At 39.3% G+C, this 114,673-nt stretch overlaps 5 protein-coding genes across 7 annotated transcripts; 2 read left to right on the top strand and 3 right to left on the bottom strand.

Moving 5' to 3' along the window:
- Nucleotides 1–7,511: 7,511 nt before the first annotated feature.
- LOC118809916 (spermatogenesis-associated protein 48) lies at nucleotides 7,512–16,379 on the bottom strand. Its single transcript, XM_036573427.1, has 9 exons — nucleotides 15,800–16,379; nucleotides 15,247–15,317; nucleotides 14,829–14,905; nucleotides 14,455–14,593; nucleotides 14,275–14,342; nucleotides 13,091–13,132; nucleotides 11,106–11,213; nucleotides 10,846–10,947; nucleotides 7,512–8,135 (listed from the first exon to the last, which is right to left on the bottom strand). The coding sequence occupies exons 1-9, from the start codon at nucleotides 16,272–16,274 to the stop codon at nucleotides 8,021–8,023; spliced, it is 1,197 nt and encodes a 398-aa protein (XP_036429320.1). The 5' UTR covers nucleotides 16,275–16,379; the 3' UTR covers nucleotides 7,512–8,020.
- Nucleotides 16,380–30,739: 14,360 nt separating this feature from the next.
- vwc2 (von Willebrand factor C domain containing 2) lies at nucleotides 30,740–49,561 on the bottom strand. The gene is made up of 4 exons (XM_036573426.1): nucleotides 49,435–49,561; nucleotides 47,349–48,080; nucleotides 43,695–43,824; nucleotides 30,740–31,727 (listed from the first exon to the last, which is right to left on the bottom strand). Exons 2-4 carry the CDS (start codon nucleotides 47,994–47,996, stop codon nucleotides 31,576–31,578), a joined length of 930 nt encoding a protein of 309 aa, XP_036429319.1. The 5' UTR covers nucleotides 47,997–48,080; nucleotides 49,435–49,561; the 3' UTR covers nucleotides 30,740–31,575.
- Nucleotides 49,562–58,617: 9,056 nt separating this feature from the next.
- On the bottom strand, nucleotides 58,618–72,787 carry zgc:110045 (uncharacterized protein LOC664755 homolog). Of its 2 annotated transcripts, XM_036574038.1 has the most exons (15): nucleotides 71,605–72,787; nucleotides 71,017–71,407; nucleotides 69,764–69,838; nucleotides 68,808–68,936; nucleotides 67,508–67,531; nucleotides 67,331–67,363; nucleotides 66,947–67,063; nucleotides 66,432–66,563; nucleotides 65,465–65,593; nucleotides 65,007–65,096; nucleotides 62,843–62,884; nucleotides 62,246–62,321; nucleotides 61,234–61,286; nucleotides 60,612–60,781; nucleotides 58,618–60,253 (listed from the first exon to the last, which is right to left on the bottom strand). In XM_036574038.1, exons 4-15 carry the CDS (start codon nucleotides 68,889–68,891, stop codon nucleotides 59,902–59,904), a joined length of 1,302 nt encoding a protein of 433 aa, XP_036429931.1. In that variant the 5' UTR covers nucleotides 68,892–68,936; nucleotides 69,764–69,838; nucleotides 71,017–71,407; nucleotides 71,605–72,787; the 3' UTR covers nucleotides 58,618–59,901. The 2 variants fall into 2 exon arrangements, with proteins under 2 accessions (XP_036429931.1, XP_036429932.1); XM_036574039.1 differs by lacking the exon at nucleotides 71,017–71,407.
- A 1,020-nt stretch (nucleotides 72,788–73,807) lies between these two features.
- Nucleotides 73,808–83,707, top strand: mocos (molybdenum cofactor sulfurase). Of its 2 annotated transcripts, none has more exons than XM_036574036.1 (15): nucleotides 73,808–74,191; nucleotides 74,559–74,648; nucleotides 74,775–74,841; nucleotides 76,729–77,379; nucleotides 77,487–77,563; nucleotides 77,681–77,880; nucleotides 78,042–78,158; nucleotides 78,281–78,676; nucleotides 79,039–79,201; nucleotides 79,833–79,917; nucleotides 80,621–80,745; nucleotides 81,459–81,555; nucleotides 81,692–81,833; nucleotides 81,972–82,076; nucleotides 83,475–83,707. In XM_036574036.1, the coding sequence occupies exons 1-15, from the start codon at nucleotides 74,065–74,067 to the stop codon at nucleotides 83,535–83,537; spliced, it is 2,505 nt and encodes an 834-aa protein (XP_036429929.1). In that variant the 5' UTR covers nucleotides 73,808–74,064; the 3' UTR covers nucleotides 83,538–83,707. The 2 variants fall into 2 exon arrangements, with proteins under 2 accessions (XP_036429929.1, XP_036429928.1); XM_036574035.1 differs by having other exon boundaries at nucleotides 73,811–74,191; nucleotides 82,433–83,707.
- Nucleotides 83,708–91,699: 7,992 nt separating this feature from the next.
- anxa11a (annexin A11a) lies at nucleotides 91,700–110,376 on the top strand. Its single transcript, XM_036574037.1, has 15 exons — nucleotides 91,700–91,823; nucleotides 97,091–97,363; nucleotides 98,962–99,056; nucleotides 100,210–100,449; nucleotides 101,863–101,950; nucleotides 102,227–102,321; nucleotides 102,515–102,628; nucleotides 103,067–103,157; nucleotides 103,269–103,348; nucleotides 104,499–104,555; nucleotides 104,647–104,740; nucleotides 106,602–106,697; nucleotides 108,181–108,239; nucleotides 108,572–108,694; nucleotides 109,057–110,376. Exons 2-15 carry the CDS (start codon nucleotides 97,099–97,101, stop codon nucleotides 109,114–109,116), a joined length of 1,557 nt encoding a protein of 518 aa, XP_036429930.1. The 5' UTR covers nucleotides 91,700–91,823; nucleotides 97,091–97,098; the 3' UTR covers nucleotides 109,117–110,376.
- The last annotated feature ends 4,297 nt before the right edge of the window (nucleotides 110,377–114,673 follow it).

Here is a 114,673-nt window from a genome sequence, read left to right as displayed (position 1 = left end):
ACCCCTTCATTTCTTATTTATTTCTTTCTCTCAGTGGGACGGGGGTGGGGGCAGCGGGGGCTATTCTCTCGCTACCTGATCTTCCTCACACAAGGCTGTGGTGGGAGATAAGAACAGATTTCTAGCAATTAAATGTGCCTTCAGTGAGGCGTTCTGTGGCGGAGATGTCCTTCTCCTCCTCTTCTTCTTCATTATTATTATTATTATTATTATTATTGTTATTGTTATTGTTATTATTATTATTACAAAACTACTATTGTTATTCTCAAAATAGTATCACTGTATGAACACATATTTCCATTCCAATAGAGTGCACATCTAAAAATAAAGGTGCCGGGAACTATTCTTTGGCTCAATACTATAGAAGAACCACTTTTGGTTCCCTAAAGAACCTTTCAAGGTATGGTTCTTTAAGTAAGCACTTTTGTTAAGGAGATATTGAGAATGGAGAGGCTTTTTAAGGTTCAAAGAACATCCATTTAATGTAAAGGTTCTATGCCAATTAAAGCTTTTTCCTAGAACTGTACTTACAAGCCAGGGATCATTTAGGAACCTTTATTTTTTAAAAGTATGAAGTCAACATGTTGTTGCTGTCCAAAATATCTTTATCATTTATTATTATTTATTATTATCATTATTATTTTTCTATTTTTCATTCTGTGAAAATGTCATGTTATGATGAACGGACCAATAGAAATGCTCCAAATCAGCTTGGATTAAAACGTCTCTACATTAACTTACAACAAAAGTTGAGAACATTTTTCTTTCTCCTGTAAAGTTACTATTTTGAAGATAAATGTTTTTGTTTTGTTACTTTAACATAAAATGCATTTTATTTAATATCAGCCTATTGTAGCCAAACAAATATTGTTTTTTTTAGCATTTTATTATTATTATTATAAATATTATTGCTGTTGTTGTATTGTTATTGTTGGTGGTGGTATATTATAGCATTTCTTTCTAAGATAAAGCCTATAACCTTCACTAGATCTCAATCTACAGTCTACAGCTGTATTAGTGGAACCCTGCGTGTTGATTTGAAAGTGTTAAGAAGCTGTTTTCGCTTCACTCTGTCGGCCTGTACGTCACCCCTTTTCAAATCGAGCTCATTGAGAATACGTTCTGTGTGGTAGTGTCGTTGTGTCTCAGCTCATGAGAGGTGTGTCATCTTCGGGGGCTTCACTGCTGAGAGCCTGCACATGTTCTTCTTCTGCTGCACTTGTTCTAACTCTCTCCATTTTTCTACTTTCCCACAACTTTTGTTCTCCATTAGTCAATTCAGCTCCTATTGCTTGACCTATGACTCTTGGTAGCTCGTAGCATCTGTCTGATATACACCCTTTGTGTAGTGTGAAAAGTTTCTGTTTGATAATGCTCACCCTATAGACCACTGACAATGATGTCATTAGGCAATGTATTAAAACCACTAGTAGGCTGCATCTAATTATTGCACCAGCTGTGTTCATTCATGCCTACACACTTCAGATATCACATTTCTGTTTATTTAATCATTATGATCTCATTTCAAACCATTTGTGTGCTTCTTCCTACAACTTTAAAACCAAAAAAAAAACATTGTACATTGCTTGAGGCTATCCTGATGTCTACCTTTGAACCACCCTGGAAAGTTCCATATACAGGGATGCCTATATTTAGGTGTGTAATGGTGCAATGACAGACGGAAAGGCATAAGAACCCTTCATTTATTTGATTAATATTGATTAGCTCTGGCTAGGTGTTTTAATTTAATGAACTGCAACAATGCAACATTGTTTTTGTTCAAAACATGTACCAGATCTGAACTCATGATTTCATGACTGCAAATATAATGCGCTTTCTAAACTTCTAAAATTATTGAAATATTCATATTTTGTTATAATTTTTAGACTACATCTAAAGAACCAGCAGGCACAAAGTGTTTCCATGCTTGCATGGCTGTAGTAAAATGCTGTAAAACTATCAAGAACCCTTTATGAACTGTTGAGAGTTGATTCTACTTCTTTTGCATGGCGGCATGTGAACAAGTTACAGGTACTCAGCCTTAAAAAGCAGATCTAGCTTATGATTTTGATCTGACCTGCTCAACATTTCTTCTATTACTATTAAAAAACCAATCATTTGACTCAGGAAGGATGCACAGATGATATTGCCATTATTCATCCAAAGAGATATAATTTTTGCATTAATATTTATAGAAATTGTCAATAAATAATGAGATAGACAGCAAATTTGGTTAAAATAAATAGACTCATTTCATTCCCGTATTTTGTCATTATATTCTAAACGATGTTTCCGGTACACTGCTTCATGGCTGCGTTGGTGAGGTAATAAGAAAATGAGAGAACTTTGCCTTTTCTCCTCTCCAGCGATCCTAGCGTTTGACCAGGTTGCCATATCTCAGGAGCGGCTGGTGCAGGCTCTGAGCTGCTGAGTCATGTTTGAAGTAGGAGTTAGCTCTTATCTCCAGTCAGCCAGGAGGACTTTTTCAGGCAGTTGGTCTTAGTGTGAGAGTGGGAACATGGATAATGTTCGCCTGTTGGACTACCTGTCTCTAGTGTCCAGCTTCTGTAGTTTTTCACCGGAGGTACAGCATAGCTAACAAGCATTGTGCAAACTGTGTGCTTACCACACACAGGCCTCAAACCATGTCAAATTGTTAAGGAATCTCAAATGAACTTGGTTATGGCACACTCTTAAAAGATTCTTCAAGGGTACTTCAGTAAAGACAAAGGATATATACACACACACACATATATATATATATATGTATATATATATATATATATATATATATATATATATATATATACATATATATATATATATACACACACACACACACACACACATATATATATACACATATATATAAATATATACACACGCGCACACACACACACACACACACACACACACATATACATATATATAGACCTGTTTACATGCTTAAATGGTTCTTTGCATGGTTCTTCAGGTTGATGGAGAATGTGTTGTATATGGTTCTATATAGAACCTTTTTTGATGGTCCTGCATAGCACTAGAGCACAGGGTTCTTCTATTGTTATGATGTCAAGCTTGAACCCTTTTTGGTGCTATATAGAATCATTTTCAAAATTGGTCTATATAGAACGATATACAACACATTCTCCATCAAGACGAATAACCTTTTCACCATGAAAAGAACCATTTAAGCATAAAATCTCATGGTTCTAAACAGAACCAATCCCCTTACTAAAGAAAACTTGAACCTCCTTTTTTGAGAGCACACTGTTATCTATAAAAATGGACAAAAGTATGGAAAAATTCAGGGCTTAAAATGGCTGCTACTTCTGTTTTTAAATATGTGATTTACTGTTTTTTCCTTTCTATAGATACCAGTAAGTCATACATTGTCAGGAGCAAAAGTCTAATTGGGTATAAGCTTATGTTATATTAGACACATTAGCCTTGTAGCTCTAGTACAAAACTAAGCAAGAAGACATCAGACACCAGGCATACTTGGCTGACCAACCACAGTCAGGGTAAAGGGTAAAACTGCAGATTTCATTTTTCACCAAACTATCACTTTATGAATGTGATATTTAGGTGTGATCATGTCTGTAACTTGCAGTATGGAGCGCTCCAGAGGCCAGGCAGAGGGAAAACTAATGTGGAGCATGACTCAGCAAATTAAGTCAGACTCCAATCAAGACTAGCAGAGCTGTGCAGGGGCTTCCAAAGCAAAGAGATACCAGAAAATCCCAGTGACGCGGCATAAATTGCCGTGCCTCAGAGGCCAGGAGCACGGGAGTATATCAGGACATGTGATCCCTCACTTAGACCATACAGCATGTATTCTGCTCAGGTACTTGACACACTGACACAAGCGCAGTAGGTGCTTTTTTATGTTTAAGAGGCATTGTTTCTCCAGCACAGTGACTGTTAATTTATTTTGTAATGTAAAAGACTGAAGCAGCAGTCAAAACTCCAGAGAAAACCCATCTGAGTCAAGATGGGAAAATTATGCCAAGTATTTACATGAACTGAATAGGTCAGTGATCAAATCACACAATTTCTGGGTTAACCCCTTACCAAGCCATGGGCCTGCCAACGTGCCCAAACTTTCATTACACACTTCTATAACCTAAGAAAAGCTCTGTTAGTTTGCATTAAAGTTTCTTGTAGTTAATGAATAATAAGCCTTAGTATGTAATAAGCCTAGAATGTTAAGGGGTTAATAAGCTACAGCAATTACTGTTTTCTTTGTCAATAGCAGTGCATTAAATCTCATCTGCTTTCTTTCATTGTTGCTATTCATATAACCTAGTAAGTCCAGACACTGTAAGAAATTCATCAAAACTTATATAAACTTTACAGTGAAAAATTAAATTAGTTTAGGAAGAAAAGCACTGTCAAATTTTGAATAAACTTCAGAAAGATAAAACAGTCTCTACATCCAGCATCCAAATGATGAATGGTTTGTCCTTTAATTCTGTTATTTATCTCAAGTACTATTCTTAATATTTATATTCTTCATTTTCTTGTTGTTGTTATACTGTTGCAACAACAGCCCTCACATTCTCACTATACAGTACTGTGCAAAACTCCACCCTTCATTCATTTTATTTCCAGTCAAAACAGCCTTTAAGTATGTTTTAGGAGATATTTCTGAGGAGAATAGTTATAAGCTATTAGGGAAGAGGAAAGTCAAAGGAAAATAAATGAAAAGCAGGAGTCCACTGTCCAAAAAAAAAAGCAGCTGTCCTTTACATTGCGTCTAAATTTCATGATGATTGGATCAACAGAAATGCTCCAAAATTGCTTTGACTAAAATATCTCTACATTAACTTTCATTGAAAGTAAAGAAAGGTTTTGCCTTCTTCTGTAAAGTTACCAGTTTGGAGTTACTTGTTTTTCTTTGGACAGTGACGATAATTAAAAGAAATAGAATAAAATGAGACCCCTGACAACAATGCAAGACCTGGTACACCACCAAAACTGTCACCATCAGATAAACAGTACCTAAAGCTATCATCCTTGAGAGAGAGAAGAAAAAAATCAAGCTCCACTCTTCCTTCAGATCTGAAAAAAAATCACAGATGTTTTTGTTTAACTTTCCACTGTGAGAAGACAACTCAGCACTATGAGTCTGAAAGGATGTGTAGATGTTAAGAAGCAGAGAAAAGGATCTAAACAAAAAATCAGCTAATAGAAGCTGCTGATGTTCTCAGAACAATGTCCACCCAGAGACCAGACCTCAATATCGCCAAATGTGTTTTGGATTACTTGAATGGTGAGAAGTAGAAAAAGCAATCAACTTCTAAGACTGAACTTTGGAGGTGTGAAAAAATATCCCTGCAGATTTCTCTGAAAAACTCAAAAAAGTCTCCTAAAAGAATGGAAGCTGTAATAAAGCCAAAGAGTGGACACATTAAGTACTGAAAATATGACATTATCTTTATCTATTAAGTTTTTGTTAAATACATATATTCCGTAAAATATATTTTTCTATTTTTCCCTGACTTGTCCTCAATGCCTATTTTGATTGGGACTCAAAAAATTGAAGGGTGGTCTCTGACTTTTTCACTATACAGTATGTAATAAAATCTTTATCTGCATAAATTCCATCTGCTTGTAAAGGACGAATAAAAAAATACAATTTTCAGTTAATATCCAGAGATAATATGCAAAAACAGTGGGACAAGAGAAGCAATAGCACTGTGTGCAAGTTTGGTTTATATGTTGTTTAATCTGACATGAAGAATTTGACTCACAAAAATTAAAGCACCGCCTTATCAGATTCACCACAGCGTGATGTTGTAATTAAAACCCATTAGCCGAATTAAATTAGTATCAACTAGAATAAACTGATAGACAAGAGCAGCCCTTTTGTTATTTCATGGATCTTTAAACATCCTCCATTTTAGGAGCTGAAATAACATGGAATCCGTAATTGATTTAAATCCGTAAATAAGTTTGACTTGTTCAAGATTGATAATCACGTTAATAGTCAAATTTATTTAAATTCTCAATCCTGGGTTGAGAAATCTCACTTTCTTTGGGAATGCATTATGCAGCAAGATGTCAGGCTAAATTAAATTCCCCTGTGCACACTAAAGTGTCAATTTCCTTATGGTAATCATCTGCTGGAATGGATGTGTCACTAGAAGGAGTCAGGCATGCTTGACATTTACCCTCTTTATGGAGAAATGACGAGAGAAAAAAATCAAGAGGAGGGAGAGAAATTAATCTTTCGCCCCAGCGACTATGGAAAAGAGCCTAAAGGACTGCTGGTGAATCAGCCATTATGTTTGTGACCCCAACATGAAAATTGAGCCAATAATAGGACATGAACCAAGGAGACAAGAGAGGGAACAGGTTTAGGATTATGGAGGGAGGAAGAAACACTCATACATTTTGGGGAAGTTTTACTATGAATATATATGATGCTACGCGATTGCATCATGGTACTGTAAAAACCCAACAAATGCCCTAATTAAAGAAGTGAAGCCTGGAAGCACGACAATAAAGTTAGGGCAGTGATGGCGCTGACATGGGCTAAGTACAATCTCATTCAGTAATGGCCGAACCATGTTTGGTGGTATTATTTAATGCCAGCTTATTGGGCCATAAACATGAAGTAACATGGACTTTAGCAGTCATTTAATGCTTTTAACCATTTTTTGCTTGTTTTCCTTTTGAAATTCACCCCAAGCTGATGCTAAATATGCAAAATTTGCTCTTCTTTATGCATTGCCACACTTAGCAGCACATCTGTCGTGCCTTATCTTTTCAGTTTGATCTTTTTAGAGCTTTTAAATGCTTGAGGAAAAAGTGCCGAGAGAGAGCACCTTGTCTTTTGTGATAGGAGAGGCAGGCCTGGGGCCCCTCCGAAAGTCAGGGCAGTGAAAGCGTCCATGGCCCCGTGGTCCATCGGTGGACGTTACGTTATCTGCTAACCACATCTTCATCTCTGGAAATGTTGCGGACTGGGCCATTCCCACCACGGCTGTACTGTCCAACTAACAGACAGGAGCAGCAAGCCAAGCATGCTGCTAGACTGTGCTGACCTCTTTAATAGCACCTGACACATGAAATGAAATGAACAGAACTGTCATTCCCAGAGTTTTTTTTTTTTAAGAAATCATACTCTTATAAATTTTTAGAACAGTGTCTTATAATATCACACATGGCTCCAATCTTTTGTAGCTCAGTATAAATTCAAATGAGCACTAATGGCAGGGGTGCATTAATTCAGTTCATTTACGATAAATAATTTGATTACCAAGGCACAAAATGTAAGTGAAACGAACTGTGCTGAAAGTGAATCACCCTTTACACTAGAGTGAGCTTCAGCATGCTAGCTGAGCTAAATCCTGGGGGTGCTTTTTTAGCACAGCAACAAAGGTTACGGGGGGGAACAGGAAACCAGCACGTTCCTATTTCCTGTCAACAGGTGAAGCTACATTGCCATTCTCTCTTTTATTCTCCAAACCACAGTTCTTTGGGTGTAGAAGTAGAGCATTTGAGAAACGTAAGCATTTCGAGAAACGGCAGGCTTTACTTTTTAGGTTTCCTACTGCTGTGTAAATTCCTGAGGTGAAATTTCACCCCATGTGCTTAACGTAAGAATATAAGACACAGTCACAAGCTTTAAGACCACAGCTGTAATGTTTTCTTATTGCAAGTGACTTGTGGAGATCTACTCCGGCGGTCAAAATAAAAAAATAATGTGAAGACATTACACTTTGATGCACACACACAATTCACTGCATACATATGCAAAATGTAACACAATGATATTTCTTCCATATTCACAGAACGTCTCATCTGAATCAAGGGAAATTATGCTAATAAAGCATCTCATTATCCTGAACTCACAGAGAATCAGTCATTGACATCACATCATTACAGATCTATTCACAAATACAGATTGGATTTCTTGAAAAGGGATTATCTTTTTCCACACTTTTTCACCACTTTATTCCCCTGGTTAACATTTATAGTGTTTTTCTTATGCAGTGGCTTTAGATGGGGGACGTTAGCGGGGAATCGTAGGAGCTTTAGGCTGAAGGTAAGGATTGCATGGTGGGACTGTGGTGACCATTCTGGACAGCGGGGCTCTGCGACCGCAGACTGATGGGGGCAAACTGCTCCTGCAAAAGTGGTACAAATCAGCCAGTTAGGCGTGTGCAAAAATACTGGAAACACTGCAAACTCCGCCACTTAGAAACTGAACAGGTAACATGAAGCAATTCAAGTTCTCCAAACATTAAAACTGTATTTTGAGCAAGTCAGTTAGAGAATTAGTCTCAGCAAGTTATTAAAAAAAGCTGCAACAGGAACAATAACTGAAATTTTTGTCATGAACAGAGAGGGGGTGCACAGAGTTAGAGGAAGTTCTTAAGGTGCGGGCTGGTCCTCTTTTCTGCTATAAGGAAAAGCTAGGAGGCCTGCTTTATCAGCAGAGGAAACAGATTTCAGAGGGCCAGTGGCTCCAGGAAAATGGATCTGGGTCGAGCGAAAAACCACGATTACCACCAGCAGCTCGAGCAGCTCAGCTCTGGATAGGACCATCTGGAGAAGGCTGCTCCAAAAGCCGGTAAACCAGCTCTTCTGAGACCCGGCTAGGAAACACGTTTTCAAAAAAAACCACCCAGTCCCTGGGTGAGGAGTTTGGTTTTCCTCCAGTGCCTCTCTCAGACACCTCCTCCCCCTTCCTCTCTGCTCTAGCTGCAGATGCCCCATTCCTACTCATTCTGAAAGCTGAGGACGTTTTACCGTTGCCTGTGAGAGTGAGGGGAGGAGATCTCATCAAGTCTAAGGCACTTTTAGCCTTCCCTCTTAGAGAAAGACTATTTTACACCCACAGTATTCTACAATACTTCATACCAAAGCACACAAAAAGTAAACTTTTTTTAGATTGTAATAATTTAAAAGCTCTGCATCCCTTTTTATCCCACAGTTATCAGCATGCTTTTGGGATTAACGGCCTTGCTAACCCTCATGCTTAAATCATCTTTGGGTGCTTTAAATCTATTGAGTGACAACTCAGACACTTATTAGGGAGAAGCTAGCCACAGGCTGCAGAGCGTTGAAGAGTTGTAAATCTAGGCCAGGCGCAGAGTTGTTTCTAACAGAACAAGGAACATGAGGGAGTTATGCACACAAAATAACTTGTGGACGCTGACAGTTGTCACTGTTTATCATCCTACATATATTTCCCTATCAAGGGAAACATGAACGCGCTTCTTGATGTAGGTTAGATAAACAGCATAGAGAGTCAGCAAGAGTTTGTGTGTTTGCACATATGTGTGTGTGTGTGTGTGTGTGTGTGTAGAGAGAGAGGCAGAGGAAGAGAGAACATGGAGAGGCAGTGACGATTTCACACTTGCTGTTTAGTATTCATTTGATTAAAACAGATAGATAAAAAGGCTTGTTCTCATTTTCCCTCGCTTTCTTTTATACCACGGCTAAACTGCTTTATCCTTTTCCCTTTTTTTCTTCCTTGCTTATCTGAGGGAGAACTCACATAAATTGAGCTCAAACATGAATTCAGGAAAGGTTCTTAAAGAGAAAATCTCTGTTATCTTTCAGGTTGGGGGAGCTTCTGACTGCACTACATTGCTGCCACCTGCTGAGCTAAATGAGTCTGCACAAACATGAAAGTGGCATAAAGAGAATGAATGCACGCTTCTGAATACAGTGCCAAAATCTCAGGTCAAATCAGGCTTCTCCTCAACTGACCAATTCCTATAGCTCTTACTTTATAGCAAGAAAATATTTCAATGTTACTGTTTAGGAAGTAGATACAAAACATGCAAGAGATACAAAACCTTTAAGATATTACAATATTGTATATTACAGGCTAAATTACACTTTCAACAAAACAATTACATAAAATAAAAAAAATATTGCTGCTGTTTTCCATTTTTGTTTTTTTTCAGTTGTTGACATAATTTGAAAATGCCTGTTGTCCTTTACATTGTCTGTACATTTTATGATAAACGGAACAAAAGAAATGACCCAAACTGACTTGGAAAAAGTCTGGTTCCATGACTTACATTGCTTACATTACTGACTTACATTGAAAGTAAAAAAGTATGTTTTTCCTTCTCCTGTAAAACTATCATTTTGGAGACTGTTTAGGTCTAAAATGGTGTTTAACCAATGTAATTAGCTTGTTTTTGAATTCAGAGCTCGGCAAATCTTTTAGATAGGACATGTTTTAAAAAGCATCTGGAGTGTCTAAAAACTAAATGATTGTGACTTTAAAACCTGTTTTTTTTTTTTGCTATTCAAAAAAACACAGTCCAGATGCTGTATATTCTGGAGTAATTTCAAAGAGGGCCACTCGGTGGCATTACCATCTTGTTAAAACTGAATTCACCTTCTGTGAAAAAAAAAAAATTATATTTTAATAATTTGTTTCTTCATTTATCTTATTTTTACCACTAGGCTTTAATGGTTTTCACGTCTGCTTCTTACACCAGAAAATAATTCCCAAAAAATAATTAGTTGGCATTGAAAAAAAGTTGTTCTGTGCCTTATAGTGGCTCGCCTGGACTTCAACAATGAGACGATTAGCGTCAGTGTTTCCCAAAAAAATCTACATTCAGTTTTTTTTCACTGGTCAGTGCCAACAGCTGAGAAAGTTGAAAGTTGTTCTCTTGACTGCAGCGGTAAACAATGTTTAGTTACAGCCTCATGTAAATTTACACAATTACATAGATTTTTTGATTAGAGAAGAAAAAACTGCATGAGACATGGTACTCGTTAAAGGTCAATACTCTGACGATATTAGTATGAGAGAAAAAGTGGGATCAGTGCATCCCTGGTAAGTGTACCGTTGTCTGTCTGCCTTACCCTGGAGACGGATGAGCCAGTATTGCAGATGGCTGGCTGATGGCTGAAGTGTGAGGCCTATCATGCAGAGCTTTACCAGTATAACCAGGAATAGTGAGGCGGCTTTAATAAAAGATACATCACAACATCAGATATGATGTATACACAAAATGAACCAGTTGCAAACATGAATACACATCACTTTAACGTTAATATCATACATTCCATCATATTACAACATGTCTATTTACAGCACTACCAAATTCGAACTGGTCACCTACTGGGCTGTGGGTGTGTAGGGAGGCAAGATGGTACGCAGCACTGTCAGAGGTTTGAAGTCTTGCTCTGGGCTGTCTACATTGTCCATGTTCTGAGAGCCCACCACACCACTATGTAGGACGGGAAGACACACACAAGCATAAATCTGACCCATAGATTGCATTTACTAACACTGTTTATTCAGCTAAAGAGGGAGAACCACAGCATTAACAATAAGGTATATATATGCTATCTCTCAACATGTAGAAAGCTACCTACTTTACTTTGGCCACATTTTAAAACAGCCTAATATGTATTCTTAAACTATAAAGCAAACCCATGATGCAGTGTGATGATAGGTTTTTTGAAAGAACATGAAGGTGGCATAGGAGCTTCATAATTGGACTGTTGAGGGGTGGAAAAGTCATGCCTTGTTGGAAGAATCTGGGCTCCTTTCACATTATGCTGATTAGAGATGCACCAATATTACTTTTTTCCTTCCGATACTGATACCTGACCCTTTAGTATCAGACGATGTCGAGTACTGATACCCATACTAACTCTATCTAATCTAACTCACCTATAAGTCCTGATATTTATACAATTACATTTTTTTAAAATGTTTTATTTTGGTAAAATTTATGTTCAATGTCACGAATAAAACACACTCAGTTTGGCTAGATGGCATTTAGTTGTTGAATTATATTTATTAGATGCTTTTTATTAGAAAACTTATTTTTGTTTATTTACTGTATATATTTAGTATTTACTATTTTATATTATACAATTGGTAATACGAACTATGTTTAACAACTTAAGTAAATGTAAAATATCGTAATTGTGCAAAACAGTTAAAAACAGAACTGAACAGTATACAGATAAACCTGTGTGATTACACATCAGCACACAGCAGCTTCTCTGACTCAAAAATGGAGCTGAATGTTTGTTTTTTGGGTCTGGTTCACTCGGGCTGCATCTCTGAGCGTCAGTTCAGTAAATATCACCAGCATTCACCCTGTCAATAGTGACTTTGTGTTTTTTCTGGCTTGGTTGAAGCAACAGGCCACGAGACCCCGCTGCTGAGTGATACAGCTGACCGACAGAGGCGCACCTCAGGTGTGGCTAGCGGACGCACAGAACCCGCTAGGGGGCTGCTGCGCTAACGGCTAGATCAAGGCTAAAAGCTATCACTACTCGGAGAGTCCAGCGGTTCCATCTGCTCTCTCACTAACATTAACTCAGACTATTAGTGACCACATAGCGGCAGACGAGTGATTACTGAAAGAAGCAGCTCAGCCGTTCAGGTAAGCAGCTCTGTTAGCATGTTTTTCACCACAAAAACTGTCGTTACAGATTCTGCCAAGAGCATTTTTACTGCTGCTTGTCAGCCCACGCTGCCAACGTGTTGTTAAGTTCTGACCAATACATATACTGCATCCCTATCGGTGCAATACTAATGCTGATGAAAGCAAGTAACATGAGTCCTTCCTATATGATGTCAACAGTACATGCCGGTGGTTGCAGTGTGATCGTGTGGCGAATGTTTTCCTGTAACCTATTAGGGCTCCTGCTAGCCACCGAAGACCTTGTGAACTCGTAAACTTCTAATGGGTCCAGGAACATGACAGCAAGTTTTCATTGCTTTGATGGTGCACAAAGTCCCTGGATTCTAGCCCTGTCATCATCTCTAGCTTAGTACAACATTCCTACATAACACATCCAGAATTGTGAAAAATCAATGCCCATGCTGTTCTGGAAGAAAAGACGATGTGGTTTGCTACTAGATATGTGTATATCTAATAACCTAGAAACTCAGTGTATTTGTTTATTAATAAGAGTGTCTCAGAAAGACATCTCATAAGATTCCATTCTGGTTAAATTACTGAGGCCGTTGTTTATGTCAGTAGTTTGCAGCAGGGCAGTTCGGCAAGTATTTAGACACACCCTTTGTTAGTGTATAGTTCTCAAATTGCTCAAATTCTAAGTGCACAATTTTGGAACTACTTACCAATATAAAGGAATATGGCCCGATTTTGGACATGGGCTGGTGCTGTTAAAAAAGATAATACGAAAAAACAAGATATAGTAAAAAAAAACTTACTTTGCCAGTATAATCACATTACAATCACATTATTCCTGCCTTACAGTGTGAAACCATTCCATTTACACCTTATTTCCCCTGTGTCATAATGGAGATAAATTTAATGGAAGCTAACTTTACAAATAAGAGTATACCAAGAAAAGGCTACCTCAGTGCTAAAAACAAGCAGTGGTACTTAAATCTTGTACTGGAGGACCACAGTCCAGCACAATCTGGAGAGTTCCATGTTCTGATTCATCTGATCAGTTAATTATCAGGTTTATTATGTGTGTTAGAGCAGGGAAATCATCAAAGTGGGCTGGAATGTGGCCATCCAGTTGGACAGGGTACTTCAGGACCCCAGCCAGTCCACATTTTTGTTATCGCAGATCCACACATTTACATATCACGTAAAGTTTTTCAGTCCTTAATCAACTGACTCATTTATGTTCTGAGGTGGAATACAACAGAAATGTGGATCAACTGAAGATTCTCAGAGACTTGGATTGAAAACCTCTGATGTACACACACACACACACACACATACATATTTTCTAAGCCGCTTATCCTTCTGGGTCGCGGGGACCTCTGATGTAAGTCACCCAAAACTCATCAGAACTGTGGCCATGGAAAATGGCAAGGTTAAATATCAGTGGTCAAACAATTTAAGGCAGAAACTAAATGCCAAAAAAAGATAATAGAATGCTGTATGAAAAGTTAATTAACTCCATTATAAGCAGATAAGACAACTGGCTGTACAGCATTTTAATTCAAAGGCTCTTTTAAAAACAATTACCCTCCACATTAAAACAGTGTTAGCCAAACCTTTAGCATATAAGACACAAATCCTTAAGTTCACCTGCTGACAGGAAGTGGCCAGAATTGAATCATCAGAGAGAAGCCAAAATTTCATTTGTCACAGAAGGCCATGTTGTCAGAAGAGTTAGGTTCACATTAGTGGAAGCTAGCATCCTTTTTTGTAAGCTGAAACCCTTTTAAAGTATGCCAGTGATTGAAGATAGAAGGTCAAATCTGTCTCTTAACATGCTTGTGATTCTACAACATGAGTCAAAAGCACAGCAATTATAATAGAATTTGTGCAAATCACTTACAAACTAACAGGTTTCTTCGCATTAAATGTCGCTCGAAGTTGATGCTTATTCCAATGAGGTCCAACAGCCTTGAAAGAAAATAATGAACCTCTAAGTATAAAACAGGCAGAACAGAGCCCAACAATTCTACATTTAGCTGAGTGCACCTGGGTCCACATATGTACTGTACAATAGACTAACCTGCCATAGTTCAGGCCTGCCATGGTACCTTTTCAGAGTGAAGTGCTGGTTAACAGGGTCAGGCATTTTCTCCAGAGTGGTCATGGGAGGTTTCAGACGAGGGGGTAGCTTAGAGTCCCAATCTACATCCTCATAACCTCTGTAAAGATCATCGCCTCAGTCAAAGCATGTATAATAATGATGAAAAAGTGCCTCAAAAGGATGATAGCTTAGTGCATTTTTATTGAAATATCTACAGTAAGTTTATGACCACTTAATTCTGACACTGGCCACAGCAGGGTACAGAGTGCATGTGCTAATTATAGACTAAAATGAGGCAGATGAAACAGACAGTGATTGCTGTGGTAGACAGCATTAGAGATATATGACCTGACCTTTGAGCTACTGAGGTGTAGATGTACCGCCGAGCTGCCTTGTCCACAAACTCAGAGAGAGCAGTGGAACGTGCATCCTGCATTGGTGAAACAGGATGAGAAAAGACAAAAGGTAAGGTCAAATATGTCAGTTCTGAAAAGACCACAGCAAATCTGATAAGTCACTGGACAAATATCAGATGAACAAAACCTACAAGAGTTAAAACACAATGAAAACATTGCAGCAGAGAGAAATGCCAGCACTGAGGTAACTGGAATATGAGAAACAAGACTGGCTTATGACTTGTTACCACATGGCGTATTTTTTAGGCTGAACTGACAAACCATTTTTTTCAGTGTGACATCGTGTTTATTTTATTACACAACAAAGGAACAGTTTCAGTATTCACAAAAATCGGCATCAGAAATGTTCACCTACCCTCTCGGGAGATTTGGTAGACCAGGCAGTTTTGGAGGGACTTGGTTCAGTTCCCGCCTCAGCTGTCTGGCCTTGTAACAGCACAACAACACAGAGAGAACACATGAGAAAAAGGCCTATGAGAAGCTTAATGTCACTGCAATGGCATAATCATTGGAATATAACTCTTTTAGCCAAAAGTTACAATAACATACAATTATTTTGTTGTAGTTTATTACGAATCCTTGGAGATTTCCATGCCCATTTTAACAGTGTACTGTATATTTTAGAGTAAATTCTTGCAAAATATAAACAACCCCAAATGTCTACAAAAGCAAACGAGGAAGAACATTTGAACACTGCTTTAAATCCCAATCCATGACCACAAAATATTTCATGGTATCATGAAAAGAAGGCAAGTTAAAGGCATTAGGCAAAATAGCACAGCACAAAAATTAGATAATTTACCATGATGTAGATTTTGTAAACTAAGATTAACTTACTGTATATTTGACAGTGACTTTTTTACAGTGCAGTGAAAGCAGCTGTGATACTAGGACCCCAGTGCAGCTACCTTGAAGGCTCGCTTGCGTTGCTGACTCTGACTTTGTCCTTGAATTCCAGCGCTTGTCCTCAGACAGGTCGTCTATAACGGCTGAAGGTCTGCCTGTAGGAGTCTGAGGCCTTTCTCTGACTCCAGCGGGAACCCACAGGTCAGAAGGAGCGTAGTCTCTGTCTATAAACCTAGTCTGTCCTGGGAGTCTCAGATCAGTCCGGGCTCCGGCGCTCAGGAGGCCTGAGGAGGGCTCCGTTAGCTGGGCGAGGTCTCGGAGAGGTGCCAGGTGAGCGCTGTCGGCAGGAGGGTGGGCCCGGGGGTTAAACTTGATGAAGCCAGGGTCATCTGTCTCAGTTAGGCTCTGAAAATCAGACCGACCTCTTTCATAAGGCAGGTTCATGTGTCTGCACAGCCATCTGCTCGTTCCCGCGCCAGTCTCACACGGACGAGTGAGGAGTCTCACTCTGGAAGGACTGGCGGGGTCCAGCTTCATCAGAACCGGTTCAAAATAACTCACAGATGGACTGAAAGCTACTGTAGATTGTGTTCTTTCTGTTTTTTTCTGCCGTGTTTCCAACAGACTCTGCACCGACTTCTATGATATAGTCTCCTTCTGCCCTGGTTTTAGCGTTACTCGTTGCCTAGCGACCGTTAGCCGTTGGCCCGCCACAGGAGTCGAATTACTCAGACTGTATTCTATTTTTCCACCTATATTCGGACAGGCCCTCGCCCCCGAATGCTGCGATTGGCTTATAACTCGACGGACTTCTTCCGACTACAAACCACATGACAGGAGGGGCGGGGATTGTCAGAATACGGGTGGAGAAAAATAACACTGACAGACATGTGGCACTGTAGGTTTCACACGGAGATAAGTGAAGGTGCTAGATGTTTAATTCCGACCGTCCTCAAAAGGACCTGATAACAGACAGCACGCTGAATCTGGGTGCAGAGATAAAACAAATAAATAAATAAATAAAAAAGACTCACACACTTGGCAGTCTGCAATTTCACACTATACTCCCTAGGCGGAGCTCGTGAGCTGAGAATAGGCCATAGGGACGGAACTGAACAGGCTGACTGACCATTTAGAAAGTTTATTTCAAATTACACAGCTGGTTAACGATGCTTTAAGTGCACAGTATAATATTAGAAAACTAGAATATTAGAAGTTGCTCCAAAAATGTAATTTTACTTTTGTTGCAAAAAAGAATCATCATCACTACAGTAATTAGATGATGTGATCATGTGCGTCACTGTACAATTTTCAATTCTACTGACGAGAAGCATGAAACAAAAGTAACACGCTGGGGTTTTACAGAACAGAGTAGATAATTAAGATATTAGATAGATATATATTTGCCTTGGATGAACCTTTTGAAAAGCTCTTCACTATTTTCTGAAGGCAAGCTGTGACCACTGCATGGGCCTAATATTCTTTGGTGAGTAATCTTGATTTTATGACTCTCCACTACTGACTGCAAAAGGTTGTTTCTTTGCACTCAGTGAGGCAGGGAGCATCTCATCCATTCTGCTTCAATGGCCAGTGATTGTGGTTTCCCGATCGTAAAACTCACTGGAAATGCTTAAACTCATTCAGCAAAAAGTAGCGTGCGCTGTTAAAGGGTGAATATTAGCCGCCTTGGTGAAATTGCTCCTTTGCTCCACATGTGGGCAAAGCAGAGTGACGGTGATGGTGATAAGTGTTGATGGCTGATGTTAGACCCAGGCTGTCTTTAACATAAACACTCAGCAACCATGCACAGAGTTGTCTGCACTCAGAATGCTGGTTTAAAAATAACCCAATTAGTGTTATTTGACAAGGGAGTGGGGCATGTACAGCAACCCCTCAAGTTAATTATGTTGAAAATCTGTACTTCCATTTCAGCAGTGGAGAAAACAAAAACAATAGCTCAGCTCCACTCTCTGTGGGTGCCTACATTCAGGCTTTTACTTGAATAATTTACACTCTTCTACAGGCCTCATTCTGCTTCTGCGCTGTGCTTAACACTGGATACAGAGACTCAGATTGACCTCTCTGTTTGTTTCTGCACAAAACAAACCCTAAGCCTTAGTTGAATCATGTTAAAGGAATATTTCAATGTTTTACCCCAAAAAAGTTTTTAAATAGTACTTTTGAACCTTTAACGTAAGACATGGCACAAAAATGACCTCTTACAGGGTTCCACCTGGGTTCAGAATGGCACGGCATAAAAACAGTCTAAAACCATCACAAATATCCTCAAATGTCATCTGTTTGATTTATTTTTCTATGTGTACCTCCTATTTCCCTCAACAAACCACTGCATGTGTGCCTGCAGAGATTCAGATAAACTGCAGTAGATGTAATTAAGAATTAATTCATAGCTCCAGGCTCACATACAGTAGGGTGCCAAACTATACATGTAGTTATGTATATTTTTAGATGGTTGTAGAGTAGAGTGGAGTACATCTTCCTGAACATACCATTCCATTTTTCTCAAACACATGCCCCCTACCCTGCCACTGCATTACCACCTGAATTTATTGCTCTCCTAAAATGTATTTTTTGGATTTCCATATGCAGTTTTGGGGGGTGGTGCTCAGAACACATTTCATGGCTTGAGAGGGGGATTACACCCCTGGAGCAACTCGTCACAGTAAGTGCTATGTTTGAGGATAGCAGCAGTGCTCTGAACCATCCGGCTATCAATCATTCAACCCTGGGCCTATATTCATAATATTCCACAGGGCTACCCTCCAGCCAATTTAAGCATTTAAACCTTGAAAAATCACTTTAGCTCCTGAATGGTCCTGTGCGGTCTGTAAAACCATGTTGATTTAATGGTAGAAATAATAGTTAGAGAACTCTGTCGTAGAGCAGTGCTTCAGTCTGTAGCCACAATGTTGTCAGAGGGTGCATATCATAAAAAAAACAAAATTTTCTTCCTTTTTTAGCACATAAACTCACACAGTGTCAGTGGACTCCAAAAACATACATACATACATACATCATCTTAACCACTTATCCTTCTGGGTTGCGGTGGGGTGCTGGAGCCTATCCCAGCTGTCATTGGGCGGAAGGCAGGATACACCCTGGACAGGTCGCAGGGCAGACAGACAGACATACACAGTCACACACACCTAGGGGCAATTTAACGTGTCCAATCAGCCTGACTGCATGTTTTTGGACTGTGGGAGGAAACCGGAGTACCCGGAGGAAACCCACGCAGACATGGGGAGAACAGGCAAACTCCACACAGAAATGACCCTGGTCGCCCGGCCGGGAATCGAACCCAGGCCATTCTTGTTGTGAGGCGACAGCGCTACCCACTGCGCCACCGTGCCGCCCTGCCAAAAACATCATATATCTATATATAGATATATAGATAGATAGATCTGTTAAAATTTCTTTATGTTTAGTATTGCTTCCACTCAGTAACATATGTTAGAAAAGGCTGAAATTATTTTGATGTTTTCCTCTTTGAAACACAGTTGATTCTGCTTGTGAGAGATTTTAGCTGATCTACCTGTAGGTTCCTATACAAAAAGTAATATATTGAAAAAGTATCACAATGCATTCTCTTTAGTTTGGATTATAATGACAACAGTATGGTTTGTTTTCATGGGGTGGGGGGTGGTTGGTGGTTGGGTTTAGACCGCCATGTAATATCAGGCAGAAACATGATTCTTCACTGATTCTTCTTTATGTAAGAACATTGCACTTAAAGGGCTAACCTGAAGAGCTGCATGGTTCTACCTGGAGCAGTGTTCTTATAAGAGTTAATCTCTGTTCATATAATACCCAGCATTCACATTCAAGCAAGTAGACCTGCAGACGACCGGTATATATCATAATTGACTGAATCACTCCTGACTGAAAATGTGTGTTGATGTTTCTGCAACACCATGGAAAAACACACTGCCTTGGCATCTGAGTGAAAGACGGCATGATCCATGCGAGGCTGCCCTTGGCAAAAGCGAGAATGCGACAGCAAGATGTACAGCATAGCTGTTTCCTCTGTTGTCTGAAATACGCATAGAATCTGCTCATGCATGCAGTCTGCATTGTGGTAATTTCTGGTATGCTATTTCTCATTCCAATTAATGCTCAATCCGGAATTCATTTGCTCTCCCCTTCCCTCCCACTCTCTCTCTTTGTGCTTCAGGTTCATTCAGTGAGGGAACTCTTAATGAATTAGAATATCTAATATTTTTGTCAAGAGTAAGGGTATTTATAGTGTACGAAATCATTTTCTCGAGAGAGAGTAGAGAGGAAGACAGAGAGAGTGTCATGTTGCTAAAAGCTCTCGTTATTATTAGTCATCTTGTCCCCTCCTCCTTTTCTCTGCAGCATCTGAAATTATTTAAATAGCACTAAATCCAATGCCCAGCCATACACCACAGTGGCACAGCAGCTAATTTGAGCAGGTCTCATTCATCTGGAAAAAGGAATGCAGCTGGATATTCGAGAGGGAGAGAGAGAAGAGAGAGAGAGGGGTGGAGAGAGAGAGGGTACGTTTGTAAGGACAAGTCATGGTTTTTTATTTCTGTGGTCAGGCGAGATTGGTGTTGATTTTCCTCTCGGCAAAGGATTATTTTGGTTCTGCCTTTAATTAGCCTGACACTTAAGATCACGGAAATGGTGGGAGCGAGGGGGTGTAGGGCTACTTCTAGCAGTGTTCGTTTTCATCTCAGCTTTCTCCTCCTCTCTTTTTGGCACTCTGATCAAATTTCTTGGGCATTTTTACCCACAAACTGAATTCAAGTGCCAGAGCTCCAGCATTTCGATTTGTGCAATGATAGAGAAATGATATTAAAATTCAAGACCACCCTCAGCAGTCTCATATAGTTCATACATGGTGCATCCTACAGTGGCTGTGTTCGAATGCATGTTCATCCTGCTAAAAGTTCATCTGAATTCATCCATGTGTTTACTTAATGAACGTGAATGTTTAATATTATTTATAACTCAGTGCCATGGGTCATAGCCCTGAGCTGTGGCCTTGCTGATGATTGTGCTTCATGCAGCCCATGCGTTAATGCATTGCTCTTTCCAGTGCTGCTGCTGTCTGCTGCCTTGCTGGCTTCAGCGCTCGCTCACTTTGAAGCAGAAGTCCTCCCGTGAAATTCCCATGGGCACCTGGGGCAGGCTTGTCCTGCCAGTCTGGCCCTGGGCACCGTTTTGGGTACAGCTCCCTTTGCCCTCCCTCCCTGCTTCCCGTTCTGCGCCTGTCACACTCAATTAGCCCAATGAAGTAATGAATCTGCCGCTCTATATTTTTCATTAGGGACTGGGGAAGGAGAGAGATATCTGTAAGCTGTCAGCTCCACAGAATATAGAGATGTTTGCAAGCGGAGGGGTCTAATGCTGCAAACCATACTCATGACTCTGCTCTCTCCTAGGGAAAGAATGCAATTCGTAGACTAGACAGCTCGAATGAAAAACAGTCATAGCCAGTGCAGCTTTCTGCAAGAGTCTGCCCAGGACTGCCAGGCAGCATCTGAAGTGCCGATTCACAAGGAGCTCCAGCTCAATGCTTTGAGCTGCTAGCACATAAAAAATACAAAACAAAAGCCTTCAGAAGACCTGAAGCAGCAACTAAAAACATACACATTTAAAACTCCATTACCACGCTGCACTGTGGGGTGTAGTTCTGAAGCCCCTCTTCTGGATGACCCTTGCATCTGATGGACTTGAACCTGAAGAGAGAGCAGACACAGCTGCAATGAACTATCAACCCTCTTAGACATAAAAAGAAACCAAGGCTATCATTTATGATCCACTTGCAGACAAGTACCGGCTTTATATAATGCATTTAATCAGATCTGAATTATTGTAATGGTGGCCCTGATTATACACTCTTTTCAGATTGATGTACAGTAGCTTCCAATATTTTTGCTTACTTGACAACCATTTGAGCTGCCACTGGCTTACACACTATACACTCTCATGTTATCTGAATTGTATTTATATTAAGCTGTAGGCAAATGAAGTTCACAGGTAGTAATGGTGTGCCTTCTGCTCATGTCTACCCTATTTGGGTTGCTTTTTTAATTCCCTGTCATACTTCATTTTTTACTGCAACCTCCAAAACACAAGTGGTAAAGATAAAATGCTCAAATTCACTTATGATGTTTGTGTGGTTTTATGTACCAAAAACAACCATAATTTATTTTTTACATGACCACTTTCCAACCTCTGTTCTGATTAGATGGCCTGTTTTGTGTCTCTTTAAGAAGCAGTTGGGGCTGAAACACTCTTTATAACTTTATTTTAAATATTCCAAGTTAATTTTCAAACAGGCCCAGACCATTATCCCACCTCCACCAAAGCACTATGCATTTCAGTATTGTAGTGTTCTCTTGGCATCCACCAAACCCGTATTTGTCCATCAGACTGCCAGATAGTGAAGTGTGGTTCATCACTCCAGAGAGTACATTTCCAATGCATGAGTCAAGTGGCAGCATGCTTTTAACCAGTCCAGCCAACGTGTGGCATTGTGCATTGTGATCTTAGTCTGTATGTTGCTGCTCTGTGATGGAAACCCATTTCATAAAGCTCCGAATGCACAATTTTTGTGCTGATATGCTTCCAGAGGCAGTTTGGAACTCTGTAGTGAATGGTGGTGAATATTACAACTGGTGTCAAGAAGTAAAAGTTACTTGTATGGGACATATTCAGACTATTTGGCCACTAGCAGCTAAGCTAAGCTGGCTTATGGGTCTGAGAAGAGAGATGGAGCACTCAGGAGCAACTATGCATCTTCATGACCGTCACTACCACCGTGGTAAAGTCAGACTGGCCATGAGTGCAACGAGAGAGCTGCGGTGTTGGAAGGAGTTTCATGACATCAGCAGAAAATCCAGGCGCAGACGTAAACAATGATGGCAGTGCACATGAACAGAATTTAGCAGGGTCTAAGACTCTAAAATACTCTGGTAAAGCAGACTGGGAGGCTTTCCATGCACAGTTTGAACTGGTATATAAATTGTTTGAGTGGTCTGATAAACTGAAAGCCCTGCAGCTGACATTTTGGTTGACTGACGATGCATTAGCTTGCCTGCTTCTGCTAGACCCTAGTGAGAGGTCTGTTTACAGCGCATCCACACAGAGCTGGCCCACCCATGTGACTTGCAAGAGGCCCTGGAGAAAGTGCTAGAGAGAGAAGTGGTGTTGCCAGCAGGTGCACGGTGCATGGATGTTACCAGACCTGCAGTCAGAGCTGTGGAGTAGTCAAGTGACTCACTAAAGCTGGCATGGGCAGAGGAGATGACAGAAATGACCTGAGGGTTAGCCATAACCACAGCTGTACATTGAGTGGCACAGAACCTTCAGTGCTGGATGTGCAGCCAGCCAGGACATCTGGCTAGGGCTTGCCCGTTGGCCACACTCACTGCCATACAGCCATTGGCACGGGACCAAGGCAGCTGAATGTGTGGCCGGCTGGGGCATCTGGCTAGGGTTTGTCCATTGGGGGTGAAGTCAATGGGTAGGAATGCTGCAGAAGGTACAGCACAGGCAGCAAACAAACAATCAACACTGAAGGAATTCCATGCACTGCTCTGGTGGACACAAGTTTGACAGTCACTGTGGCCCTGCCAGAAGTGGTACCTGCTGGGTTTGAGCTGGAAGGTATGGCAGTTCATCTCCCCACTTTGACTGGTGAACTAGCACCGATCATGTGGAGGAAATGGCTGGCGCTGATAGCTGGGGGCAAGAAGATGCACCACTTAGTCTGGATAGCTGAAGTCCAAGACATGCATTTTGGGTCTAGACTTTTTGAGAAGCTGTGCTTACCAATTGGACCTAGAGAATGCCACGCTGAGTTTCAGAGGTGGCCAGTTGCTGATGATGAAGCCACCAGATGCCCAGCGCATGGTGGAACACACAGCAGCAGAGCTTGTTGGAGGATCTGCGGGGTTCAGGTCAAGGGCATCATGGCTTTTCATGGGCAGTGGGCAGGAGCAGCATTCCCTGCAGCATTGACAATGCACACAATGTCGGAGAAAATGGAAGACAACCGAGTGGAGTGTTGCTGCTGCCATCATCACCCCCTGTGGCACCGGCCGCGCCCAGGAGAAGTACGTGGAGCTGTATACGCGTTGCTGTGAACAGTGCATGCCAACTGATGGAGAGAATGCCACAGAGTTGGGGTTCGGCGGCCTGCCAGGACCAGTCAGTACAGATGAGTCCCTAACCAGAGCATGCCCCAGTTCAGTTCAAAGACTCTGTGGTCCTTGGGGGTGAGTTTTTTTGTAAGTAGGGGTGTAGTGTAGTGTGTTTGAGAAATGTTTTAGACATGTTAGTTTGGGTTATTAGTTCTTCAGCATTTGTTAATGGGGTTATTCTGCTAAGGACTCTTATTGTGAAGGTGGGACTAGTTTTTGCCGTGGAGATATGTCTGTAGAGCAGGAGGAAGATCGTAGCTGTTAGACCAAAACTTTGACTCTAAAATGGTAACTTTACAGGAGAAGGAAAAAACATTCCTAACTTACAGTGGAAGTATAAATAAGTTTGGGTCATTTCTGTTGCTCTATTCATCATGAAATTTTAACACAATGGAAAAAGTAACTGGCATTTTCAAATAATGTTAAAAAAAAAAAAAAAATGAGAAAATGGAGATACAAGGTTTTTGCACAAAAGCGTATGTATATCTGTTTCCACAATATTTGTTTCCATGATATGGACTCCATGATCTGGGTTTGTGTTAAATCAAAATCATTTACACTTTTAAAAAAGATGCTTCTTCAAAGGTTCTTTAGTGAAGAAAACAGTTCCATATAGAACCATGAACACTCAGAGAGTGTGCTATAGATTGACAGAGAAAGTGCTATAGATTAAAAGGGTTCTATATAGCACCAAAAAGGGTTCTGCTGTTGTTACAAGCTTGACAAAAGACCCCCTTTCAAAAAAGTTCTATATAGAACCATTGTCTTTACTCTTTTTTCAGAGTGATATATAAAACACTGATAAGGCTGATATTAATGTACGAGCTCCTCTGTTAAATAACATATTTCACATTATTTAAGTCTTAGCCTCACATTACAAGCCTTTAGTTATTAATTATTCCAGGCTGGTGCTGTGAGTGAGTGGCTTTTGGTGTAGTGTGTCCTCACTGGAAAGATCATGCTCATTGCTGCTTGCGGATACATATTTTTAGAGCTGTCATTGCCAGAGGTGGCGAAGAAAAGCGAGCCTCTGAATTTGGCTGCCTGCATGCTCCCTCCCATGCTGCTTTCTACCGCCCATGTCTTTTGTTCCAGCGTCTTTCTATCCACGTTATAATACAGCCAACAGTTTCAATTAAAGAGTAAGAGGCAGCATTAGGTAGGCAACACAGAGGGTAATGGACTTTTTCTGTTGCTTGGAGAAATGGGCTCGTCCCCCGAGACCCTTACGTTTCCATTATTAAACTGCCACACAATTGCACAGCCAAGCTGTTTTCATTCCCCTGGACCGTGGGCCCGAAATTACCTGGGCCAGAGGAACTTAAATGCAACGGAAGGAGCCGCTCGAGCGAGTGCCATTCTCTTAGCCCCTTAATTGCTGTCAGCTATTGGGGCGTTTTAGCGGGGCCTCATTTAAAGTGTGTCAGACGTGGCTCTTCTTTCCTCATGACATACATACGCTCCTCTGGGCCCCTGGTGTGCACTCGAGTAAGAGGACCAACAGTTGTCCATTCTAGAGTGTCTTCCTCAACCATCTTGTCTGGGAGCAATAAGGTCATACAAAGTTCATAAGTTAGTGAGAACAGTAAGACCTTCTTCTATGAAATGAGGAACCACATGGGATGCCCGCTGGCAAGAAAGGAAGGGTGAGAAAATCTTCTGTTGTGAACAAAGCGAGGTAAATACCTGGATTGTGATGTTCCTCGGAGCAAAGAGAGAAGAGCAGGTTTCTTTATGTTAACATGACCTCGCGTTCAGACAGCTTGACATCTAGTTATGCAGACATCCGTATCAAAACAATGCTCTCTCTCCCAGGCTGAACCTCGCTGAAGCACATTCTGTATTCAGGTCACAGTGGAGCGGAGAGGAAAAGGAGGCTTCTCCCCGAGCACACATACACACACACACTAACTCTGGAGAAGAGGAGGATGTGCAGGATTAGCCTTCCTGCCCAATCACTCCCCGACAGAGCCACACACCAATCAATAACATGCACATGGGGAGCCGCAACAGGTCACCCCAACTTGCAAAAGCGGATCGTCAATAGCTACCCGCTCCCCTGCTTCTGCTTAAAGCGACTCCGTGCCATGTTTTCTCCCTTTTAATCACTCTATTCATTAGCTGTGAGGTGCAGAGGAAGGAAGTGCGAGGGGAAGGGGTGGGGAGAAGGGGCTGGTGAGGGAGCGAGACTGTCTCATCTCAGACGAGATCACACCTTCTAAATGCAGCGGTTCCATCTGCCGAGCATGCTGCTGGGGTGGTGTCAATAACAGCCGGCAAGCAGAGACGCGCAGCTGGCTTTACTGGACCAGGCAAGATGTGATATTGAGAAGAATAAGCCATGTCTGCTTCAGTGGAAAACATTATATCACACATCTTAATGCTGTACCACAAAGTAAAGCCACGACGGTTGTGCTATTCTGTTCATTTGAATGAAGATTACCAGCTGTTTTACACTGAAGGGAATAGACAGTATTGCATTTACATCAATAGATGTTTTAAGGGGAATTTCAAAATTCTTGGATAATTCATTCAGTGACACGTCAACAAAGTGATTCAGAGTGGTTTGATGTGAAACAGTTCATTACAAAAAGATTTAACCACTCTGTGGTGATATGAACCAGGGGTCATGATGTCTACAACACAAATATGGCCATTTTATTTATTATTAAAAACAACCAGTGAACAGACACATCTTTGCGGTTTTAATATGGAATGTTGAGCTTGGTACAATAATAGTAAATTTGAATCTGAAAAACATGCATCTTCTTTGCCTCACAATGCCCTGCATGTACCTCACTTACATGAATGAGCTTTAAAAATGGTGTAGGCCAAAACGTGATCTCAAAACAGTTTTAAAACAATGTCTCAGGCATCAAGCAGTGTATCTGTAATCATTTCATGTAATCATTTTTAGAGGCATTAAACTGTTCATATGTCTGGTTCCTATCAACTCCACTGTGAACAATTCTGACTTTAGAACAAAGCAGTTCACATCAAACCAATCAGAATGATTTTAGTTACATATTAACCACTTAATTACATGGAAATTTTGAAAAGTTGGTTTTACAAATTTACATAACTGTAATGATGCTGAAATACCAGGCAAGAACCTGGTTAGATGAGTTACTGTGAGGGCACTCAAGGGCTCCTTTATTTAGGCTCAGAATTCAATACCGCATTGTTAAAAGTAAGGACTACACAGTTATCTATTCATCTTAAGACATTATGCCATTAGACAAAATGAATTGTTCTGGAAATTATATCCATTCTACTATTATCTTTCTCTGCATTTCTTTCCATAATGAACAAAGTCATTGATAACTTGGGTTTGGGCTTTGTTTCAGGCTCTTGCTAATTTTGAGGCCCTGCTATCATTTAATTGTGTCATTTGCAGTTGCACGTAGGGAACAAGGCCGGGTCAGTAATGATTTTTTTTTTCCTTTCTTTGAGGGCATTATTTCTCCCTGGCAAGTTATAAGTGATGGACCGAGACCGGCACATAAGCAGCAAACCTCCGTCCATTTTTCACTCCATACTCTCAGCACCACCGAGATTATTCAGGAAATCATTCATGGAGCCATCCGAGGAAGTTATCTTTACTGTCAAAATCTATAAAAGTCTTCTTCGGATCGTTAAAACCAGCGGGATTGCAGACGGGTGTTTGAATAAAGCCTGGTTGTGAAGGAAAAATTTGCAGAGAAATTGACAGACAGATGCAAGAGGACATCAGTCTTGTAGGAACTAATGTGGCTACAAGCCAGAAATTAATGTCATTGCTTGTTAAAAACAAAGCATCTGATATCTTCTGAATGATTGGGGGTAGGGGCGGAGGGTCTACTTCTTCAAGCAGGACAGGGTAATCGTTTTGGTCTTCTGCAACAGATTTTCTTCATTAAGAGCTCCCTTTGAAGGAGGAAGAGGCTAGCTGGGTATTAAGACACTTTGGGGAATTCCATTTCAAAGAGGAAGACTAATTTAGGGTATCCTCCAGTATATGTAGTCATTAGAGTAAGTTTTCATAATTGGGCTCTCGCTGCATAGGAAACCAAGCATACACTAACACTAAAACTGTCAAATTAATGCTACAAAAATCTCAGAGCATGGATCTTTAAAAAAAAAAGTGATAATGCATATTTTATGGAGAGCAGATCAGAGAACAGAGCCATGAAGCAGCTAATCATAAGCTGTTTATTTGCAGAATTGTTTGTATTATTTCCACAGTCTAATTTTTTACTGTTTTTTTTTTTGCATTGTAGCTACACTCATTGACCATTTTATCAAGTATGTCTGCCATATAGGTGCGCTTTGTAGGCAGTGACGGATCATGGTGTTGCAAGGGCCCTGGGCACAAGCGTGTCTATATCATAGTTCATGCTTTTGTAAAAGATTGGAATGTCTAAATACAAATTTAAATTATGATTTGTTTTTCTTGTTTTCTAAGGCAAACTGAGTTGCAGTGCAAAAACAGAAGTAGTCATACACACATGGAAGGGTAAACACTAACACAATACTGATAATAATAGAAAACACAAGTTGATCATCATAGAAAACTTGAGGGGGCTGAAAACAGACAACATTACTTTCTTTATTTCATTTATTTAGTCATGTGTACATATTCAGTAGCTTATTCACCTCATATTTATATCCATTTATCCAGAATTTGTGCCCCCCCACCAACACCCCCAAGCTCCCCTGTGGCCCTCTGATGCCCCTACCAGACCGAGGCCCTGGTCACTAATCCTTCCCTGTTTGTAGGTTTACAGTTACTGACTGTAGCTCATCTGCTGCTGCACAGTTTATCAGCCACCCTATACAAATGGAGCAGGACCACCACAGACACACCTGCCTTATTGGTACACCTTGTACGTACACGGTTATATCTCTTTTTTCAATGCACAATTTATGTTAGCGATCCTCTAGCCCTTCATCAGTGGTCAGTTTATGACCACAGGGCCACTGTTGGCTGGATAACTCTATAAACTGCCCACTCAGTGTTCTGCTCTGCTCCCTTTGTATTGTGTATTGGACTTACAGTTAGTGACTTACAGCTTATCTTTTGCTGCACAGTTTTTCAGCTACCCTCTACTAATGAAGCACCACTGAGCAGGTATTATTTGGGCTGGGCCTGTGACAGCAGTATGGTAGTGGGTATGGCACTGGCACTGTCTAAACCTTCTGGCCACCTTACTAGACACATCTGCCAGTTTGGTGCACCTTGCGGGTGTACAGTTAGGCACTATATCTTGTTTTTTATATCTATGCACAATTTATGTTAGCCATCCTTTAGCCCTTCATCAATTGTCAGTTTATGACCAGAGGGCCACTGTGGGCGGGATAGCTCCTTTATCTGGCAACTCAGTGTACACGTTGCTTGCTTTGCTCCTTTATGGATTGTCCACTGAACTTTGTTTATTCTAGGGTGAGAAAAAGAGAGTGGGCTAGAGTGGTATAGAGAACATAAAGGAGAATGAAAACACATTAATGGCAATTACTTACACCCACTAGGGGGTCAGAGCATGCAAGCGGAGGCATCAGAGAATGCACATTGCTAATCCATGTTTACTCTTATGACTCTTGCTGCTAGAGATGGAGAAGGGAACAGAGAGAGAGAGAGAGAGAGAGAGAAAGAGAGAGAGAGAGAGGGAGACTAAGGGAGCCTGAAGTGCGAGACTGATGGATGACAGCTTTTTCTAGCGGGGTAGCACTTCAGACTGCCACGTATGTGCATGCATCTAACTTTATTTCCCGCAATCCCTAAGCCTGGCCCTAAGGCACATCTCTTAGATGGAGGGATGTGCTGGTTGTCTGGCAATCCTGGATCAAAGAGAGAACATTCTAGAGGCATGACAGACCACAGAACGTTCATTACACAAGAATAAATACATTTGGCTAATTAATTTAAAACCTATGCGTAATGATAACATTCAGCCATAATTAATTGTAAGCTTTTTTTATATATCAAAGCTGATTCAATTATAAATTGTGATTTGAATAATTCAAGTCGTTTGAGCTGTTTGGGTTTTTTACTGTCAGAAGGAGGTGACTTAACATCTGTGCTATGGAAAAGACCACTGAGAAAGAATATATGACCCATTTATAGATGCTTAGTACTTTTAAATAGAGTAGAAGAGCAGCAGCTACAGTGTACATTCTTATTTGTGCGTCTAAACCTCTATTATGCTCTTTGTAACTGTAAATTAGAGGCTTTTCATCGGCTAAGAGGTGACATTTGGGATGATGGAGTTGATTTAATTACTTTGATGCTGCGTGCGGCTCATAATCCTTTAATATCGCAACACCTGCTGTTAAGACATGCCATCGTACCACTCTCATTTTCAATGGAGGGAGCCCAACATTAAATACTTTTGAACTCTCCCATCCTGAGCTGTCAATATTATGACAGTAAGCTTCTGAGTTGCCATCCATCAGAGCACACTGTCTAATTTACAGTGTGTCATGAGGGGGCAGCGGCCAAGTTACTTTGCCTGTTGAGCAGAGTGCGGACACCGTCATCCAAAAGCTGATGCAATCACTGAAAACTTGATTGATAAGAGTTTCAGAGACTTGCAGGGTGGCAGTGATGTCCCGTAAGTAACAGCTGGGTCTCATTCTGCCCTTTGGATACGTGATGCTCCACATGAAATTCAACATTTTTTTTTTCCCTTCAACTTCCCGACTTGACATTTTGAGCACGTCTCTGTCTTTTTAAAAATGCCAACAGACGTGGATGGTATCCCCAGTTAACCTGACATCAGTGTCTAAAGGCATACATGGTTGTACACAGTGTAACTTGATTTATTTGCAACATGTAAACACAAATACAGAAACACATCTTGTTAAAATGCACTTCAGTTCAGAACACAACGGAAAAATAAACCTAAGATACAAACATCAGCAAGCTGCTATTTTTTTTATCCTTTGAATTGCCTAAACGGTTCAACACATCCATTGAGCTGCGGAACATACTGAGAAATGTGTTTGACATTGTGAGTGATTGCTGACTACAGCTTGTCTTCCTGACGTCTGACAATTTTTTTGCCTTCATCCACAGTGACAGCTGCTTTACGAGCCATACATTCTAATGAGTCGGACTAAAGTCCCGGTAACATACATGACGGCATATCAAAATACAGTGACTATAAAAAATAGCATTTTACCTGTAAACCAGATATTATCCCCTTGGCTCCGTAATTTTATCATAACATACAGAAATAAATATCCTTTATTACCGGTTATAAATCTCAATACAAAGTTTATGTAGTAATATAGCTGAATCTATCCCCATGTCCCTTTAAACTCAGGCCTGCTTATGTATCACTTATCATAAACTTGGCACTTTTTGTGACACTTTATGTCAGCTCTGAGGCTGTGCCGCAGCATGAGGGACGTAGCACTATGTGGCCTGGCCCCTGGCCTCTCTCCCAGGCTAGCTAACCCCCCACCCTGTGCTACATGCTATTTGACAGTCTGAGGTCATATAGTCACGAGCTGTCACAAACAGTCATGACAGATGTAATCCCCCCATAATGCTGGAGTCCTGGCAGCCCTTATGAGCTCAGAGCCACTGCGCTCGGCTGCTACGAAGCTGTCTAGGTGAAGGCTGGGGGGTCGGTGTGAGCGCCGGACGGCCTGTGGCCGCTCTAGCTGGGCTGACACTCGTTCCTGCTGCAGGTGGCCTGCCGCTCGATGCGCCAGGTGCCCTCCTCGTACGTGCAGTAGCAGATGGTGCACTCGTCGATCTTCACCTCACGGCCAGCTGGAATCACTGCAGTGTCCGCGTAACAGTTTGGCCCTAAACATGCAACAGAGAAGAGAAGGTCAGGATCAGAGCTTGTACAGTGCTGAAATACACGGTGTGTCAAAAGTTTGGGGACATCAAAATGCTTTTAATACATATTCTTCATGTTTTCTATGACTTCACAATAACTAGAGATGGCACAATATCGTTTTGCCATTTCTGATACTGGAACATAATACTTAAACCTTTAGTATTATCTAAATGATACTATTTTCTTTGAAGACTTCTATGCTTTAAAATGAGCCGTTTTTAACTGGAGCATTTCATTTAAGATGGCCATCTCAATGTATCCTGTTCAAACTGCCCAAACACTCTGCTACTCTGTAAACTTTACCTGTAGTACATTTTTTAATGAATCTGTGCAAAAAATGAAAAAAATGAACTGTTTTAAATTTATATGGGTGGATATGGAGTTCTCTTATTTATTTTGGGAGTCTTCATTGTAACACTGTTAAAACTATGCCATTTGGAGGCTGTACTTTAGCCAGGCTGGAGGCTGTACTTTAGCCAGGCTGGCTCTCACTGTGAGTTGTTTACATGTTTCAAATTGAGGGTTTTACTAAGAGATGATTAAAATACTCTATTTGTCAATTTGTTAACTTATACTCACAACTCAGTGATTTAATTTTATATCTGTTCGACTGGTGTGAAAAGGTTCACGGATAAGGTTGCTATGCGACAAGAAGATGACCAAATATCTGTTTAACTACATAAAAGGTCCATGTTGCATGTTTTTGTGTGCCCAGTTCTACCCAACAAATTTAGGAATAATATTGCCTTATTTTCAGATCTGCACGTATAAGCCCACAAACGTGTGTCCCCAAACTTTTGATGGGCAGTGTTCACTTTACTGAAAACAGCACCTGCTGCCAGGCAGAGTTGCTTACAATGTAATGTCCCTTTCTGTAAATGCAGCAGCTGTTAATGGACCTCACAGACTGTTTGGTCACCATTCTTCTAAGAACTATGGACTCAAATGGTCATCCATATTAAATTGGTTTATAGCCCATTCTTTCCCTTCATCTGCTGTACCTTATTAGCAGCGGTGCACATGTAAATGGCGCCTGAATAATCTCATTTGCCTCCAGTCTCTTTGTGCTCCACTTCAGTGTAACCCCAGACAGACAGAAATCAGCAAGAAGCCGCTCCTCTCGCGTGTCTCAAATAAGAACTATTACATGACAAAACCTTCTGCTCGCACACTGGAGACTTCAGCCTCAGGCTTTACATAAAACATGAGCACATTACAATGTCAGGGCAAAGATAATTGCTGGACAGGGGGATTATCTCCAAGGTGTAAAGAATTAATGAATGTGAAGTACAATGACCGCCATCCAGCTAGTAACAAAAAACACACAATCAAGCATACAGTATGATGTACAATACACTAATCAGGGTCTGTATCTGATAGAGCTGGTATCATATCATTAAGAACTTAGAGTTGAGTCTGCGAAGTCAGAAAAAAACATTATTACTTCTAAATTATTTCACTCCTCTTTTAACTTGCACACAGTAGGGGTATTAATCAACCCCCTCTAAATTTTAATGGTTCATTATATACAGAACTCTTCCACTGCATGCATTTTTAAATATACTATATGTAAGATCTATCCAATACTTTTAAATCATTGATAAGTTGATGTCACGGATAAATCAGAGACCGAAAAACAGCACTAAAGCCGCTGCCAATCACTCTCACTCCTATTTCATTAATTAAAATGCAGATTTATGTGCTAGCAATGAAACAGGTGCTGCTACTTATTACACTTCCAAAAATGATATCTTGGCAAGTAATATTACCTGACATCTAGTCAAATGATCTAATTATCTAATTATTTCTCACTATGAGATTGTTGTAAGAATATTCAAAGATTATTCAACCTATTTCTGGACATTTTTACTAGTTTTAATTTATTTTTGTTTTAAACATTATTTATTGACTTTTATATTCTTACAACAATCTCATAATGAGAAATAAAAGATACACTGACTAGATTTAGGCTGATTTTACTTATCGAGATATCATTAATTTATATATTTATTTTCCAATGTAGGACAATAAGACAAAGGATTGCAATAAACATGACCATTCCAAAATATCATCAAACTTAATAAAGACTGTCTATACAATAAACACTGTCTACATTCCACATAATATTTTGAAACACTATAATAATAAAGAAACTTACAGATCTTCTTTAAAGCACGTCATATAAATGGCCACTTTAAAGTACCATGACGCTTAAACACTCAGTGACACTATAGCAAGAAATACATTCCCAACGACATACTAATTGTGCTGTTTCCCCATCTTAGCTCTGTCTTTGCCTGTATTTCCTTCTTGTTGGTCTTCCCTGTCATGTCTCTAAGCTATATGCTTTTGTTTTTGTTTTGCTCCGCCCTTTTGTCCTGCCCCCCAGGTGTTTCTTGTTCTGTTTCTCTCTGTATTTATACTCCTGGTTGTTGTCTTGGTGTTTTTCTTTTCCTGGCCCTGTTTCGTGTTCCCCCGTTGGATATTGGTTTTCGTAGCTCTTTTGTTTCATTGCTCTTGTGCATTCCTTTTGTTTTCATCATGGATTGCAATAAAACCTCAGACTCGCGCTTGCATCCTGTGACCTCCTCTCCTTCATTGTCACACACCGCTTTATTTTTTAAATTTGGTTAATGCATTTTTTTACATTCACTTCTTTCTCTTACAGTGCACTTGTGAGACTTAAAATAATGGAATATAGTTCTAATACTTGTCAGGCTGTACTTTTAATAACAATAGGCCACATGTGGTGACTGTTGTTATGACATGACCTGCTTTACCTTGCTTTATGTCTGGGTGCACTGCATGCAGTTCTGTCACATCTTAGGCTAGATTTGTTATGCTACGTTAACATTACAAGCTTCATTGCTCAAATCCGATCTCTCTGACATGATGGTTCACACTTGTTTATGTAAGTGATTCAAATCTGTCATTAATGTGAACGAAACCAGCATCCTGAAATGACCCGCATGTGCACATCATACTCAGTAACGTCACGTGAATGAGTCGCGTGCGTCCCGTGCATCATCAGCAAACAAACTAACGATCAGAATGAGCCTTCGCTGCGAACATAATTAACTCTGATCAGCTCTCAGCTGTTCATTTTTAGTACGAGACAAAGGCAAAAAAGGTGAGATGTGTTGCTTTTCCACCGTTTACAGGCTTTAACTTCTGTTACGTATCCGATCTAGGACCACATATGGAAGTGACTCAGGTCGAATTCGAAAAGATCAGATTTGCGTGTCCACACAGCCATGAAATCATCAGATCTGAGTCACATTAGGGCAAAAAATTGGATTTGCGCCACTTCAGACTGGTAATGTGAACGTATTTTTCCCTCCTATATCCAGTCTAGATGTTCTGCTAGTATTTTAGCTTGATACCAATACTGAGTATAAGCTGCCATCTCTAACAGTGAGTTCAAAGGAGAATTCCACAGATTTTTCTACACTTCTGCATAATTCAGTCAATGAGATGTGAACAAAGTCATTCAGAGTGATTTGATGTGGAATGCCTAATTGTTGAGAAACTTGACAACTCAGATTTCTTTACAGTGGTGGAACCAGAGATTGTAATGTCTACAGCACAAATATTTGGATAGTGATTTTAATCACTATCAAAATGACCAGTGGAAAAAAAATTAAAATCTGAATCTCAAGTTTCTTTGGTGACTGTTTCACCTTACAGTGTTCTGCATGCATGTATCCACCATGAATGTGTTTTTAAAAATACATTCAGGCAAAAAACTCTCAAAACTATCATAAAACAATGTCTTAGATATCAGGCAGTGTATTCATAACTATTTCATGCAATAACTTTCTGTGAGGAAGCTTCTTAAGCTATTAAACCCTTTGGATATCTGGTTCACAGCAATGCTATAAAATTCTGACTCATTTTTCTAGAATGGAACATTTTACATCCAACCACTCTGAATGACTGTTTGCATATTAACCATTTAATTAAACAGACTTTTTGAATAAAAAAAAAGCAGAATTTCCCTTTAATCCCTTAAACTCTGGACACCAGTGGGTGGGTCCAGACTCTTTCCTCACTCTCATATCTACAGACCTTACTTATTCGTTTCATAATGGTTGCTGAATAATTCATAGTAATTACTGAATACAGAGCAATATTCAGGTTAACACTAAGATTAATAAGTGAACAGTAAGAGCTTGACGCTGGGAATAATGCTACTCCCAGCCCATTTTCTTTTTTTATTCATTTGAAACAAACACTGTCTGAAATGTCTATAATCTACATGCCACAAAAAATGACAATCATAAAGAAACATGCAAATATCTTTTTGCAATGTACGCCGTGTCCAAATACAGACATTGTAAGAGCACAGGCAGCTAGCAGAGAAACAAAAAAGGGCATTTTTGAAGGCAGGCAACCTTCCCTGCCCAGCTCTCAGTGTAAGATAGATTGGCTCTGATACCCCCTACGACTCTCTGCAGAGCTTGATCGAGAGGTTGGAATGAGTCTTTAAGGAAAAAAGCGCATGAGCCGCCACGTTCTGAAGCATGCTACTTCGACCTTTTCGGTTGGGGAAAAAAAAAACCCTCCAAATAGATGCTTTTTTTCTTACAGCAAATGATGACACATTATTCACAAAATGGCAAAAGCCATTTTAATTGCCTCTGACACTGGGCTTGGGCAACACAGATTCTTCATCTCTATTTTTTTTTGCAAGCAGGCTGCAACAAACGTTAAGAGTGTTTTTTTTTTTTTATTCAGCCTCTACAAAGGCATTATCATAGACAGAAGTGCTGAAGTGCTCCACTCAGGCAGGTAGAGGTGCATCAATCTGCATGAATATTTGGTTGATGCTGTCAAAACGTCAGCGCACTTGTATTTATAATGATTTCACAGTCTCCCTCCTGAATACCAAGGCTGTGTATGGAAATGCCACTGTCACGGCTGATTCATCAAGAACATTTAAATCCCAGATCACCCTCTGGCTCTGTATATTAGTTAATATGACTGCTATGTGTGTTTGACTGTTATGCAACGGAAGGATTTTTTGGTTTTTTTGCATATTAACACCAAACTTGGTGATGAATAGCTGGCGAGAGAAGAAGAAGAAGAGGAAAATAGCTTCCAAACATGAACCGAGCTGAGAAGCACTACTTGTGCCATCTTTTACAAGCAACTGAAAGCGAAGCGTAATCACCTTTTCAACATCCGGAGAGCAAACCTTTTCCTCGCCAAGTATCAAAGCAGTGCTGTAGAGGCTAACTCAAAGGAGAGCACCATTAAAGACTCTTTGGTCCATTCAGGGATGAGTTTCATTCCCTATGCTTCACCAGTAATTGAGATAAAGAGAAAAGAAGGAGCAAGGCTCGAATCCTGAAAACGGCATGATCTTTTATACCTCATTAGAGCTGATGCTCGTAAAGAGAGCCCAAAGCAGCGCAAATGGACACTGCACTGAGAATCAAAGAAAAGATCACTCTCTAATGCAGTTCTTCAGCACATATGTATTATAAATGCAGCTAAATGTCCTCACTCTGTATAAGTGCTGGAGGAAAAAAGGACTTTAATTTGTTTTTTTTGTTTTTTTTGTTTGGTGTGAGGAGATGGGACAAGAGCCAAAGCATGAATTATTAATTACCATTGTCATTATAAGTCACATACTGCTTTGGATCTTACTTGGAATCCATGGTTTAAACATCTTCTTTTCCCTCTTTCTGATAATATGCAATAATACTTAATTCAGCATATTGTTAGATACACTCTAAGGCTTGTAGGCACCTTCTCATTCGACATTTCTTCTGAAATCGAGGATGTTAATGGGGAGTTTGCTGCAGTAACAGCCTCTACTTCTCTAGCAAGGGTTTACACTAAATGTTTGAACATTGCTTAAGGTTTTGATTGCATTCAACCACAAGAGCAATAGTGAGGTTGGGTTCTGATGTTGGATGATTAGTTCTATATCACAAATGCCATTCTAACACATACCAAAGATACTGGACAGAGCTCCATCAGTCCAGAGCAAGCAGTTCTACTGCACTACAGCCCAAGGCTGGGGAGTTCATAGCACTCTAGCTGACACTTGGCATTGACCAGCAATGGGTTCACCTTAGAATAGCTAAATGAATTCATTAGATGGGGTGTCTGGATACTTTTAGACATATGAACAATAACATAACTATAATTTTATTATCACTAAACATTTCTTTGGCTCTTTAGAATCTATACAATATGCATGCATGGTTTAAATAAAACATCTTCTATTCCCTTTAACTCATAATATGCAATAATACTTAATTCAGCGTATTGTTCGATACATTATAGGTCCAAAGTTTTGTAGACACCTATTCATCCAATGTTTTCTGAAATCAAGGGGATGAATAGGGAGTTTGCTACAGTAACAACCTCTACTCTTCTAGTAGGGCTTTACACTAGATGTTCGAACATTGCTGTGAGGATTTGATTGCATTAATGTTGGATGATTAGCTGGGGATCACAAATGCCACTCCAACTTAGCCTAAAGGTACTGGATGGAGCTCCGTCACTCCAGAGAATGCACTTCCACTGCTTCACAGCCAAACACTGGGGGGCTTTATACCCCTAACCGACACTTAGGATGGGGCATGGTGACTTTAGGCTCATGTGTGGCTGCTCCAGAGAGTCCCATTCTCTTGACAATACTTTTCTATGGACATTATTTAAGCTGTGTGTGCGAATAGACCTGTGTCAACAATGAGTGTACCTTAAAGTGTCTGAATTCACCAACTAAAAGGAATGTATAGATATTATTGGACATACTGATGTATTAGTGTATTAGGGTTCAGTATGCTGTTAAGTGAGAAGTATTCAAAAGAAACTTAGCAGATCCTCTTTAACTGCTCTCGATATGGCTTTTCCAAGCAGAAAAGTGCTTCAAAAGTATCATCTACTGAATGACTGAGAGGTGCTGGAGGTGCTGCATATGCACCACTGATAACCATTATCTCCTCTTCAGAATCAGAGAGCACAATGCCCCATTACAAAAGGCTGAAACCATAAATGCAATGAGTCCTTATGGATATACTCCTCCTCTAGTGTTGTGGGGAACAGCATTTAAGACGCTTAAATTGAGCTCTTAAAGTAAACCATGAATAGTCCCCCTCAAGCTGCCATGAATATTTCCCCCGATCATTTTCCCCATTTGGAAACGCGTGGAGTACCCATTCCCCCCCAGCACTGCGCAGACTCCGGCCGCCATTCCACAGTTTGAAGTGCTTTCGGCTCTCGTTCAGACAGTTTACTGCAACCTCCTAAGATTAGTGGCGACCCCAGTGTCTAAGCCCTTCAAGAAGAGCGCCTGTTTTTTTCCATGTGTTGCCAAGGTGATGGCCTGCACGAGGCAGGGTCGCCAAGACAGAGAGCACAGCGGGGAAATAAGCAGCGAGTCTTTGCTCTTAAAAAGCTCCTGACGCTCCATGCTGCGAGCCCCAGTTATGCTACAGGATAAAGGCATGTTCTGCCTGTGTGGCCGCTGGGGCGAGAAGTGTGGTGGCAGCCGATTTGAAATAATCCTATTTGTGCCTGTGCAAACTTGCTGTATGTTTGACATGACAGTACACCTTGCTGCTGAAAATCCCAAATTTATTTTTTCAAACACTGCATGACATTTCTGGTGCTGTTGCGGCATAAATAAGCAAAACGGAGGGGGAGAAAAAAAATGTTGACATGTCTCTTATTTATTGACAGCCTCTGACTGACTGAAAGCATGGCCTGTACGTTAGAAACGAATGCGAGTGTGTTTTTCCCCTTCGTTTCGATTCCCAAAGACGCTGCCGCTCGCAGATGTTCTTTGATATTCATGAACAACTGCCTGTGGTGGATGTTAGCAATAGCACTCACTTTCATCTCCCCCCCATGGCACTTCCTCAAGTGTCTCCCGGCATACCGCTCCAACAACAGATCCCAGGCAGTGCACGGAGCAGGAACATAATGCTCCATTCAGCGGCCCTGAAAAGGGCCTAAACCTCGCCTCTTCATCTGCAACAAATGGAGACATCAATCCCCCAGACTGCTTTGAGAAATCTTTGTGCTTTTCGTGTCCCTAACACCCACTTAAAATTAATGGCATTTAGGCTAATAGGATGAAATGTGCACTGCCGTGATGAAGGGTTTCAGCAGAAATGAACTGTGTTTAAGAAAGCCTAACTCTATTTTTTCTAGATTAGTCTGCACTGGCCACGGGTGAATCCGCAGAAATAGATAAAATGGCCTAATGACTTTGGACAAATTATAGATACGTGGCTCCTTTGAGTCGCAGGCTTTCTGCGAGACCTGAGATAAGTCAGGCAGACTGCAGCTCCCACTGGGCACAGTGTGCTCAGCATCGACTGAGTGTATGATTATGATTATGAGAGAACCGCTAGCATCCTATTTATACATTGATTCTCCACAGTGCCTTCCCATTTTTGCGTCAAGTCTACAATCCAAAATGAAGATGACACCTCCAATTTCTTCTTTTCTTCAACGGCTATTATCATTTCATTGAGGAGACATCACATTTTTCTAAAAGCGCCGGGCCGAGGTCTCTCTTTCATGCACCCGAAAGAAAAAAAACGACCCAGTCAATCAACTGATAATGGACACTTAATGGTTCCAATTAAACAATCATTTGCTCTCTCTGCCTTGTCTGAGAACCGTATCATTCAAAAATTTCAACTAGCATTATTTAAACACATTAAAGTTAGGGTGGCAAACAGTTTGAGCCCAGGTGATCATTATCAGTAGCACAGACTATGTTAGAGCTGGCTTACCCGGCACCCATCCTGTGGTGTCACTGAGCAAAGGCTTTGAAGTCTTACTTCTGATGAGTGCAAATCTCAGGGGGTCCGAGCATCTGCCTGCCTCTCCCACCGCATCTGCGCCGGAGCCTTTGTACCTCAGACACCTGCAGCAAGAGCCGCAGAGGTGCCACCGCACTTACCTCGCTCACCCTCGCTATTCATAACCACCTCACAACACACTCTACGAACAAGGAAACAAAAACAAGACGCTAAAGTCGCACCATGAAAAAAAAAAATTGTGAAAATTACAGGAAGCTCAATGCAAACAGACAAACTGTAATTTACCAACACAATCAGACTCAAGCACCACCTGGCAAACACACGAACCACTTGGGCTCTGGAATCAAGCCGCATTGTGGAATATGGTAAAACACCAGCGATTGTAATCTCTTGAGCACAAATGGCTCCAATCCATCTTAAAAAGCAGAAAGCCTGACTGCTTGAGTGCACACATGCATTTGTTATGCATTCCCAGATCACACCCACATGCTTTAGTCTTAATGCCACCCTTGCTCTGTTGGCACCGTCTTCATCCTTTTCCGTGGGTTCTCTATAAGGTTTCACACATTAAGCTGTTCAGTCTGATCATCACAGACAGCCCTGCCAACAAAAAACGTCTCTATAATTCATTTAGAAATCTTTTTCTTTTTGGAAGTAATTGCCTCTCTTCTGTTATTGTCAACACAATGAGGAACTTTAGCTGCCAAGTCTGAGATCCATATCCCGAGTCATCGTTCCTTTTTGCTGAAGGAGGCAACGTAGCTGACGGTGCCATGTTAGATTAAGATCAGTGAAGAAGCACAAGGAGCCATAGTCTAGGACGTGCTGTCTGAAATGATCTCAGGCGGCTCTCTATAATCCACCCTGATCTAGCAAACTTTTCCCAAGACGCTATAATGTGTTCCAATCATGCAACCCATACACACAGACCCAAGGTCTAGGCTTTTTCTGCTTTACAGCACATTTCATTAGTGGTTTCAGCAGAAAAAAAAGGTGTGAAGAAGAATTTTTCATTTGCACTCATCACACACCATCCCTCTATTCAGAGCAGTTAGCTGATCGAGAGCTTTTCAGCAGCCCACTCTACTGTTTTTGCAGGCAAATGAAGTGAGAACATTGTTTTTTTGTGGAAATGTTTAATCATCAGTGCCCTTGGGCTTGGTGAAAGCCGGCACTGAAACACCTGCTTGTGTTAATCACCTCATCTCACCTCCACAAATCAGGCAGAGAAACTTTGCCGGTTCATTAGTGCAAGTGCTGGCTGAATAATGTCTCCATCCTGTCGACGTGGCTAATGGAAAACTGTATCAGGTGAATATGAAGCTTAATGCATCTGCAGATATCGGCCTTATTTGAGTTATTCATTGCCACGCGGCCAAACGACAGTTTACAACACATCCACCGCATTCTCCAGCACAGTGGCAGGTTACAGGTGATGGAAAAAAATTCCAAGTTCCAGTGGCAAGAGTGACTCACTCTGAATGAGGTGCTTTCAGCAGAGATATTAAGATTTTGTTACTGCACTCCTTGCTTTCAAACCTTGACCCAGACCTTAACGTGGATGGAAGATCAAATACAAAACAGGCAGAACTGAAGCTCAGAGGTCATACCAATTTAATTCAAAAATACAAGGCGATAGATGTTGAAAAAGAAACCCATGAGAAGTCACTAAGCAGAAAATAGACCGTTTGACATGATCTAGCCTTCTATCAACTATACATCTGGAAAACACTGCACATTGTGTATAACTAATCATGGGCTAGTAGCTTATGTATGCATGTTAAGCCATACAGATGTGAATACCTGTTTAACAGAACTGCTTCTCTTAAAAATGAGTAAAAACATAAACATATAAATTAATAAATCATTTTACCAAGATAATTTGAATTCAAACCTGGCTCCCCGCTGAAATCTGACCGTAGCTCTTAAAGAAGATGTGGTTTCACACTGACATGAAATTACCAGCCATGTATCTCACATCACAGGATGAAATGCCTGCAAACAGTGCTTCAGGCAATTTGTGCAGTAGTGTATGTACATCAGCTGATTTTACCATTTCTATTTCCATTTGAATTTGCATTTACAGTGAAAGTAATATCACTTAAGTGATAATCACTCCAGTCCCATTTTTCACATGCAGAACTCCATTATATAAATATATAAATGTATAAAAGAAGTATTCAACATTAAATGGCCTTAAATGCCGACAGCCAGCCTGCCTGCTTCGCTAATCCCCACTAGAAAATGACCTAGCGGACTAATTGAGTGTGGTCCTAGCAATTCCATGATGACATTATGATAGCTCACTAAAAATATTTTATTGATGGAAAATCATTACCTCTTATGGCAAACAAATTTAATCTGACATTTCAGGCTGTCAGCGGGCCAATAAGTTGGAAGCACATGCAAAGCCAACACGTGGCGCAGAGATACACTTCTATCATGCTGACTTTCTGGAGAACTGGAAGGGGATGGTAATTGAACATACTGCAGGCAAGTCACTGCAGTCATTTCTGAGAACTGATTTTCAGTTTACTTATAGGATGGAGGGGTGGCTCGGGGGGGTTTGAGGAAGAAAAAAAGGGAAATATAGACAGAAACAGAGATGGGGGGCTAAAGACACCAAGGAAAATGCACCATGTTTGGTTCTTTTCAATGGTTAGATCTGTAAAGAAACACTTTTGTAAATGTTTTTTAAAGGTAGCTGTAAAATGCAGTTTTTGCTTGTTTTGAAGTCCTTTAGTTTTTGCACTTTTCCATTTTTTTAATAATGTTGATGGAATATGTTTCGATGTAAACACGTATAATTTATGAAGAAAACTGGATTTTCATGTTTGTACGTGAGCAAGCAAGTCAACATTTATAAAGGTTAACCTGATAACAGTGTTACTGGGAAAATATTTTATTTGATTACACTAATTACAAATATCTCAGCCGATTTCCATTCCACCTGTGTAAGGGGGTAGAGACTGTAGGTTCTATATCAACCAAAGGTTCCTCTTAGAACCAAACAACCAAGACAAGAACCATTACAAACCATCTAAGAGTGTGTCCAAAGAAAGGAAAGCATGAGAGAGATAAAGAGAGAGAGAGGATGAGAGAGATACAGAAAGAGACAGAAGGAGAGATGTGACTCACCGCTCTTGCACACTGGGCAGCATTGGTCAGGCTCATACTCTGGATCCACACACTCTGTCTGTGGGCAAGCCGAGACAGAACACAAAACCTCCCCACTGGGCTCACACCGACACTTCTCACATGGAGACACCTAGATACACACACAGCAAAACCATTACACAGTGAGGTCAAACACAGTTGAGACAAACCAAACATAATACAAGAGTAGATATGAAGAAAGTGCAGAATCTTTTATACACTCTTAAAAATAAAAGTTATTAAAAGACCCATTATCTGCATTTTTCTTGCATTGTATATTTTTCCCTGAGCTCCATTAGTAACATTTAGGTGGGCTTATGTACCAAAACCAATTTCCAAACAAACAGTTTGTTTGTTACTGTGTCTTTAAGACTGATATATATAAATAAGCTTTGTTCTGATTGGCTACCTCATTCCCCATTAAAAAAGCAGTCTGAGCTGAAACACTCCTTATAACCTCAGCATGAATGGGCGGGGCTAACCTGCCAGGCTAACCTAGGCTGAGTAGGCAGATATATGTAAATGTGCTGTTTTTTGTGACATCACAAGTAACAGTGGATTCAAAGCAGGCTATTGCTGTAGCTTAGTTTTACATACAGTATATGTTTGATACAAGTTTTAACTATGTTGTAAGAATGTCTACATACTACATCAACTTTTCATTTAAAAAAATGAAGATTTGCTTTTCCATTTTATGGGCCCTTTAAATGGTTCTTGGTCTGGGTGTACGTTTCTAGAAAGAACCTTTAATTTGTATAGAATCTTTACATTATGTGGAGGTTCTTAAACAAAGGTTCCTCAGTCTTACATGTCAACTACATGATTGGTTCATTCAAAGGTTGTTTAGGGAGTTAGAAGTGGTTCTTCTACTGTATTGTTCAAGATAACCTTTTTTGGCACCTTTTTAAGAGTGTATATACACCTTTGCCAGTTGCCTTGCGAACGGTCGTCCATGACAAAGAACCTAATTCTGCCTGCATGGCAAATCCGGCTCCATGCAGAGGTTTGCTGATGCGTTCGTGTGGCACAGTGCCGCGACTTAATGCCCCAGAAAGCAGTGAGCACGCATACTGTAAGGTTACGCTCACTGCCTCCTCTTGGTCTCCGGGCGCAAAACACACGAGGCTCGTAAGCTCGCAGCATTCGTGAAAAAAATAACTGAATTCTTGCAGTATCCTGCCGTGAGAGCTCTCAAGAGACTATCTCTCAGAACAGAGCACAGAATGCCACTCCATTTCTGCCTAAACAAACAACATTTATTCATTGGAACATTTAGACAAGAACTGACAACGAGTCTGGGCTTTCATTTATTGATGGAAACTTCATAAATAGGTATAGAGGTGTGAACAGTTATCATCACAACCTCTCCAGCCATAAACCACTCACCCTGCCCAACCTGCTTTCTACAGAAGGCAGGCCTGCAGGGTCTAAACAGATATTATGCTGGACTTAGTAAACGCTGCCAAGACTGTAATTGTTAAGGTTGCCTTCTGCATATGCAATAGGTTCAGCTGAGCGGGAACACTAAATCCAGCCTCTAGTCATTACCACTCTTAGTAAATAGCGCTAATGCTGACTTTGGCGATAATAAATGTCTCCGCTTGCCGCAGAGCTGTGGTGGTGTGGAGGTCTCCAATGACAAACAGAAAGCGGAGACATGCATGCAAAACAGAAGCACAAAAATAAGCAGCGGAATTACAATAGGTAAAAACAACAAATAGCTCTCCAGCAGTGCCGTATGGTGAGAGCCACAGTTCAAAAAGAATTATTTGTAAACCTGCTGCTGCTTGTCGGCGGATGACAAGTTGAGCATCGGAAGGAGGCTTGCAACTAATCAAGGAGCGTCATCATGATCAACACCAAAAATGGGTGTCATTTGCATCTAAGCAGCAGCTCAGCATCACAGCACAAGCACCTTTAGATCACACAACGCCAAACAAAACAATGAGGATATATCATTGTGGGGCTACTCCCAGTGGAGGGGCAGAGGCTCAGAAACTATCACGGATCCTGTAATCGAGGTTGAGGCTGAGAAACAGGCTGTTTGCTCCTGCGCCTTTAAGACTGATATATGCAAAGAAGTGCTGTTCTGATTAGTTACCTCATTTGCACGCCTTTGAAAAAGCAGTCTGGGCTGAAACATTCCTTATAACTTCAGCATCAGTGGGAGGGGCTAACCTGCTGCAGGCTGAATGGGCAGATATATGTAAAGCTGTTGTTTTTTTGTGACATCACAAGAAACAGTGAATTCAAAACAGGCTGTTGTTGCAACTTAGTTTACATACATGGACTGTAGAATGATTGGTACATTTTAATATTTACATAAAACATCAAACTCTTTCATCTCTAAAAAGTAAGAAAAATTTGCTTTTCCTTTATATGGGCCCTTTAAATGGCTCTTGCTTTGGACAAACATTTCTAGGAATCAGCACCAAAAAAGGGTGTTATTTGCATGTAAGCAGCAGCTCAGGATCACAGAATGAGCACCTTTAGATCACACAACACCAAGCAAAACAATGAGGATGTCTCACTACGGTGCTACTCCCAGTGGAGGGGAACAGGCTCAGAAACTATCATGGATCCTGTGATTGAGACCGGGGCCAAGAAAGGCAAGAGCAAAAAAAAAGAAAAAAAATACGAATGTGAACTCATTTTTTTGCTCTACTGCAATCAATACAGAATCAAGATATGATGTGAACATATTAGATTATTTCGACTTGACAGAAGAGTCCACTAGAGCACAAAAATTCAATTCAACTATGTGATGAACAGAGGCTAAGGGAACAGAGGTCCACAGTGAATGGCAATTCCAACTGACATTTTTTTTTTCTGCCATAAAATAAAACCACAGGCTAATGGTAGAGATACATAACAATTGTATATGAATAATATGTCATGATATACAATATTGCTCTATAATATATAGTAGGGCTGGGCAACATGACAATAATTATGTTATTGTGATAAGTTATGCCAGAATATGCTTTTCTGAGCATATCATGGATATCATCAGTACTGAAAAACACCTCCCAACTGCATGTTTGATTACAGAGAGAAAATAATTAGGCTGGTTAATTGTATTTAGTTCAGCGCAGTATGTGAAATGTTCACTACAAATCATTATATTCATATTCTTTGATCATATTTTTTAAAATGTGGGATTACTTTGCTTATTTCACCTTATCAGATGTCAGAAAAAATAAAAAATCGTGACATATTGTGTACTGTGAAAAAATCCTGAAGTAAGGTGATTTTTGCCATATCGCCATCTCTAATATACATCACTAACAATAATGACAGATAGACTTTTTACTCTACACTCTCAAAAATTAAGGTTCTTAAATAGTTATAAGTTTCCTGGGGAAAATTATATATATTTTGGCATTATACTGAGGCCCTTTTGCACTTTTAAAAAGGTTCATATTTGCAGTAGTTCACATTTGAATAGTTCTTTACGACACTAAAAGTGACTCTTCCATGGCAGCAATCCAAAGAGCCCTTTTTGGCACCTTTATTTTTTCCTCATGGAATGCAAATATCGTCAGAAATAATGGGTGATGTTGTAAACAACAGGTCTAAATATCTATAAAATGTCTGAAAAATACATAATTATTATAGCAGTTATTATGGCCTGACCTTAAACTCCTCCAGCGAGGCGTACGTCTTTCCTCGGAATTCACAGTAGTTCTTCTTCTCCTTACACTGTGGACAGCACTGGCTGGTGTCCACGCGCAGGCAGCGTGGATGGACCTTCGGACACTCAGGCTGGTCACACAGGGGTCCCTCGTCTGTGCAGAGGCAGGGGCATGTGGAGGGTCCTGGGGTGAACTTTTCCCCAATCGCGAACACAAACCCTGTCTCGTCCATGCAGCCCTTACCCCTGTAATCAGGGTACGCGTACTCGTCGATAGCGTCCAGCGAGGCGTTGGCCTCTCCTGTGGGGCCTTCATCGGTCTGCTTCATTGAGTCCTGCTCACCCCAGACCTCCTGTGTCTTTCCCTGAGGTTTGGCTCCTCGCCGCAGGGGGCTCCAGCTGGGCCTCACTTTGCCGCCACTGGTCCTGTTGCCTCCTCTCATCCCGTCCAGTCCCAGATTATTGATCTCCTCGAGGCGCTGCTGGGCGCTGGGGTTCAGCATGCCCTCCTTGGCGTGGGTCAGGACCCGCTCCAGACGCTCCCTCTCGCCAGCCTCGGGCACCGGCACGATGGGACTGCCCCATGAACTCGTCAGCAGGAGCCAGGTTATAAAGATAAGTCCTGTTGTCATGGCAATGGAGCGCAGCATCTCTCCTCCCCACCACCTGCACGGGTGGGATGACACCTGGACTCACATAACACTCCTCACACGACAAGTAACGGCCGGGCCCATCTGCAGCAAGATAAAGACTTCAGCTAGTCTCCATTTTACAACAATCATTCAAAATGAAACATGAAGCGATCAAGCACGGTGGACAGTGCCTACGCTAATGGAATTCCAACAGGTCTGCTACGGCACTATTCAGCAAGACCAGCAAAAACATTTGGCCAAAATCAATAACACAGTAAATGCATAAAGACTGAAGCATTACCAAACTTCAAAGAGCACTCCCGGCGTAATATAGTGTCCACATTCAAAAACACCTCTCATTGATTTTACTGTCCACTTCGGGATGATTGTTCTTGTGCTACCTAGGGTTGTTTCTGCCCATTTCCTTTTCTGTAGGCACACACAAGTTGGGAGCAGCTCGAAATGTGTGAAACCCCACTGCATCGGGTGCAGTCACACATGACGAAAGCAATACAGACAGCAATCTTCCAGTCACACCTCTACACATCAGTGATGGACACAAAGGCAAATTGCTTCAAGGATTGAGGGTCGAATCATCAGTGCCTCAAACCCTCGCACCAATTATCTCCCCTCTTCCCTGGTCAGTCATGCACAGTCAATCCATTAAATTAAAATCGGTTAAATGATGAGCACAGAGGTTAATCGAGAAATGGATCTGGATGGATCAAGCCCAGCCAAAAGTGGCCCAAAAAGAAAAGAAAAAAAAAGAGAAAGAAATTGTGATTTCTTGAAGGTGGAATAGATGGCTCATCAACTGATGGAGAGGTGTTTAATATTCATACATTCATGCATTACATTCAGATCTTAATGAAAGTAACGTATATAGGATAAATGAAAGAATTAAAATACTTCTATAGAGCCTGTTGATGCAGCAGAGAGATACAGGTGCAGAGAGGCTTCAGAGCATCGCCTGAGCACTTCAGCACATCAGAGCAGCAGGAACAGCGTCTTCAGCACAAAGCGATACGCTCATATCATTATCACAGTATCACATTGACAGACTCTAGCACTGAAAAACGCATTTAAATCAACCTGCCAATACACTTTGGGGAGCTTGCCAGTAGACTTTACATGCACAGAGCAACAGAGCGCTAGTTACTGATGCTGGGCTCCTCTGCGAGCACACAGGGCTGTTTCATCCGCATCTTTATTCAGCCTTCAGTCAGTGGGCGAGCAAAAACACCAAGACTTTGTCGAAACTAAAGCGCTTAACCGCAGATATCAGCGACATCAATGCAATCCTCGCTTTTCACAGTCCCGGCGATTCCTACTCGATCTGCTTCTGTTACTTAAGCAGCCTCCAACATACGTCCAACTTTATTATGTCTTTAAGAAACGCGTTAAAATTCTCGAGCAGACCCCGCATCACCACGACATCTGGATCTCACAGCCGTACCTGCGCGTTTCTGCCGAGCTCTCAAAGTTCTTCTTTCCTCAAGACCGCCCAGCTGAAAGCAGAGAGGCGAGGCTCAGACGCACACTCCGGAGATCAGGTGCTTGCGAAGGCTCCCCATAACCTCCCAGCCGCGTAGGCTGCCCACCGCTGCCCTGCCGAGCCGAGCCGAGCTGAGCTGAGAGGAGTGGCCGGGTGGCCGAAAGCGCTCACTTTTGCTTCGGTGCCAGAAAAACCTCAGCACGGTGACGTCACATAGCGGGGAGTTGGAGGAAAGAAGCATCAGCGTGAGACGTTAACGACCACCAGGGGGCGTAGTGTCTTATCTCAACTGGAAGTGCGGAAACTTGGAGTAGTTCGCTCTTTGACACAACCTGTACATAAGGACTCTCAGTGAGGAACTGGAGAGCAGGTGAAACTGAAGAACTGTGAAGTCCACTGGAGGGTGAAACACCGATCATCTCCAGATGGAGTGCACATCCTCCTCCTGTTCAGTCCTTTGAAGTCATCCTGATAAATTACCTTTTTTTCCTCATGTACCTGGTCATATTAAAGGGGGACTCCACCGATTTTCCAAAATATCTCCCTGATTCTGTCAGGTTGACATGTACAGTCATTCAGAGTGGTTTGATGTGAAATGGCTCATTGTAGAGAAACTTACCAACCGTAATTTCTTTACAATGGTGGCGACAGGAACCAGGGGTGGTAGGAACCTCATGTGCCTGGTCATATTAAAGGGGGATTCCACCAATTTTCCAAAATTTCTGCATGATTCAGTCAGATCAGTCACGCTGGCATGTAAACAGTCATTCAGAGTGTTTTAATGTGAAATGGAGAGAGATGTAGAGAAACTTACCAACTCTTTTCTGGTAATAGGAAGGGGTCTCCATGTCTACGAGGCAAATGTTTTCTTTGGGTACTACTTTGTCTTGCAACATCCTGCATGTAGGCTACCTCTCCGATGTATTTTTAAAAATAATTATGACAAAACCTAATATTGCAAAACAATGTTTCTACCATCAGGCAGCATATTTATAACCATTTCAATGTAATAGCTTTCTGTAATTTAGCTTTTAGAGGCATTAAACATTTCAGATGCCTGGTTCTTATCACCACCACTGTGAACAATTCTGACTCTGTATGTTTCTCTAGAATGGAGAATTTCACATCAAACCACTCTGACTGGACTGTGCAGACATTTGGTAAATTGGTGGAATTCCCCTTTAAGCACAATTCATCATAGCATACCATTCCGTAGAAATTTTTCCATAATCTTTTTGATCACAGTGACTTTTGTTCCTAAAACATGTTCTGTTTATTGATGTCACCATGCACCAGCATGTGGGGAAAAATAATATTAACCAATTACATCACGTTTCACCATCCCCCTCCCACCCCCACCTATCACCCGAAATGCTCAGTGAGCTCAAAGGCCCTCCTTGACACTGTGTTTCACTTAGAAATTCATCAGAGCAGGGACAGAACTTACATTCTGATTTCTGATTCACCTTGACTTTAAAGAGGATTTACTCGATTTTCCACAGATTTTCTTTTTTGCATAATTGAATCTCTGAGATGTTAATCGAGTCATTCAGAGTGGTTTGATGTGAAGTGGTTTATTGTAGAGAAACCTACCCACTCTGTTTTCTTTAGAGTCTTCATAGGAACCAGGGGTCACAATGTCTACAACACAAATGTAGCCATTTTATTTACTATCTGAAACCACCAGCGAACCTATACTGTCAGAATAAAGGTACTATGCAGGTACATTTTTCATTCGTCAAGGTATAACCAAGGTAAATGTACCCTCAAAAAGGTACAGCAATGGTTTTAGTGTCCAGCTGTGTACCTTAAATATTTTTTTTACTAAAGGAGAGTTATGTATTTGTCCCTTTTTATGAGCTGCTATTTTGAAACAGAGCAATAAAATCAAAAACCTGGAGACAAGACAGGGTATGTCAGTACAGCTTCAAAAATATAATAGCAATGGATTATGGGACCATAATGTTCCTTAAATGAAGGTACTGGAGACTAAAGGTACTTAAGACATGAGGCGTATCACGCTTGTACAGTTTAGCACTTTTTTTCTGAGGAATATACTGGTCTTCTGAGTTTTTTATGAAATCCTGATAATGGTAAAGCAGTGCCATGTAAAAAAAAAACTTGCTTTGTGTGTTATTTTGCTTTACAATGCCCTTCACATACCTCTCTGCCCTGAATACATACATTTTATATTGATTGTAACCACCACTTGTGTACTACAATACATTTTAGGCCAGTATTATAGCAAAACTATTGTAAAACAATGTCTCAGACATCAGGCAACATATTGTCAACCAGTAGCTTTCTTTGGTAGCTTTCGTCAGATAGTTTTAAGTCTAGATAGCATAGATAGCATTAATCTCTTCAAACTTCTGGTTGCCCTCAAAACTGTTGTGAACAATTCTGAGTCTGTATGTTTCTCTAGAACAGAGCATTTCATAGCAAACCACTTTGAATGACTTATGTCTTAATACCTAAATTATGCAGACGTTGTTGCGAAATAGGTGGAATGTATCATTTAAAGCAATAGTGTGATGGAATATCAAATTTACTGATTTTGTTTTCTCATTCCTCCAATGTAGTTGATGCCTATGACATAGTACTAAATAGACATGATGCTAACTGGTGTACATAAGCTTCCTTTACTCGTTAGCTACATTAACCTTGTAGCTTCTTTGCAAAACTGAAGAAGAAAATTTTAGACACCAAACATGTCTTGGCTGATCACCTGCGTTTGGGGTAAGAGGAAAACTGAGTAAATCTGAATTTTCATTGACTTATTTCTTTCAGCAACAAAATTCCACTGATTGTTCAAAATCTCTGAATAGTTGAGTCATTCTGAGTGGTTTGTTATGAAATGGTGCATTCTAGAGAAACTTACAGATTTGGATTTCTTTACAGTGGTGGTGATAGGAACCAGGGATTGCAACACAAAAATAGCCATTTTATCCAAAACAATCACTGAACCTGCAGGTGTTTTCTGAATTTTTAGTAATGTAATGTTGATAATATTAAAATAGTGGTCAATCTGAAAAAATGCATTTTCTTTTGGGGGCTATTTTGCCCCACAGTGCCATGAATGCACCTCTGAATGTTTTTTAAAAATGTGTTTTAAACCAAACTTATTTCAAAATTATTGTAAACCAATGTCTCAGACATCTGGTAGTGTATTTGTAACCATTTTATGTAATAAAAAATTCTGTGAAGATGCGTTTGGAGGCATTAAACTCTTTTAAGAAGCTGCCATCTCCTTCCCTAAGTGTTGATGAACTGAAGGGCAATTTAAGGCACTGACTTACTTTGGCTGAAGCCCACGGGTCCCAAGTAATTCAGGGCTTCTGATTTTGTGAGTGTTGTCACTGTGACCAATCAAATAATTGCGCTCGCCACAAAGATCTGCCTTATTTTCTCAGTCTTCCAATCACTGCACAGCAGCCATTGCTGTCCACCATAGGCCCTTTTCACAAGAAACGGAAGTACACAAATGCCAGGTTACACAAATTACACTGTTGTCTTACAGACGATAATTAACTTCAGAAATATTGCCGTTCTTATCACTTCGGCTCACCATAGTTGCCAAGATTGACATTTAAGGATGTGTCCAGAATTGTTGAAGAACACCAAACACACAATAATGTGGGAGTCCAAGCTGAATAAAGGTTATACTTTCTTCATAGAGGAATTCATTCACAGCTATCAGAGTACGCTAACGTGAGCTAACATCTATAAAGTGGTAAAACAATGGATAGGTGAAAATGACTATAACCAAAAAGCTAAATTAGCCACGTTAGCCGGAGATGTTGGAAGAGCCTGCTAATAATAAACTAGTTGCCAAAAAGGTAAACACACACACATACCAGCAGGTATATAGTCAATAATGCCACTGTACATGTATGGCAAGTTTATTTCTTCATCCAGGCACAAACCCATTTATCTCTGCTCATTGTCAGTAGAGAAGCCATTGAAACTGAGGTATTTCAAGCTCAGGCAGATGGGTAAACTGTACATTCTCTTATTCTTGGACCCAGCCTTCGTTGTTATTGTTGTTCTTTTAGCGGAAGCAGTGTATGAGTGCAATGAGTACTTCTGGTAGAAAAAAATAAAAATGTAAAAGGGCCTATTTCCTCAAGTTCAGTTTGTTATCAGTGCGCCAGTGTTTGAATTTGAAGCTCCAGCTGCAGTTGAAAGATGTAACAGTATGTGTAAAAGTGAGATTCCGTCCCAAAGACTGTGTCAGTTTCCATCGTCGTTGTCAGTTTCCTGTCAATTTTGTGATTACAATGTTGTTTATTTCAAAGACAGAAATGGATTAATGTAAAAGCAAATGTATAACATGCATCAAAGGTAAGATATGAATTGACCATAAACATTTTTTACTGCATGCTTTACCTCTCAAAATGATGGCATGCTATCTCATAGTAATTACTTAATATCTCATAATTAGGACTTTATGATCATTTGAATAGAATCAAATAGAATAGAATGTTTGTTGTCATTATATTCAGGTACACTAAATGCATCAAAGGTAAGACATGACTGGACCATAAACATTTTTCATGCCGGCCGTGACTGCATGTTTTACCTGTAATGATTAGGTTTAAGTCTGCTGTGTTGTTTTTTCACATCATTACACATCTCATGGTCTGATTTTATCATGTCCCCTTCTTTGGGTCTGCGCATTTGAAAATTCTAATTAATTAAATTCTAACCCACTTTTTCGCAAGCCTACCCAATAATTTATTTCTGCATACGCCACTAGATGAAACTTTAGCTCGTTGTAGACCACAGTCATTTTGGTGATGTAGATGGTTTTGCCAAGTAAACTGTACCACACACTGCTGGAGGAGCATCATGCAACAGATTAAACGGAGCACATATGAGCTCAAGTTGAAGTTCATCTCAAACTCACTGCAAATGTCAAACCTTGACTGACTATGGCTTTTAGTGGTTTGGTTCTGGGTTTAAGTTTGGTGAGGCTGAAACTGACATCTTATTTGCTGGCTTCTTGTTCAACATTTTCTTTTCACCTTAAATAGTGCAGCATTCACACGTGCCGGAAGGCAACAGTGGCACCGTTTAAGGTGGAACGGAAAATCCAAGAAAGAACCTGTCAGATAAGAAGCTTCAGTTTTGTTTAAGTTTGTGCAGTAACGGAAAGATGGTGAATGGCAGTACTGGACGTCACTGACTGGTGGCGGTGTGTGCATCTTAATTAAAAATAAAGGTTTAGATTTTTGGACGCTGTGTGAAACTAGACCCATAGGGCCCTCGACCGCCTGTAGCCCCAGGGGCCACAAACAGGTTAAAGTGCCCCTGGATGAACTAAGAACACCTACTCATTTGATATGAACACTAACACCTCCTACCAAACAGGAAAGAAGTGGTATTTATGAGGAATTCTCTACCATCTGACTGCCATCTCCTAGAATTAAAGAGTTTACAGAAGTCATTCTTTACAATGCTGAAGGAATTTAGATAGAATAATGGCATGGACAGTATCTAAATGTTTTTTAAATGGCAGATAAAGTTTCGTTTTGAATTAAAGCCTGTTTCTAAAATTATACATGTATGGTGTTGTTTTAGTTCTAAATTTAAGAATCTGAGATAAACAAAATGCAAATGCAAGTGAAGATCTTCTTTCTAAAAGTGATGATGAACCTAGAACATGCAGTGATTTAATACAAACACCAACACCTCCCACCAGACAGGAGGGACGTGGTAGATCTATGAGGAATAGCTCTAGCTTCTCACTGCCACCTGCCAGAATTAAAGAATGTACAGAAGTCATTCTAGTATGGAAGCCTGTTTCTGCTGCTGAAAACAAATATAGCCATTTAGTAACCCACAGTACTGAGAAAATTTCCCATAATTATGATCTAGTATCTCATAATTATGATATAGCATCTCATAATTGTCATAATTATGACTTAGTATCTCAAAATGATGTGCTGTCTCATAATAATTACTTAATATCTCATAATTGTGATAATTCAAATAGAATTGAATAGAATCTCTATTGTCATTATACTCAGGTACAGTCAAACTTCCCATGGCATCACTCCTATAGAGATCACAAGAGCAGAAATAATAAAATAAACTTAATTACAAACAGCAGTAATAGCAGCATACACTTAAAGTGACACTGCAAAACTACGAAATCAATTTACATTCAAAGGTACATAGCTACAGTTACATATTTACTGAGGGTTGGATGTTATGAATAGGAATAAATAACAGTCTCTGAAAGCCTAAGTGGCTGTGTGCATATATACATATATATGTCATAATCCTTTGTGTGTATATGTGTACACCACAGTTCTTGATGTGTGTATATGTGTGTGTGTGTGTGTGTGTGTGTGTGTGTGTATGCTCACAGTCCTTATATTCAGCTCTTATAGTCAGCTTAGCATCTCATAATTAAGATTTTCTCACAAAGCATCACATAAGTATTACTCATAATAATGACTTAGCACCTTACTATTACTCTTAGCAAAAAGGGTCCTATATAGTACAAAAAAATGGTTCTTTGGCTTGTAACAATAATGGAACCCTTTTTAAAAAGGGTTCTATATAGAACCATCCACAACACATTTTTCATTAATCTGAGGAACACTTTCACGATACAAAGAACCCTTTAATCATGCAAAGGGTTCTTTGAGTGTCCTATATAGAACCATTTTACTAAAGAACCCTAGAAGCCTATTTTTTTAAAAAATGTGTATGAGAAAAGTTTCTAATTATTATAAGATAGTAAGCCATTATTATGAAAGCTTAAGTTATAATTTTGGGAAACTTTTTTTATGAGACATTAAATCATTGATTTGACATGATAAGTCATAATTATGCAATAGTAAGACATGATTGTGAGAAACTCTCTCGTTATTATGACATACCACATGGTCTTTTCCCCAAATGGCAGAAACATGCTTCCATACTCTAGAACACTGTCATTAGGCTCTAATAATGAAGGAGCTTGGATGGAGTTGAGGCATGAAAGTTACTCAGATATTCTTTGAATGAAAGATTTTAGTTTTGAATGAAAGTTTTATTTTGAGTGGGAACCTGTTGTGAACTTTTTTGTTGTCTCAGTATTTATTAAATTAAGAAGGCTGTATTTCACACCTGAATCTATGAAAGTGTTCTGAGATAAACAAAATGCAAGTGAAGATCTTCTTTCTGAAAGCGATGATGAACACAGGATCACACTGATTTGATATAAACACCAACACCTCCCACTAGGCAGTAAAAAAGTGGTAGATTTATGAGGAGTAGCTCTGCCATCTCGCTGCCACCTGCTAGAATGAAAGAGTTACAGCTGCTGTTCCTGCATTCTGCCATTAGGCTCTATATTATTGAAAAAAGAATAATGGCATGAAAGTTTTGTTTTGAATGAAAATCTGTTTTTGTTGTGAATTTGATTAAGACTTGCCTCTACAAAACTGTTCACAGACAAACAAAATGCAAATGTAAAAAAAATGTCAGGTATACACCGAAGAAGAGAATGGATGTTTTCCAGCACCAGTGGCATGAAAAGGCAGCACACTGAGCCAAAAACATGGGATCAGATGCACAAAATCAACTATGAATATATTTGCTGGGGAAAAAATGCCTTGACAATCCCCTGATTGTGGTGCTATAGATAGCATCTGTTGATTTTTAACACTAGAGAGAGGGTATGTGTCTGGAGTTGTGAATGCCTACGAACAGTGTGCTATGGTGAAGCTGGACGTCACCCGCTCTTTCACACAGTAAGGCTGCCAAGCCTGGGGCGAGGTGATTACATCCTTTAAAGAAACGCTCTTCATATCTAGCACAGGCCTGCATTAATATAATTGATTATTCAGAGTCGGACGCAGACATTTCCATCAGGGCCGCTTTGATGGGGTGAGAGGGGAAAATCATTAATTCAGCATTAACAAAAAAAAAGGTAGGCCGAGATGCCCACAACATTCCACTGGAGCTCCGGCTGTTGGCTCTGGCTGCACCCTCTCAAAGGGAATAGCCGCTCTTCTTCCAACACACGCCTATTAGAGCTATTGATCCAGTCCAACAATGTTCAGGCTTTGCATTTAGCATGCAGGCGTGATTCCGAAATAGCAGCACTCTGGGTTAGGGTTGTGTCCTGGCTACTTGGCTGCGAATGTGTGTGCGCGTATATAGCTCAAAGCCGAAGTTGTTTCATCAATGTTGAATGGGGTCGCTTCTCGTTGAGATGAGGACAAGGGGCCTAAAGTCAGTGAGTGACAGTGCGGTAATGTTCAGCCCAGAGCATATGCCCGAATGAGCAACCGTCGAAGAAATCTGTTCATGCAGGACCTGTGAAAAGGCTGCTGCTTCACGTCTTCAGGTAGGGGAGGAGGTGAAGTGAAGTTCATCCCTGACAGGGCAGAGGAAATTTGTCAAAAGGCCTTTAAAGAAAGGCCATCCATAAAACACACTGCACTGTATTTGAATGATGCAAGAACTCTACAGTCATTTCTAAACACTATAATTGGATTGGAAAATACTGAAAGTCTTAATCGCTTTGAATGCTGTTTAAACTGTGAACATTTCTTTCAGTGTCGGAGCGCTTATCATTATGCATTCTGTTTTGTGTTTTGTGCAGGGGTAAGTAGTCAGGATGCACGAAATAAATGAATACTGAGGACAAGTGGATGAATGCTATTTATCCCAGGGTTGAATTCCCTCATGAAACTGAATTAGACAAATTTTCTGCAGCATATCAAAAATTTGCTGCTGCTCACAGCTAATTACAAACTGTAAATCAACAGAGAGACATTTTTTTGTATAAATGCAATTGTTTTTGAATCATTGTTACTGTGCACTCATACAAATTCTCCCATAGGAGTGTGCTGGCCTACTCCTCAAGCTTTGATTCCTCAAAGCACAAGCTTCCTTCAACCAAAATAACTCATACTTTAGCACTCCATGTATTATTGAAAAGGGCTACCGTAATGCAGAAATGCAACTGCAGCATCAGCAGAAGCCATTACCCGTACTGTAGAACTCTCGGAATATATGAAACCTAAGATGTGCAATATTGCTAAGCTATACAATTACTGATTATATTCATAATGAATTGTTCATAAATCTTTTTCAGGAGTTAAAAATAGGTTTTCAATAACAAACCCAAAGGACACTGTGTTCTAATAAAAAGCTGCCACAATTTAATTCAAGAATATGTGGTATGTTCTACATTTAGGAGCCAAAGAACATTTATCATACAACAAAAAGACAACCGTGACTTCAAAAACAGTCTAAAAGAACAAACACAAGCACATTTCTTATACCAAATGGACATAAAATAATGAATTAAAAATCCATCAAACAGGTCAACACTGTAGTTACAACACTTCATTTAACAAATTTTGTTGTTAAAAAGTTTCGCGAAAGATTTAGTGAATTTGCATATCATTTGCGTAGCCTGGCTCTCCTGAACAACACTGAGTTCTTAAGAATCCCATATGGCTTTGGGGTAATCCAGTCAGAGTTTTAATGAGAGGCTGCATGGCTAAGGAGGCCCCAGGCCAGCTAGCGCTGCAGACAGCCTAGGAGAGAAGCACACCATCAGCTCCACAGGACAGTAACACGCTGCCACAGTTCAGAACAGTCATTCCACTCCTCCTCCGCCAGTGCAGTATAACGTGCCTGTTTTATTACACAGTTAAATGGTTCACACCAGTAAATGGAAAAAAACTAAAAAGACTCCCATATCCAGACCTCAAACACAATGTCATTTGCATACATGGTGCTATGACTCCCATACACTGTTTACTCATGTTAGTGTGACCCTTAATGCATTTTGTACCACAGCACTGCAGGATGACTAGTTAGTGTAACGTTTATGCCAAGATTTGTGTTTTTTGTTCCAAGCAAGAACTACAGCAAATTCCATTTCCCTGCTTTAATGCCATAAAGATGAAAGATGAAAACAAGCACGAGAGACATAATTAGCAAAATATGACTCAAAAGTGACTAATTCAGAGAAACTCCAGACAAAATGAAGATTAGAGCAGTGCATTCTCTAATACTGTAATTAACACATATATGCATGTACTTGACAGAGGTCGTAATAAGGAAATAAAGAACTTGAGTGAGATTTCAAATACAATACTACATAGTCTCATGGGCTGCGGTTTGAAAAGGGAAAAGAATGGAGTGTCATTTAAAATATATGGCTTGAGATTGCTATCTCAAACATTTCCGAATGAGATGCCAAAGAAAATGGAGGATGATTTGAGGAGCAATTCATCTTGTCACTCTGTCACTATCCGTTTGCATAATACTGCATGAAGATGCACCAAAAAAAAGAGGGCGAAAAGGGAAAAAAGAAAAAAGACTCAACCTTCAAAGTCTTCAGAGATGCAAAACACAAACAGCACACATAGCACAGATGAGAGTGAGAGATTAAAAGGCTGCCGAGTCTGGTCAGTAGGGGGCGAACTTCTGGCGCTCTGATTTTTTGATGGTGGCCGAGGTTGGGATCTTTGCAGTGTAGGGGGCGAGGCCCGAGGCAGCGGTGTGCACGGCCAGCAGGGGCACGGTTTTCATGCCAAGCAGACTGGAGACCGGGAGGGCGTAGTGGGCGTTGGGGATGGTGGGCACGGCCTGAGGGGAGTGGACGTTAATGGCAGAGGGAGGAGCAGCCAGCATGGCCACGGAGGAAGGGGTAGAGGCGGAGACGGGAGAGGCAGACTGGGGGAAACTCAGGCTGAGGTCGACGGGGTTGCCGGAAGAGGAGGAGGAGGCGGCCTGGATGCTGAGTTTAGCCATCTCTAAACTGCAAACACACTCACAAACACAGATACACACATACACCAACACCACAGGGAAGGGAAGTGAGGGGGGGTTTGGTTAATAGAGTAGTTAGAGGGAGCACAAGAAAAGGGTGAGAGAAATAAAACAAAAAACAGAAGAATCAATAAAAGGGAAATGTTACGTGTTACAAGGAACAAACCATTAAAAAGGGTTTCCCATGCCTTGATGAGTATTAATAAAGCTGAGGAGTGCCAACAATGGGTGGGATTAAACAAAAAGGACACAGCATGAAACTCTGTTATGCTAAGTCTGGCCCATTATACTAGTTACATGTGTAAAAGTCACAGGGTTGCATTTGGCCTGTCGAGGGGATCTCTTACCTGGCACTGATGAGGTACTGGGCCAGGCTGATGCTGGCCGGGGAGCCGCTGATGGTGACGTGGCGCACAGCCGAACCATCTGTGGCCCCAGCTATCTTGATCTGGGCTCCAGACATCTGGCGAATCTCATTGATCTTGGTGCCCTGTCTGCCAATAATGCAGCCTATGAGCTGAGAGGAGATGACAGGGTGAGCAGCAGACAGCATCTGTATGATTTAGTGGGCAAGCTGCAATTCTAACCAGATCTGCCTCAGATGTGATCTTAATTAAAGAGAAACAGAATATCCTTATAGGTTCTACAGAAACAGAGTTAGAAAATGTAAAAGTCGTGCCTTTGTTGAATACAATCACTCTCCCTATATTATGGCCTCGCCACTGTCACTGCTGTGCTACAGTGTCAATGACAGCATTTGCTAATTTCAAATGAGTGATGAAAGGTGCACTGACAGAGATGACAGCAGCAGTGAAAACAGACAAAGGCGGGAGCTGAAGCGCCGCCAGTTTCTAACATGTCACTGGGGTCATTAATGCAACGTGAACTGCCATGAATACCGACAGTCACGTTAAGTTTAAACATAAATGCATGCATTTTATGTATCGCATGTACTGCAAGAGGACTTACATCATTCGGTATGGTCAGCTCATGAGAACTTGTTGCAACAGACACATCCAGACCTATGCAGGAAGATAGAGGGGGAACAACTCAACATGACATTGATCAAGGCTATCAGCTGCCTGAATGCAGAGTACAAGAAATTTTCAAGATCACTACTCCACCAGTAAAACTATTTAAAATAAACTGAATCAATAAGCCCCAAATGATTCAATATACAAAGGGCTAGGCTAGATAAGTCGTGAATGAGTTCTGATTAAATTGTGATTGCACTGAATTAAAACGCCTTCACAAAAAAAAAAGCATACCATCTCAAACAACTACTCGGTGACAGCCTGTCACAGTGCAGTGCCTTTCTCCATAGCGATGATCGTGCTTGGCCTGCTGCAATGTGTGTGTGAGAATGTGTGCAGTGCAGTGACAGGGCTGTGGGCTGGAGGGCATGCTGGTGGAACTGAACAGGTTAGGGGTGGTGCGGAGGTGCGCATGGAGTAACACGGGAGGAGATTAAAAAAAAAACAAAAATAACGAATGAACGAACGAAAGGCTGGGTAAGGTGGAATATCAGTCTTTATGCTGAGTTAACATATGAGGTGGCACATATACATCACAAAGCCCCCACGATGCTGTCATTCACCTGATACGACACGGCCGTAACTCCTCGCGACAGATGACAATGAGCATAAAGTCACCTGAGCTGTCAGCCAGTGTCAGAGCGCAACGCACGCAGCATAAGGTAGGCTTTCTGACACATACAGTATTATGACTTCGGTTGCCTTACCATGACATTGATTTTCCTTCCCTTTCCTCAGAGTGCATAAGTAGAACTCAGTGATGGTGAACACATGAGGAGAGAGAGAGGACAGGAAAGAAAGGAAATTGGGAGAGAGAGATAGAGAGAGAGAGAGTGATGGACAGAGAGAGAGCAAGAGCGATAGAGACAGACACAAAGATGTAGACAAGACAGACAGAGCGATGGAGGGTAGAGACAGACTTCCCTGGGGAGTTTTTGGGTACGTACCAGGGAAGGTAGGGTTGCTCTGCCCAAGGGAGGTAAGGGGGATATGCTGCATAGCCAACTGGTGAAGCTTGGTCAACTGCGGGGCAGGAAGGGAGGTTAGAACTAGCCAATCAAATGGAATTATTTCAGAGGAAAACTGACATCTACAGACAATCTTTTAGGCTCACAATTAGATCAGTTATCGGGGATCGTTAGCACTCACCCCAGAAAAAGCTGACATAATGACAGTTCTCATATCTGATTCTATGAACACATTTGTTTGTGATACATTCAGGAAGGGGTATGAAGAAACAAAGGAGGAAAAGGTGTTAGTAAACACTAGGCATTAGTCATTCAAATGCAATGAATGGTCCTGGATGAGAAACCAACAACGGATGTATGTGTTCACAGTCAAAGCTGCTGTATTAGTATTGACTCCAGTGCTTGTGTTTTAAGGAGAAGGGCATTGAGATGTGTGATGGGATGCAATGGGGGAGGTGTGCTGGTGGTGGTGGTGGTGGTGGTGGAGAGGGCAGGAGGTGGCTGGAGGGAGTGAGGTAGTGACCGTATGAAAGAAATGACCAACAGCTCTGATAAGGCAGTAGCATTGGCACTCACGTCTTGAGGTGGAATGGCGAACTGTCCCGGAATAGCAAAGGCCTGCATAAAAGAAAAACACCTTCAGGCTGGTCGGAACTGAATGCATAATAAACTTAGGCTGAATTACGGTTCATGGTTTCCAATGCACATACCAGCATTAAGGCAATGATGGAGTAAGCTGACCAAACACCACTTCACTATGCAACCACAAGGGGTCACTGTATGAATATATCAGTGGACAAACACTAGATCCAGCCTACTGCCCATTCAAACTTTTTTTTTTAAGTTTATTTACAGGCTTCCTACAAAAGGACTTCATAACACATATAAGCATTGTATAGCATATTATTTAGCAATATTTAGTATTTAAGAACAGCTTATGCCAGCAATCACCATATAAGATGTTTTATGAAAAAATGACATTGACTTATAGAGGCTTTAAACTAAAGTGACAGGCAATTATTCTACTTATAACACTGTCATGAAGCACCATTAATGAAACATAAGAACATCCTAAGTACAATTTTTCCACCTTAAGTACAATTTCTATTAAGGAGACCAATGCAGCCTCAGTACTGAACAGCTAACTATGTTTTTTTGTGTCTGAAACATTTACTTTTACTCAAGTATAGGATTTTTGCGTATGTGTTCCACAGACATACAAATATGGTGCTATTAACCAGGTCTCTGCCTGATAAGTTCCATTACTTAGGAATGATGCTTCATTACAGTGTTACAAACTGAAGAAATGGTTATTTAGTTTAGAGTCCCTTTAAGGCTTTCTGTTAATACAATGTCATTTACTTTACATTAACCTTATTTACATAAAACATTTCATCACTTTGTGATTACCGACATAAACTGTTCATAAATATATTGCTTATAAATATGTTATTCAATGCTTATGCACACGTCATGAAGTCCCTATATAGGTAGCCTTCAAATAAAGTGTAATCAAAATATCTAGTGCCTCCCACATTGGAAAGCCTTAGAATGTGTGGTTTAAATGCATATCAGTGACTCAGATCGAAAATTATAAGAATCTACAGGGCACTTGCATGCTTGGCCAGCTCACCATCTCACAGCTGAGTCCATCTAAAGGTCATGATTGCTTTATCACACAGCTTCTCAAACAAATCACATCCAGTGAAGACGTTACAAACTAAAGGTCAAGGCATCATGAATAAACACATACATCTTTATGTCTCAGTCTATGAGATAGACTATACTAGAATAACGCAGAATTTTATGTGCACCTGCTCAGGGACTGCAGATGGATATTAACTAGTAGTAGGGCTGAACAACCTGGGGAAAAAAAATCAATTTTCTGGACTAATATTATAACTGAGATTTAAATTGAGTTTTTTCTGTAAATTAAATTCTGTTTTTTTTACCAAGAAGACCAGAATATCTACTATTTCTTGAACACTGAACATTGTGTGCTAGACTGCCAGATAGTTGTGGTTGTGCTGTCATGTACACATCTAGTTACCAGGGTTGGGATGTTATGGAATATGTATTGGGGGATACTCAGAATGCATAAATGAAGTATCTGCATTTAGTCAATGCAGATTCTGGCCAAAATTGTTACGTCTGATTGGTGTAGTTTACAAGCTCTGTGTTATTAAAAAATTTGCAAAAAATTCCCACTCAAAACATGTAGGCCATAAAAGTGGGAGATCTCATGTTTTTAAAATTGCACTCACAAATAATCTTTCAACCCTAGTAGCTAGTAGTTAACACTGGTGTACAGCACTTATTTTATGCTGATATTTGTACATGGTCCCAACAAAAAAAATACTAAAGTAAGCTAATAGAATAGAACACTATGCATTGGCTGAGAAGCTCTGCCGACACTCCTTGCTACTCTGATTAAACCAGACAGTGCTGGATCAGTAATTCAGTCAAGCCAGAGCAAGTCTTATATGCATGTGTGAGAGCACTGAAGCACTCTGCTGGCTGTTTGGTGACTATATTACTGATGAGATCTGAAAGCAAGATTTATTCAGCCACACTGATCTCAATGCAATCATTAGCCTAAATATCCACACTCATAGCTCCCCAGTGCGGCTATGCAATCATTAATGTTTAAGTGGAGTCACTGAATCCATAACCACACTGCTTTCATAACTTAACACGACTGCTGCTCTGAGGAAAGTTGGGTAATGGTTGAGCTACTCACTGGAGCTGTATGCGGTTGGGATAAGATTGTAGGATTGCCACCAGGGGAAGGTTTGGGCCGATAAGGAATCGTTGCTCCCTTGGGCGGCGACTACACCCAGAAGACAGAAAAAAAGAAGCCATGTGTTCGTTCAGTACGCACGAGAGAGAACATTTTTCTCAATTAACAGTATGTGCTCCCTCTCCCAAGTCAACATTTACAGTGCAAAGCATAGAAACTCAAGACTGAAAAGTGACTAAGCTGCTGGGAGGCCCCAGAGCTCTGCTAGATGAATTAGGCAGGACAGAAAGCTCTGAAACATGCTGAATCTAATAAAATGGAATTCAAATGAAGCATGTCGGTGAAAAATTACAATATATTACATACATCCCACACTGTGATAATGCTGAAGCACAGGGGAAATCATCCATATTCATCTTCAAAGCTGTAACAATTAAATTTCACACATGCACACACACCTCCAGCATGACAGCACAGATGAGTCTCACGCATTGCGTGATGGCGTGAGGAGTGCCGGAGATGGTCACTGCTCTCTCGGTAGAGTCCGGCAGTAAGTCTCCAGCCACCTGCACCTGCGCACCTGTGGTCTGACATACAAAACTGTTAATGCAAACGAGCCACAGAGGATCTTAAATGACTAGAAAATTGGCAGTTTGACCGAAACACAACGAACAATGGCATGTTCTGCACATTTTTATAAGTAATATTTTAGTATTATCGTAATATAGTCGTAGTACATCTATATCCCTTTTCATTTTTCAGAGCACTGCAAAATGACATTGAAAATAGCAGCTCAGAACAAGTTTTGAATTGACATTGTTATGAAGTGAGCAGTTATTTAGGCCAGCCTATTTGGATACTGTATATAAATATGAATCTATTTGGGCCTTGGAGGGTCATCCTGTCCTAGACATTCAAAGCAACCGGGAATTCAACCAACCAGTTCACCCGCCACAGCCCTGAATAGAGGGGACAGCTAAATTTACTCAGTGAAATCCACAAGCTGAGGCAGAATTCTCTCACAAAGTCCACTGTCCTCCTGTCAAATGCTAACAAAGTGAAGAGAATTACGCTGCCTCCTGAGTTCATACTATTTCTGTATTGCTTTTCTACTTAGTCAAATACATGCTAGACAGATAACTGTAGAAAGAAGAAGTGTTTGGTGCTCGGAATGGAAGCCAGAGGGGACGGTGTGCGGCTGTGCTGGAGACTAAATGGAGCTGCTCTTAGCTCATGAATACAAAAGTTCTGTGTTGATGAGAACAATTAATCACACTGAGCCAGAGCGTTTGCACTGGGCATGCAAACAAAGAACACCAAGTGTTAAACAAATCACCATGCTATGAATCATGTGGGACTCCCACAGACCTTCATAACTCTCATTCTCTTTAATCTGTTTGGTACCAGATTAAAGCTCATATCTACCTCTCTGATCTCTTTAATCTTGGAGCCTCCTTTGCCGATAAGCGAGCCGCACTGACTGGCAGGGAACACAAGGCGCAGCGTCACAGGGGGTCGACTCGTCACAGCGCTGTTCACCATGGACGTCAGGATATCCTGCAGTGGAGAAGCAACGGTGTCACATGGCCTTCATTACAAGTCATTTACTTCACTGTGCACAATGCGATGGTATCTACGGTGAAAGAAAGCATCTAATTAAAACAGATATTAATTCTAAAATGACTGGGAAACCACATGAGGTGCTGATGAAGAAAATGTAACTGCAGCTCAAACCCACTGAGGCCAGCACGCCAAGCGTTTCATAGTATATCAACAGTTTCCAAACACAGCACATAGGAGAATTCCTTTTTAATTTCAATAAGTCTTAGTAAGTTCCTCTTTCAAAAAGTTCTGAATCTTTGGTGTAACGATTACCAAAGCATTACGGCAGAATGAAGTTAATTACATATAATGATGTTTTTCAGCACAATATGACAAACCTCTTCAAACTTCTCTGCAATCATGGTGAAAGCTTTGAAGATGACCTCAGAGGGGCCAGTGATGGTGACGATGCGCTCGGGGCTGGAGCCGTCGGAAATATTAATACGAGCTCCACTCTAAAATCACACAGAGAGAAGAACGTTCATGAGTTATTTGCTTCATTCTAGCACTGATTATGCATGTTTTATTTAGTATAAGCCAGCCTCAAAAGCACTTGTGCTTAACAGGTATACTTCAGCCACACTGGGGCCTCGTTTATGCATTTTTTCTGTAATGCGCTCTGTATATTAAGAGAATAAAACCATTTTCAGCCATTCAACAAATTGTAGCATACGGCATAAACATATTAACTTATTATCATACAATTTAAAGGTGCTACTTACTTCTTCTCTCATTTTCTTGACCGTTTCCCCTTTCTGAGAACCAAACAGTTACAGTTATTAAAGAGAACACATGCTTAAAATACAAAGCAATGCAAAGTAATCCTGTTGTTATAATGAGGAGTCGCAGTTAGGGAACTCTACATGGTAAAAGCTAACTTTATTTTGCAGTATACATACCTTCCCAATGATGCTGCCCACTTCCTACAAAATAATGTAGCAAAGAAATAAAAATTTCAACAATATATAATATTTAATTCTCTTATGTGCTTCATAATGCTATAAACTGAATATAGGTTGATGATGTAGTGTAGATCAAATAATTATTAAGCAAAAATGAATGCAGCATCTTCAGAAGTAGATTACTAAACTATTTGGCAAAAGTGTGACGTCACTATTTCATATTATACTGTCATACTACAGGACTGTGCAAAAGTCAGAGACCACCCTTGATTTCTATAATTTCCAATCAAAATGGACATTAAGTACAATCTATTAATTTTTAACTTGTTAATTAATTAAATAATAGATAAACTACTTATGCAAAGAGAGGAAAATAAGCAAAAAAAAGGAGATTTTCCAAAAAGGAAGTGCAAACAATTATTAAAAGATGAAGAGAAAGTGGGAGTCCTAAGTTGCCAGACCACCAAACCAGTCAGATAAACAGTACTTAAAGCCTTCATCATTGAGAGAGAGAAGAAAATCAAGCTCCACTCTTGCTTCAGATCTGAAAATATCTACAGGTGTTTCTGTCCATCCTTCCACTGTGAGAAGACAACTCAACACCGTAAGTCTGAAAGTATGTTTAGCTGTCAAGATGTCGTTACTGAGAAAAGAAAATAGACAAAAAATCCCATGCAAAGTAAACAAAGACGCTGCTGGTGTTCTCAGAACAATGAACTGACCACCCCAGAGCCCCAGTGTCAACATCATTGAATGTGTTTAGGATTACTTGGATTGTGAGAAGCAGAAAATGCAACCAACTTCTAAGACTGAACTTTGGAGGTGTGGAAAAATCTCCCTGGGTATGTGCTTGTATCCCCTGATGCTGTAAAATGATTAAAGTGAACTCAATGGCAGTTTCGACTGAATATTAGTTGAATTAATTAAATAAAGGGTGGTCTCTTTGGCCCTTTACTGTATATATGCATTACACACTGTAACATTGACCCCTTTAAGTGCAAATGCAATGCAATTAGCAGAAGGCCATGTGTTCTGTCTCACTAAGTAGTGGTACTATTATACATCTTAGTCAAACACTGTATATGATGATGTGCTTATAGATATAAACTATGAAAACACTGTGTACTTTATTAATACAGTAAGTTACCATACTACAATGTAATAACTTATTTTCATACTAGGACATGTCAAAAATGAGTGTAAAATGATTTATGCTTCCAGCTAAGTATTTATTATGGAAGACCCAAAGTCGAAACAGCTCATAAACATTTATAATATAAGGGTTTACCAGCCTCACCTTTCCGTGCATTAGCAGGCGGATGGTGAGGGTGACATTTAGCCCTCCCTCAGACAAGCCGCCCTCCTTCTCATTCATATTCATACTTCTTGATGATCTGGACACTTCACGCTTTCAGACAGACTTGCTCTGCACGGACAAACAGATAGGGATGTTAGCAATTCAGTACAGGATACAGAGGACCAAATGCAATTCAATAAGCAGCGATGCACATCTCTGCAATACCAAACGCTACATATTTGATTACTTCAATAAACCTCAAATATAAAGACTGTATCTCCAAAAGTATTCATTTAATTCTCACAAAGATACACGTTTCCAATTTTCCGCTGTCCATTATTTCATTTTTGTTCCTGTTGGAAATGGGCGAGGATGTGAGAGTTCAGTGCTGCCGGCAATTGGAGCCACACATAGGTGCCTTCTATTGATTCCATTTTAATAAAACTGTTGTGACAGTGTTTGATAAGACTCAACAGGAGCCACTTGTTCTTTGCTGGCTCTGAGGATCAAGTGATGTCTGTGTGACCATGTCTAACAAGATCTTGTTAATTTCCCTGTAAGTACACAATGCTGGACTGTTCCCTACATTCCTCTTATGCTCTCTGTAAATTCAGGCGAGATTTAACATTTTCTATTTCTGAGACTCTGTGATAAGCGTGGTGAGGTCATGAGGTACATAGAGGGTGGAAATAAAAAAGGACTCATGTTAGCTCTCCAGACGCGTCTGATCCTTTGAAGGTCTTTTGTGAATATCTTATGCAGTTGTAGTTATTGTGCAGTTTTACTCTGATAATGGGTACTGTGCCTGATCTTTGCCTAATGAGGCCCTGCAGCTCACACAATGAGTTTCATTAGGAATTCTAGGTGGCACAGAATATCAATTCCGCCATATTTTGTCTTTGCACTCTTCTTTCAACAATAGCTCACCTCCATTTCACTGTTTTTCAGATACTTACATGAGGTTTGAAGAGCAGAAGCAGCTCTCTCAGTCGCCATTGTACTCCTAACGCAGCAGACAGGCAGCAGGCACCCTGATGATAATGCCAAAAAAAAAAGATGAGACAGAATGAAGATTCAATGTTTTCTGTATTCGCTTCAACAATTATGATCTGGACTCTATAACAAAGGGGGGGGTAAAATATTTCCATTTCTAAATGTCTCTGCTAACTAGTGCCATATGGTGAGTTTAGAAAATGCTACTGATCAATATTCACATTAACCAGATCAATATCGGTAATAAGGCTAACAATGGCCCTAACAATGTCCGTCTGTAGTGGAGTAAAACGTCTGGTCTTTTATTGGACTTTTATTCCCTGTTGTTTCATCAGGTAAATGCATCAAACAAACAGCAACTGCCTTTGCCTAATCCTATAGGCCAGGATTTATTTGGCTAATGCTAAAACCCTTTTGACCCATTTCTGTCTCCTCAAGCTTGTCAGCAGGCCCCCAGGTCCTTAGAACCACTCTGTCACAACACTAACAAGCCCAGATATAGTGATCATATATGGCCTGTTTTATTTACTCACAGATCAAACATTTCTCCAAAATGTGAAGAAAGAAAAACCTAGTAAGAAAATCATCAATATAATATTAGAGTACTCGTTTTTGCTCGAGATGTTCACAATAAAAGCTGAACTGTCATTTTCCTAAATTCTGAAGTTAACTTTGGGCAAATCTAGACAATTAACTCAAAACAAATGAGCATTTACAATGTAGTGGTTATTAAAATAAGCGATAATCAATGAATTTCAAAGCATCCTTACATAAGCATTAATACGTTCTAAATTTACATACTGTTTAAATATTAGCTCAAGTTTGTTGCATCATTTGGAAATATTAGTGGCATCGCTTGTTCGCATAGTTATTACTAGATATTTAAATTATTTATAAAGCTGATAGGACTGTGGAGATGGTAGGTGCACGTATTGCTGGATACACATAATCCCCGCATGTCCAAAAACAAATAACAAAGGACAGAGAGGGTGCGACATGTATAATATGTGTACACATTTACCTTACATAGATATAGTCTATGCATAAATTAACTTTAAAAATAGCCTGATAGAAAGATTTTTTTCCATCTTCAAAACACTTTAGTGTAGTATGTTCCCATTAAAGCACAGTCCAAACAGGTTAAATGCGTAAATAAGCCTATTTGTCCCAGCCTGAAAGCGTGACAAGCAGCTTTGATGCAAGTTAGCAAACTGACCTGCTGGGTTGATAGAGGTTGAGACAGTAGGTTGGTGTCGGTCAGTTGTTTTTTCCCTCTTGTCCTCCTTGTCTCTCCAACAATGTGAGGGAGTATGTGAGTCTCTAGTGGCTGTATGGTCCTGGTAATGAAGAATTGCCCTCCTTTGTTGTCAGTTGTATTCAGAGAATGGACAGATGGCCTTGTGCCCGTAGCTCTGCCCGACTGAGACTAGCTTTACTGTTTTTTTCCTCCCTCTGGCTTAGCCTCTGATAAGCCCATACAGCAGGGTAAGTGAGCTTGGAGTCCCTCACTTTGCCTAATACTCACACAGTTAGTGCCGTGACAGTGGAGGTTCTTCATCAGGACAGTAGTGTATAGAGGTAAACTAAATAAGAATATGTTGGCCTCTCTGAAGAATGAAGTTCAACAAGTATACTAGTTTAGATGCTACAGCAACGTCCATTGTTGTGCTTCTCAACACCAAATACAGCAGAGATAGGAACAGATGACCAGTCTCAAATAGGCCCATCATGCAGACATACTAAATCAGCGTTCTGGAAACAATGGCAAGATGTTTGACAGTTTAAGGTAAAAAGTAAAAAATACCAGCAAGTTTGGTTTTCCAATCGCCACAATCATCTCCAAACTGATTGTGTCACATCACTATGGATGGGAAGACACAGTGCTCCAGTCTGTCAACCCCTCCCCCAGAGCCCCAGCATCTACTTCTGCTAATGAGGCCAAAGCTCTGTGAAAACAATGTGGTCCTTTAACAGAAAGAGATGCATTCAGTTCGGCAGCCAAATTATGAAGTGAGCGAATCAGTGGAGCAGAAGTGGCATATTTAATTACAGCCTGCTGTTTGGGATGGCTATGAACGATGGTCACTCTCAATTTCTCTCCCTCTCACTTTAAACTCTTAAACCCATTGCATGAAATTGAGAATTTAATGAATTGCTAATCTGGATATGTTTTAAAAGGCTCCACTTTGTATTAGTATCAAGCATGGCTCAAAGCTACACCTTTCAAAAGCCCCATCTCATTCTCTGCAGAATAACTTTGCCCTTAAAAGTAATATAATGGTAATGAACCCACTACAAAAATAGTCTGTACCTACTATCTGTGATGTGGCCCTGACTAGCACTGGTGCTCAAGTAGTACAGACTATTTAAAGGGGAATTCTGGAGATTTTTCAAAAAGTTTGCACAATTCAATCTTTGGGATGCAAATAAAGTCATTCAGAATGTTTTGATGTGAAAATGTGCAGAAAAACTTAACTGACTTGGTGGTGGTGACAGGAACCAGTTGTAATGACGTCTACAACTCAAATACATATTTATTTTATTTATTATCCAGTGAACCTTCAAATGCCTTCTGAGTTTTTATATGGAACACTTACAGTGGTAAAATACCAATGAAAAAAAGTTTTAATTGGGTACTATTTTGCCTTACTATACATGTAACATAAATGTATTTAAAAATACACAGTACTGTGTAAACGTTTTAGGCACCTTAAAGTGTTTATGGATAAGATAAACAATAATATTAAAATGAATACAAATAACATGAATACAGTAAGTGGTGGTTTTATGTATGTCAGTGTGTTTGTTTAACCACTTCCAAACCTTTACTTGAAGAAGCCCAATATTAGTTGTAGTTATCATCCCATACTTAGTTTGGCCAATCAATACTACATCTTATTAAATCAAGTGTGCTGGTGATGGAATTTAACAAATCCATGCAGTGGCTGGGGGGCGTCCAGGAGAAATCTGGTGCCAAACTTTGTTGTTTAAACTAGCTCACAAGATATCAACTAGCTTTTTGACAAAAAAAGTTTATTTGAGTCTATTTTAGTGACATTTACAAGCAAAAACTCACTTATAGTTTTAAACAATGTGCCTAGGCCAAAATCTTATCTCAAATCTATCGTAAAACAATGTCTCAGGCATGTGGCAATGTATTCTGAACAATTTTCTGTATTAGCTTTCTGTGAGGTCACTTTTAGAGACTTTAAACCTTTTGGATATTTGGCTCCAGTCACCACTGTTAGAAACAACTCTGACCTGGCAAGTTTCTCTAGAATGGTTCTCTAGAATTTCAAATCAAACCACCCTGAATGACTTTGTTAGTATATTAGTGACTGAATTTTGCAGACATTTTGAAAAATCAATGGAATCCCCTTTAATAGTCCACATCACACACACACACACACACACACACACACATCATGATCATCTAAACCGCTTATCCTTCTGGGTCACGGTGGGGTGCTGGAGCCTATCCCAGCTGTCACTGGGTGGAAGGCAGGATACACCCTGGGCAGGCCGCCAGTCCATCAGAGGGCTAGTCCTCATCACGTCCCATGAATCTCATGGGTGTTAGGGTAGTAATAAAACTTATTTTCCTATCTGCTTTCCTTGATTTTTCCTGATATGGCCTCACTAAATTTTCATTTGTGATTTGCATGTAGATCCACATGGCTACCAGGTCAGGCAAAATCAAGGAAAGCAAATGGGTATGGATGATCAACTTCAGCCATGAAGTCCTCTGTATCACAAAACTGATCATCTATTGTACTATATGGCCTTATTTATATAGTTCAGGGTTTTTCTGACTATAAAACTGTTTTCATGGTAGACTATATTCAACCCAAAGAAACTACACTATATTTCAGGTTATTTTGCCCCCAAAAAAATTAATATTAAAGCATTATATAACTTGGCTTGGAGTGTCAGAACATTTGTCCATTTAATCACATAGGCTACAGCACTGTTCTTCTATTTCAGCAGTTTTTAAAAAGGCGTATTGTAGCGCAGATACGGCTGCGGGCCTCATGCCTGATTCACCTAATAAATCATTTCAGGGTAAAATCAGTCGGACATGCTACAAGAGAGGTACGGCAGCGAAACTAAAGTGAGTCATATCCTCTGCATTTTCTGGTTTTCTGACGACAGCGTCCACTCTCCCCCGGATGCATGGACTTAGGACTCGGACACTGCAGCCTGTCACAGAAGGAAATGAAAAGTTTAACAACGAAAATGTCAGCCAGTTTGACATTTGGAAATAATGGAGTCATATTCGAGTGAATTCGCTGGTCTGTGCACGTTTGAGAGTTTTAAGAGAATCTGGCCGCATTACGGTTTTGATACTGACCAACGAGAACTGATACAGCGCGAATTCACCAGGATTAAAGGTAAACGCTTGATCTGAGGGCAGACATGATGTCTCCGTCGTGCCTGCTCAACTATAACGCTTCAGAAGTTATTTTGCGTCGATTCCTCCTTGATATCCAAAGCGTATCTATAGCGAACTTTGGAGGTTACTCATCTTTTATCAGTCCAAAACGTCTAAATCATAAAAATATCCTGCTTGTACGGCTGTACTAACTAGCTTTTAGGCTAAGTTCGCCCATAAGTAATGTACTGTGTTCAGCTGCTGTGAGTCTGCTGTTGTTTTCAGTCATTTTGTGTGGTGTGAGGCGCCCTCTGTCGGTCGTTAGTGAGAAATGCTGTACTCTGATTTTATTTTAATCTAATAGTTTCTTGTCCTTTTTTCCACAGACATTACGTACCTTGATCATGCGGGGACAACGCTCTTTCCCGAATCCCAGATCAGGAAATTTTATGAGGATATATCCAGGAATGTGTATGGTTAGTCACTGTCATAACGGCACTGTCATTTATGGGCCCGTGGAACCTTCAAATACAGACTGTGATGTAACGTGTTTGTTCAGTACAATCAGGCTAGATGTGTTTCTAACCAAGTCTCTCTCTTAGGCAACCCTCACAGCCACAATCCCAGCAGCAGGCTGACCCACGACACAGTGGAAAGTGTCCGGTACAGGTAGGACTGATCAATTATGGCAAAAACTCAAAATCATGATTATTTTGATCAGCGTTAAGATCATGATTATTTAGCATGATTACTTATAGTCTTTGGAAAGATCATAGTGGTATTGAACTTAGAAAAAAAGTGGGTTTTCTTTGAACTGTAAATATAATTAAACACAAATAAAAAGGATAATTGATGCATAATATCTAAATATATTTTAAAATAAATAATATAAAATAATTATTAAAAATAAATAAAATCCAAATAAATATAATAAACTTTGCTGTTGTGCACTTCTACAACTTATTGAAAACTACTAAATACTAGTAATAGTAATAGTAATAATTACAATCATAATAATAATTATATAGTATAATAATAATTGTTATTATGTTAATAATAATATTTTCTTAAATAAGTTAGAAGAGTTTGAGTTTTTTTGGAAGGGGCAAAAGCACACTGCTGTAAAGGAAAGGGATGCACTGGGTTTGGGAGCTTCACTGTGAAACAGCACAGTAGTTGTTTTATCTCAGTTATCTTGTTTCCATAATTGTTAGAAGCCAAATTCATAATTGAAAATAAAATTTGATTAATCACCCAGACTTAGAAATAGGCACTCAGTTCTACACTTGCCTCTCTCCCATTATCCAGTTTGTGACACTACTGTAACTGTTCCTGCTTCTGTATTATGGTACAGTTTAGATTCACTAGTATTATGCCATGCCATATTCTACTCTGTATGATTAGGTAGGAGTCGTAACCCTTCATTCCTAACTGCTTAAACCTCAGAACCAGATAGCAAGCAGATATGGGTCCATTGGCTTGATAAGGTCAGCACCCAGCTGACTGGATGCCACTGGTCCACCCTCAGACCACCCAGATTATTGTCCTGTGTACAAGATCTAACTAGATTTTAATCTCAAACAAATTTTAAATGCACACAGGCTTTTATCTTGTCAAATGAACTAAGACAGATATTGCAAACAATTAACAGAAAATAATGACTAGGTCTAATATAAAATGATTTAAAAATTGGAAAATTATGTTGCTGACATTGCTAGATCAAACAGCTGTATGACTGGAATTATTTATGCTATTATTCACTAAACTAACTTACAGAGGATACCAAAAGAAAATAAGAAAATTGGACTGTGAGTGGAAAATGAACACTGAAAGGTGGCATTTTGTCTAATATTCTGCTTAATCATCAGTGGGATGTCTGAAAAGCTTTGCCGTCAGTCGCTCAGGAGTAGCCTGCTATCCTTTTGCTATCTTTTTCACAATCTTAAGATGTAAGCCACTGAAAGGGAATTAGGACTAGTTTTGAAAAATGCGTAATAGGGATCTGTAATTTGTAAAATTATCAGGAGATTTGTTGTTATTGAAAATCACTAGTCCCTGTAGCAGACATATGTAAATGATGCAGTGTCTGGGGAAATAAACTAAATTATGTTACAAGCAGTCAGTTTAGTTCTAAAATACATATTCTAGCCTTCAAGCTTGTCTATTGTCAAGCTAATTTTGTAGGTAGTCGGGCGTTGGTGGATTTGTGAGTGGCTATATTTGTTTTGACCAAGGTGCCTTAATTCTAGTTCTGTAATGAAATCACTGCAGTCTAATGTGATAAATACAGAATACAGAAGAGGTGATGCAAACCAGTGGGAAACATGCCCCGTCCCAATGCCCAGTTTTTTGAAACGTGTTGCTGGCATCAAATTCAAAATTCAAAAAACGGTAAAATTTCTCAGCATTTGTACAGCATCCCAACCTTTTTTTGGAAACAGGGTTGTAGAGAAAATGATACAGTATGTTGAGATGCTTCATGACTAGAGTTTGATGCTTCTCATGTACACTTTGAAAGATTCTTGCTTTTCAACTCTGTGTTATTTTGCCCTGTAGGATACTGGAGCACTTTAACACCAGCCCTGAGGAGTACTCTGTAATCTTCACCGCTGGCTGCACTGCTGCACTTAAACTAGTGGCTGACTCCTTCCCGTGGGTGTCTGCTCATGGCAATTGCTCAGGAAGTCAGTTCTGCTACCTCACTGACAACCACACCTCTGTGGTGGGCATCCGTGGGGCGACTGGCCCTAAAGGAGTCGAAACAGTGCCTGTGTCACCTCAGGAAGTAGAAGCAAGGGTCGAAAATAATCAAGCGTCTGTCAGTACAGGGCATGAATGCTCAGTGCCCCATCTTTTCTGTTACCCTGCCCAGAGCAACTTCTCAGGGCGGAAGTATCCACTGAGCTATGTGAGAGGGATTCAGTCTCGGCGGCTCTTCCCAGCGTGTGAGCGCAGAGGCCGATGGTTTGTTCTGCTGGATGCTGCCTGTTTCGTTGGCTGCTCACCACTAGACCTGAAGCAGCACCCTGCTGATTTCGTGCCCATCTCTTTTTATAAAATGTTTGGCTTCCCCACTGGACTTGGGGCCTTGCTGGTAAGGAATGAGGCAGCTGAGCTGTTGAGAAAGGGCTATTTTGGAGGAGGGACGGCAGCAGCTTATCTGGTGGGAGAGGACTATTTTGTACCAAAGTCAAACATAGTCAGCAGGTAAGGTACTTTACAATATAAAACACATGCCTTTCTGTTAGTAAAACATTAAATTGAATGGGTGATTGAATAGTTGTTTTCTATTTTGTACTGGCATAAATCATTAGATTTGAAGATGGCACCATTTCGTTCCTTGATGTTATTTCCCTCCATCATGGTTTTGACACCCTTCACAAACTCACTGGTATAAAATTTTATATCATTTTCCTTTAATCCTTTAAACTTGCAAAGGTTCTTCTGTAACTTATTTTTTTTTCTTTGTACAATGGCCTACATTAATAGTGCCTCTTTTTCCCCTCAGGTAGCATGGTGAACATTCAGCTGCACACATTTGGTTTAGCTCGTTACACCTACATTATGCTTTCATGCCTGCGCCATAGCAATGGACAGCCTGTGGCTCAAATCTACTGTGACAATGAGTTTGAGAGTGCAGCTGACCAGGGAGCTGTCCTCAGCTTCAACCTGCTGGACTGCCATGGCCGAGTGGTGGGATATTCACAGGTAAACAATCCACAGAGAATCACATGTTTTCAGTGCGTTTAGATGTTCAGCCTTCTAGGGACTTTCTATATTAAGAGGCTTTACAAGATTTAGCAGTTACATTTACTTTCACTAGGCAGCACTGGGATTTTAAAGATGCTAGCTTTTCCTTTTTTCCTCAGGTGGACAAAATGGCTTGTCTGTTTAGTATTCATATGCGCACAGGATGCTTCTGTAACACAGGGGCCTGTCAAGCCCATCTAGGCATCAGCAACCAAGAAGTGAAAAGGAACCTACAGGTCAGTGAAAGCGTCAAACTAAGAAACATCATAAGCATATTATTTTATAGTAAATTTATCATTATTACTGATTGCATAAAGTTTGTATATGAAAGATCTGTGTTTTTTTTGTTTTAACTAAGGCTGGTCATGTCTGTGGAGACAACATTGACATGGTAGAGGGCCGTCCCACTGGGTCCATCCGCATATCCTTCGGGTACATGTCCACTTTTGAGGATTGTCAGAGTTTTCTTAAGTTCGTCGTGAGCTGCTTTGTGGATAAACCACTAAGACTGGACCAAGAGAGATTGGCAAGATTAAGATCAGCTGCTCCAGCAGAGGCTACAGTTTCAAACGAATTGACCTCTGTACCCAATGGGAGAACTGTACCTGAGGGGAATGACCTGAATATCTCTCCTGCTCCTGTCAGAAAGGCCTCATCAACTGAGGCTGTTTTAAAAACAGAGGGGAACAGTGGGAAGGCCCACACTCTGACCAATATCTTTATATATCCCATTAAATCATGTGCTGCATTTGAGGTACAGTAAGCATTGCCTTATTTTCAGCCAGAATGCATATAGTTGACATGTAATACTACTTTCAGAAGTACAGTTTATTGTTGCTGTTGTAACAAAACGTTATATCTCCAAAATGATACCTCTAAAGAGCCCATATCCTTCGTTTGTCTTGTGTATTATTTTTCCCGCCAAGATCCACTTATGTACTAAAGACAGTCATAAAGTTTTAACAGCAGAAATGTTCTATGTTTATAAAGGACTCTTGTTGAAGCAATGTTGTTTTGCATTTAATTCATTTTTTTCTTTGGCTATTACATTTTTGTAATGTGAAATCACTTTTGTTCCTAGTCTAATACTATCATTTTATACTGTTGTGTTCACAGGTGACAGAGTGGCCCTTGGGGTTGCAGGGGCTTCTGTATGACCGCACATGGATGGTAGTGAATGAAAATGGAGTCTGTCTGAGCCAAAAGAGAGAGCCAAAACTGTGTCTCATCTACCCACACATCTGTCTAGTCTCCAACACCTTGCGACTGCAAGCCTCAGGTCAGGCACAGCTTGGCCTCGATTTCCAGGCAACATTATCACCTACAGAAAGTCATTAGCCATGGTTATAGAATCAGCCGTTTCATTTGGGTCAGAGGAGCGTGTTGCAAATACAAGCCAGTCATTTTCTTCTAGCAAATCAAATAACCACAGTCATGATCAGGTGGGATTTGCGCCTTTCTTCCTTCATGCATGACATGTGCAACCAATGAGAATTTAGCTCTGCTCAATTCTACAGTGAATATGTACTAAATCTAGATATAATTGCAGAGCTTATGACGTCTGGGACTTGTTAAGACTAGACGTGTTTTTCACACATCAGTGCTTACCAGCGCTCAGAACATTGCAGATGAGGTTGCACTGGCTCTTTTCTATTAATTAGAAACAGATTTACTCATTTGTTTTTTTCATTGGCATAATTTGTGTTCTTGTTAACTTCATGTTAACTTCCTCATAAGGGAAAAATTTTAAACACATGAAAAATAGCAACTAGAATTTAAATGTTGTTGTGTATTTGTGACTGTATTTGTGGGTGTATATGAGAATTCTCTTGTCACAAAGTGACAAATTTGTTACCTTCCCATAAGTCAAATGTTTTAGAATAGTGAAAAAGTACCCAGTGCTTTTTCAGGCATGGATCCCATCACTCTTCCCCTGGAGGCCAGTGAAGAAAATCTTGTTCTACGAAAATGTCAAAGCAAGGTCTGCGGTGACAGGTAAGCGGAAAACATGTTTTGTAGAAATTGCTTTTGAGTGTTGTTTTTTCCTGATTTTGGAATTTATTCTTGTCCATTTTATGTATTGCTCCATCTATTTGATACCCCAGTGCAATTGAGATTTAATTGATGTGTTATGAGACTCATTACAGGCTGAATTTAATTGTTCCACATTAAGACTTTCAGTTGGCAGGTGTGCAACAATACAGACTTCTAAAGACAATGTCATATTGTTGCAACCACTAAAATTAGCAGTTTATACATACAGTCGTATGCAGAAGTTTGGTCAAATGACATGTATTGTTGATTTTCTAAGTGAAAATAAATTAACACATCCTTTACAGAGAACACATTTAAATGACATTTTTTTTGCCAATTTTAGTGCACAAAAACTAAAACTATAAAGTGTGCCATAAAGACCACATTTTTTTACCCTCCAGTATGTCAAATTCATGCATTGAAATGTGCAAAAGTGTGTGCTTTGTAGAGGATGTGTTAACTTATTTTCACTCAGAAAATCAGCATAACATGTAAATTGGCCAGGGGTCCCTATACGTCTGCATACGACTGTATATCCTGCTTGATGTGAGCATAATTTAAGTCATGAAGCCTCTTCAGCAATGTTTTATTGGGCCTTTAAACATTGACAGTATTGCTACTGACGTTCAAAGTAAAATAATCAATGGTTCTCTCCTTTTTTCAGAGTACAGGCAGTCGACTGTGGGGAGAGAGTATCAGTTTGGCTCTCTAAGTTTCTGGGAAAACCTTGCTGTCTGATTAGACAGAATCCTGATTTCTCTCGGGATATGAAAATGGGCCAAGAACAAGGTACAGCACATCAGTCCAGCATACTGTAGTAACATGATGTTGAGTATCACGTCTCTTGTTGTAAAAATGTAGAGTAAATGAAATTCAGGTGGATTTTTTTCAGTTGTTTGAACAATTCAGTTTAAATTTCAGTCTTAAAAGATGAACAAGACTAATAGAGTAATACACCTGGCTAGCGTATCTGTTGGGTAGTGGTAGTAAACAGTCTTTAAGCCTAACCACACAATCCTGTTCACCTCACTCATCACTCAATACCCAGTTAAGCCATCATTGAAAGATCAATAAGAACAGATTTTATTTGAACATGCAGAGAAAGCACTGCTTTATTATGTTTGAAGGTATTATTGATATTCAATAATAATATAAATGTGTTTACAATTACCTCAGATAGGGGCATTGCACTCAAACTGGTCTCAAAAACAATTTCCTGACTCCAAATGATGTTGAGACTGAAACAAGACTGAACTGTTAATTTATGGTCTAGAGATTAGACTTGAGACCAAGACACGACTCGAGTACTACAGCACTTGTTAATATAATTAATCCTATTTCAACACTGATGTAATGAGAACTGATCTAAATCTGATCACTTTTATAAGATTAGTCTCTCATGATGCTTTTGTTTTAAACTCTGATCACTTGTTTGTGTTTTGACAATCATGTAAATATGATAAAGAAAAGAATTCTGACTCTGCAACGTGTGTGTGTCCCAGGACTCTGTCCCCCTCCCCTCTCTCTGGTAAATGAGGCTCAGTTTTTGCTGATTAACAGAGCTAGTGTGGCTCTTCTGCTGGATCATATCGTCAACAAGTAATGACCACTATATACCATTAATACATGCCCAAATCATGTTGCATGATAGAATGGATATTTATACGGTATGATTTGTTCATAACTTCCAAAGCAGAATCATATGTGGTTCTTTTCCATTTTGGCTTTATCACAGACACGATAGCTCACAAAATGGCACATCATTCGACATGCTACAGCTCATTCACCGTTTCCGGGCCAACCTTGTTATCTCAGGCCTGGAGCCTTTTGAAGAAGAGGACTGGTCCGATGTGAAAATAGGAGGTGCTCTGTTTAAGGTTAGCATAAATCATGTGTACTGTTACAAGGGCAGTAAACATAACTGATATAAGTGAAACTGAAGATGCCAGTATCAGAGGTAAACCACACATGTAAATACAGCCAGTAATGGGAAGTTGCTCCTGGACTTGTTAAAGGTGGCAGGCAGGTGTGGTCGATGCCAGGTGATTGGAATAGACCAGGCCTCTGGTTCTAGGACCCAAGAGCCTCTCAGGTCTCTGTCTGAATGCCGGAATGGGAAGGTAAGTGAAATCTAATAGCTTTATTTAACCTCTAAGCTTATCATTCCCTCATCATTAATCTTAAGGCTCATTATCCTATAAATACTATCAAGCTAATATCTAGGTAGTTATGAAAATGAGGGCTGGAGGTGTGGACCAGCCCACGGGTCCCTAGAGTTAATTTAGGATTATGAATGTACTGCCTCAGTTCAACAGCTCACAACTTCCATTGTAAGTGGGCTACAAAGCTGATTTGTTGCACATTGTCATTTAGTTGTTATTACTTATATTGTGTGTATATTTTACTCATTCACTGATTTTGAATGCCGTACTTCTTTTTTTAATTGATTTGTTCTGTCTAATGCTCTTGTTCACAGGTCACCTTCGGAGTATACTTGCTTCACATACCTCAGAGAAACCCTAGTGCATATCCAGCATTATCTGTTGGGTCCACTGTGATTGCACAGACAGAAAAATCAGCAAATGAATTTTAAACCAAGAGTAACACAGGAATCATTATTCATAAAAGCCTTAATCTGTGTCAGGAAAACTGGCCACATAAGTCTTACGCCAATTTTCCACTAGCAGCCATGGAACCATGTAGAGTAGGCCGAGCCTCATTATAATTTTATGTCCACACCTGCAACCAAGCTGTGACACCTTTCACAAGGCTTAAGTTGGTTGGTTGTTTTTTTGTTCTCAAATTATAAGCATCACTCTGAAATATAAGTCACACTGATCCATGTGACAATTTTGAAAAAAAAGTTTCAATAACGGCATTCACTTTAATTGTCCCTTATAATAGAAATTGTGGAGGATATGCTAACAATTATTTTGTCTAAGGAGCCGGTTTATTGCTGATTCTAGTGTTTTCCAATTTCCAATTAAATAATATGATACAGGAGCATAAGTTACAATTTAGGATCCAATTTATGTTTAAGTCTATAATGCAGTGCTCAAACCAACGAATGTGTATGTATTTACAGGACCTGTGATATACAGTGGAGAATTAAAGATTTTGTTATCATCTCCTAAATGGTAACTTCACAGGAGAAGGAAAAAATCTACTTTACTTTTAATTTAGGTCAATGGAACCAGACATTTTTTCAAGTCAGTTTGGGCCATTTCTTTTGGTCCATTTATCATGAAATTCATACACAATGTAAAGGGCAACAGGCACTTTTAAATTCTGTCAAAAACTGGAAAACGACAAAATTGGAGACATGAGGTTTTGTTCCCGACAGCAGTGATATATCAGACAAACATAACAAGAGAATATGCTAATATGCTGTGGGAATGGTGGCAGTGCAGGGCCTTCAGTTTGGGCCATAAATTTCTAATTTCCTGAAGGCCTACAGTCACATATTTGGTTAATTCCACTGTCAATTCCTAATTATGGTGGTTAATCTGATTTGTTAGGCCTGCTGTCCAGCTCTTGAAGGCCAACCAGTGGGAACACTTGCCTGGCTGTATCTACCCTAGACACCAGGGAGAAGAAGATTCTGATTGGGCTGTTTTTTGTTGGGCATTTCAATAATTAAACGCTTTTGTTTCCAACCAAAAATTAACAATGAAATAATAGTATTACTACAATACTTGCAGACTTCAAATGCAACATAATGATTGTAATAAATAAAATCAACTAAACATTACAGACATGTTTTTTATTTCACAGAAAGGCCTTAAAGGCCGGAGAGTTTCCCCTGCTAATATGTTAATGTATCGTCTTACTCAGAACCGCAACATCCGTTTCATCACTGCTCTTAAGGCTTCTCTAACTAAGGGTGTTACTCAATTCAGTTTAATTTTTGAAAAATATGTTTAGCACTGTTATTTATACCACATGCATACATAGACCCATCCGAAACACTTCACTGGACCTGTCCAAACATGACAGTGGAAATGCTGTTACCAGCAGCAGGAGAGTTAGCTCAGGCACACAGAGTGCCAGGTGCTCTGCTGATATGCACATTGTTGTCATTTCTCTGACACTTTAATGCCCAAAGTCAACATCATTAGCTGACCAGTGAAGTAGACATTCCTACAAACTACACTATGCAAATCTGTAGAGTATTTTAATGAGTGTGTCACTTTGTGCTGCCTTATTTGTCCGAAACATGCTGATGGCATTAGTGTCGTCTAACACATCTGTTCAAACACAATCACAAAGAATACAAAAAGTCAGCATGTTTCTGAGGGAGAAATGAATATGGTCTATTTTCTGTTTAGAATGTGTTTGTAGCGTTTCTCTGTGTAGTAGCTGCAGACAGTTCTGTAGAGACAGAGGATGGGACGAGTTAAAAAGCATAAATAAGGATCATTATGTGCATTAGTTCCACAACATCAGACACAAGAGAAAAGAACATTGCTAATAAACCATGCAACACGTTCAGACCATTTTAGAGTGATTGGTTGGTTATGTAGAGCACAGGACCTAGAAGGAAACATAATTTGGAACATCAACTGCCGTTTTTTTTGTCTGGTAAACAAGTGACACAAGCAAGACTTTGGAACACAACTGAGACTAGACAGCATCTACACAATGTCCTCTAGAATTATTGGTATCCTGAGCAAATGTGAGCAATGAGAAACTGTCTTTGTTGTTTATTACTTTGATATTTAACGGAAAACATGACAATATGAGAAAATCCATTTTTTCTTTTACTTCAAATAAAAAAAGTGACACAATTATTGGCACCCCCAATTTTTTTTGTAGGAATTAAATGTCATTGACATATTCATATTACTATTCATATATCTTTGCATCTTTGTTGTCTTTAGGAACAGTTAAATGGTAATTCATGTTTTTCTGTATTAAGATGAGGTGATATGCCGGCCAGGCACCCTTACTCATTCATTTTTGATATCATCACTTTCATACATATAACTTTTCTATCTATCTATCTATCTATCTATCTATCTATCTATCTACCTATCTATCTGGGCCATCAATTTCTGACATCTGAAGGCCTACAGTCACATATTTGGTTAATTACACTGTCAGTTCCTAATTTTGATTGGTGGTTAATCTGATCTGTTAGGCCTTCCATCCAGCTTCTGAAGGCCAACCAATGGGAGCACTTGCTTCGCTGTATCTACCCTAGACACGAGGGAGAAGGAAATTCTGTTTGGGCTGTTTTCTGTTGGGCATTTCAATAATTTAACAACCAAAAATTAACAATGAAGTAATAGTAACAGCATAATGATTATACACACACACATAAATATATATATACTCCAAAATAACAATTGCATTAATTTGCCTTGACAATTGTGAACATTTCTGTAGTTATGATCATTTTTGCCATCTTTTAGCAATGGCTATTAAAATAGAATCCAGTAATAATCTCCGGATCTCAATTAGATGCCACTTCTTTGCCAACAAACTTTTGGAAGGCTTGCCAGAAGAAAGCCACTGATATAGACAAACTATTGAATAGTGTTGTGGAAATGTTGAGTGGAGTGAAGCAGCTGAAGGTGTATATGATTGTCCTCTGGCTCTCACTCCAAACTCTGATGTATGTTTCTGTGATATGCTATGACTTATTCTACAGACTGAAAATACAGCTGGACTGTGGCACTAGGTCAATGCTTAACACAAAGAAAACGCTCTCAATCTGCTGTTACTGCAAATGTTTCAGCTCTGCTGTGTTGCTCAGCCTTGAACTACAGCATCCATTCACATGTGACGAAAATAGAAAACACTCACTCTTGAATTTTAAAATATGAGGCACTATATTGTGTGATGACTCTGCCTGAGAAGGGTCAAGTAAGCCATCATCTCTCATATATAATAAAAACCGAACCTCCATATGGTTTGATTTTTCCATTCTAACTGGAATGAAATATTAAATAATGAATAATGTGTAAATATTGCATACAGATTTTGCGTGTTATCTGCTCATACTGTATCTAAACACATGCAATATCTGAGCTATGCTCTGCTTTTTCCTCTCAGTGCTGTTAGTTGGCACTTTGCCAGTCACCGTCTCAATATAGCAGCAAATTCTAACCTCCGTGGCCTATTTCCTTGGAAAATCCAAGTTAATAGATTGGACATTGGCTTCAACAAGTGGGGACTAAAGATAGCCACAGTGCAGGCCTGAGGCCATGTCAGCCTGAAGTCTATGGTTTACATACTTAAAGTAAACCATAGACTTCAGGCTGACATAACACACAAAGGCTATGCAATAAATGTAAACCATTACTTGAAATTATTATTAAAATTATTTGGGTCTATTAAGTGTCTATAATATATGTAGCTACTGGTGAAGTATTTACTGTTACAGATGGAGTACAGTAGTGCAGCTAAGGTAAATACACTTGTGTATTAACTTTAGTTTTACTCATTTAATCATACAAGTGCATCCTGATAAGTGTAACAGCATATTTTCTCTTATATAATTACACGTGTAATAGGATGTATAATTGACTACATTACTGTACAGTGAAATCACAGATTGGTAATCAACGTTGTTGCTTGTGTTGTTAATGTGTAACTATGCAGTTAAGACACTTAATATGAAATGGGGCTGATATTTCTTCTTTCAGACACTGTAGGTGTGAGTTCAAAACATGCTGTAATGTCTAATTGATTACTCTGAACGTACTTTTAAGTCAAAAACAAAAGCTTTGCCTTCTAACTAGCGAAACAACCATAATGCCACCGTCCAAAAGCTTTCTTGTGAGGTGAGAAAAAAATATCTTCAGTGGTTTTTGTGTTCTCATGTCGCTTCACCGGCTCATGACTCTTGCTTCACAGGATTTGCAGGCCATGTGTCTCCATTGCAGCACAGTATGAGAAAGTGAGAACAAGATAGACCAAACCTCAGAAAGAATGTTTTACCACAGCTGAGAGAAGACGCATAGAGGGTGTATTTAAAGCCAGCAGAATGAAAAAATAAAAGAAGAGAAAAAGAAGTTGTCTTCGTTTATCTGCTTGTTCTTGCACTGAAAACATAGGAGGAACACAGCCTTTTGGTTAAATGACATTGAAGGGTTTCATTCCAAAAGACATTATAGACCACTTTTAAGCATTTTGGAATGAAACTCTTTAATTATTCAAAGAAAAAATAAATCCTTGCAAAAAATAAAATGTGCATGTGACACAATTATTGGCACCCCTGCATTCAATACAAATTCAATTCCCAAAACGTTAGGACAGTATGTTACAAGGAAACAAAAACAGGTTGCAGTGGTGTGTAAGTCCATTTAGACCTGTATTAAAATGAAAGCAGAACAAAGACAAGATAATTATAGTTTCACCTCATTAACTTCATTGTGTTTGGTGCATATATGCTCATTCTGAAGCTGAGGCTTGCAACTTGTTCCAAACCTATCAGATTGTTTATGGAAATAATGGACATCATGTTCTCCAGGCCAAAAAAGTAAAAGACCATCCAGATTGTTACCAGCATAAAGTTAAAAATCATGGTGATGGTATAGTGGATAACTTGAACATCTGTGATGAGATATCACATTTTGGAGCAACATATCCTGCCTTCTAGATGTGTCTCTTTCAGGGACATACATATATATTTCAAAATCATGTCAAGCCACATTCTGCACGTTACAACAGAATGGCTGCGTAATCAATAAGTGCAGGTGCTAGACTGACCTGCTTGTCTCCTATTAAAACGTGGCAAATCATGAAGTGCAAAATACAACAACGAAGGTTTCATACAATTATGCAGCTGAAGATGTGTCTTGACGTCCTTTAACTGTTGTTAAAATGAAACATGCTCCTGTCCCAACTTTTTTGGAATGTGTTGCAGATATCATATTTGGATATAAGCATATATTTACAAAAAAAATCATAAGGTAAAACATCAAATATTCTGTTTTTGAACAGTTTTCAGTTTAGTGTGGGTCAAACAAATTTTAACTGGCTTCTCACATACTGTCCCAACTCTTTTGGAATTAGCTTTGTGCACCCTTCCTTTTTCGAGTTAACGACATTGAGACTTCTCTTATTATGATTCATTAAGTGGGAGAACATAAAATTATCTCCATACAAATCTCCCAAGATCCTTTGACTCTTTATTTCTCAATCTCCTTTTCAGTCTAGTCTCAGGTTTCCAGTGCATTCTAGGTAAGGGAACTGACCACTGCAAAACCTTATCCTTTGTTCAATTTTGTCCATGCAGGTTCATCACAATTCCAATTACTTGCAATTTGTATAATTAAACCATGTAATATAATGAAAGTATGTGAAGCTTTTTAATAGCTGCCTGATGTATGAAGGTCAACAACCTTTTGTGTCATTTCATTTCTGCATTCTCTGATCTTCCGCATGTTGATGCCAGACTAAGGTTGTTTGACCAGCTTATGACCTCAGCTTTACACACCACTGAAACAGGAAGTCATGACAGTGTCAGCGCTTGAGTTCACAGATGAAGGCTCAGATATACTTTAAACAGTGAAATATGAGCGTTTATTTTTAACAAGATTTAACTGACTCTTTGGAATCACTAAAACTGTGATTGATTAGATTTTCTACATTTTCAGAGCAAGATCAGGCCGATGAATAGCAAACAATTCCCTATAGTTTTTTTGTACTAAGGGTGCCACCAGAGCACTCTGTTAAATTAGTTTGAACTCTGTCTTGAAATTCAACTCATCCAAACTGTCATTCCCGTCTATTTGAAATCACATTGGTTTAAGCAACAACTGCACTCTTTACCCGCACCACAGTGAATCTTATGTACACACTTGTGTGTGTTTATGACACACACAGTCTATTTTCCGCTTTCTGTTTGTTTTATTTTTAGGCCTCAGGGCTACTCAAAGAGAATTTAAAGTCAAAACACTTCCGAGTTGTAGATTCTCTAGAGGTGAATCTCTAGGCGTATTCTGTGCTCCACCCAACTTCTGCCCAATTCAGAACCTTTGACAGTATGCATAATACTATGCAAAAGTCAGAGACCACCCTTTGTCTATTTAATTTCCAGTCAAAATAGCCATTATTTAGAAGTTATTCATTTTACAGGAGACGTTTCTAAATAAATTAAATACAAGATGATTCACTTATACTATGAATGTGTTTGGGGTTACTTGATTTGGGGATTGTGAGAAGCAGAAAATGTAGGTGTTTGAAAAACATGACTGTACATTTGAGTGGAAGCTGTAATAAAGGTAAAGTGTGGATACACTAAATACTTTATACATTTTCAGATGTTGTTTTTCTGACAAACAAAAATCTGGTACAGGTAAATTAAATAAATGAAGGGTGGTCTCTGACTTTCGCACAGTGCTGTATGTATTCAATGAACCTTTTCATGGTGTCCTGGTTCTTGAGCTACGGGCCTATTCAGTGGGCACTGGATTCTGGATAATATTAGTGCATAGCCTCAAGGAGGCAACAACTTTGAGTCAGTGAAGCTCTAAAGGTTAGAATAGACCATAAAATGTGACCCACCTTACTATTGCTCAACACATTGTGACCCCTTGTGCCATGAGTGAGATTAATGAATAACTCAATTATTATTCAGCTATCGACTTTGAATGGCGCTGAAAAAGGAAAAGAAATAATGAACACATTTGGAGCAGCCATTTATCTCTATGGCTTCATTATAAAAACCTATTCACATCAGAGGTTTACTGGGCCTAAAAAGTATAATTCTGAGAAATATATTTGAAAAAATGAAGTTGAATTGAATAACATCTGTTGTCAGCAACTGGAGCTAATTGTACAATGTTGATTTTCAGCAGTATGCTGAATTCTAAAAAGGCACATATTGTTATGGAGGAGAAAAAAACAATTGCTGAACAAATGTCTTTGCAATATTTTCAATTAGAGCGTAAAGCCTCTCCAGCTCCATCTTTCACTTTGTTCCCAGCATCTGTTCACAGAACCTGTTTTGTAAAATACTGTGTTAGTGAGTGCACTCCTCTGTTTATACCTCCTGTCTGTTTTCCACCTCCACTCGTGTCATGTAGGTCTCAAAGCCTTTGAGAAAAGCGAAGGCATGTCAGCTCATTCACCTCAGGCAACTGAGGGGTTGATGAAACTGTGAGAACAGTTTGAGACCTTTTAGAGATGTGTAAATCTGTAGAGATCCTAGAAATTCATAAATAATGTACTTTTGATGATAGATGTGTCAGCAAATTGACCCCCAGTTCTAGCTGGTGTATAACATAAAAAAGCACTGAAGGAAATTTGGTGACATTTAGAGCAGATCAGTGGATAAATAAACTTTGGGAGCTGTAAACCCTTTAAACACTAAAGGCCTGCACATGGGTCCTTTGATTCAGTTGTGAAATAACTTACCTATTTGTTTCATTTCATCAGTTTTATAACTCCTAGTTGTCACTGAGCAGTAACTCCTAGAATTAACATCTTCTAGACTAACACCTGGTTTGCACAATTTCCTTTCTTTTGTAAAGTGGAGAGGGAGAATCTGAGCTGGTGTTCAAGAAGTGGTGCAATGACTTCCACCACTTACCCAACAGACATAGGAAGATGAGTAAGAGAGAGAGAGAGTTAAAGCACCGATTAGCTGAGTGATCTTCAAATCAACATTTAATGGTGTATATCATAACACAACACTGTGCAAAAGTCTTAGACACCTGAGTAGTTGATATCTTGTGAGACAGTTTAAAGAACAGAGTTTGGTTCCAGATGTTTCCTGGATGCCCCAGCCATCACATACAGAGGTTAAATTCCATCAGCAGCAAACTTGATTTGACACGATGAAACATTCATTAACCAAACCAAGTACTGGATGTTAACTGCAATTGTTACCATGCTGACATGAGATAAGGAACATATTGGTATACATAAAATCACTGCATATTGTAATATCATGATTCATATTTATTGTGATATTAGTGATTTTCTGATGATCGAACACTAACCAGATGAATAGATTTTTCAGGCCAATTTTCTCAGATGCCTACTGAAATTGATCTTTGATCGTTCAAAGAATACCCCCAGCATCTTCACTAGGTAAGCGCATGTATTTGAGTGGTGGACACATGGCTGTGAATGTAGCTGTTTGGAGCCTGTCAGCATTGTGGGGATACTTGGCTGGCCCCTACAAGAAAAAAAATACTTATTAGTATCTTGATTAGAAGAATATATTTAGAAGGACACAAGTTTGATTCCTGATTTTCGGGTGCACTGCATGGATCTGCCCAATTCCATCAGTCGCACTTGATTTAATTTAATGAACAACGAATTAGAGAAACTATATTGGATGGTATCTGTAAGTGTTGTGTATCCTCGAGGAAAGATTATTTATATGTTCATTTGTGTTTACTTCAATGTCTGTGTAGCTCAATGCTCAGATGAGTTGTTTCACATAAAAATAATACTTAAGCATCTGTAAAGTCACTGCTCTGACAGGCTGTTTTTCATGCACAACATGACTTCATGTAGAAATAGAGCAAAGATCAAACAGATGCCAACGTTTTTGTGGTTTTTAGCTCATCTTTATGGCACGTTAATGACAAAATGACCCACATGTTTTCTCAGATGCAAATTTGCACTGTACTGTATATGCCCGCTTTTTTACAAGTATTTATAACAATTGACTTGTTCACTTTCAATTTCTGATATCAAGGAAACGCCTTGAAAATATTTGCCTGTGTGTATGTGCAGATTTGCGCAGTGGCTGCGTTACTCGAGCGCAACCGTGACGTTCCTGGAGGAGACGTAGCGCTCGCCGTCCCGCCCACCGTGAGAAACGTCCCACTGAGTTTCCTGATGTTGATTTGAGAAGCGGTGCCGAAACTCTGAAACTCTGTCTGTCCAGCTGCTCCGGTCATGTAAGTACCACACACATTCTGATAAACACGATCTGTCACTGTTGCTTTACCTGCTAGCTCGTCTTACAGTCTTTATTTCCAGAAAACGCTCGCCCGTGCTGTGTTTGTGCCCCCCTCCCTGTTTTCGCCTTTACGAAGGCGCTGTGGGCTGAGCTCCGTGTGAGACACTGACTTATTTGGAACAGTAGTTGGGTTACAGTGGACGTCTAGCTCGGTTTCCCGCTATTGTAAACTGTACGCAAATCTCCTGTTCCCTGTACGGTGGTTAAGGCCTGTAGCCATATTATTACCTTGGGTAATGCATTAATGTTTCAGGTTACGTGGGCGTTTTCCACTCTGTCACGGCCTTCATTAAATATGGCCTTCAGATGGCTGTTCCGCACAGCCTGCCCACTACAACAGTGCTCCTTATAGAAAACCATTCGTCTTTCTTTGGCTTCCTGTCTCGCTGGTGTGGCTTATTGATTTTATTACTGTTTATCTCTTATAAAAAGGCCGTTAGTAATACTACAGAGCGCTGTACCGGATTCCTGTTATAGTAAACTGAGATAATTACTATAGTTTACTAACATGATACTACACAAGTATTACAGACTGCTATAAGATAGTACTAAAGCAATATTACACAGAGACAAAAAAATACTATTATAGATGATTGTAGAAGTATTATACAACACTATAGAAGTCATTTAGTCTTTATCCATTTTAGATGGCAAAATTGCGAGGACCATTGTGAATTGACTAAAAGCACAGTAAATAGTGAGCTAATATTTCATATTTGGAAACTGGTGTTCAGGTGTGGTGGCTTTGTTCTCTCCGTGTACACAGTTCACCTTCTCAGCAGGTCATAATGTTTGCTCACCTTCTGCTTGACAGTATAGGTTTATGGCTGTCAGCATGCCATATATAGTGATAGAAGGAATCCACTGATTAGAATACAGCTTGGATCTGCTTCTCTATTCAAATCCATGTGTTCTGGTCTCTGTGGCTACAAAATGCAAAGCAGCCAGAAGCTGTCATGGAGTGAGTTTCTTCTGGGCTGTTTTCTGATGCGCTTGTGTTGTTGTGGGTAAGAGCAGTAGCTAAGTAAAACCTAAAATGGCATAACTTAATAATAGCATGTTGCATAGACTGTGCATAATATTTTGCAATGTGCATTATAGTGTGCTTGTTTAATGTGACTCGTTACACATTTGGTAAAAAATAAAGTATGGTATCTACTAAACTAGCTTTATTCCTATACTAAGTATAGTTCTATAGGTGATACATTTACTACAAAGCAGTGATGTTCAGAACATTTTACCTTACTGAAGTAACCTGAACAACATATTACACTGTACATTATAAATTCTCAGACTTCAAATTTGAGAATTTCAAATAACCGATAAACAAACAAAGCAACTGCAGTCTCACATGGTGAGACTCTCTAGTTCTTATGAGCTTTGTGTGTAAGGTGCAAAGTCATACATTTCATTATGGTAATTAAGAGTGGGCAGTATGGCAAAGTACACCACCATGATGCTTTAAGACATTTCACAATATGTAGTACATGTTACAATATTTTTTGAGGTTTGATAAGTTGGAGCACACACAACACATCAGTGGTGTCACCATCAAAACTATGAGCGCTGTGAGGTGACGTAATTTAGTACAATAACTATGAATGTCGTTATATGCCCTGACAGTAACACTTTTTGGGTAGATTTGTAGCAGCACTGGGGCTAGATGGTTGGCAAAGTGTTAGCGTATATCAGGTCCTGTTTCTTTTTTGCGGTTTAAAAGAAAGACCAGACTGGAGACTGAACATGTTATAATGTTTTCTATCTGATGTAGCAGGCGTTGAACATTTTGAGGAGAGATGGACAAGCTTGTGGGAGTGTGCTCTTATCCTCTACCAGTGGATTTATGGGCTGCTGTTCAGTGAAACCTGTTTCCCAGTGGCTGTAGGTTACTACACTGTGGTGTGGGTGGGGGATGTAGATCATCTCAAAGTGGAGCTGTAATCAGTGGGGAACGTCTGTAGGACCTCAGTAAACCATAGTTTTCATCTGGATAATCTTTAAATGACTTTTAAATTAATTTCTTTGTATTTTGCAATAAAACACTTGCAATAAAATAACTGGCATCATAGAAGTAATAATTGGGGTTATATGATATGGAAAGCTTCAGTCAAATGCACGAGCATCATTGTGTTTTCAGTTCTTGTAGATATCTCTTTTCATTCTCAGAGTGCATTCTTAATGGCAGTATAGGAAATAGTGAATCAACCCAAAGATCAGAAAATGTACTGTGGCTCTTGAAGCTAATCCTTGTTTCTTCCACTGTTTGTACTGCTGTTGTCAGCACTCTTCTTCTTCATCATAACACTGTTCTTTATTAATTATCAGTGTTATCATGTATCAAATGCCAAATGCTAAGGATTATATTCAATCCACCAAATAAATTTGTATTTTATATATCAGTTGCATGTAAAAGTTTGAACACTCCCTTTTCAAATTAGAATAACCATCAATATGATATTTTTTATGTAAATTTTAGTGCATAATTTCCTTTTTTGTTGAGTTTAACATATTTTAAAAAACAAAATATGTATAATTTGACTAACTTTTGCACAGTATGTTAAAATGAGCAAATAAACAGTTATTGTGTATTAAAATGTGCAGAAGTATGTTCTCTGTAGAGGATGTGTTAACTTACTCTCACACAGAAAATCAACAAAATGTAATTTGAACATCGGTGCCCAGGCTTTAGTATACAACACAAAAATGGATAAAGGTTTTATTCTGACAGTGACAATATATGTCAGTGCACAAACCCAATTCCAAAAAATTTGGGACAGTTGGTAGAATGCTAATAAAAATAGAAAGCAGTGATTAGTAAATTCTGTTTGACCTGTATTAAATTGAAAGCTGTACAAAAAACCTAGTATTTTATATGTTTTACCCTAAGAACTTTATTGTTTTTCGTAAATATACACTAATTCCAAATTTGATGCCTGTAACACATTCACAGAAAAGTTGAGACAGGAGTATTTACCACTGTGTTACATCACCTTTCCTTTGAACAGCACTTAAAGCAACACTGTGTAACAATTTACCCTTAAAATAAAAACTGCAAAATTATTTTGATGGTGCTCTTGACATATAATAGGGAACGCCTGCTGTACCTCTATGTAACTTTGGAGGAGAGGGCACAAGACCTCTCACGAGAACTGCGTAACCACATTACACATTAACAGCCATGGCTCTTCAACTAGAAGTAGAAGTTACCCACAACGGGGAAATTCACCTCCACATTTAACCCATCTGTGCAGTGAAACACCCACATACACACTAGTGAATGCACACACACTAGGGGGCAGTGAGCTCACTTGCCCGGAGCAGTGGGCAGCCCTATCCACAGCACCCGGGGAGCAGTTGGGGGTTAGGTGCCTCACTCAAGGGCACTTCAATCATGCCTGTCAGCTCAAGGGATGGAACGGGCAACCTTCTAGTCTCAAGGCCAGTTCCCTAACCTCCAGCCCGTGACTGCCCCTGCTATGAGAAGGAACTTGGTATTCCCAGCATGGACATCATAGCAGAGGCTGCCAAACGACCAAAGAAGATGTTATCTGAGGAAGAGAAAAAGAGAGAGTGGCCAAGCAAGAGACTAGACAAGAGTAAATCTTTTACTTGCTGGTGAGAGCTAAAGAGATAAAAGGCTTGCAAGACAGTCTCATGGCTAACGGGAATGTACATCCCTGCCAGTTATTTATGAAAGATTGTGACATAAGCTGTAGCCTTATATGTGTCATTCCTGTCTCACAGAGTTTTATAGTTATGTCAAGAGTCATCTGACCTCAGTCCCATTTTAGGCTAACAAGATTTTAGTTGTTTAAACATAGAAACAACCAAAATTGTGAGTGTAATCTGTAGCATCCATATGCCTGTGTGGCGCGTGTGCATGTGAAGGGAGTCGGATTCGGATTCTGTACCCTTCAGCTCGTCAACAAATGCACGTGTACAGCTCTCCATGAGGGGGCTCAAACCACGATTTTTATTTACGACAGTGGTGTTAAAATGAAATACACTCTGCAACTGTAAGGGAAGCCTAGGAGCAAAAAAATACCAGTTCTTGCATAACACTGCTTTAATAAATGTTTGGGGACTGAAGACACAAACTGACTCCGTTCTAAAAGCGTATTTTTTTGCTATTCTAGAGTACAGAGCCTTTGTTGTCAGATTTTATCAGATTTTGAGCTTAATAAGACATGCATATTCAATGGGAGACAGCTCTGGAATGCAGGCAGGCCAGTCTAACACCCACACTCTAACAAGGCCCCCCCCCCAAATTAATATGACAGTCCCTGGCTTTTGAATTTTAAGCTGCTAAAAATCTGGAAGTCCTTTTCTTCTGTGGCCCAGAGAACACAACATCTATTATTTCCATAAATAACATGAAAGGTTGACCCTCTCAGACCACAGAACACGTGTCCACTGTGCATCAGTCTATTTCAGATGAGCTCGAGCCCAGAGAAGTCGGCAGCATTTCTGGATGCTATGGACATATGACTTATGCTTTGCATACTACAGTTCTTAACATGCATTTGCGGATTGTTGCAGTGACAGGCTTTTTTTTTTTTAAGAATATTTTTTCAAAAATATTTTTCCAATGTATTACTGAGACACTGTGATGATATCCATCACAGAAACATTCCGGTTTTTAATGCAGTGCCGTCTGAGGGGTCGAAGGTCACAGGCATTCATTTGTGGTTTTTAGCCTTTTTTCTTTATGCGCAGAGATCTCTCTAGATTCCCTGAATCATTTGATGTTATTATGCACTGTTGCATTTTTTTGCTAATGCATTTTTGGCAAAGTGGTGAGCACAGATCGTACTTACTCTTAAAGGACTAGGCCTTTCCTGGACGCCTCTTTTATACCCAGACATGATTCTATCACCTGCTTAAGATGATTTTGAACATTTCACAATGCTCCTAGTTTTAAATTGCCCCTGTCCCAGCTTTTTTGGAACATTGCAGGTGTCTGTGACAGAATGAGCATATTTCTAAAAAACAATTAAACAGTTAATGAGATAAAACATTATAAGTCTTGTCATTGTATTGTTTTTGTTCAAATACAGGTCAAATTAGATTTATAAATCACTGCCTTCTGTTTTTGTGTACATTTTACCTACTGTCCCAACTTTTTTGGAATTGGGTTTGTGTATGTCAGCACAATATATTTTATGTCATGTAGTCCTGATAACTCTCACTCTTTTTTCATTGTAGAGTAAACAATGAGCTATCCTGGCTATCCTCCGCAGCCTGGTGGTTACCCTCCCCAGCCTGGGGGTTATCCACCACAGGCAGGAGGATACCCTCCCCAGCCAGGAACTTACCCTCCTTCATCAGGGGGTTATCCTCCTCAGGCCGGTGGATACCCTCCTCAGGGAGGCGGGTATCCTCCACAACCTGGTGCTTACCCTTCACAGCCCGGGGCCTATCCTCCACAGCCTGGAGCCTACCCAGGCCAACCTGCTGCCTACCCTCCTCTTCCTACAGGTATGTCACTTTTACCGTGACGCTGCATACTGTCTGGTCGGCATAGTAACCAAACATGGAGTTCCTAGGCGGTGCTATTGAAAACAACACAGCATGAATAGAAACTCCTGTCACTATATGTCTGACTGTTTATTAGGTAAGCGCAGCTGACTGACAGACCCTTTTCTGTCATTACGGACATGAGTTGCGCTGCTGAAAAGCCCTGTGAATGTAGATCTGTGTGCTAGAGATCATGTGGATTATATTAAGCTGTTCTGTGTCTCCAAACAACTTCTGCTAGAAAGCAACATTAACATTTCTGCCTGGTGTGTCAGAGTTTCCTAGTGTGGGTGTGTCAGCTTTTGGCCTGTGTCACAATTTTGTGTCCAGTGGCTATGAACAAGTTTTTCTCCTAGAAAGCATTCAGTCCCAGCGCTGTATAAACCATACACTACTCCTTATTACATAAGGTTGTTTTCAGCTATAATGTATAAATATCCTTTTTCTGGCTTTTTTACAGTATTACTGGATGAAATATGTAATGTTTATTTTGAAATATGTGATGTTTATTTTGTTTTGAAGTTTTTTAGGTATTACATTTTTTTCTGCAATTTAATTGTAAATTCAGATATATGCCATTTAAGTCCCTTTACTGTTCCTCTGAAATGAGGACCACAGTACCAGAAAGTCAAGAGCTTTATTTATTTTTATTGTGCGGTTGTGGTTATGAGGTCTACACAAAGACAAAATTTCCAAAGTTTCTCTGAAGTACATGTTAGGGGGCTAGGCAAACCAAACTTGGCCTGTTTTCATAGTATAAATGCAGCAGGGGCCATTGTCACACAAACGGAGTTATAAGACAGGTATCGAGTAAAGTGATTGACTGTGATGGACAACAGTAACTTAGGCTGTAAGTATGTTTTGCATACTAATTGTTATTTTTTCAATGATAAAGCTTAAACAGTTACTGCTCAAGAATCGCCTTTTTCCATGAAAGCTTAAAAAACAGAACATCTTAAAAGCACTTAGTTTTTCTTATTTTTTCCACTTGGAAAGCAGTTTGAAAGTGTACAGCCATCAGGTATACAGCCATTAATTTAATAAATTAACTTGATGTTGTAATATTGCTTCTGAAGTACTAATAGTTTTAATAACTGACACATTGATCACTGATATGTGTAATAATAAAAGGTATATGGAAGTGTAAGAGTTTCATAATAACTAAAGCATTTTTTGCACTGTGTATTGTTTCAAAACAAACCACAAAACAAGTGCTAAGAACAGGACAAATTTATTAATTCTTTTAGTTTAAGTGTAATCATTGTGAAAAGTGTACTTATATTTTTTGCTTGTTGTTGTTTTAATGGCTTAAATGGCTTTAAATGTTTGGAAATCTCCTATAAAATCTCATTAAATTAACTTATATTTACTTTCAGTTGTTTCCTACAAAGTTACCATTATGCAGACACAGCATTTTGTCAAGATAGTGACGATATATTGTTATAATGCCGATCCCAGCATTCATTTGTTTCCTATACATAGGGCAAGGAGTCCTGAACTGTAGTGCCCTAACCATTGTTTATGTATTTCCCTCTGTTTATTATTTTGTGTATTTGTAGGTGGTTGGGGAGCTCCTGTTGCACCTGGAATGCCTGGAATTGGTCTTGATAATTTTTCCAATCCTGGATTCAATCCAGGCAACATGCCTGGGATGGTAAGTCTCATTGCCTGTACTGGTGAATGTTTCAGTGAACAAGGACTATATAGTCAGCATTTAAACGGCATCAGATCTTCTTCCTTTACAAATCTTTGGTTTTGTGGCTGTAATTTTAGGTTGTCATCAGCACTTTGTGGCATGCATTATAAAATGTTTTGTAAAATTTTAAACATTGGGCAAATTATTTCTGACATTTTGTTTTGATATTTTACCTTTAACCTTTTAGTGGGTCAGACATCATTTATAAATGAGAGAGGTGTATTTTTTTAAGAGGTATATTTTTATCTATTAAAAAGGCAAACATTAACAACATTATATTATTATTATTATTATTATTATTATTTTACAATTTTAATAAATAATACATAATTGAGTAAAACTTAAATATGACAGTAAATCAGTACCCCATAGACATATTATTTGGCCCAAGTTTGTTTAGTCCTAAACTTGAACACAACTTTGTGGTAGGGCAAAAACATGCAAACAGGAAGAAACTAACACAGAATGAATTTTAAGATTGTCCAGCTTTGAGCTACCATCCTGTGTATTCATATCTAATATTTTGTATGTTTCTAACACAGTGAGTAGTGTATTTTTGTCAGACTTTTAACATTACCCACTGTAAACTTGTACAACCTGTTTCTTAATTTCACTGTCTGGCACCTGGAGGAGGATGAGTTCTTCTTTTGAGTCTTGGCTCCTCTCAAAGCTGCTTCTTCATGATCTTAGGGGCTTTTTTTCATTCCCTCTTTCACCATTAATTTGTTCAACTGAAACTGGTCTTAAGTATAGCTACCAAAAAATGCATTGCTAATAAATCAGTTTCATTTACATGAAAAAAAAGACTTTACAGTGTTTTAAGGTATCAATCTAATTTAATAATTTTATTTTTAATAAAGAAAATAAAGCAACACATTCTGTAGCAAAGACTACTAAAATTTATCTAGTCATGTAACCCTTAACCTCATGGCATGTATTTTCATATATTTTTATATACATTTTATATGTTTTATCATCATCAAAATACTTTGTTCTTGCCTGAAACCAATTGCCAGGTATAGGCAAATAAAATTGTCATGTTTGCAATCAATGGCTGCTTGAAATCTGTGACCCACACAGTTATCAACACCCCTTTGACCTGTACTCTCAGCCAGGACCAGGGATGCCTCAAGTACCAGGGGCAGGCTATCCAGGAGGCCCAGCTCCAGGCCAGCCAATGCCAGGCTTCCCACAAGCCCCTGCACCCAATCCATCCATGCCAGGCTACCCACAAGCCCCTGCACCCAGTCCATCCATGCCCGCCTACCCACAAACACCCTCTCCCAATCCATCTATGCCCGCATACGGGGGAGGGTATGGAGGAGGTGCTCCTGTGGTTCCTTCTGTAAATGTAAGTGTCTTGTCTCAATAAGACTTTTTAATCAGCCCTTAAAGAGATTTTCTCCACTGTTTTACTGTTCTAACTTGGGCTGGCCTGAACAGCATTTTGTATAAGCTTTGAATACTTGTTGATATTGTTGATAAGACTTGTTCTCAAAATTACCCTTAAAATAGATTTCATAATTTACATTTCATAATTAACCATAGTATTTAAATATATTTTAAGTATATTTAAGTTTCTTTCTTACTGCAATTTAAAATATATTCATTAGGCAGCAACAATAGTCAGGCTAATGCCCAGCTGCTTGCGTGCTATTTATTTCTATAGATGCCACGATTGCAGCCCTCTCTTCAAATACAGCTTGTATGCTTCAGTTCTATCAATTGTCAAAAGTTACCATTATGCAGATACAACATTTTGTCAAGATAGTGATAATATATTGTTATAATGCCAATCCCAGCATTCATTTGTTTCCCATACTTTAGGCAAGGAGTCCTGAACTGTAGTGCCCTAACCATTGTTTATGTATTTCCCTCTGTTTATTGTATAGAGTTTATTGTTTACAATCACAGTTTTAGTTCATTTTAATTAGTTGTTTTTGTTAATCTTATCAAGTTAATTTATTTGGTCATTTTGTTGTTTTTTATAATGGAAACAAGCAGTGAGGGAGACGCACAGACTGTGTTGAGCGTAGTCATAGCTAAGTTACAGAGAGTGGAGCGGAGAATTGAAGAGCTTTTAGAGCTACAGCCTTGACTGAACGCATGCAGGACCACCTTGGAAGCGGTTTATCAGGTACTGCGCTCGACTGGTGCAGCCTGTCCTCCTAGACCCGGTACTGAGCTGAAACTATGAACATCTTTACCCCAGTCTCGGTCTGCAGCCTAGAGGGTAAAATTACATATTTGAGATGATTCCTCGGAGTTGTCATGCCTTCATGGTATACCAGCCTCTTATCGCAAAATTTACAATGAGCATTATTTTATTCGTCTGATGATTTAAAATGCTCCCACACATGATTTCTTTGTGCCATATGTCTGATCTTTTGGCTTCTCGTTGCAGTTTGTTGCACGCCGAGGAGAGGTGACATCAATGCCAGCTAAACTAAACCAGCTGTAATTTATGTATTTTTAACATATCTTAACAATAACTGTTCTGTTTAAAGGCCTTTTCCGATTAGTTTAGGATACAGTTTCTGTGGCTTCAGAGAAAGATGAAGCTTCCAAATACTAATTTAGATAGAAAAATTTGATTAGAGAAACAAATACAAACATAACAAACAAATACTTGAGTATTCAAATTAATCAGTTAGTTCTAACCCTTACCCTTATTATACAAGTGAATTGTATGAATAAACATGAGTAGATGTGTCAGCATTATTCCTTATTGCCTTGCCTTATTGTCTTCTCCACTGCCATTTAGCGTGGATTCAGAGGAACCATTCCAGATTTTCCCGGAGCTGATCCATTGAAAGATGCAGAAGTTCTTAGGAAGGCCATGAAAGGCTTTGGTGAATATCTTATGCTATATTCCTTTACTATCAAGCTGTTAAAACATAAATATCTCAGTTGTAGTGGTGGCCTAGTTTTGCTCAGTACTGTGCACTGTTGATTGAGGTTAGTTTGTGGTGTGATCAGTTCAACTGAGATCGGTTTCTTCACACGGTGGTTCTTGTGGCAATTTTAGAGAGAAAGTGAAATTTCCACAGGATATTTGTTTTTAAACTTTGAAGTTCAGTTTCTGCATGTATGTGATAGTTGACTTTCAGACTGACGTGTTTCAACAGGCACTGATGAACAGGCCATAATTAATCTACTTGGAAGTCGCTCCAACAAGCAACGTGTGCCACTCCTGATTTCATATAAGACTGCATATGGAAAGGTAATGCTAAAGAACAACATAGTATTACCTTTGATTGTGAGAAGATGGGTATCCTTCTAGCAGTTTATTAATACCTCAGTCAATTGCCCCCACACTCATGGCCTGAATATTTTAATATTTTAAGTTTTAGCACATTGGAACACTCTCTTGACCTTGATCTTCTTGATCATTCTCACACAACATATTTTTGCAGGACTTGATTAAGGATTTAAAGTCCGAGCTCTCTGGAAACTTTGAGAAGCTGGTGCTGGCCATGTTGAAGACTCCTGCTCAGTTTGATGCATCTGAGCTTAGAGAAGCCATTAAGGTTTGTATATAATTTCACATTTGAAACATGTTCTCATATCACAGTATAATCATTCATTGGTTCTATTTCATTAGAACATGTGTTTTAGAATTAGAATTAAGACAACAGTAAGATTTTGTGTGATTTCTAGCCTTTTCTTAGGCTGTTAGAGACACAAGTGAATTATAAGTCATGCATAAATGGACAGTACAGGACATTAACTTGTACAGTCCTGTCGGAATGGAGGTCTCTGAAAAACGTTGCGTGAGAAAGTTTGTTTCATTTTTTAGACAATATTTTGCATTTGCATTTTAAGTAGGTTATTGTGAAGCTGTATTTTCTGTGTACCTCCAGCTGGTGAGGTTGTTAAACTGTATAATGTTAAACTGAGCTTTTAGGAGCACAATTGACAGGATATGTGAGGGGGAATGTTTATTCATTTAACATGATTTGGCGCAGGGAGCAGGGACTGATGAAGCCTGCCTGATCGAGATCCTGTCCTCTCGCTCCAACGCAGAGATCAGAGAAATCAATCAAGTCTACAAAGCTGGTTTGTTCTCATGCCATTATCACACCCATCAATTACAGATTATACAAGGCCTCTGGCATTCACTGTATGATATGAATTTGGAGCAGGAATCCATGAATTATCTTTTTACAGAGTACAAGAAGACACTGGAGGAGGCCATCACTGGAGACACCTCAGGGCACTTCCGCAGACTGCTGGTCTCTCTTGCTCAGGTACAGTAAGTGGATACCGAGGGTCTGCCTGTGAATAATAACACAAGGAATTAGGGGGTTAGTGAGGCGTGCCGCATCTCAGGCTTAAAAGAAAGCAGGACACGCTTCTTAGGAATGGGTTAGCGTATTTGACAAGTTGGTAAACACCAGAGAATGCCAAGAGCAAAAAGGGTCAATAAACATGTCAAAACTGACATATATATAGTAGTAAATAAAAAACAAATATAATATTTCTCTAACAAATCACAGAAAAAGCACTGCCGGATGAGCGACAAGCATCCTTAATATGGACTGGTCAGCTGTGGATGATGTATGGTGCTCTCTCATGAGCACTCAGCACATAAATGAGTGGTTTTTCAACTTAAACATGTGGTTTAAAACATGGTGTGTGCTGTACAGTTTTGAGGATTGCCTTTGAGTGTGCGTTCCTCCATAGATGTGCTCGAGAGAGTTTGAAATGTTTGAAGCTTTAAGAGCAGGGCATCATCTGAACACCCCTTTAGTATGCACTTCCAAAACCTCTGCTGCAAGACTACAGTCATTAGTCATCATTACAGAAACAAAAAGTTCAAGTACTTTCTTATAACCCCATTAAAAAGTAATTTAAGGAAGATGTTTTGATTTGACAAAAATCCTAGTTGGATTTCAAGTTAAACATAAATTACTGTACAGAAGGTTTGGGCCACTTGAGAAATGTGTATTTAAAGCTATTTATCTGGGCAGCAAGCTTTTATTTGCTCAGGAAAACACTAATATTAGATAGATATTACAAATTACATAATATTACATAGATTTGAACAAATCCAAGCAATGCCTGGAGTGCACAGAGAAACCGAACCTGTGCTTTTCTACTCTCCCAAGGTGTCAGTAAGATATTTAAAAAAAAACTCTTGTTTCTTTTATTGTATTCATATTTAATAATATTTGTTTTAATGTGTTTTATTTTATACACTTTTTTCCTAGATAAATAGCTTTCAGCAGTTTTCTTACATAGACTTAAGCACAATACTCTCTGTTAGTTTCTACAAATTATTTAACAAAAAACACCTAAACCTTATGATTAATAGTCTAACATTTAATCTTCTGATTTTATTTGTGGTCAGAATATAACAAAAAAAATTACACTCTTACACTTTTTTTAATCTCACAGGGAAATCGTGATGAGAGAGAGACTGTGGATATATCATTAGCTAAACAAGATGCTCAGGTAATGACTTTAATCCTTTTTTATTACTACTGTCATGTGTTTCTTTGCTATGAAGATAGCAACTACATGTACGCAGTGTGTTCTGCTTTAGGCTCTCTATCAGGCTGGAGAAAATAAACTGGGCACAGATGAGTCCAAGTTTAACGCCATCCTGTGTGCTCGAAGCAAAGCTCACCTTAGAGCAGGTAATTGATTCTTTTTTGCTACAACCTGACAATAAAAGAAAATTGTTTATATTTTTATAGATTTCCTGTACAGAACGTTTTGGATGAAGTGTATTTTATGTATTTATGTAGGGACGCACTGAGGGATGCACTGATGCACTGATATCTTTTGGTTTTAGTTTTCCAAGTATCAAACTTAATGTAATGACTATATTTTCACTACCATAAAGAAATATTCTTTATTCACTTAATTGTTATACTCTCAAGCTCTTGGGAAAATTACCCCTGGTTAGTCTAAGAAATGCTGCACTTGATAATGTGATTCATTATTTTTTTCCATTATTAGAGAAACCACAGTTTTGTTATTGACCTAGTGGGTGGGGGACAAAACCATTATTTCAATGGAAATGTTTGGTTTCTTTTTTTCACACGTATGTTTCTTTTTGTCAAGCCAAGCTTTTAAAGCCACAATCAGGACATTTTTAAATAAAGATCCAGCCCTGACCCTTTTTCTGTTAAAAAAATAAGTTCAAGGAAGAGCTTGGGCTGTTTGTCTCCTGGAATTCTGGACACAGTAATGGACAGTGACACAGAAAACCTGATTCACAACCTCTAAGGATTTTGTTTATGTGTGCTTTGGTTGCAAACAATGCCATAAATAATTATAAAAGCATTTTCCTGGAGAATTCATGATAATACAATAAAATCACCATGGAACCATACATTTTAGTTGGAAAAAGGCCATTACATACTCCTGGTTGTGTCTTTAAAAGGATTGTAGCAAAATTATTGCTACTTGCATCATTGTTAGTTACTATCTCGCACCATTTATTGTGTGCAAGGGAATTTAGAAATTGAACACATAAAAGACTTGTATTAGTTGTTAAAAAGTCTTTTGGAACATATTTTCATTTCATATAGACATAGTAGGTTGATTATGATTATTCATAACAGCATAAACAAAATCAGCGACTTTCAAAAGCAAGCCTCATTGATTTCTTATATTTAATTAAGTTGTATTAAGCTGGAACAAAAATGGCATGTCACGACCTACTGAGTGTGGTCAGTATGGTCCTGCAGTTTTCAATATCTGGTATTCAAGCTGTAGTGCTTTTGCCAAAAGGCCTTCTGATGAAATTATTAGCTTATTGTCCTGTGTAAGGACATCTTCAGTAAAGAGGTAGCAGTGGTTTTGTAGTCATATTTTTGACTAAAATGTGAAGTTTATGTTTTTTTTTTTATCTTAGATCTTGTATATTGTGCCATTTTTATATCTTGTTTTGTTCAAAGTTGTGGCATTGTGGAAAAACAATAATTATATAATAGCATGATATGACACATCAGTCAACAGCTGACTGCTCTGATAAAATGCTAATTGTGGGTTACAATGATTGGCGTCCTAATTGTTGTAACCTCTTCACGCTTAGTGTTGTATGCCCCCCTAGTGGTGCAGACACCAGCATGTACGCTTACATTTTTAAATTATTAAACCAACGCTCTAGCTTTAATCCTTTATATTTTTGATGTCTAAAGCATTTGTTCAATCACAAGGACAGAAATAAACTGCATTTATTTGTTTGCTCTCAATGGTAGTTCATGACAAAAAATCTGTGAAAGGCTTTCATTTTCCTTTACTAATAATTGGGATCATTTTTCAAAACAGGCTTAGTGACAGAATTGAGACATTAATTAGAAATGTAAATTAAAAAGCAGAATTAGCCTCTATTCTTTCTGTATGAAGGGGTTAGTCCTGAGATGGAAATTCTTGTGTACATACTAGTAACAACTAGTTTTGTTCTAATCTGGAGTCATAATTAGAGCACTGAGGCAGAATGAGGTCTGAGGCATAACTGGTGTTTTAATTCTGTATTTGTATGGACAGTGTTCAATGAATACCAGCACATGTGTGGCAGAGACATTGAGAAGAGCATTGAGAGGGAGATGTCTGGGGATCTAGAGAGTGGCATGCTAGCAGTCGGTAAGTTCTTATATTCACTCACCCTGCTTTTCTGACCACTAGATGCTGTGAACTGAAGTGTTTTTTCATTGCAAGTTTTTTAAATAAATATGAAAAAGGCTGGGCAATGTAATAATATGCTGTGATAATACAATGATTATAGCTTTAATATTGTGATATTGGTGTATAATGTAACCATGCAGGACTGTATTAACATCATGTATATTCTATAGAGCCCTTGTTTTGTTAAGTACAGTGATGTACAAAAGGCACCCAAGAATATTATGTTTGAAAAAGCAGTTTATCTGGGCAGTGTTTATTTCCTAATAACATTAATATTAGAATAAATACAAATAATATGAATACAGTATGTAGTGGTTTTATTTATGTTCATGTTTTACTAAACCATTTCCAAACTCCCGAGTTGGAAACCCAGCATGATTTCAGTTATCACCCAATACCTCTTGGCTAATCAATACTTCATTAAGATTAATCCGGTGTGCTAGTGATGGGTTTGAACAAATCCATGCAATGACTGGGGGCATCAAGGAGAAGTCTGAGAAATCAAACGTGTTGTTCTGACAAGTTAAAAAGATATCGACTACAAGAAATGTAGTGTGTAGTCTTGTTGCTTTTTACTGTATTTATGTTTATTCATATTTAATGAAATGTTATATTGAGTTTTTACTAGCAGAGAACACATTTACTGCTGAAATAAACATTATAAGCAATTTGCTTAGGTCCCTAAGATTCTTGCCCATTGCTGTAGATATTTAAACATATTTTAAACTGTGCATAGTCCATAGTATGACATGGAATATCATCGTCAAAATCAAGTTATAAAATGTTTATGCCATGCTGCTCAGTTTTGTATAATAAAGTATTCTTTGTGGAAAAATCATCTCATATTTTTTGAGGCAAACAATTTGCTTTAACCACTGTATTTCTCAAAATATCCTCTATTCTGCTGACCGGTCTCAGGGTAATATGGTAAAATATTTACATATACATTGACTTAATCAACATCATGATTAACATACACATGGTCACACATTGCTGTGCTGTCTTACCCTCTTCCTGTGTGTGTAGTGCATGGTGGCTTTAAGTGTTAAGTTTGTGTCACATTTGTACTGCTTTATGTCTTTTACACTTTCGATTTCTCCATCTACCCTGCCTGTTCTTTTGTGTGAATGTAGAAAAAGCCCCAGTCTGGGCATTTTGGGTCTTTTTTTGAAATATTTGAGTTGACTTTACTTAGATATTTGAGTTGAGTTTTCAGTTTGTGTGTTCCTTGTAGCAGACAGTTTTGGTGTGTAGTGGTTGAGGTGACACTCTCACTTGATTTTGACCTGTTTCATAAACTATTGATCTGTCTGTCTGTCCATGTCTATTAAGTTTACTTCAGTCACTGTTTATAGTGTTTAGTTCTGAATGTATCCTGACTAGGGCTTTTATTGGGGAATAGTTGCATGTGTCAAATCTAAAAATGCTTTCTTGTCTGCAGTGAAGTGCATTAAGGACACGTCAACCTACTTTGCTGAAAGACTCTACAAAGCCATGAAGGTGAGATCTATCACTCCAGGGCTGTTTAACAATTTAACATCAGTTATGAAACAGGCTCACTTAACTTTAGTGGATAAATAATTACAACATTTAGACCGTGTAATTATTTTGTAATTATGTAAGTTGTGTTACATGAGAACAGGCTATTGGTGCAGCCTTGTCAAAGGATCTGTTTATAGCAGAAAACAGAAAAATGGTTTTATTGACGAATTTTTAAAAAATACATCAAATAGGTACTGGGGTTAGTATTATTCATAGTTTTAACATTTGAGGGTGATGAGTCTTATTTAAGTGGAACATGAATCATAACATCTTTCAATTTGTTTATGCAGGGACTGGGAACTAAAGACCGCACTCTGATCCGTATTATGGTGTCTCGCTCTGAGGTGGACATGCTAGACCTCCGCCAGGCATACATAAAGAAGTATGGGAAGTCTCTCTACACAGACATTTCTGTGAGTAAACTAGCTCTTTTTATACTCCTGCTCTCTCCTTCTCCTTATTAACTGTAATGTAATTTTCTCTTTGTCGACACCATCATAAGAGACACAGTGAAGAGCTTTCATGTGAGGTATTACCGTACAGTAAATGATGTACAGAACATTTGTTTTATGGTGCACAATATAAAGAAAATCTGAACGTGACCGTTGATTCTCTTTCAGTATATGGCCAAAGGTTTCTTCATTATGGTTGCCATTTTCTAAACCTGACTAATTTATCATATGAGCATGATACTCAGTTAATTTGAAAATGAATGATTTGGCTGAGCTGTGAGTGAGCAGTGCATTTTAATTGTTAATGTTCTTTGGGTTTGCAGGGAGACACTTCAGGGGATTACAAGAAATTGCTGTTGAAGCTTTGTGGTGGAAGTGATTAAGATGGTGCAGCTTTCCTCACGGTGAAGAGGATAAAGTGCCATATTGTGTTTATACAAATCATTTCTATTCTCTCTGCAGTCTGCTTCACTTGCATGCTGTTGCCATAATCTGTATAACTGCACATTTTTGCCAAAGCCATGTATGAATTTTTATGCTGTCTTTTATACAAATCTTTATTTTAAAGGGAATAGCCAATATATATATATTTTTTTTCTCTAACTGGGCCCTGTTTGCTGAATATGTAATGCCTTAAGAAGCAGCTAAACGATTAAAGATTTTAAAAAGCACTGGGATCGAAAACTGGGCATATATTTTTCTGAAACTTCATTTACTTATGCAATTATATGATGCCTTACGTTTTTTAAACGTTGAATTAGCAGCAGAATACCAAATTAAGAATAGATATCACCAATATTTTGTTAATTCACGAATTCCCCATCAGAAACAGCTGAAATAGCACCAACCTTGCGATCACTGAAAAAGACCACCTGAAAACAGTTAGTGGAGTATTACAGCAACAACAAAGAAACCACCCTTGTAGCTGCCTGTTGCTAATAAAAAGCAAGTTATAATGCATTTCTTGCTCAAACGGCCCATATCATAGAAAAAATTATTTTATGTTATGAGTTTGAAATAATATGTAAACACTGTTAAATTGTTTTTACTACTATGCAGCAAAAACAGTGCATTTTAAATTCATTGTTTCTGCGTTGTCAAAAGAACTCACTCAACTCCTTTACATAGATCTACCTGTTTATGCTTAAAGCAGTTTAGCTCCGCCCATTCAGCCTATGGCAGTTTAGCTCTGCCCATTCATATTGAAGTATGAAGAAGGGTTTCATCTCTGAGTGCTTTTTGAATGAGGCACAATACAGGGCCAATCAGAATTGAGCTCATTTACATATGTCAGTCTTAGAGGCACAGTAACAAGAACAGCCTGTTTAATTCTAAGGGATAAATAGGAGGTTGAAAATGGTCATGTAAGAACAAATTATGACCATTTTTGTTACAGAAAACCACACAGGTGTCAAATGTGGACTTCAGAGGAAAAAATAAAACAAGAAAAATGTGGGATTTGGGCCTTTTGATGTTTTTGCTTCACTTTGTTTACATATTTTCAACGTTATGGCAAGCACCTGCTAAAATATAATAGTAAAAATCAATCAGGTAACCTAAGAGACTTTGCTTATTTGTTTGTACTCTGTACATTTCAAAACAAAATATGTATTACCTGAAAAAAAATAAAGCATGTTTGGAAATACGTCTTACTATGTTTTAATTTAAAAATACGTTCAAATACCTGAGCTCATCTTGAACAGACTTCTCTAATAAATTCCCTGTTTACCTTCGCAGTGCAGTGGAGTGCGACCTCAAAACGTCCCTCAAATAATGAGTCCCCTCTGACTCAACCGTGACTCGCACGTGGCCCTCTGCTCTAGGCCTCAGCAGAGACTCCACACAGGATAGCATTACTGTACACTAATAACGTGAGACTACAAATCGAGCTGAGAATTAAGATCAGACTGGATGACAGGTATTCAGTTGATCACTCTGATGCTGCAGTGTGCACATTGCCCTCATTCAGGAGAAGCATTGAGTAACTACTTTGCTAAGCTACCAGTAGAGTGCAGTGTCACTCTGTTGTAATGCTACAGTATTCCTACAAGACAAATGGGGACACCACAATTGTGTGCTTCAGCAACAAATGACCATAAATGGGGGGAAATGGCACAGCACTCACTGCTGCATCTCAGATAGAACTGCACAAAGGGAGTGCAGTGTTTTAAGTTATCAGTGAACATGCTGGGGTTTTTTTGTCTGCAGCTTCCTAAAGAACCCAATATATATTTCATTAACTGCATTTCTCCCCTATGAATATTTAAAGCAGAAGCGTCGGGAATCTAGGATTAGTGCTGTTCAGAGGCTTACAAAATCCTCTTCAGGAATTGAGCAGAGGCTTTGTACCATGAGTAAATATATTGAACCCATGCAGTGGGTAAAATGAAAATCAAACATTGTTTCTTATGTAATAATCACCTCTGTTTAATCTCGTGACCTGTGATTGGGTTTTGAAATATTGTCCTCAACATGGTGCTACATTAGACTGAATATTCTGCACTGTATTCACAGTATTTCTGTAATGTTTGGTTGATTTGGAAGATACAAAAATCAAAACGTATATGCAAATGTAGTGCAATTATTTCAATTGAGATGGTATAGATTTTTTAGAGAAGCATTTGATTGTGATTATGAATATGTATCGTATATTACGGGAGAAGCTGGTCAAATCGGGCTTTGCTGTGCTCTAAATGTGACGTTACACAGAATACAGAGTGAGGCAGTCTACAGCTCTTGTGCTGCACCCACACAATGACTGTACTCTGATGCTGTGTGTACAGTAATGTGGTCTGTAATTGGTGGTTGTTAATTATAGCCTGACATGAAACCAAATGCGATGGTGACTGTTCACTGACAACATTCTATTTCTACTTCCACAGTCAGAGCATCCTCTTTTAAAACAACTAATTTGTAGTCTTATAAAATTTGAGGAAGGAAGGATTTGTTTTACTCTCAAGTGATGATTTTCTTGCCCAGCTTACGTGTCAGCTTCACTTCTACATGGGGGCTGCAATTTTTTTTCCATATGTTTTGGCACCTTATGCTGCTTTGTGAAGATCATTTTTAGTATTATTTACTATAGTAGTATTTACAAGAAGATAAGATTGTCTGAAGTGTGCTGTAGCTTATGAGATCAGAGCTGAATGTACATTTTGTGGGCAAAACCAATTATCAATTTGTAAAAATGTGGGTAAAACCAATAGTCAAACTGTACAGAATGTGGGTAGAATCAATGGTGTAAAAATTTAGGTAGAATCTATGGTCACTTTGTAAAAATGAGGGTAAAACCAATGGTCAGTTTGTAAAAATGTGGAAAAAAGGGGGGTCAAGGTGGTTGGTGGGGTGGTAGTAATGAACTGTAGGTATCCTTAATTCCTTAATTATTTACCTTTTTACTATAGGAAATATTATTTTTATACAGAGTGGGGTCCAAAAGTCTGAGACCACATTAAATCTGTGTTTTTTTCATTTAAACATGTAAATGAACAATGTAAACTTTTAGATTTTTAAACATTAAAACAAAGAAAAGTTATTTCAAGTAAAATAAAGAAGATTCAAGATTCTGCACTATTTCTATGTCACTATTCAAATTTGTGACATTGACCATGTAAAGGCCTTTGTACAGAAAGGTCAGATTTCAGTCTTATCTCTTCCACTGAAGCACATGTTCACACTCTCAGGTGGATTTGACCTGCTCATCAGAGACTTTTGCACAAACACGCAAACGCCATGTCAGTCCACGCCAGCTTGAGTGCAAACTGTCATCAAAGCAAAAGGGTGACATACCAAATACTAAGAAATTCTCAAATGCAAACTGACCACAAGATATATATGGCAACCGTTTATTTAATTTATAGAAGTAAAATATGTACATTTTCTATTTTCTATAGCTTTTTCCAAAACAACTTTTAAAGACCCTGTCAGGAATTGCTTATATAATGGCGCTTCATCATAACACTGTTATTTGAAAGACTCAATTGCTGCAGTACCTGGCATTATATTTGCTACAAGTCCCGATCTTTAGTAGTTTTACAATATGTATGTCTGTTTATGTTTTCATTTTTACCTGCTTTTCTTTGATTATGTAATGACCTACAGTGCATAAATCACCTGCAGAAGGAGTTCCAGTTATAGCTCACTGAAGAAGGAAGTGTCTGTGCTCTGGTTAGGTGCCTAAGAAATAAATGAATGTTTCCTGAATGGTGACTGTACATACAAACCACACTGTGATTGAAGTGATGTAGCATGTGATTTAAGTAGTTCACACTGAGAGAGCAATAGGTGACACCCAAAATTCTATTCATATTTGATGATGACTTTTATGTTGGGCGTGCTAGGAATAATAACCACAGGGGACTTTTAATATTAGTCTGAAACCTGCACATCACTACTTGGATCATAAGCAATGAGTGATATTTAATCACCTAAAATTCTATTCACTTTTGATATGGCTCAAAATTATGTTAGACATATTATACATGAAAGAAAGATATAAGAGAATATATAATAAAGTGCGCAGGGCTGTGGTAGTTGCTGTGTTTGTCAGTGGTGCATTATTTTGCATGGCTCAACTATTTCCAGTTCCAAGAGTTTAGCAATAAGATACTGTGTACCTACTAGTCATCATGACCCTTCCCAAACACTCAGGTTCAGAGTTACATTAGTGGTCTGGATAGACTGAGGAGAGAACTTGGCTGGACTAAGTGCAAGACTTAAAAAAGAATTCTGCTGATTTTTGTAAATTCTTTGCACAATTAAATGGTTGAGATGTAAACAAAGTCATTCAGAATCCGAAATTATTTGTTATATAGAAACTTACAGACTCTAACTGCTTTACAGTGATGCTGATAGGAACCAGGGGTCACAATGTGTACAACACAAATATAGCCAATTTATTTAGTGTCCAAACCCACCAGTGAACTATGTTATGTTGATAATGGTAAAATAATTAAATAATGATAAATCTGGGAGGACTGTTATGCCTTTTAATCCCCTGCATGTATCTCTCCACCTTGAATGGACTAAAAAAAAAACATTTTAACCACAATGTTCTAGAAATGTTCTAATTTATAATAAAACAATGTCTTAGGCATCAGGACACTAACCATTTCAAGAAATAACGTTGGGGGAGACTTTAGACTCTTTAGACCTCTGGTTCCTATCACTACCAGTGTGAGCAATTCTTACTCTGCAAGTTTCTAAAGAATAGAGCATTTCACATCAAACCACTCTGAAAGACTTTACATATTAAACATTTAAATATGCAGACATTAAGATAATTGGCATTTCCCTTTAAATTGGCAAGATTTAAAACCAGGTGCAGAATGTGCCCCCAGCATGACCCTTTGCTATGGCTATGATCTCTGCTGGTACTCTGAAAATAAGTGTCACTCAAATCTGCAGAACTAGTAGTTTGTGGCTATGCCATGTAGATCACTGGCAGTGTACAGTACACTAGAGTGCAGGTGCTTTAAACAAAAAATTCAGCTGCCTGAGGTCAAGAATGTGGTGAAACCCATCATCTCTCTCCAGAACATGAAAATAAACTAAACCAAATGAACTGAACTCTATGAACTGCTGTCCCTATCTATATCTTCCTAGGAGAAAATAAACTCTGTCTGTGACTATGGACGTATGAAACTGAAAGCTCATGTGACTGTACATGATTTTCACTGTAGATTAAGATAGCTATCTATTGCTTCAACTTCTCATGGTTGGAAATGGTGAGACAAAAACACAACTGGACACCTTTAACCACGCTTCTGAAACCTGTGCTTTACTAGAATACAATCAATTTAGAGGGCCCACATCATGGAAAACTGATTTTTCCACATAATTTTTTAAATAAAAGAGGTTTATGTATTATGCGAGCGATGTAAAATTACTATGTATTGTATATCATAGCATCCCAATACTGCCTATGAGAAGCTCGGGAGG

Source organism: Colossoma macropomum, unplaced genomic scaffold (assembly GCF_904425465.1).
Source record: "Colossoma macropomum unplaced genomic scaffold, Colossoma_macropomum, whole genome shotgun sequence".
NCBI classification, from domain to species: Eukaryota; Metazoa; Chordata; class Actinopteri; order Characiformes; family Serrasalmidae; genus Colossoma; species Colossoma macropomum.
This window is presented reverse-complemented; position numbering and strand designations above follow the sequence as displayed.

What these genes read in the sequence shown, in the direction of transcription:
- LOC118809916 (XM_036573427.1), bottom strand. Translation starts at nt 16,274, where the DNA reads ATGAAGCTGGACCCCGCCAGTCCTTCCAGAGTGAGACTCCTCACTCGT. An exon ending in AACGCAAGCGAGCCTTCAAG is followed by an intron (nt 15,318 to 15,799) that starts GTAGCTGCACTG and finishes TGCTGTTACAAG; the next exon opens with GCCAGACAGCTGAGGCGGGA. An exon ending in TACACCTCAGTAGCTCAAAG is followed by an intron (nt 14,594 to 14,828) that starts GTCAGGTCATAT and finishes TGATCTTTACAG; the next exon opens with AGGTTATGAGGATGTAGATT.
- vwc2 (XM_036573426.1), bottom strand. Translation starts at nt 47,996, where the DNA reads ATGCTGCGCTCCATTGCCATGACAACAGGACTTATCTTTATAACCTGG. An exon ending in CCTCGCTGGAGGAGTTTAAG is followed by an intron (nt 43,825 to 47,348) that starts GTCAGGCCATAA and finishes GTGTGTATCTAG; the next exon opens with GTGTCTCCATGTGAGAAGTG. An exon ending in CTGCCCAGTGTGCAAGAGCG is followed by an intron (nt 31,728 to 43,694) that starts GTGAGTCACATC and finishes TTGCATGTTTAG; the next exon opens with GGCCAAACTGTTACGCGGAC.
- zgc:110045 (XM_036574038.1), bottom strand. Translation starts at nt 68,891, where the DNA reads ATGAATATGAATGAGAAGGAGGGCGGCTTGTCTGAGGGAGGGCTAAAT. An exon ending in TTGCAGAGAAGTTTGAAGAG is followed by an intron (nt 66,564 to 66,946) that starts GTTTGTCATATT and finishes TCTCCACTGCAG; the next exon opens with GATATCCTGACGTCCATGGT. An exon ending in TCTGTGCTGTCATGCTGGAG is followed by an intron (nt 65,097 to 65,464) that starts GTGTGTGTGCAT and finishes TTCTGGGTGTAG; the next exon opens with TCGCCGCCCAAGGGAGCAAC.
- mocos (XM_036574035.1), top strand. Translation starts at nt 74,065, where the DNA reads ATGGAGTCATATTCGAGTGAATTCGCTGGTCTGTGCACGTTTGAGAGT. An exon ending in GTGGAAAGTGTCCGGTACAG is followed by an intron (nt 74,842 to 76,728) that starts GTAGGACTGATC and finishes TTTGCCCTGTAG; the next exon opens with GATACTGGAGCACTTTAACA. An exon ending in TAGGAGGTGCTCTGTTTAAG is followed by an intron (nt 81,834 to 81,971) that starts GTTAGCATAAAT and finishes GACTTGTTAAAG; the next exon opens with GTGGCAGGCAGGTGTGGTCG.
- anxa11a (XM_036574037.1), top strand. Translation starts at nt 97,099, where the DNA reads ATGAGCTATCCTGGCTATCCTCCGCAGCCTGGTGGTTACCCTCCCCAG. An exon ending in TAGCTAAACAAGATGCTCAG is followed by an intron (nt 104,556 to 104,646) that starts GTAATGACTTTA and finishes GTTCTGCTTTAG; the next exon opens with GCTCTCTATCAGGCTGGAGA. An exon ending in CTCTCTACACAGACATTTCT is followed by an intron (nt 108,695 to 109,056) that starts GTGAGTAAACTA and finishes TTGGGTTTGCAG; the next exon opens with GGAGACACTTCAGGGGATTA.